This window comes from Condylostylus longicornis, unplaced genomic scaffold, assembly GCF_029603195.1.
Source record: "Condylostylus longicornis isolate FDR11 unplaced genomic scaffold, ASM2960319v2 ptg000124l, whole genome shotgun sequence".
Classification (NCBI taxonomy): domain Eukaryota; kingdom Metazoa; phylum Arthropoda; class Insecta; order Diptera; family Dolichopodidae; genus Condylostylus; species Condylostylus longicornis.
In genome coordinates this window covers 601,389-745,567 of record NW_026578092.1, presented here as the reverse complement: position 1 = coordinate 745,567, position 144,179 = coordinate 601,389, and the positions used below count along the sequence as shown (strand labels likewise).

The 144,179-nt window shown below is 24.6% G+C and overlaps 10 protein-coding genes across 15 annotated transcripts; 6 read left to right on the top strand and 4 right to left on the bottom strand.

Annotated features, from left to right (window-relative positions):
* The first annotated feature begins 33,144 nt into the window (after positions 1-33,144).
* On the top strand, positions 33,145-44,603 carry LOC129614849 (oxidative stress-induced growth inhibitor 2-like). Of its 2 annotated transcripts, XM_055529794.1 has the most exons (6): positions 33,145-33,384; positions 33,520-34,337; positions 41,777-42,066; positions 42,146-42,945; positions 43,029-43,213; positions 43,279-44,603. In XM_055529794.1, the coding sequence occupies exons 2-6, from the start codon at positions 34,274-34,276 to the stop codon at positions 44,136-44,138; spliced, it is 2,199 nt and encodes a 732-aa protein (XP_055385769.1). In that variant the 5' UTR covers positions 33,145-33,384; positions 33,520-34,273; the 3' UTR covers positions 44,139-44,603. The 2 variants fall into 2 exon arrangements, with proteins under 2 accessions (XP_055385769.1, XP_055385768.1); XM_055529793.1 differs by having other exon boundaries at positions 33,145-34,337.
* A 647-nt stretch (positions 44,604-45,250) lies between these two features.
* Positions 45,251-52,697, top strand: LOC129614859 (protein rotatin homolog). Its single transcript, XM_055529807.1, has 18 exons — positions 45,251-45,376; positions 45,433-45,874; positions 45,926-46,253; positions 46,311-46,418; positions 46,471-47,111; positions 47,164-47,486; positions 47,543-49,464; positions 49,524-49,659; positions 49,721-50,028; positions 50,113-50,240; positions 50,295-50,473; positions 50,530-50,658; positions 50,754-50,954; positions 51,021-51,205; positions 51,305-51,506; positions 51,567-51,754; positions 51,819-52,074; positions 52,137-52,697. Exons 1-18 carry the CDS (start codon positions 45,337-45,339, stop codon positions 52,367-52,369), a joined length of 5,949 nt encoding a protein of 1,982 aa, XP_055385782.1. The 5' UTR covers positions 45,251-45,336; the 3' UTR covers positions 52,370-52,697.
* A 152-nt stretch (positions 52,698-52,849) lies between these two features.
* LOC129614863 (39S ribosomal protein L12, mitochondrial) lies at positions 52,850-53,555 on the bottom strand. The gene has a single exon (XM_055529813.1). It carries the CDS (start codon positions 53,476-53,478, stop codon positions 52,918-52,920), a length of 561 nt encoding a protein of 186 aa, XP_055385788.1. The 5' UTR covers positions 53,479-53,555; the 3' UTR covers positions 52,850-52,917.
* Positions 53,556-54,012: 457 nt separating this feature from the next.
* Positions 54,013-56,915, bottom strand: LOC129614857 (ATP-dependent RNA helicase DDX42). The gene is made up of 5 exons (XM_055529804.1): positions 56,471-56,915; positions 56,203-56,384; positions 55,312-56,081; positions 54,354-55,252; positions 54,013-54,270 (listed from the first exon to the last, which is right to left on the bottom strand). The coding sequence occupies exons 1-5, from the start codon at positions 56,837-56,839 to the stop codon at positions 54,100-54,102; spliced, it is 2,391 nt and encodes a 796-aa protein (XP_055385779.1). The 5' UTR covers positions 56,840-56,915; the 3' UTR covers positions 54,013-54,099.
* Positions 56,916-57,515: 600 nt separating this feature from the next.
* LOC129614862 (rhodanese domain-containing protein CG4456-like) lies at positions 57,516-59,448 on the top strand. 3 transcript variants are annotated; one of them, XM_055529812.1, is made up of 5 exons: positions 57,516-57,819; positions 57,872-58,045; positions 58,449-58,611; positions 58,725-58,821; positions 59,039-59,175. In XM_055529812.1, exons 1-4 carry the CDS (start codon positions 57,690-57,692, stop codon positions 58,777-58,779), a joined length of 522 nt encoding a protein of 173 aa, XP_055385787.1. In that variant the 5' UTR covers positions 57,516-57,689; the 3' UTR covers positions 58,780-58,821; positions 59,039-59,175. The 3 variants fall into 3 exon arrangements, with proteins under 3 accessions (XP_055385787.1, XP_055385786.1, XP_055385785.1); XM_055529811.1 differs by lacking the exons at positions 58,449-58,611; positions 58,725-58,821 and adding an exon at positions 59,257-59,448 and having other exon boundaries at positions 57,875-58,045; positions 59,039-59,204; XM_055529810.1 differs by lacking the exons at positions 58,449-58,611; positions 58,725-58,821 and adding an exon at positions 59,257-59,448 and having other exon boundaries at positions 59,039-59,204.
* A 360-nt stretch (positions 59,449-59,808) lies between these two features.
* LOC129614854 (histone PARylation factor 1-like) lies at positions 59,809-62,026 on the top strand. The gene is made up of 4 exons (XM_055529799.1): positions 59,809-61,164; positions 61,217-61,547; positions 61,607-61,619; positions 61,793-62,026. The coding sequence occupies exons 1-4, from the start codon at positions 60,338-60,340 to the stop codon at positions 61,999-62,001; spliced, it is 1,380 nt and encodes a 459-aa protein (XP_055385774.1). The 5' UTR covers positions 59,809-60,337; the 3' UTR covers positions 62,002-62,026.
* Positions 62,022-63,398, bottom strand: LOC129614855 (DNA repair protein complementing XP-A cells homolog). Of its 3 annotated transcripts, none has more exons than XM_055529802.1 (4): positions 63,253-63,398; positions 62,911-63,038; positions 62,443-62,848; positions 62,022-62,383 (listed from the first exon to the last, which is right to left on the bottom strand). In XM_055529802.1, the coding sequence occupies exons 2-4, from the start codon at positions 63,030-63,032 to the stop codon at positions 62,111-62,113; spliced, it is 801 nt and encodes a 266-aa protein (XP_055385777.1). In that variant the 5' UTR covers positions 63,033-63,038; positions 63,253-63,398; the 3' UTR covers positions 62,022-62,110. The 3 variants fall into 3 exon arrangements, with proteins under 3 accessions (XP_055385777.1, XP_055385776.1, XP_055385775.1); XM_055529800.1 differs by having other exon boundaries at positions 62,023-62,383; positions 63,188-63,331; XM_055529801.1 differs by lacking the exon at positions 63,253-63,398 and having other exon boundaries at positions 62,911-63,099.
* An 18,600-nt stretch (positions 63,399-81,998) lies between these two features.
* On the bottom strand, positions 81,999-83,050 carry LOC129614851 (serine protease SP24D-like). Its single transcript, XM_055529795.1, has 2 exons — positions 82,775-83,050; positions 81,999-82,700 (listed from the first exon to the last, which is right to left on the bottom strand). Exons 1-2 carry the CDS (start codon positions 82,996-82,998, stop codon positions 82,175-82,177), a joined length of 750 nt encoding a protein of 249 aa, XP_055385770.1. The 5' UTR covers positions 82,999-83,050; the 3' UTR covers positions 81,999-82,174.
* A 1,051-nt stretch (positions 83,051-84,101) lies between these two features.
* LOC129614847 (chymotrypsin-1-like) lies at positions 84,102-85,041 on the top strand. The gene is made up of 2 exons (XM_055529791.1): positions 84,102-84,371; positions 84,475-85,041. The coding sequence occupies exons 1-2, from the start codon at positions 84,148-84,150 to the stop codon at positions 84,998-85,000; spliced, it is 750 nt and encodes a 249-aa protein (XP_055385766.1). The 5' UTR covers positions 84,102-84,147; the 3' UTR covers positions 85,001-85,041.
* Positions 85,042-85,521: 480 nt separating this feature from the next.
* Positions 85,522-88,114, top strand: LOC129614858 (transmembrane protease serine 9-like). The gene is made up of 4 exons (XM_055529805.1): positions 85,522-85,808; positions 85,884-86,405; positions 87,174-87,446; positions 87,528-88,114. Exons 1-4 carry the CDS (start codon positions 85,588-85,590, stop codon positions 88,057-88,059), a joined length of 1,548 nt encoding a protein of 515 aa, XP_055385780.1. The 5' UTR covers positions 85,522-85,587; the 3' UTR covers positions 88,060-88,114.
* Positions 88,115-144,179: the final 56,065 nt, after the last annotated feature.

The window sequence follows — 144,179 nt, the reverse complement described above, 5'->3', positions numbered from 1 at the left end:
AATTGAAAATTTTTTCAAATTTTGCATGACCCCCTACCTTGTCAAAAAATTGAAAATTTTTTCAAATTTTGCACGACCCCCTACCTTGTCAAAAAATTGAAAATTTTTTCAAATTTTGCACGACCCCCTACCTTGTCAAAAAATTGAAAATTTTTTCAAATTTTGCATGACCCCCTACCTTGTCAAAAAATTGAAAATTTTTTCAAATTTTGCATGACCCCCTACCTTGTCAAAAAATTGAAAATTTTTTCAAATTTTGAACGACCCCCTACCTTGTCAAAAAATTGAAAATTTTTTAAAATTTTGCACGACCCTCTACCTTGTCAAAAAATTGAAAATTTTTTCAAATTTTGCACGACCCCCTACCTTGTCAAAAAATTGAAAATTTTTTCAAATTTTGCACGACCCCCTACCTTGTCAAAAAATTGAAAATTTTTTCAAATTTTGCACGACCCCCTACCTTGTCAAAAAATTGAAAATTTTTTCAAATTTTGCACGACCCCCTACCTTGTCAAAAAATTGAAAATTTTTTCAAATTTTGCACGACCCCCTACCTTGTCAAAAAATTGAAAATTTTTTCAAATTTTGCATGACCCCCTACCTTGTCAAAAATTGAAAATTTTTTCAAATTTTGCATGACCCCCCTACCTTGTCAAAAAATTGAAAATTTTTTCAAATTTTGCACGACCCCCTACCTTGTCAAAAAATTGAAAATTTTTTCAAATTTTGCATGACCCCCTACCTTGTCAAAAAATTGAAAATTTTTTCAAATTTTGCACGACCCCCTACCTTGTCAAAAAATTGAAAATTTCAAATTTTGAACGACCCCCCTACCTGGTCAAAAAATTGAAAATTTCTTCAAATTTTGAACGACCTTATCAAAAAATTGAAAATTTCAAATTTTGAACGACCCCCTACCTTGTCAAAAAATTGAAAATTTTTTCAAATTTTGCATGACCCCCTACCTTGTCAAAAAATTGAAAATTTTTTCAAATTTTGAACGACCCCCCTACCTTGTCAAAAAATTGAAAATTTTTTAAAATTTTGCACGACCCTCTACCTTGTCAAAAAATTGAAAATTTTTTCAAATTTTGCACGACCCCCTACCTTGTCAAAAAATTGAAAATTTTTTCAAATTTTGCATGACCCCCTACCTTGTCAAAAAATTGAAAATTTTTTAAAATTTTGCACGACCCCCTACCTTGTCAAAAAATTGAAAATTTTTTCAAATTTTGCACGACCCCCTACCTTGTCAAAAAATTGAAAATTTTTTCAAATTTTGCATGACCCCCTACCTTGTCAAAAAATTGAAAATTTTTTCAAATTTTGCACGACCCTCTACCTTGTCAAAAAATTGAAAATTTTTTCAAATTTTGCACGACCCCCTACCTTGTCAAAAAATTGAAAATTTTTTCAAATTTTGCATGACCCCCTACCTTGTCAAAAAATTGAAAATTTCTTCAAATTTTGAACGACCCCCTACCTTGTCAAAAAATTGAAAATTTCAAATTTTGAACGACCCCCTACCTTGTCAAAAAATTGAAAATTTCTTCAAATTTTGAACGACCTTATCAAAAAAATTTTCAAATTTTGCACGACCCCCTACCTTGTCAAAAAATTGAAAATTTTTTCAAATTTTGCACGACCCCCTACCTTGTCAAAAAATTGAAAATTTTTTCAAATTTTGCATGACCCCCTACCTTGTCAAAAAATTGAAATTTTTTTCAAATTTTGCATGACCCCCTACCTTGTCAAAAAATTGAAAATTTGTTCAAATTTTGCACGACCCCCTACCTTGTCAAAAAATTGAAAATTTTTTCAAATTTTGCACGACCCCCTACCTTGTCAAAAAATTGAAAATTTTTTCAAATTTTGCACGACCCCCTACCTTGTCAAAAAATTGAAAATTTCTTCAAATTTTGAACGACCTTATCAAAAAAATTTTCAAATTTTGCACGACCCCCTACCTTGTCAAAAAATTGAAAATTTTTTCAAATTTTGCACGACCCCCTACCTTGTCAAAAAATTGAAAATTTTTTCAAATTTTGCACGACCCCCTACCTTGTCAAAAAATTGAAAATTTTTTCAAATTTTGCATGACCCCCTACCTTGTCAAAAAATTGAAAATTTTTTCAAATTTTGCATGACCCCCCTACCTTGTCAAAAAATTGAAAATTTTTTAAAATTTTGCACGACCCTCTACCTTGTCAAAAAATTGAAAATTTTTTTAAATTTTGCACGACCCCCTACCTTGCCAAAAAATTGAAAATTTCTTCAAATTTTGAACGACCCCCTACCTTGTCAAAAAATTGAAAATTTTTTTAAATTTTGCACGACCCCCTACCTTGCTAAAAAATTGAAAATTTCTTCAAATTTTGAACGACCCCCTACCTTGTCAAAAAATTGAAAATTTTTTCAAATTTTGCACGACCCCCTACCTTGTCAAAAAATTGAAAATTTTTTCAAATTTTGCACGACCCCCTACCTTGTCAAAAAATTGAAAATTTTTTCAAATTTTGCATGACCCCCTACCTTGTCAAAAAATTGAAAATTTTTTCAAATTTTGAACGACCCCCTACCTTGTCAAAAAATTGAAAATTTTTTCAAATTTTGCACGACCCCCCTACCTTGTCAAAAAATTTAAAATTTTTTCAAATTTTGAACGACCCCCTACCTTGTCAAAAAATTGAAAATTTCTTCAAATTTTGAACGACCCCCTACCTTGTCAAAAAATTGAAAATTTTTTCAAATTTTGCACGACCCCCTACCTTGTCAAAAAATTGAAAATTTTTTCAAATTTTGCATGACCCCCTACCTTGTCAAAAAATTGAAAATTTTTTCAAATTTTGCATGACCCCCCTACCTTGTCAAAAAATTGAAAATTTTTTAAAATTTTGCACGACCCTCTACCTTGTCAAAAAATTGAAAATTTTTTTAAATTTTGCACGACCCCCTACCTTGCCAAAAAATTGAAAATTTCTTCAAATTTTGAACGACCCCCTACCTTGTCAAAAAATTGAAAATTTTTTTAAATTTTGCACGACCCCCTACCTTGCTAAAAAATTGAAAATTTCTTCAAATTTTGAACGACCCCCTACCTTGTCAAAAAATTGAAAATTTTTTCAAATTTTGCACGACCCCCTACCTTGTCAAAAAATTGAAAATTTTTTCAAATTTTGCACGACCCCCTACCTTGTCAAAAAATTGAAAATTTTTTCAAATTTTGCATGACCCCCTACCTTGTCAAAAAATTGAAAATTTTTTCAAATTTTGAACGACCCCCTACCTTGTCAAAAAATTGAAAATTTTTTCAAATTTTGCACGACCCCCCTACCTTGTCAAAAAATTGAAAATTTTTTCAAATTTTGCATGACCCCCTTGTCAAAAAATTGAAAATTTCTTCAAATTTTGAACGACCCCCTACCTTGTCAAAAAATTGAAAATTTCAAATTTTGAACGACCCCCTACCTTGTCAAAAAATTGAAAATTTTTTCAAATTTTGCACGACCCCCTACCTTGTCAAAAAATTGAAAATTTTTTCAAATTTTGCACGACCCCCTACCTTGTCAAAAAATTGAAAATTTTTTCAAATTTTGCATGACCCCCTACCTTGTCAAAAAATTGAAAATTTTTTCAAATTTTGAACGACCCCCTACCTTGTCAAAAAATTGAAAATTTTTTCAAATTTTGCACGACCCCCCTACCTTGTCAAAAAATTTAAAATTTTTTCAAATTTTGAACGACCCCCTACCTTGTCAAAAAATTGAAAATTTCTTCAAATTTTGAACGACCCCCTACCTTGTCAAAAAATTGAAAATTTTTTCAAATTTTGCATGACCCCCTACCTTGTCAAAAAATTGAAAATTTTTTCAAATTTTGCACGACCCCCTACCTTGTCAAAAAATTGAAAATTTTTTCAAATTTTGCACGACCCCCTACCTTGTCAAAAAATTGAAAATTTTTTCAAATTTTGCACGACCCCCTACCTTGTCAAAAAATTGAAAATTTTTTCAAATTTTGCATGACCCCCTACCTTGTCAAAAAATTGAAAATTTTTTCAAATTTTGAACGACCCCCTACCTTGTCAAAAAATTGAAAATTTTTTAAAATTTTGCACGACCCTCTACCTTGTCAAAAAATTGAAAATTTTTTCAAATTTTGCACGACCCCCTACCTTGTCAAAAAATTGAAAATTTTTTCAAATTTTGCACGACCCCCTACCTTGTCAAAAAATTGAAAATTTTTTCAAATTTTGCACGACCCCCTACCTTGTCAAAAAATTGAAAATTTTTTCAAATTTTGCACGACCCCCTACCTTGTCAAAAAATTGAAAATTTTTTCAAATTTTGCACGACCCCCTACCTTGTCAAAAAATTGAAAATTTTTTCAAATTTTGCATGACCCCCTACCTTGTCAAAAAATTGAAAATTTTTTCAAATTTTGCATGACCCCCTACCTTGTCAAAAAATTGAAAATTTTTTCAAATTTTGCACGACCCCCTACCTTGTCAAAAAATTGAAAATTTTTTCAAATTTTGCATGACCCCCTACCTTGTCAAAAAATTGAAAATTTTTTCAAATTTTGCACGACCCCCTACCTTGTCAAAAAATTGAAAATTTCAAATTTTGAACGACCCCCTACCTGGTCAAAAAATTGAAAATTTCTTCAAATTTTGAACGACCTTATCAAAAAATTGAAAATTTCAAATTTTGAACGACCCCCTACCTTGTCAAAAAATTGAAAATTTTTTAAAATTTTGCACGACCCTCTACCTTGTCAAAAAATTGAAAATTTTTTCAAATTTTGCACGACCCCCTACCTTGTCAAAAAATTGAAAATTTTTTCAAATTTTGCATGACCCCCTACCTTGTCAAAAAATTGAAAATTTTTTAAAATTTTGCACGACCCCCTACCTTGTCAAAAAATTGAAAATTTCAAATTTTGAACGACCCCCTACCTTGTCAAAAAATTGAAAATTTCAAATTTTGAACGACCCCCTACCTTGTCAAAAAATTGAAAATTTCTTCAAATTTTGAACGACCTTATCAAAAAAATTTTCAAATTTTGCACGACCCCCTACCTTGTCAAAAAATTGAAAATTTTTTCAAATTTTGCACGACCCCCTACCTTGTCAAAAAATTGAAAATTTTTTCAAATTTTGCATGACCCCCTACCTTGTCAAAAAATTGAAAATTTCTTCAAATTTTGAACGACCCCCCTACCTTGTCAAAAAATTGAAAATTTCAAATTTTGAACGACCCCCTACCTTGTCAAAAAATTGAAAATTTCTTCAAATTTTGAACGACCTTATCAAAAAAATTTTCAAATTTTGCACGACCCCCTACCTTGTCAAAAAATTGAAAATTTTTTCAAATTTTGCACGACCCCCTACCTTGTCAAAAAATTGAAAATTTTTTCAAATTTTGCATGACCCCCTACCTTGTCAAAAAATTGAAATTTTTTTCAAATTTTGCATGACCCCCTACCTTGTCAAAAAATTGAAAATTTGTTCAAATTTTGCACGACCCCCTACCTTGTCAAAAAATTGAAAATTTTTTCAAATTTTGCACGACCCCCTACCTTGTCAAAAAATTGAAAATTTTTTCAAATTTTGCACGACCCCCTACCTTGTCAAAAAATTGAAAATTTCTTCAAATTTTGAACGACCTTATCAAAAAAATTTTCAAATTTTGCACGACCCCCTACCTTGTCAAAAAATTGAAAATTTTTTCAAATTTTGCACGACCCCCTACCTTGTCAAAAAATTGAAAATTTTTTCAAATTTTGCACGACCCCCTACCTTGTCAAAAAATTGAAAATTTTTTCAAATTTTGCATGACCCCCTACCTTGTCAAAAAATTGAAAATTTTTTCAAATTTTGCATGACCCCCCCTACCTTGTCAAAAAATTGAAAATTTTTTAAAATTTTGCACGACCCTCTACCTTGTCAAAAAATTGAAAATTTTTTTAAATTTTGCACGACCCCCTACCTTGCCAAAAAATTGAAAATTTCTTCAAATTTTGAACGACCCCCTACCTTGTCAAAAAATTGAAAATTTTTTTAAATTTTGCACGACCCCCTACCTTGCTAAAAAATTGAAAATTTCTTCAAATTTTGAACGACCCCCTACCTTGTCAAAAAATTGAAAATTTTTTCAAATTTTGCACGACCCCCTACCTTGTCAAAAAATTGAAAATTTTTTCAAATTTTGCACGACCCCCTACCTTGTCAAAAAATTGAAAATTTTTTCAAATTTTGCACGACCCCCTACCTTGTCAAAAAATTGAAAATTTTTTCAAATTTTGCATGACCCCCTTGTCAAAAAATTGAAAATTTCTTCAAATTTTGAACGACCCCCTACCTTGTCAAAAAATTGAAAATTTCAAATTTTGAACGACCCCCTACCTTGTCAAAAAATTGAAAATTTTTTCAAATTTTGCACGACCCCCTACCTTGTCAAAAAATTGAAAATTTTTTCAAATTTTGCACGACCCCCTACCTTGTCAAAAAATTGAAAATTTTTTCAAATTTTGCATGACCCCCTACCTTGTCAAAAAATTGAAAATTTTTTCAAATTTTGAACGACCCCCTACCTTGTCAAAAAATTGAAAATTTTTTCAAATTTTGCACGACCCCCCTACCTTGTCAAAAAATTTAAAATTTTTTCAAATTTTGAACGACCCCCTACCTTGTCAAAAAATTGAAAATTTCTTCAAATTTTGAACGACCCCCTACCTTGTCAAAAAATTGAAAATTTTTTCAAATTTTGCATGACCCCCTACCTTGTCAAAAAATTGAAAATTTTTTCAAATTTTGCACGACCCCCTACCTTGTCAAAAAATTGAAAATTTTTTCAAATTTTGCACGACCCCCTACCTTGTCAAAAAATTGAAAATTTTTTCAAATTTTGCACGACCCCCTACCTTGTCAAAAAATTGAAAATTTTTTCAAATTTTGCATGACCCCCTACCTTGTCAAAAAATTGAAAATTTTTTCAAATTTTGAACGACCCCCTACCTTGTCAAAAAATTGAAAATTTTTTAAAATTTTGCACGACCCTCTACCTTGTCAAAAAATTGAAAATTTTTTCAAATTTTGCACGACCCCCTACCTTGTCAAAAAATTGAAAATTTTTTCAAATTTTGCACGACCCCCTACCTTGTCAAAAAATTGAAAATTTTTTCAAATTTTGCACGACCCCCTACCTTGTCAAAAAATTGAAAATTTTTTCAAATTTTGCACGACCCCCTACCTTGTCAAAAAATTGAAAATTTTTTCAAATTTTGCACGACCCCCTACCTTGTCAAAAAATTGAAAATTTTTTCAAATTTTGCATGACCCCCTACCTTGTCAAAAAATTGAAAATTTTTTCAAATTTTGCATGACCCCCTACCTTGTCAAAAAATTGAAAATTTTTTCAAATTTTGCACGACCCCCTACCTTGTCAAAAAATTGAAAATTTTTTCAAATTTTGCATGACCCCCTACCTTGTCAAAAAATTGAAAATTTTTTCAAATTTTGCACGACCCCCTACCTTGTCAAAAAATTGAAAATTTCAAATTTTGAACGACCCCCTACCTGGTCAAAAAATTGAAAATTTCTTCAAATTTTGAACGACCTTATCAAAAAATTGAAAATTTCAAATTTTGAACGACCCCCTACCTTGTCAAAAAATTGAAAATTTTTTAAAATTTTGCACGACCCTCTACCTTGTCAAAAAATTGAAAATTTTTTCAAATTTTGCACGACCCCCTACCTTGTCAAAAAATTGAAAATTTTTTCAAATTTTGCATGACCCCCTACCTTGTCAAAAAATTGAAAATTTTTTAAAATTTTGCACGACCCCCTACCTTGTCAAAAAATTGAAAATTTTTTCAAATTTTGCACGACCCCCTACCTTGTCAAAAAATTGAAAATTTTTTCAAATTTTGCATGACCCCCTACCTTGTCAAAAAATTGAAAATTTTTTCAAATTTTGCACGACCCTCTACCTTGTCAAAAAATTGAAAATTTTTTCAAATTTTGCACGACCCCCTACCTTGTCAAAAAATTGAAAATTTTTTCAAATTTTGCATGACCCCCTACCTTGTCAAAAAATTGAAAATTTCTTCAAATTTTGAACGACCCCCTACCTTGTCAAAAAATTGAAAATTTCAAATTTTGAACGACCCCCTACCTTGTCAAAAAATTGAAAATTTCTTCAAATTTTGAACGACCTTATCAAAAAAATTTTCAAATTTTGCACGACCCCCTACCTTGTCAAAAAATTGAAAATTTTTTCAAATTTTGCACGACCCCCTACCTTGTCAAAAAATTGAAAATTTTTTCAAATTTTGCACGACCCCCTACCTTGTCAAAAAATTGAAAATTTTTTCAAATTTTGCACGACCCCCTACCTTGTCAAAAAATTGAAAATTTTTTCAAATTTTGCATGACCCCCTACCTTGTCAAAAAATTGAAAATTTTTTCAAATTTTGCATGACCCCCTACCTTGTCAAAAAATTGAAAATTTGTTCAAATTTTGCACGACCCCCTACCTTGTCAAAAAATTGAAAATTTTTTCAAATTTTGCACGACCCCCTACCTTGTCAAAAAATTGAAAATTTTTTCAAATTTTGCACGACCCCCTACCTTGTCAAAAAATTGAAAATTTTTTCAAATTTTGCATGACCCCCTACCTTGTCAAAAAATTGAAAATTTTTTCAAATTTTGCACGACCCCCTACCTTGTCAAAAAATTGAAAATTTTTTCAAATTTTGCATGACCCCCTACCTTGTCAAAAAATTGAAAATTTCTTCAAATTTTGAACGACCCCCTACCTTGTCAAAAAATTGAAAATTTCAAATTTTGAACGACCCCCTACCTTGTCAAAAAATTGAAAATTTCTTCAAATTTTGAACGACCTTATCAAAAAAATTTTCAAATTTTGCACGACCCCCTACCTTGTCAAAAAATTGAAAATTTTTTCAAATTTTGCACGACCCCCTACCTTGTCAAAAAATTGAAAATTTTTTCAAATTTTGCACGACCCCCTACCTTGTCAAAAAATTGAAAATTTTTTCAAATTTTGCATGACCCCCTACCTTGTCAAAAAATTGAAAATTTTTTCAAATTTTGCACGACCCTCTACCTTGTCAAAAAATTGAAATTTTTTTCAAATTTTGCACGACCCCCTACCTTGTCAATAAATTGAAAATTTTTTCAAATTTTGCACGACCCCCTACCTTGTCAAAAAATTGAACATTTTTTCAAATTTTGCATGACCCCCTACCTTGTCAAAAAATTGAAAATTTTTTCAAATTTTGCACGACCCTCTACCTTGTCAAAAAATTGAAATTTTTTTCAAATTTTGCACGACCCCCTACCTTGTCAATAAATTGAAAATTTTTTCAAATTTTGCACGACCCCCTACCTTGTCAAAAAATTGAACATTTTTTCAAATTTTGCACGACCCCCTACCTTGTCAAAAAATTGAAAATTTTTTCAAATTTTGCACGACCCCCTACCTTGTCAAAAAATTGAAAATTTTTTCAAATTTTGCACGACCCCCTACCTTGTCAAAAAATTGAAAATTTTTTAAAATTTTGCACGACCCCCTACCTTGTCAAAAAATTGAAAATTTTTTAAAATTTTGCACGACCCCCTACCTTGTCAAAAAATTGAAAATTTTTTCAAATTTTGCACGACCCCCTACCTTGTCAAAAAATTGAAAATTTTTTAAAATTTTGCATGACCCCCTACCTTGTCAAAAAATTGAAAATTTCTTCAAATTTTGAACGACCCCCTACCTTGTCAAAAAATTGAAAATTTTTTCAAATTTTGCACGACCCCCTACCTTGTCAAAAAATTGAAAATTTTTTAAAATTTTGCACGACCTCCTACCTTGTCAAAAAATTGAAAATTTTTTCAAATTTTGCACGACCCCCTACCTTGTCAAAAAATTGAAAATTTCTTCAAATTTTGAACGACCCCCTACCTTGTCAAAAAATTGAAAATTTTTTAAAATTTTGAACGACCCCCTACCTTGTCAAAAAATTGAAAATTTTTTCAAATTTTGCACGACCCCCTACCTTGTCAAAAAATTGAAAATTTCTTCAAATTTTGAACGACCCCCTACCTTGTCAAAAAATTGAAAATTTTTTCAAATTTTGCACGACCCCCTACCTTGTCAAAAAATTGAAAATTTTTTCAAATTTTGCACGACCCCCTACCTTGTCAAAAAATTGAAAATTTTTTCAAATTTTGCACGACCCCCTACCTTGTCAAAAAATTGAAAATTTTTTCAAATTTTGAACGACCCCCTACCTTGTCAAAAAATTGAAAATTTCTTCAAATTTTGAACGACCCCCTACCTTGTCAAAAAATTGAAAATTTTTTCAAATTTTGCACGACCCCCTACCTTGTCAAAAAATTGAAAATTTTTTAAAATTTTGCACGACCCCCTACCTTGTCAAAAAATTGAAAATTTTTTAAAATTTTGCACGACCCCCTACCTTGTCAAAAAATTGAAAATTTTTTCAAATTTTGCACGACCCTCTACCTTGTCAAAAAATTGAAAATTTTTTCAAATTTTGCATGACCCCCTACCTTGTCAAAAAATTGAAAATTTCTTCAAATTTTGAACGACCCCCTACCTTGTCAAAAAATTGAAAATTTTTTCAAATTTTGCACGACCCCTACCTTGTCAAAAAATTGAAAATTTTTTCAAATTTTGCACGACCCCCTACCTCGTCAAAAAATTGAAAATTTTTTCAAATTTTGCACGACCCCCTACCTTGTCAAAAAATTGAAAATTTTTTCAAATTTTGCACGACCCCCTACCTTGTCAAAAAATTGAAAATTTTTTCAAATTTTGCATGACCCCCTACCTTGTCAAAAAATTGAAAATTTTTTCAAATTTTGCATGACCCCCTACCTTGTCAAAAAATTGAAAATTTTTTCAAATTTTGCATGACCCCCTACCTTGTCAAAAAATTGAAAATTTTTTCAAATTTTGCACGACCCTCTACCTTGTCAAAAAATTGAAATTTTTTTCAAATTTTGCACGACCCCCTACCTTGTCAATAAATTGAAAATTTTTTCAAATTTTGCACGACCCCCTACCTTGTCAAAAAATTGAACATTTTTTCAAATTTTGCATGACCCCCTACCTTGTCAAAAAATTGAAAATTTTTTCAAATTTTGCACGACCCTCTACCTTGTCAAAAAATTGAAATTTTTTTCAAATTTTGCACGACCCCCTACCTTGTCAATAAATTGAAAATTTTTTCAAATTTTGCACGACCCCCTACCTTGTCAAAAAATTGAACATTTTTTCAAATTTTGCACGACCCCCTACCTTGTCAAAAAATTGAAAATTTTTTCAAATTTTGCACGACCCCCTACCTTGTCAAAAAATTGAAAATTTTTTCAAATTTTGCACGACCCCCTACCTTGTCAAAAAATTGAAAATTTTTTAAAATTTTGCACGACCCCCTACCTTGTCAAAAAATTGAAAATTTTTTAAAATTTTGCACGACCCCCTACCTTGTCAAAAAATTGAAAATTTTTTCAAATTTTGCACGACCCCCTACCTTGTCAAAAAATTGAAAATTTTTTCAAATTTTGCATGACCCCCTACCTTGTCAAAAAATTGAAAATTTTTTCAAATTTTGCATGACCCCCTACCTTGTCAAAAAATTGAAAATTTTTTCAAATTTTGCATGACCCCCTACCTTGTCAAAAAATTGAAAATTTTTTCAAATTTTGCACGACCCTCTACCTTGTCAAAAAATTGAAATTTTTTTCAAATTTTGCACGACCCCCTACCTTGTCAATAAATTGAAAATTTTTTCAAATTTTGCACGACCCCCTACCTTGTCAAAAAATTGAACATTTTTTCAAATTTTGCATGACCCCCTACCTTGTCAAAAAATTGAAAATTTTTTCAAATTTTGCACGACCCTCTACCTTGTCAAAAAATTGAAATTTTTTTCAAATTTTGCACGACCCCCTACCTTGTCAATAAATTGAAAATTTTTTCAAATTTTGCACGACCCCCTACCTTGTCAAAAAATTGAACATTTTTTCAAATTTTGCACGACCCCCTACCTTGTCAAAAAATTGAAAATTTTTTCAAATTTTGCACGACCCCCTACCTTGTCAAAAAATTGAAAATTTTTTCAAATTTTGCACGACCCCCTACCTTGTCAAAAAATTGAAAATTTTTTAAAATTTTGCACGACCCCCTACCTTGTCAAAAAATTGAAAATTTTTTAAAATTTTGCACGACCCCCTACCTTGTCAAAAAATTGAAAATTTTTTCAAATTTTGCACGACCCCCTACCTTGTCAAAAAATTGAAAATTTTTTAAAATTTTGCATGACCCCCTACCTTGTCAAAAAATTGAAAATTTCTTCAAATTTTGAACGACCCCCTACCTTGTCAAAAAATTGAAAATTTTTTCAAATTTTGCACGACCCCCTACCTTGTCAAAAAATTGAAAATTTTTTAAAATTTTGCACGACCTCCTACCTTGTCAAAAAATTGAAAATTTTTTCAAATTTTGCACGACCCCCTACCTTGTCAAAAAATTGAAAATTTCTTCAAATTTTGAACGACCCCCTACCTTGTCAAAAAATTGAAAATTTTTTAAAATTTTGAACGACCCCCTACCTTGTCAAAAAATTGAAAATTTTTTCAAATTTTGCACGACCCCCTACCTTGTCAAAAAATTGAAAATTTCTTCAAATTTTGAACGACCCCCTACCTTGTCAAAAAATTGAAAATTTTTTCAAATTTTGCACGACCCCCTACCTTGTCAAAAAATTGAAAATTTTTTCAAATTTTGCACGACCCCCTACCTTGTCAAAAAATTGAAAATTTTTTCAAATTTTGCACGACCCCCTACCTTGTCAAAAAATTGAAAATTTTTTCAAATTTTGAACGACCCCCTACCTTGTCAAAAAATTGAAAATTTCTTCAAATTTTGAACGACCCCCTACCTTGTCAAAAAATTGAAAATTTTTTCAAATTTTGCACGACCCCCTACCTTGTCAAAAAATTGAAAATTTTTTAAAATTTTGCACGACCCCCTACCTTGTCAAAAAATTGAAAATTTTTTAAAATTTTGCACGACCCCCTACCTTGTCAAAAAATTGAAAATTTTTTCAAATTTTGCACGACCCTCTACCTTGTCAAAAAATTGAAAATTTTTTCAAATTTTGCATGACCCCCTACCTTGTCAAAAAATTGAAAATTTTTTCAAATTTTGCATGACCCCCTACCTTGTCAAAAAATTGAAAATTTTTTCAAATTTTGCACGACCCCCTACCTTGTCAAAAAATTGAAAATTTTTTTAAATTTTGCACGACCCCCTACCTTGCCAAAAAATTGAAAATTTCTTCAAATTTTGAACGACCCCCTACCTTGTCAAAAAATTGAAAATTTTTTCAAATTTTGCACGACCCCCTACCTTGTCAAAAAATTGAAAATTTTTTCAAATTTTGCACGACCCCCTACCTTGTCAAAAAATTGAAAATTTTTTCAAATTTTGCACGACCCCCTACCTTGTCAAAAAATTGAAAATTTTTTCAAATTTTGCATGACCCCCTACCTTGTCAAAAAATTGAAAATTTTTTCAAATTTTGCACGACCCCCTACCTTGTCAAAAAATTGAAAATTTTTTCAAATTTTGCACGACCCCCTTGTCAAAAAATTGAAAATTTTTTCAAATTTTGCATGACCCCCTACCTAGTCAAAAAATTGAAAATTTTTTCAAATTTTGCACGACCCCCTACCTTGTCAAAAAATTGAAAATTTCTTCAAATTTTGAACGACCCCCTACCTTGTCAAAAAATTGAAAATTTTTTTAAATTTTGCACGACCCCCTTTGTCAAAAAATTGAAAATTTCTTCAAATTTTGAACGACCCCCTACCTTGTCAAAAAATTGAAAATTTTTTTAAATTTTGCACGACCCCCTACCTTGCCAAAAAATTGAAAATTTCTTCAAATTTTGAACGACCCCCTACCTTGTCAAAAAATTGAAAATTTTTTCAAATTTTGCACGACCCCCTACCTTGTCAAAAAATTGAAAATTTTTTCAAATTTTGCACGACCCCCTACCCTGTCAAAAAATTGAAAATTTTTTCAAATTTTGCACGACCTTGTCAAAAAATTAAAAATTTTTTCAAATTTTGCACGACCCCCTACCTTGTCAAAAAATTGAAAATTTTTTTAAATTTTGCACGACCCCCTACCTTGCCAAAAAATCGAAAATTTCTTCAAATTTTGAACGACCCCCTACCTTGTCAAAAAATTGAAAATTTTTTCAAATTTTGCACGACCCCCTACCTTGCCAAAAAATTGAAAATTTCTTCAAATTTTGAACGACCCCCTACCTTGTCAAAAAATTGAAAATTTTTTAAAATTTTGCATGACCCCCTACCTTGTCAAAAAATTGAAAATTTTTTCAAAATTTGCATAACCCCCTACCTTGTCAAAAAATTGAAAATTTTTTCAAATTTTGCACGACCCCCTACCTTGTCAAAAAATTGAAAATTTTTTCAAATTTTGCACGACCCCCTACCTTGTCAAAAAATTGAAAATTTTTTCAAATTTTGCACGACCCCCTACCTTGTCAAAAAATTGAAAATTTTTTAAAATTTTGCATGACCCCCTACCTTGTCAAAAAATTGAAAATTTTTTCAAAATTTGCATGACCCTCTACCTTGTCAAAAAATTGAAAATTTTTTCAAATTTTGCACGACCCCCTACCTTGCCAAAAAATTGAAAATTTCTTCAAATTTTGAACGACCCCCTACCTTGTCAAAAAATTGAAAATTTTTTCAAATTTTGCACGACCCCCTACCTTGCCAAAAAATTGAAAATTTTTTCAAATTTTGCACGACCCCCTACCTTGTCAAAAAATTGAAAATTTTTTCAAATTTTGCACGACCCCCTACCTTGTCAAAAAATTGAAAATTTTTTAAAATTTTGCATGACCTCCTACCTTGTCAAAAAATTGAAAATTTTTTCAAATTTTGCACGACCCCCTACCTTGTCAAAAAATTGAAAATTTCTTCAAATTTTGAACGACCCCCTACCTTGTCAAAAAATTGAAAATTTTTTCAAATTTTGCACGACCCCCTTACCTTGTCAAAAAATTGAAAATTTCTTCAAATTTTGCACGACCCCCTACCTTGTCAAAAAATTGAAAATTTTTTAAAATTTTGCACGACCCCCTACCTTGTCAAAAAATTGAAAATTTTTTAAATTTTGCACGACCCCCTACCTTGTCAAAAAATTGAAAATTTCTTCAAATTTTGAACGACCCCCTACCTTGTCAAAAAATTGAAAATTTTTTCAAATTTTGCACGACCCCCTACCTTGTCAAAAAATTGAAAATTTTTTCAAATTTTGCACGACCCCCTACCTTGCCAAAAAATTGAAAATTTTTTCAAATTTTGCACGACCCCCTACCTTGTCAAAAAATTGAAAATTTTTTCAAATTTTGCACGACCCCCTACCTTGTCAAAAAATTGAAAATTTTTTAAAATTTTGCATGACCCCCTACCTTGTCAAAAAATTGAAAATTTCTTCAAATTTTGAACGACCCCCTACCTTGTCAAAAAATTGAAAATTTTTTCAAATTTTGCACGACCCCCTAACCTTGTCAAAAAATTGAAAATTTTTTAAAATTTTGCACGACCTCCTACCTTGTCAAAAAATTGAAAATTTTTTCAAATTTTGCACGACCCCCTACCTTGTCAAAAAATTGAAAATTTCTTCAAATTTTGAACGACCCCCTACCTTGTCAAAAAATTGAAAATTTTTTCAAATTTTGCACGACCCCCTTACCTTGTCAAAAAATTGAAAATTTCTTCAAATTTTGCACGACCCCCTACCTTGTCAAAAAATTGAAAATTTTTTAAAATTTTGCACGACCCCCTACCTTGTCAAAAAATTGAAAATTTTTTCAAATTTTGCACGACCCCCTACCTTGTCAAAAAATTGAAAATTTCTTCAAATTTTGAACGACCCCCTACCTTGTCAAAAAATTGAAAATTTTTTCAAATTTTGCACGACCCCCTACCTTGTCAAAAAATTGAAAATTTTTTCAAATTTTGCACGACCCCCTACCTTGTCAAAAAATTGAAAATTTTTTCAAATTTTGCACGACCCCCTACCTTGCCAAAAAATTGAAAATTTTTTCAAATTTTGCACGACCCCCTACCTTGTCAAAAAATTGAAAATTTTTTCAAATTTTGCACGACCCCCTACCTTGTCAAAAAATTGAAAATTTTTTCAAATTTTGCATGACCCCCTACCTTGTCAAAAAATTGAAAATTTCTTCAAATTTTGAACGACCCCCTACCTTGTCAAAAAATTGAAAATTTTTTCAAATTTTGCATGACCCCCTACCTTGTCAAAAAATTGAAAATTTTTTCAAATTTTGCACGACCCCCTACCTTGTCAAAAAATTGAAAATTTTTTCAAATTTTGCACGACCCCCTACCTTGTCAAAAAATTGAAAATTTTTTCAAATTTACCTTGTCAAAAAATTGAAAATTTTTTCAAATTTTGCACGACCCCCTACCTTGTCAAAAAATTGAAAATTTTTTCAAATTTTGCACGACCCCCTACCTTGTCAAAAAATTGAAAATTTTTTCAAATTTTGCACGACCCCCTACCTTGTCAAAAAATTGAAAATTTCTTCAAATTTTGAACGACCCCCTACCTTGTCAAAAAATTGAAAATTTCTTCAAATTTTGAACGACCCCCTACCTTGTCAAAAAATTGAAAATTTTTTCAAATTTTGCACGACCCCCTACCTTGTCAAAAAATTGAAAATTTTTTCAAATTTTGCACGACCCCCTACCTTGTCAAAAAATTGAAAATTTTTTCAAATTTTGCACGACCCCCTACCTTGCCAAAAAATTGAAAATTTTTTCAAATTTTGCACGACCCCCTACCTTGTCAAAAAATTGAAAATTTTTTCAAATTTTGCACGACCCCCTACCTTGTCAAAAAATTGAAAATTTTTTCAAATTTTGCATGACCCCCTACCTTGTCAAAAAATTGAAAATTTTTTCAAATTTTGAACGACCCCCTACCTTGTCAAAAAATTGAAAATTTTTTCAAATTTTGCACGACCCCCTACCTTGTCAAAAAATTGAAAATTTCTTCAAATTTTGAACGACCCCCTACCTTGTCAAAAAATTAAAAATTTTTTCAAATTTTGCACGACCCCCTACCTTGTCAAAAAATTGAAAATTTCTTCAAATTTTGAACGACCCCCTACCTTGTCAAAAAATTGAAAATTTTTTCAAATTTTGAACGACCCCCTACCTTGTCAAAAAATTGAAAATTTTTTCAAATTTTGAACGACCCCCTACCTTGTCAAAAAATTGAAAATTTTTTCAAATTTTGCACGACCCCCTACCTTGTCAAAAAATTGAAAATTTCTTCAAATTTTGAACGACCCCCTACCTTGTCAAAAAATTGAAAATTTTTTCAAATTTTGCATGACCCCCTACCTTGTCAAAAAATTGAAAATTTTTTCAAATTTTGAACGACCCCCTACCTTGTCAAAAAATTGAAAATTTCTTCAAATTTTGAACGACCCCCTACCTTGTCAAAAAATTGAAAATTTTTTCAAATTTTGCACGACCCCCCTACCTTGTCAAAAAATTTAAAATTTTTTCAAATTTTGAACGACCCCCTACCTTTTCAAAAAATTGAAAATTTCTTCAAATTTTGAACGACCCCCTACCTTGTCAAAAAATTGAAAATTTTTTCAAATTTTGCATGACCCCCTACCTTGTCAAAAAATTGAAAATTTTTTCAAATTTTGCACGACCCCCTACCTTGTCAAAAAATTGAAAATTTCTTCAAATTTTGAACGACCCCCTACCTTGTCAAAAAATTGAAAATTTTTTCAAATTTTGCATGACCCCCTACCTTGTCAAAAAATTGAAAATTTTTTCAAATTTTGCACGACCCACTACCTTGTCAAAAAATTGAAAATTTTTTCAAATTTTGCACGACCCGCTACCTTGTCAAAAAATTGAAAATTTTTTAAAATTTTGCACGACCCCCCTACCTTGTCAAAAAATTTAAAATTTTTTCAAATTTTGCATGACCCCCTACCTTGTCAAAAAATTGAAAATTTTTTCAAATTTTGAACGACCCCCTACCTTGTCAAAAAATTGAAAATTTCTTCAAATTTTGAACGACCCCCTACCTTGTCAAAAAATTGAAAATTTTTTCAAATTTTGCACGACCCCCTACCTTGTCAAAAAATTGAAAATTTCTTCAAATTTTGAACGACCCCCTACCTTGTCAAAAAATTGAAAATTTCTTCAAATTTTGAACGACCCCCTACCTTGTCAAAAAATTGAAAATTTTTTCAAATTTTGCATGACCCCCTACCTTGTCAAAAAATTGAAAATTTTTTCAAATTTTGCACGACCCCCTACCTTGTCAAAAAATTGAAAATTTTTTCAAATTTTGCACGACCCCCTACCTTGTCAAAAAATTGAAAATTTCTTCAAATTTTGAACGACCCCCTACCTTGTCAAAAAATTGAAAATTTTTTCAAATTTTGCATGACCCCCTACCTTGTCAAAAAATTGAAAATTTTTTCAAATTTTGAACGACCCCCTACCTTGTCAAAAAATTGAAAATTTCTTCAAATTTTGAACGACCCCCTACCTTGTCAAAAAATTGAAAATTTTTTCAAATTTTGCACGACCCCCTACCTTGTCAAAAAATTGAAAATTTCTTCAAATTTTGAACGACCCCCTACCTTGTCAAAAAATTGAAAATTTTTTCAAATTTTGCACGACCCCCTACCTTGTCAAAAAATTGAAAATTTTTTCAAATTTTGCACGACCCCCTACCTTGTCAAAAAATTGAAAATTTCTTCAAATTTTGAACGACCCCCTACCTTGTCAAAAAATTGAAAATTTTTTCAAATTTTGCACGACCCCCTACCTTGTCAAAAAATTGAAAATTTCTTCAAATTTTGAACGACCCCCTACCTTGTCAAAAAATTGAAAATTTTTTCAAATTTTGCATGACCCCCTACCTTGTCAAAAAATTGAAAATTTTTTCAAATTTTGCACGACCCCCTACCTTGTCAAAAAATTGAAAATTTCTTCAAATTTTGAACGACCCCCTACCTTGTCAAAAAATTGAAAATTTTTTCAAATTTTGCACGACCCCCCTACCTTGTCAAAAAATTTAAAATTTTTTCAAATTTTGAACGACCCCCTACCTTTTCAAAAAATTGAAAATTTCTTCAAATTTTGAACGACCCCCTACCTTGTCAAAAAATTGAAAATTTTTTCAAATTTTGCATGACCCCCTACCTTGTCAAAAAATTGAAAATTTTTTCAAATTTTGCACGACCCCCTACCTTGTCAAAAAATTGAAAATTTTTTAAAATTTTGCACGACCCCTACCTTGTCAAAAAATTGAAAATTTTTTAAAATTTTGCACGACCCCCTACCTTGTCAAAAAATTGAAAATTTCTTCAAATTTTGAACGACCCCCTACCTTGTCAAAAAATTGAAAATTTTTTCAAATTTTGCATGACCCCCTACCTTGTCAAAAAATTGAAAATTTTTTCAAATTTTGCACGACCCACTACCTTGTCAAAAAATTGAAAATTTTTTCAAATTTTGCACGACCCGCTACCTTGTCAAAAAATTGAAAATTTTTTAAAATTTTGCACGACCCCCTACCTTGTCAAAAAATTGAAAATTTTTTCAAATTTACCTTGTCAAAAAATTGAAAATTTTTTCAAATTTTGCACGACCCCCTACCTTGTCAAAAAATTGAAAATTTCTTCAAATTTTGAACGACCCCCTACCTTGTCAAAAAATTGAAAATTTTTTCAAATTTTGCATGACCCCCTACCTTGTCAAAAAATTGAAAATTTTTTCAAATTTTGCACGACCCCCTACCTTGTCAAAAAATTGAAAATTTCTTCAAATTTTGAACGACCCCCTACCTTGTCAAAAAATTGAAAATTTTTTCAAATTTTGCACGACCCCCCTACCTTGTCAAAAAATTTAAAATTTTTTCAAATTTTGAACGACCCCCTACCTTGTCAAAAAATTGAAAATTTCTTCAAATTTTGAACGACCCCCTACCTTGTCAAAAAATTGAAAATTTTTTCAAATTTTGCATGACCCCCTACCTTGTCAAAAAATTGAAAATTTTTTCAAATTTTGCACGACCCCCTACCTTGTCAAAAAATTGAAAATTTTTTCAAATTTTGCCAAAACCTTGTCAAAAAATTGAAAATTTCTTCAAATTTTGAACGACCCCCTACCTTGTCAAAAAATTGAAAATTTTTTCAAATTTTGCATGACCCCCTACCTTGTCAAAAAATTGAAAATTTTTTCAAATTTTGCACGACCCACTACCTTGTCAAAAAATTGAAAATTTTTTCAAATTTTGCACGATCCCCTACCTTGTCAAAAAATTGAAAATTTTTTAAAATTTTGCACGACCCCCTACCTTGTCAAAAAATTGAAAATTTCTTCAAATTTTGAAGGACCCACTACCTTGTCAAAAAATTGAAAATTTTTTCAAATTTTGCACGATCCCCTACCTTGTCAAAAAATTAAAAATTTTTTCAAATTTTGCACGACCTTGTCAAAAAATTGAAAATTTTTTAAAATTTTGCACGACCCCCTACCTTGTCAAAAAATTGAAAATTTTTTCAAATTTACCTTGTCAAAAAATTGAAAATTTTTTCAAATTTTGCACGACCCCCTACCTTGTCAAAAAATTGAAAATTTCTTCAAATTTTGAACGACCCCCTACCTTGTCAAAAAATTGAAAATTTTTTCAAATTTTGCATGACCCCCTACCTTGTCAAAAAATTGAAAATTTTTTCAAATTTTGCACGACCCCCTACCTTGTCAAAAAATTGAAAATTTCTTCAAATTTTGAACGACCCCCTACCTTGTCAAAAAATTGAAAATTTTTTCAAATTTTGAACGACCCCCTACCTTGTCAAAAAATTGAAAATTTTTTCAAATTTTGCACGACCCCCCTACCTTGTCAAAAAATTTAAAATTTTTTCAAATTTTGAACGACCCCCTACCTTGTCAAAAAATTGAAAATTTCTTCAAATTTTGAACGACCCCCTACCTTGTCAAAAAATTGAAAATTTTTTCAAATTTTGCATGACCCCCTACCTTGTCAAAAAATTGAAAATTTTTTCAAATTTTGCACGACCCCCTACCTTGTCAAAAAATTGAAAATTTTTTAAAATTTTGCACGACCCCCTACCTTGTCAAAAAATTGAAAATTTTTTCAAATTTTGCACGACCCCCTACCTTGTCAAAAAATTGAAAATTTCTTCAAATTTTGAACGACCCCCTACCTTGTCAAAAAATTGAAAATTTTTTCAAATTTTGCACGACCCCCTACCTTGTCAAAAAATTGAAAATTTTTTCAAATTTTGCACGACCCCCTACCTTGTCAAAAAATTGAAAATTTCTTCAAATTTTGAACGACCCCCTACCTTGTCAAAAAATTGAAAATTTTTTCAAATTTACCTTGTCAAAAAATTGAAAATTTTTTCAAATTTTGCACGACCCCCTACCTTGTCAAAAAATTGAAAATTTCTTCAAATTTTGAACGACCCCCTACCTTGTCAAAAAATTGAAAATTTTTTCAAATTTTGCACGACCCCCTACCTTGTCAAAAAATTGAAAATTTTTTAAAATTTTGCACGACCCCCTACCTTGTCAAAAAATTGAAAATTTTTTCAAATTTTGCACGACCCCCTACCTTGTCAAAAAATTGAAAATTTCTTCAAATTTTGAACGACCCCCTACCTTGTCAAAAAATTGAAAATTTTTTCAAATTTTGCACGACCCCCCTACCTTGTCAAAAAATTTAAAATTTTTTCAAATTTTGAACGACCCCCCTACCTTGTCAAAAAATTGAAAATTTCTTCAAATTTTGAACGACCCCCTACCTTGTCAAAAAATTGAAAATTTTTTCAAATTTTGCATGACCCCCTACCTTGTCAAAAAATTGAAAATTTTTTCAAATTTTGCACGACCCCCTACCTTGTCAAAAAATTGAAAATTTTTTAAAATTTTGCACGACCCCCTACCTTGTCAAAAAATTGAAAATTTCTTCAAATTTTGAACGACCCCCTACCTTGTCAAAAAATTGAAAATTTTTTCAAATTTTGCACGACCCCCTACCTTGTCAAAAAATTGAAAATTTTTTCAAATTTTGCACGACCCCCTACCTTGTCAAAAAATTGAAAATTTTTTCAAATTTTGCACGACCCCCCTACCTTGTCAAAAAATTTAAAATTTTTTCAAATTTTGAACGACCCCCTACCTTGTCAAAAAATTGAAAATTTTTTCAAATTTTGCATGACCCCCTACCTTGTCAAAAAATTGAAAATTTTTTCAAATTTTGCACGACCCCCTACCTTGTCAAAAAATTGAAAATTTTTTAAAATTTTGCACGACCCCCTACCTTGTCAAAAAATTGAAAATTTTTTCAAATTTTGCACGACCCCCTACCTTGTCAAAAAATTGAAAATTTCTTCAAATTTTGAACGACCCCCTACCTTGTCAAAAAATTGAAAATTTTTTCAAATTTTGCACGACCCCCTACCTTGTCAAAAAATTGAAAATTTTTTCAAATTTTGCACGACCCCCTACCTTGTCAAAAAATTGAAAATTTCTTCAAATTTTGAACGACCCCCTACCTTGTCAAAAAATTGAAAATTTTTTCAAATTTTGCACGACCCCCTACCTTGTCAAAAAATTGAAAATTTTTTCAAATTTTGCACGACCCCCTACCTTGTCAAAAAATTGAAAATTTTTTCAAATTTTGCACGACCCCCTACCTTGTCAAGAAATTTAAAATTTTTTCAAATTTTGAACGACCCCCTACCTTGTCAAAAAATTGAAAATTTCTTCAAATTTTGAACGACCCCCCTACCTTGTCAAAAAATTGAAAATTTTTTCAAATTTTGCATGACCCCCTACCTTGTCAAAAAATTGAAAATTTTTTCAAATTTTGCACGACCCCCTACCTTGTCAAAAAATTGAAAATTTCTTCAAATTTTGAACGACCCCCTACCTTGTCAAAAAATTGAAAATTTTTTCAAATTTTGCACGACCCCCTACCTTGTCAAAAAATTGAAAATTTTTTAAAATTTTGCACGACCCCCTACCTTGTCAAAAAATTTCAAATTTTGAACGACCCCCTACCTTGTCAAAAAATTGAAAATTTCTTCAAATTTTGAACGACCCCCTACCTTGTCAAAAAATTGAAAATTTTTTCAAATTTTGCATGACCCCCTACCTTGTCAAAAAATTGAAAATTTTTTCAAATTTTGCACGACCCCCTACCTTGTCAAAAAATTGAAAATTTCTTCAAATTTTGAACGACCCCCTACCTTGTCAAAAAATTGAAAATTTTTTCAAATTTTGCACGACCCCCTACCTTGTCAAAAAATTGAAAATTTTTTAAAATTTTGCACGACCCCCTACCTTGTCAAAAAATTGAAAATTTTTTCAAATTTTGCACGACCCCCTACCTTGTCAAAAAATTGAAAATTTCTTCAAATTTTGAACGACCCCCTACCTTGTCAAAAAATTGAAAATTTTTTCAAATTTTGCACGACCCCCTTACCTTGTCAAAAAATTGAAAATTTCTTCAAATTTTGCACGACCCCCTACCTTGTCAAAAAATTGAAAATTTTTTAAAATTTTGCACGACCCCCTACCTTGTCAAAAAATTGAAAATTTTTTCAAATTTTGCACGACCCCCTACCTTGTCAAAAAATTGAAAATTTCTTCAAATTTTGAACGACCCCCTACCTTGTCAAAAAATTGAAAATTTTTTCAAATTTTGCACGACCCCCTACCTTGTCAAAAAATTGAAAATTTTTTCAAATTTTGCACGACCCCCTACCTTGTCAAAAAATTGAAAATTTTTTAAAATTTTGCACGACCCCCTACCTTGTCAAAAAATTGAAAATTTTTTCAAATTTTGCACGACCCCCTACCTTGTCAAAAAATTGAAAATTTCTTCAAATTTTGAACGACCCCCTACCTTGTCAAAAAATTGAAAATTTTTTCAAATTTTGCATGACCCCCTACCTTGTCAAAAAATTGAAAATTTTTTCAAATTTTGCACGACCCCCTACCTTGTCAAAAAATTGAAAATTTCTTCAAATTTTGAACGACCCCCTACCTTGTCAAAAAATTGAAAATTTTTTCAAATTTTGCACGACCCCCTACCTTGTCAAAAAATTGAAAATTTTTTAAAATTTTGCACGACCCCCTACCTTGTCAAAAAATTGAAAATTTTTTCAAATTTTGCACGACCCCCTACCTTGTCAAAAAATTGAAAATTTCTTCAAATTTTGAACGACCCCCTACCTTGTCAAAAAATTGAAAATTTTTTCAAATTTTGCACGACCCCCTACCTTGTCAAAAAATTGAAAATTTCTTCAAATTTTGAACGACCCCCTTACCTTGTCAAAAAATTGAAAATTTCTTCAAATTTTGCACGACCCCCTACCTTGTCAAAAAATTGAAAATTTTTTAAAATTTTGCACGACCCCCTACCTTGTCAAAAAATTGAAAATTTTTTCAAATTTTGCACGACCCCCTACCTTGTCAAAAAATTGAAAATTTCTTCAAATTTTGAACGACCCCCTACCTTGTCAAAAAATTGAAAATTTTTTCAAATTTTGCACGACCCCCTACCTTGTCAAAAAATTGAAAATTTTTTCAAATTTTGCACGACCCCCTACCTTGTCAAAAAATTGAAAATTTTTTCAAATTTTGCACGACCCCCTACCTTGTCAAAAAATTTAAAATTTTTTCAAATTTTGCACGACCCCCACCTTGGCAAAAAATTTTAAATTATTACAAAATAATATAATCTATTTTTTACAAATAATATAAATTAATTAATTTGTTTTTGTTGTCATATCACATAAAAATATTATTTTATTAATATTTATATTAAAAACAAATTTACAATTAAACGCATCACGAATAACAGGAAAGGCTTAGGCTTACTGGAAAAATTCTTTAAAAAATAGTATTAGAATATAAAAATGACAAAAAAAATCATGTCTAAAATACCGGTTATATAACTTGTGAAAAAAGAAATACAGAAACGAATAAAATAATAAAAGTAACCAGTCAATACGATCAGAAAAGCGGAAATTACACAAAGATCGTTGACATTCGTATATACAGTAAGTTAGTATTTTAATTTAAATTGATACAGTTGTGCATAATTCCAAGTGTATATATATGTATACAGACATCTTTATAATATAAATATAATATAATTATATTTTGTGAATGTTTGTGCATAAATAATTAAACTTCGATTGCAAAAAATAAAAAATTAAGTAATATTTTTTTTTTTAAGTTTCGATTGGTATTTTTTTTCTTTAGATTTTTTCACTTTTTAAAAAACTACAATAGATTCACAATACAAAATAATATAATAAGTTGCTGCTATTTAGTTTTTACAAATTGCATGGTTGAATAAAATAATAAATTAAATTGAAAATTATTCTAAGTATCTAAAGATGATAAAACGTGTGCGCTATTTTTCTATTTGTTAAAACAAAAAAAAATTAATAAATAATTATATAGTATTTTAGTATATTTGAGCTGACATTCAAAACGACCTATAAAATCCTACAAAAAAAAAATTATCTTAATTTTCGATTGTAAAAATCCTATTGTTACGTAATTATATACAATTAAAATTAATATTATCATTTCAATAAAAATTTCTTATTAATTTTTTAATGGGCAATATATAATTAGCATTTTTTTTAAATATAATTAAAACTACAGGTAGAAATATTAAAAAACTAAATCATTTTTGTTTAAAATTTATTTGGATTTTAGTGAATAATTCGAAATTATTTTGTAATATTTATTAAATGTACAACTTATGTTACCGAGTTGCAATAACGAGTACCTATAATTGTTTATTTATTTAATTTAATTTCTTAATGGAAATCTTTTAATAGAATAGATCAAGAATATCTTTACATACAATTGAGAACAGATTGAAGGTGTAGCAAAAAGAATGGGTCAAGTTACATAGTTCTATATGATCTACAGTTTCATACAGAAAACTTTTTATGTTTAGTTATTGTTGTATGAAGAAATTAAAAAATTTTCTCCTTAAATTGAACTCGAACCATTAACATAACATTTTCTATGCGGACGCTCTTCTAATTCAACTACAATAGGTGTACGAAAAATTATTGGCAAATTATTCTAAAAATTACATGTTTTTTACATTCGATTCATTCGATACGTCATTGACATATATTAAATATATGATATATACTTAAATACAAATTAACAATAGCAACTTGTAGGTTATAATTGTTTATTTATTTCTCAAAAATTCTCAATGAAAATAAAAACAAAGAAAATTTTCTTCATACAACCGCAAAACAGATGGATGATGTGACGTGAGCAAAGGGACGAATTAAGTTCTGCTGCAATTTTATCTCTTCAACAGCTGTATAAAGAAATTTCCATTATTTATTTTTATTAAGAAATTTATTATACTGGTCTATTATAAATATTTAAATGTTAACAAAAAAAAAAATGCAATATAATATGATCTTTTATAATATTGAGGTTATGTATTTAAAAATTTGATCGAATTTAAAAGGTGTCAAAAAAAGGTTACCAAATTATATTCACTGAGACATGTCAGTTGTAAATCTTTTCGTAATAATTTTTTCTTGTCATAAAATTTTTATTAACTTCACTTTTTTCAATTGAATGTGAAATATTGTCTCTTAACTGACATAACAAATCACTATAAATTATGTTGTCATTTTATGACAGAAATCCAAATAAAAGTAAAGTTCAAATTGCATTCACCAATCTAACACGCATGGTACATAATTTTTTTTATCACAAAACTAAATGTCAACCATGTCAAAAAAAAATATTCTAACTATTTTAAGTAATTTACAAATACATATGTATGTATATTTAAGTATGTGCAAAAAAAGAATGCCCCAATTCCTACAAATTAGAAAACAAAAATCAGTACATAATCACATATAAACCTTGCTATCTACGGTCATGTTTTTTATAATAAAAAACCAGTTTTGAACATATGCAATGTTTACAAAAATTAAATGGTATAGAATTTTTTTTTTTGTTTTGACAACAATTTTTCATTTCATTCAAATCGTAATATAAAATAAATGCAAAATATTTTATGAGAATGGTGAAAAAATAAATATTTTGTTTTTTTTAAATTATAATAAAAATATAACAAATATTTGTATTTTAAATGCATTCCATAACATAACTTAGGCAGCTTTTTTTTTTTAAATTTCAAAATGCCGAATACGTGTATATGTACTTAATTACATAGAAAAAAAAAGATCACTAAACTGTCTTGAACTTCAACTTATTAGTTTTTTTTTGTGTACGGTGTTTTGTTTTACTTTTTTTTTTTACAGTGGTGAATCACACAATTTAAAAAAGCTGGTTCTGAGCTTAACTAAGAAAAAAGTTTCTCTTCTAAAAAAGAAAGAAAACATAAAGCATTAATTACTTTCGACTTTTAATTTATAGTGTGTTTCAACAATCATTGTTCCCCCTAATTTATTATCGTATTTTTGAAAGAATTCATACCACTTCTTGATAATATGCTCAGTGTTCTTGCAAAGCTTCATTTGTAATTTATTAGATATGTTACAAAATAAGGTTACAAAATTCAAAATTGCAGAATTATTTTAAAGACATCAAGATCACCACTGGTTGTACACATATCCACATACATATATTATGTAATATGTTTAATTAATCACATATGTAGGTAGGGAATGTGTACTTATGTTCTATCTTCATATATGTATATGTATGTAATTAATAGATTTTTATGAAAAATTTTTCTTGATTTTTCTTTTTTTATATTCTAGAAAACTCTACTCCAAAATTGTATGTAAATAAGATATAACATATATAGTCTGGACAAACTACATAATAATATGTACAAGATCAATTATATTCTGAATTATATAATTTTCATTTGAGTTGATTTAACAATAATTTATTCCTTTTTTAATAACTTGTATTTTATTTTAGTTCTACGTGATACTGCATATAAAATTTGTAATTTATTACCAAAAAAAAATAAATTAAATTTCTTCTATTTTAATTTCTTAAATTATTTAATTAAAGTAGCATTTATAATATTACAAAATAATGTATATGAATGCATATACATGTATGAACAAATGTAGATGTAATATGAAATAATTGATATTATGTAATGTTTAGAAAATTATTTTGGAATTCTGTATGAAAAAATAAATTAAAATTGTTTATTTAAATTTTAATTTTAAGTAATATAAATTTAAAAAAAGTATTATACAATAAATTAAAAACAGTCATATAAAATTTAAATAACAAATTTCATAATATTTTTATTTAATATTTTACAAATATACATAAAAAATTATTTAGTTTTAGTGTACATACGTAATTAGTTTATATATATAACTGGGTACCTATCTTAAAATAATTTTTCTTTAATTCACGGTCACATAATTATTTTCAAATAGTAAATGCCCTTTAATTATTTAATTGTAGTAAAATCATAATTGTTAACTAAACTACATTCATAATCAGTTAAATGAAACTTAAAAACTTTGTCAAATTCCAAACTTCCAATTTTATTGTATTAAAATACGAATATAACTGTATTGATTTTCTTACTTTAAATAATTACGTTATGTATTTTAATAACAATAATAATAATAATAAAGCAAGTATAAACAGAGTGTTGAAAAATTTTAATTTGAATTTCAAAATTTTTTTATGTAATGTAATGTAAAATTTTTTATGTAATCAATTCTTTGTGATATAATTTAAATTGTCGATTATCAATTTTTAGTATCAAATTTAATTATAGTCATTATGTATGCACATTTTTTTTTTCCACAAAAATATTATTGTTTTTTTTTTTTTTCTGAAATTGTATATTTTATGCAATATAAATTAATTGATTTAAGCCGTATTAGGTAAAGTGTATAGTGTCAGGTATACAAATTTTACTTTGATGTTATGTTTATAAGCATGTTTATACATATTTGCAATATAATTAACAATTATTATCAAAACAAATATTAAAAAAAAAAAAAGAAAATAAAACAAAAATCACTCAATATAGTAAAATCGGCTTATGTAATCGGTTTAATGCTTTTATACACAACATTATGTACATATAATATGTGTGTTAAAATATGAGAATATTTATAAAAAAATAAATATATGCTTGATAAACATATACATATATATTATGTATGAGTATATGTATGTGTATATAAAAAAAAAAATGATAAGTTGCCAACCGATTAATGAAAATTAAAATATTCTCCAACATTAGAAACAATGAGAATAATGTTTGCTTATCAATTTTTATTTTTTGTAGTATCAAAGATTAATGTTAAATTTTTGCTTCTCACACAGTATGTATCTATGTATATACATAAAAATTTTCTATATATATTAATACTGTAAATGTAATTTTTATTTTTAAATTAATTTGAAAATTAACTTTTAATCAAATTATATCGTAAAAAATCATATACATATGTGTTTACAATATTTACATACATATGTATATAAATTTTCATATCAATAACATGTCAATAATATTATCATATTTTACACGTGCGTGTACTTATACATTATGTACATTCATTGTTTCTAGTTTTTGTAATATATTGCGATTAATTATCTAAAATTTATTTTGAATGAAATGTATATGTATACTTTTAGTATGTAATACAATATTAAAAATATACGAAGTTATATTTTATTGTAAATAATTATATAATGATATTGTGCAGTAAATTGTAATTAACGTACATATGTAAAAAAAAATATTTTGTTATAAATATTTTATTATAATTGTTTAATTCTATTGTTAAATCCCTTTAGTCTATTATGGGAATTAAAAAATGTCTCATTATATAAAATAATAATTTCGTAAAAAAAGAAAAACTAAATTGGAATATATTGTTATAAAATTTTGTATATTTGCTTATGGATGTATGTTCAAAATGTTGGTGGATTTTTTAGTTACAATTAATTGATTTTAACTTACATATTTGTTAAAAAAAATCAATTTTCAATTGGATTAGTGAGTGTATAACTTAATTTGAAAGCACTCCCATAAAATTTATTACATTGAAAACCATATTATTTTATAAAATATTTTATTAGAATTCTAAAACTTTTAACGCATTGCATAAAACAGGAAAAATTCACATCAAATTCTACATATTAAATTTTCAAAAAAAATGCTCTTTTTCATACTAAAAAAAATTTTTAAAAAGGTATTTTAGCAAAACTTCACTATGTCTGTCGATCAGCAATTTAATTTCAAAACATGAAATTCATGGATACTATGAATTGATTTTGAATTGTTCCAAAAATTGGATATTTCTGTAATGATATTTAAAAAATTCTTTTGGGGTATTCTATCTATAAAATTTGTTTATTAAGAGACAAAGTAAAACTGATGACAAAGTAAAACAGTGGTAGGAGATGGACCATTACTGTATACTGTAAAATTTTATTTGAAATTTCAAAACTTATCTTTATTTTTTGAGAGAACATAAGCTTCCCAAAAAATCAGTGGTTTATGACAGTCCATTATGTGTCCTGTTCTCTTCAAATTTTTTATAATATCTAAAATACATAAAAATAACTTAATTAATATTGAAATAATTTTCATAGAAATTTTTATTTTTATTAAACAAGCAATAGAATAAAATTCTTTGTGGTATACCTTAAAAATAAACTTTTGGAAAAATATATTATACGCATATAAATACATGATTTCCCATAATATGTATAAATATTGTTATAATTACATATGAAGTTATAAAAATTGATATAACAAAAAATTTTTAGCACCGAAAATTAAATTTATAAAAAATACAACTTTCTTACGTGTGGGCATAACTTTCCTTAAAATTTTTAAAATCAATATTTCAACTTTTAATTTTGTTATTTTAAATTATGTATAATTAATTTGTATGTGTAATTAATTTCTTATGTACACGTTTCATTTATTATTAACATTCATAAAAAATTTAAAGAAACTGAAAAACTTTCTTATATCCCCAGCACTAAATAAGTCCAATGATTAGCCTTTACTTCTTTAAAGGTGGTTCTATGTCGTCATTATAAAATTTTTGTATACAACATGGACATATTAAGTTGATATTAATTGAAACAAAAATGTTACTGGATGTATGTATATATAAAGTGTTATACACATGGTGTTTTGAAAATAATTTTTATGTGAACAAAATCAAATTTTATATTTATTTTACTACTTTGCCATTTATAGAGAAAAATTTATTTTTATAAATATTTCAAATAAAAATTCTTTATTTTACGTTCAAATTCATAAAGAGAACAACATAATCGTATAATTTTATTCGTAGCTATATTGTTCTACATATAAAAATTAATAATAGTAATCAAAAATCAAATGCACATTCGTATAAGTAAATGTATTCATATGTACATCAAAATACCTAAATAAATATGTGTTTTTGAACCTGTTGCTATTTTATATATTGATAGAATTTGCGGAATATTTACGTATAAATGTGTGTATGTAGATTAATAATTTAATACTTTTCCAAGCAGTGTTGATTTCATGTCTCTTTAAATCTCTACTATAAAATTCTACTCCTTACATCCAAACAATTTTCATTTCCTTTGCCTTGTTATACGTAAATTTTATAAACAAAGTTACATGCCGATAGACATGGTATGTATAGGTACGTTAATAGTATAACATCATATTAATATATTGAATATTTATAGTGTATAATGTATAATATATTTCATATACATAGTATTTTTATTGTTTAATTGATAGTGACTTAGTGAGTTAGCTATCTGATGCATTTTATATAGTTGTAAAATTTTATTCTAACGTAAAAGATTTGAGTATGAAGACCATTTCTAAAAATAAAAGGAGCAAAAGAAAATAATGAAAAAAAAATACAAAATACCGCACTCTACAATAAAATAGAATTTATAATTGAAAAAAAATTATATGTCGTACATATATACCTACATTTGCATGTTTGTATAGTAGGTATGTTTATGTATAAAAGAAATGAGAAAAATTCTCACAATTTTTTTAAATTTTATTCCAATTCGATTTTCTATTTCACTAAAGAATAATTAAGTATACTTGTATGTTATATTATATTATACATATTTATGAAAATATGTACATATATATGTATAAACATATTAACATACATAGGTAAACTTAGATAAATATGTATGTACTTATGTACACCATATAATGAATACAACATTTTTACTCAAAAACTATTCATTTTCATTTTTCGTGATTCGTGTCGTTTTATTTGTAATTCAGTTAAAAATATTAATATTGCCAGTTTATCTAAAAAAAAAAAAACAAATTCTACCAAAATAAGCTAAACGTGAATTCTTAAATGTTATAACATGTTTTTAAATATGTTATATTATTCTACATATTTATATACTACATATTTATATTATTGTATACATTGTAGAATGAAAAATCGATAATTTTCCTATTTAATTCAGTCGTCTTTTTGTTTATTTGTCAGTATAATTATAAAATGTACAAATTTAATGAATAATACTAGTTTATAAAACAACTTGAAAAACAAAATATTAAGCACAGAATTCAAAATAACTTTAAATTAATTTACAATACTCGATTTATTAAAACTATTAAAAGCTATAAGTATTTTACATGATTTGCCACGTGACTTTATCCTATACTTAAACCTAACTTTATAAAATATACTCAAAACTATCTCAATAAAGTGTTATACACTTAATTGAATGCGATGAACAATTAAAGTCATATTATGAAATTATTTTTTATAATGACTTATATAATATATGCATTGTACGAGTACATATTTATTTAATGCACATTTTATTAAAATACAAAAAAAAAAAATTTTTTTAACTAATATTTACATAATGATTTACTATTTTTTTACTCCTATTTTTTTTCTATCGTCATAATTGTAACTATAATATTTATTTAAAATTTTTTTTTATTTTAGGTAACACTATTATCATGAAAACATAACCTAACCTAATAGAGTTAATTCATTATACAGCCATATTATATCAATGAAAAAAAAAAGGACAAGGAGAGAGCGAGCGAAAACTTAGAGAAAAATAACGCAACAATAAAAAAAAAGAGTATATAAAAATTTTTCAATATTTTTCATATAAAAGCCGGCTGTTATTCAAGGTTGTAGTTCATTCCATTTCGAAATTTTGTGAGTTAAAGAGATATTCAAATGTGAACTAAAAAAAAAAAAAAAAACATAAAAGAAAAAGAAAATTTGACTATAGATTTTTTCTTTTATTTTCAATAAAACAAATGTTTTAACTTAAAAAAATAAATATTTTAGGTGTTAAATGGAAAAAAAAAATCACTGAAAAGAAAAGAAGAAAGTAAAATTAAAATTTAATTTTTTATATGACCAATTCTTTACCATTCTGGGAATAGCTATACAAAATAAAAAAATTGTGATTCACAGTGTAAAACAACAAAATCAAATTGAAAAAAGAAGAAAAAATAAAAATAAAGAAAAGCGCGGAATTTCCTCGTAAATGCAATTTAAACGGGTTTTATCGGATACGGATACTAAAAGGAATAGAAGACAACAAAAAAAATATACATATATACATATACATATTTATATAAATAAATTCGCTTGAATTGGATAAAATTAGGAAAAAAGGTGTGCAATACAATTTTGAGCAAAAATAAAAAATAATTTTAAAAGTAACTTTAGAGTTGATTTCAATGAAAAAGGAATTATTTTTACTCAAATAAATTCAAGGATTATAAAAAAACAAGTTAAAGTGGTGAAAATTTTTAAGTAAATAATTTTTTTTATAAAACAAAAGACAATTTCAGTTCTTCAATTTAAGAAAATCGGAAAAATTTAGAAAAAAATAAAAATATTTTTCACACTGAAAAGGAATCTTATATTATTTAATAATTACTAAATAATTATTTATTATAATAATTAATCTTGAGAAACATTTAAAATAAAAGCAGTTATAATATTATATACATATTTACATACATAGCTATAAAATAGTTATTTATTAAAAATATTTTAAGATCAAAATAAATAAAAGAGTATAAATTTCATAATGAAAGACATAACAGTAAAAAGTATACCAAAAGGAACTGAATATAAGGAGGTTGTCATTATTGGTAAGTTATCAATAAACTTTGTATTATCTGTGTACATATCCAACTATATAATATGTATATATACAATTCATTTCATATATATGAGATGAATTGTTTAGGCCAAGCATCAATTGTCATTTAAATTAATATTGCATGAAAGAACAAAAGCAATCATCATTTAGGCACACAAAATTCTAGGCTATCAGATTGCCAAACAAAATCATTATAATTTGATGAGGATAGCAGAAAGTTAGTAAGATTAGAGTTTATTAGTATGGAAGACTTAAAAAAATTTTTGGAATAAGTTTTACGGAAAAACCAAAAAAAAAAAAAAATTGTTGAGCCACAATATCACTGTTATATAACCCATTGTTAAATATAATTTAACTTCCTAGAAAGTACAAACCTCAGAGCACTCTTACCAATACTAGAATCAAAATAACTAGAATTAGTTAGAAAGTGAAATAGGCAATTCAGTTTTAAAACTAAGTACATAGGTACATAATATATAAAATCTAAAACTTTTACATTAATTTCTTTTTGGAAAATCTCTAAAATTGACACATTTTTATAACATTATTGAAAATTCACTTCAAAAATATACATAATACATAATGTACCTACATACATATACACAATATATGCCTTTATTGTGACCCAGAATAAATGAAAAAAAAAATTCTTTCAGAATAAGGTACAAAAAATAAAAAAAAAAAAAACGAAAAGAAAATTTTAAAATCGATTTACTAGAAATACAACTTTTTATGTTTCATTAATTTTGGCTTAATGCCACAAACATATACTACTTATGCACATATAACATTAATATATTTTACTATGTATACAAGTATCTGGGAATTTGCATATGTGCTTGAATACTCGATTTTTATATTGCAAATGAATAAAGCAATCATATGAAATTCATGGAAATTCACTAAAATACTCACTTGTATAAATAACTCCTACATATTTATTATATGATGCATAATATAAAATACTGACTTATGTAGGTAGATTTTGAACATACTGTATAAGAAGTACCTTCTTAATTTTAATGCCTTGCTTATATTCAAAATTAAAGTAGAAATTATTGTGAAATTATTTTTTATTTTACTTTGAAATTTTTCTTGTTTTTCGAGGGTATTTTGATTAAGTTTTTTTTTCTTTTTTTTTTTAAATATGTTTCCGGCTTTTAATAAATCGATTTCAAAAAAAAAAATTATTATTAGGTCTCTTTAAACGTATTTATTTATATAATAGGTGGTCTTTTGTTATATTTACATATTCATGTACATTATTATATATATGTATATTAAATGTATGCAAATTAATTTATAAAATTTAAAAAAACACAAAAAAATATATATAAATATTTTTTTTTGCAAAACAAAGCACATAGCTACCTAAAAAATTGTAAAAGTAAAAAAGATTTTGCAAAAAAAGAATAAAATATTCTCTTAGCAACATTAAAATATAAGGTAAAAATTGTGCTCATATGAAAATATAAATTTATAATTTGATTATAAAAAAAAAAAAAATTTTATTAATTTTTAAAATTTATAAAATATAGCAAGATAATGTAATATACACATACGTACATAATGTATTATAAATATATATATTGTTCAATTATTGTTTTATAGAACGAATGACAATGCATTTTCTTGTCTTATATAATTTATAAATAAAATTTTAAATTCATTAAAGAAATTTTTACAATAAATTAAGAAAAATAAACATTTTATTTATATTCTTTCAAAAAAAAAAAAATAACTGGTATTTTAATGAATCATATTAAAGAAGTAAATAATTATGTTTAAATAAAACACAATTAACATTATGAGTATATTCAATAATAAATTTAAAATATTTACTTAATTAAGTAATTATTTGTATAACACACGTAAAATTTTATTTAAACGAGGAATTTCTTTTTCTTTTAAAATTAAGTTGTAATAAAAAAAAAAATACTTTTCTAAAACAATTAAATAATAAGTAAAATAATATAAAAAGATTATTATTCTGTGAAATAGTGTTATTATTTATTTTTGATCAAAAAAATTTATTATATACTACTTATTTTGAAATTTAAATTATCATTAATTAATTTAAACTCAATTATCTAATTTAATTACATATTTTCATTAGGTGCACATTTATTATTTTATTTTTGGTAAAACTGCTTTTGAGCCCAGCCCCCAGGGATTTTAGAAAAAAAAATATTTATAAAATATTGCGAATATTACGGTTTGCTAAAATATTTTTGTTATATTTTATAAAATATACTTTTAAAAATAAATAAAACAAGGGTATTTAATAAAAATTATATACTTACTTATACTCAATTATCTTTAAATTCCTAAAAAAAATTCCTAATTCCTAGAAAAGTATATTAATAAAATTTTTTAAATACATAATTAAATTTAATATATATATCTATTTATAAAAATAGAAAATATTTTTTTTTATTATTTAAAGAATAATAAATTTAAATTCAAGTACCTAATAATAAATTAAGAGCCACAATAAAAGGTAAATTAAATGTAGGAATGCAAAATACATAAAATTAACAATTTATTTGTTATTCATATAGAGATTAATATAAAGAAAAATTGGATAATGGTCTTTTAGTCAAAAAAATTTTAAAATGGTCTCGTACTTATAAAATATAAATTTATTTTTTTCCTTTTTAAATAAACGAACCATATCTTTTATATAATTTAACATAATTTTAATTTAATATATGCATATTTTATCTTCAATATAATTTTAATTTTTTGTTTTATTTTCAAAATAGCAATTATTTATATAAGTAATTTGCTAAAATATTTAAACGATTCCAACATTTCTTTAATATATTTTTTATTTTCTTTTTACCATTCTTGAATATTTTTCATAAATTGCAAATGCTATTTAAAATATAAAAAAATAATAAAAAAATATATTTCATATTTTTTCAATTAAAATTAATATAGACTTTTACAATTCAAACAACACAGCAATATAATTGAGTGCAAGTTACGAAAGTATAAATAAAGTTACAAAACAAATTCTTTACAATTTGCTTAATTTTATTGACTCAATAACTTATATATAAAAAATTTTTTTAATTATTGTTCTTTATAACTGATTAAAATTTTATAAATTAATTAATTTATTATCAATAAATTAATTAAGAAAAAATGAATGTCACTTTAAAAAGTCTGAATTCATATAAGAATAGTTTTTTTTTTAGAGTTTCTTCCAATTGCTGTTCTAATAATAGTGGTTGTCTTACTTATATGTACAAGTGTATACTTATAGTGTTTTTTTAATTATCGTATTTTCTTAACCAAAAAAACAAAATATTCAAGCATTTTAATTACAATTTTTTCGGCATTTTTTTTTTCTGTTAAATTTTAAGATCAATTGAGATAATGGTTTACATTTTTTACAATAAATTTTAATTTAGTTTCACTTGTACATATACTTACATATATTATGTATATTTATAATTTTTTAATTTTTTCTAGAAAAAATTAATTATTAAAATTTTATTTTTATTTTGTATTTTTTGTTTTTTAATTAAATTATTTATATATTCATTTTTAATAATATCAAAACATAATTTTCGTTGATTATATTCTTATGTGTATATATATACATATAGACTTGCCTACAATAAAAATTTTTATCGCACGCTTAAACACCACAAATAAATTATAAAAAGCTTAAAAAAACGTGAGCTAATGAACTTTTAATGGTAATCATATTTAAAAAATTTACATAATATTGTATATAAGTATGTGTATAAAATTATTATATTTATTAATTTATATAAACAGTATAAAGAAATTTCTTTTGATAAAAAAAAATTTCTATATTTTTATTTTAGTGTTATACAAAAGTATAGATTAAGTTAAAAAATTATACTGGTACAATGTATTTTTTATTTAATACAATAAAGTCATTTGATATATATATATATATTAAGTATATATATATATATATATATATATATAATACATTTTTAGATTAGATTGTTCTACATTTTACAACACTATCATAACAGCAGTAATTAATTATATAACTGTTATTTTAATGATACATTTAAAAAGAAATTACTTATATATCTAAAATATATTGAATAAAATTTTAAAAAATGCACTGACGTATATGAAATAAGTATATATATATATGTACATATTACATATTACAATATCTATAGTTCTTGGAACACTTCAAGGTCCTTTCTTAGTCATTTATTATAAAATTTATATGCATATATGCTAATTTCATATTTGTTGTATTTATTTGTTATATATTGAATAAATGCATAACTATACAAATTGAATGAGAAAAGAACTTTAAATATGAAAATATAGTAAAATATTTGTATACATTCATATATATATATAATATTTATTTATAGTATGCAAATAAATAATTGATCCAATGTAAATAAAAAATATATATTCTAAAAATTTATGCAAAAAATTAAACAAAATTGACCTTTAAAGTCTTCAATATAAATAAAAATTAATAATTAATATATAAGTAATCATTCGCCGAGTATATATAATGAACTATATATGATTATGAACACAATAATGTTGTAAAGAAAGTCAGTATAATTTATTTACTCGTATTTTGCATATAAGTTAAAGAGTTATTGTATCGAATAATAATTATTCATAAATAACGTAGATAGTATAATAAATAATGGGTGATAATTTTATTTTTATATTTTTTTTTTTTGTGATTCATTACAATAATTGCCAATGTGAAATCGATTCAATGTGGTTTCTCATTGAACACAACGGAAAAAAAAACTGATTAAGAAAGCATTCGATGAGTAATTAATTTTACATTTTTGACTTTTCAATATTCGTCTGTTTGTCAATATTCGGAAATCTTCCAGTTATATCGGTAATCCGGCATCAATATTGTATAGTTTTTAAAAAACACCATAACTAACAATATTTCGATTGAAGTTCCCAATAAATTTCGCTGTTTAAATTATATTTTAAAAGTAAATTAAATATAACAATTAATTTGTATATTCAAACAATATAGACAAATTGACGGCTTTTCTATACGATTTTCTTTAAATTTAAATATCAAATTCGTAAAAAATCATTCATTCATATTATTCATTATAAAATAAACAAAATAAATTTATTCATATTATACCTGAATATTTTTAATATTTTATTGTTGAACATGAGATATCTTTAAAAAGAAATCATAACATTAGTCAGCAGATTTTAGTACATAAGTATTACTTATGTTTAGATAATGAAATGAATTATAGTTAAGAGCTTTTTGTTTAATGAAGTACATGTGCATACATATATGTATATATAAATTTATTATTGTGTATTATACCTATTCATATATATATACTTAAATATTGGTTTATTATAAATTCATTCTGATAATATTTATTTATTTTATTTTTCTATTTTTATTATTATTTTATTATACTAAAAGTAATAAATTAAAACTATATACGACATAGTTTATATTAATTAACTGGGAATGACGTATTATATTAGTACTTGAATTTACCACCATCTGACATGACGACATGCAATAAATACTCTAGAAAAAATTTCTCCCATATATTTCAATTTGTTCTTTCTTTCTCTTTTTTGCTTCTTTTTTATTTGCTAATTTTAATCATACTACATTTTATTGCACACACATAATATACTTAATATATAATAAAATATTTTTATTGATATTATACTTATAGCTGTAATATGAATACTTATTTTAATTGCTATATAAACTTTTCATTGTAATTGTATCAATATCTCACATTAATTACATGAGTATACTTATTATTAGTACTGAGTATTCTATATTATGTATGTATATACTTATAGATATAAGTTTATTAACTTTTGTAGTAGCAAATATTGCATTTTTAATTTGCTTATTATAAATATTTACAATATCTCTTTTATAAGTACTTAGTAACTATTCATATATTACTGAGTTACCTATATAATTATTCATTCACGTAATTATACTTTAAATATTACTCTGTAATTTCCTTTAATTGTAATCATTTTAGTAATACATTATCAATATTACATTCATGCAAAATAAATTGCATTCAATTTAAATTCAATATAAATTTTAAATTTATATATAATTATATATAAATTAATAATTTAATTACATTATTTGGTAATTATTGTAATTTGAAATACATACATATGCATACATTTCAATTGCATACAATTAGGCGAAATTTCATCAATATCCGGATGAAATATAATTTGTTAAACATACTTTTGTGTAAAACTTGAGCTTCTTAAAAACCTGTAATTTCATTTAAAAAATAATTATTTATAAAAATGTTTTAATTAACAATAATTACAATATGCATATGCTCTAGGTCTAGAAAAACAGAAACCATTTTTTACCCCTCCTATTTCATTTTTCGTTTAGTAAACATTTGAGACAGAAAGAATTTTTTGTCAACTTGCTATGTAAAAAGTCAACCATAGCCATCAGATATTGTTTTATTTGATTGTCAAAATACCAAACACTTAATAAACAGTGACAAATTTTGAATTTTCATTTAAAATATAGATAAGATATAAAAAAATTGTATGATATAAGAATTTTATTATCAATATATCATTTTATATAACAGTTAGATTAAATAATTTATCGATACAAAACACACACATGCCAATGTTTATGGAAAAATTTTCTGGTTTTTATATTTTTGAATTGTTTTAACTGTTGAAATAAATGACCTATTGAATTTGAAATTTGCATGTTATTAAACAATAAAATAATGTTATACAAATTTGTGAAATTTTAATCTATAAGTACAAATAATGTACATACATAGTATATGTATCATATATATTTAAGAATATATTAAACTTTTTTTTTATAAAATTAAGCGAAAATTTTTATTGGCCTCCTATCCAATTGTATTCTTTCTGCCACTTTATTTTCTATTCTGTTTCTTTCACAATCTCCTTTCATCTTCAAATTTGAAATTTGGATCAGAAAAAATTTCGAAAGAAACAATGATGATTCAAGGATGTAAAAATATTCAAACACCCATTCACAATTTTACAGTGCGTGCAATAAAATCTCATAAATAGAAAATATTTAAAATTTTTTTTTATGCATAAAATCGATAAAATATGTGTATATACTTGTTATTTATACATATATATACATATATACTATATACATATAATAGAAAAATTAAGGTCAAAAATAATGTAGTACTTATAAAATTTAAATGTCCTTTACAATATTTGAAGAGAATTTTTTCAAAAATTATGCAATTACAGTGAATTAAAAGAAATTTAATTTTATATAAAATCAAGATAAGTTGGAAATTTTGTACTTCTTGAAATCTTAAAAATTCATATACCCCATTAAGTAAATAATTATTTTTTAATACATTTATTTAAATCAAAACTTTTCTCTTTTATTTACAGGCAATGGTCCCAGTGGTATTACATTATCTTATATGTTAGCCGGAAATTGGCCATATTGGATTCCAGAAAAGATAGAAAAACATCCAGATGAATTACTTAGAGCTAGATTAAATTATGCTGATAATAGTAAAAGTTTAGTTGAACAAGATTTAATTACATTAGCTGAAGGTTTAGAGGGTCGAAGTACAAATCCAGTATCATTACTATTAGATAGTTTAGAACATCCATGTGCTGATTTTGGAATGGAGTTACCATCAATGCTAGAATATAAAATGAACTCTAATAGAACGGTGGGTTGATTTAAAATTTAACATTTTGATTTTCACTTAATAATTTAATTTTCATATTTTTCTTTTTATATGTCAATAGATTGATCATGTTGTTCTTGGTAAAGGTCCACCAGGTGGAACATGGCATCGTATGGATCCAAATTTACGTACATTATCATTAGCGGCATGGATGTCTTTACCTGGTTTAAATTATAATGATTGGGAAGAACAAAAACAGCAACAAGAACAACAACAAGAACATATTGAAGACATTGAAAATCCAAATAATTCAAATAATTTATTTAAAACAATAATTAAAAATTCATTACAAAAAAGTGATAATCAAAAACAAAAAACACAAATGGAAAATAATACAGAATGTGCAAAATGTCTTGAACTAAGATCAAAACCTAATCCAAAATATATAATAAAAACTAACATTGTCAGAAAGAATGAAGATGATAAAAATAGTTTAGGTTTAGAGAATAATAATGAATCGGAAATAGGTGCCTTGTGTTGTAAATGTACTAAAGCTTTTACAATTAATGCAAATGCAAATGATAGTTTTAACATAAATCAGAATAAAGGTATTCAAATGCCCCCTCGGCGAAATTTATCACTAAAACGTTTAATGTCAAAAGAAGTTCAGACCAGAGCTCTTGTATCAAGAGTTGCGCAATATTATGAAGAATATGTTAGTATAATGGATTTGAATAAATACTTTGTAAATGATACTATAGTAACACTAATCGCTCCATTAGTATCTTGTTTGCAACAAGACGAACAGCAGATATGTATTCCATTGACAGACCAACAAGACAAGGAAACTCAGCCCTGCATAGAAAAATCAGAGTTTCCAGAAAAAGGAAAATTTAATAGAGCTAGATGGATTGTTGCTGGGTAATATTATAATTTTTTCCATTTTAAAACTTAAATTTTATGTTATTTATGAAAATGTGAAAATTAAAATATTTTTATTACAGAATCAACAAGGCAACCGGTCGATCATTTTATTACGCTTGTCACAATGTTGTTTTGGCGAATGGTGTTTCAGATTTAGCAAATAGATTAGGTTTAAGAGGAGAAACTTTAAAGTCATCATGGGTTAAGCACGAATTACCTGATTTAGAAGCAGATTTAGAAAAATTAAAGGAAAAAGAACGAAGAAGTAAGTTTTTTTTGTTAAATTTTTTTTTGAAAAAAAAATTCAAACATGTTATAAATTTTTTTTAGGTTTAAAACCAGTTGTTGTAGTCGGTGCTGGACTAAGTGCAGCTGATGCAGTAACAATATGTCGTTTGTCTGATATTCCCGTTATTCACGTATTCCGCAGTCGTTCAGCTGGTTTAGATAAAATGTTACCAGAAAATGTTTATCCAGAATATCATGAAGTACAAAGAATGATGAAAGATCCTCATACGCAATATGATTATTATACACCACTACCAGAGCATACCTTGTGTGATATATTTACTTCATCATCAAATAATGATCAACATAATGTTACCGTACGCCATTTAATAACTGGCGAAATGAAAACATTTGAAGTGTCATATTGTGCTATATTGATTGGGTCGCGACCAGATTTGCGTTTCATATCCAATATCACAAAAACTTTACCAACATATCCATCAAAGGTGGCTATTACAACACTCGCAACAAATTTTGTTAATCAAACAGAACAAGTCGTGTTTTCGCCAATGAGTAGAAAAATTTCTTGGTTGAAAAATTTTTGTTCAAAATGTAAACATTTTAATATATGCGAATGGAGTTTTCGTTCAAATGAAAATCGCACAAAAATTTGTGGCCATCAGTATAATAAGACATGTGATTGCTTAAATCGATTAAATAGTCCAGTTTTAAAAAATATGTTATTTGTCACTGAAGACACAGGTCTAGGACTTGGAATAGATCCAAATAAACCAATTGACTCAAAGACTAATCAAATTGCTGTTGATAAATTTACAAATGAAATTGAACGTGTACCAAAAGGTTTATATGCGTTAGGTCCATTAGTTGGTGATAATTTTGTTAGATTTATACCGGGTGGTGCCTTAGCAATCACAGCCGCTCTTAATAGGGAAAATGATTGAAAATTTCTATTAGACTTTATTTTGTTTTAATGACTAAAATGAGAACATATAAAATATACCAAGGCGATTGTTGAAAAAGAAAACGGAAATTTAGAAGTTATTTTTATTAAGTAAAAAATCGTGGTGTATTTTCAACTTTTGTAATTACTTTTAAAATAATTGGTGCGCAAGATCGATATTTATATTAATAATTTTGAATTGTACTGTAGTCTTAAACAAAATAGTTTAATTTGAATATAAACACGTTGTTGTTGGAATATAATTTGAAACATAACAATATTATTTAATAATTTTATACGTTAGAAATCTAAATTCACTAAAAATTTATTAAAGTCAGTATTATTGTACATCAAAAAAAAATTTTTTTTAAATACATTTAAATTTAAAAAACTTTTAAAGTTCAAGACAAATTTTATTTTATGAACAAAAGTAATTTTAAGATAAATAATTTTTCCTACTGTAATAAAAAAAACTCCCTTAAGAAAAAGTTTTTAAAAACTTGTTTGATTTTTTTATTTCAGATTTATGTATTTCATTAAAATTAAATACGTAGAGATTATGATAATTATAATGTTAAGAAATAAATATTTCAATGAGAAAAAATTAAGTTGTCTACATGAACAAGAAACATTTTTTTCCAAAATTACACATGGTCTTTGAGCGGTTGATAATTTAAGTCCATATTTCTTGCAAAAGTAGTCATGGTTTATTTGAATTTTGAATATTAATGAATTTATAAACCCAATAGTTCACATCCTTATCATAAAATGGAAAGATCTGTGTACGTACATTATGTATGTATGTAAATATGTCTCAAATTGCTCGAAAACTACGACCGCATTTCAAATTATTTCATAAAACTGAAAAATGTGATTTTTTTTGATAAAGTTTTAAAAGAAATGTGTATTGAAATATTTTATCATTTTTTTTTAATTTTTGAGACTAAAACTCTAATAACACTCGGTAATACAAAAAAAAATGAGTGAAAAAAAAATATTTTTTTTTTTTTTGAAACATAACATCACGGAGATGATATATAATTTACGATATTCCAGCTGTCATTCTTGTGAGGAATATGTCAAAACAAAACTGCCGCCGTTTGTATTTATAATTATCGTTGAACACTTTAAAATCAAAAATAAATTTTTTGTAATTATTTTATTTTATATATTTTAAGTTAAATCTATGCATTTTTAAAATGTCGTATAACATATCAGCCTCAGCCATTAAAAATTTAGGTCTGTAAATCGATTCTGAGATTTGTTTTAAAATATAAGTTGCAATTTATTTTTAGACCATGAATTGGATGAAATCAGGGTAAGAACATTAAAACACATAGAAGGCAAAATATTACGAGCATTCCAGCAAGATGCTACTATTGATATGAATTCTGGTAAACTTATGAGCAAGCTGATTAATTGGTTTAACAAAAAGCCTTTATTGGAAGTAGAAACCGTCTTAAATTTAATTTTAACAATTTTAAAAAGTGAATTCATTCATGAAACTGTGAAATTCTTAAAAAAGAGTACGCTGGAAAAAGAAGTCAATAAAATCTATGAAATTGTTAAATCATCAGCTTTTTATAAAGAAATTGTACAAAATATAAAAGAGTTATTAGAAAATTATGAAGAATTTGAAAAATACACTGAAAACGACACCAGCAGTTTAAGTCTTCCGGTTACAGGTTGTAGTTCAGATAATATTTCCATTCAAGAATTAGGATCAGAAAACAATGAGTAAATTAATAAATTACAAAAAAAAATTTTTTTTAAACAAAAATATTTTAGTATTTTGAGTGAATATGAACAAGCTTGGTCGACACCTAGCAGACCAGACTTAAATCAAATGAATATGATATTCAATTCTTTATCAACTATCAGTACATATGAAGAAGTAAAGAATGGATTAGAATATTTTAAAACAGCTGTAAATGATTATCCTGTTGAATATTTTTTGCAACCTCCATATATTGTCAAAAATATGATCAAGCTATATTTTCAAGAAAAGAAATTTGCTAAATTGTTAATATTAAATTTCAATTATTTAAGTGAGGCTATTAAATGTAGAATTAGAAAACGGGTTCTTTCAGAATGCTACGATCCTACTTGGAAAGAAGTAATATATTTCATTGTCCGCCTACATATATTTTAATATTCTTAAATTTTATTTTAGAATACATCTACTAGTTGTAAAATACAGATCTCTTTACCGCAATTTTGTGTTGAAATATTAAAATTAAGTGTAGAACATTTAAAAGCATTTGATGATGCTATTGATCAGGTAAGATTTAACCAGTTTATGACCGCAAATTCAGTAATGAAATATAATTTAGAATGAAATATTTGATGTGTACCAACTTATAATGATTATATTTGAAATAATGGAACTTGTTGAGTATAAAAAGAATGCATCTTTAGCTTCAATAAAATCAATTTTAATAGACTTAGGAATTTTGGCCAGATTTTATAGACAAGAAAAAATGTATAGAACTTATCGAATACAATACATTTATATAATTTCAATAATTGCAAAATTAGTTAAGCAAGTAAATCATCAAAATGAAAATATATACAAAAAATCCATAGATATATGGCATATAGAGTTAGAGAACGCAATTTTAGACTTTCCTTTGCGGCAATTTTATCCTCTGATCTATAACCAAGTGGAGGAAGCTGTAGAGAACCACATTATGCTTAAACCTCAATTAAATGCTATATTAAATTGTCATATGAATTTTACCGAAGCTATTGATATTTTGAAAAGACCAGAAGAAAAAACTGATGTAGAGTTTATTCAGATAGCTCTTAAAGCTTTAGACACTTTATCAATCCACGTAAGTTTAGGTTTTGTGCGGAAGATAATTAAATCTATATCAAGTTCAATTTATTTGTTTGATGGTAAGCCAGATTTAAAGTCAATCTCCGAAGAAATTGTGTTACGTTTACTAGCTCATGAAAACGTCAATGTTCAAAGGTAATGAACTTTTTATTTTTGTTTAAATAAAATTTGACTGGAAAACATTTAGGGTTACATACCAAGAAATTTCAAATAACATGAAGAAATCCTTTGGTTGTTTAATGAATGGTAACGTCAATATCCGAAATTTCAGTTCTAATCTGAGTTGTCCCAAATCATTGGGAATTCCTCTTACATCTGAAATTATATCGGAAATTATATGTTTCGGATATTTTCATCAAGAAACCAGAATAAGCAAAAATGCAGAAATTATATTATCCTTAATATTGAAAGGAAAAGATATTTTGGGTTCAAGTTGGAATAATATATTACAAATTTTAATTCCAAACTTTCCACTACTGCAAACTTTAGCAAACTGTGATGAAAATTTTGGTAATAACAGAAAAGAAACAGAAAGAAAAACAAAATGTATTGAATTTTTTTTTTAGGAAAACTGATTTTAGAGCTTTTTAACCCAGACAATGGTTTGGATACACATGAACTACTAAAAGGAAACTTACGTTTTCTTTTTTCAACTAATTATAAGATTCGGTCCGAAGCAGTTTCACGTTTAGTATATATTCTAGCGAAAGATCCGATGCAATATGATTTTTTGCCAAATATTTCCGAAATATCTGATATTATTCCGGATAATATATGTTATATTCAAGTACCAAGAGACCCTGAAAAAATTTTTTATGGGGGCTTATATGATTTCACTACAATACCAGCATTATTAGAACTTCTTAAAAGTAGTGATGTTGAGCCAAATGTTCGTAAAACATGTTTGATGCAACTTAATGTTTTATGTCAAGATATCGACATGAATAAAATTATTTTTAAGGATAACGGTTGGTATTACAGCATACAAGCTCTAGAAAATTCTTTAAAGAAAAATCCAACTGTGGATTATACCGACTCCTTAATACCTGCTGTCGGTATGCTGTCAAAAATTCTTCTTTGTAATGCTTTTCTTCGCAATGAGCTTTCGGGTGAAAGCAATATTTATTTATTATTATTAAGATCTTTGTTCCTGTTTTATAATGATATAACACTGCAACAAGATGCAGTAATAACTTTGTTTTTGTTGTTATATAACCATCATATTGTGGGTGGAGAAAAGAAAATTTCGGTACCAATAATTTTGAAAAAGATAAATTTACCTTTGAAAAGCGATTTTCATTGGGAAGAAAGCATATATAAAAAAGTAAGTTATTTTGAGCAAATTTTTTTGGAAATATCTGAAAACAACACGAAAAACAACAGCAATTTTTCAAGCAACACTTTTTCAAAAACAAAAAAACCCTACTCTGAAAGCGAACGTTTTTCAAGTATTCCACTGAGTCGAAGAACAGAGCCAATATATAGTGTAGTTAGAGAAAAACAACCAAATGAAAATGAAGCTATCTTGCAGTTTATAAGATACAGTTTTTCTACTATATGGTTTACAAATTTTGAGGAAATGCACAAAAATATTATTTTAAATAAATTGAATAATGACAATACTACGTTGGATTATACGGATTTTCCTGAAAACTTTAATGAAACTTCGAATGGCATAATAGAGTTTCAGGATATTTTAGATTTTAATTCAAATTTGAAAATTAATAGTGAAGATATACGTTTAATTAAAATAACCTCACCTCAAGATAATGTAAGAAAATTTTTGAAGAAGATTTCCAATGAAACAACAGAAAATGATTTTTTGAAAAAATTGGCTGAATTTCGATTTTGTTTGTTTTTGGGATCTTATAGCATTTTGGACGGTAATGAGGTGATAAAAACATTTCAAAGATTTTTGATTGTTAAACCAAGCAGTACTGGAGATCATAAAATTTTTCAAAATATTGTTGATCTGTTCCATTACTTAATTAAATTAGAAAATGAAAGCATTATATTATGGATATTAAAAGAATTTAGTGAACAGAATTGTGTTATTTTACAAGTTTTGAAGGACTATAATGTTCCAAGAACGTTGTATGACAGCGTATGTGAACTTATAGAAACTATAATAAATTTTTGTTCTACTAAAGCTAATAACAATAAAATACAGGAATATGCTTTATATACCACTGAAACAAGTTCAAAAAAATACTATTCTAATATTTATAATAAACTTTTTGAAATTGTAATACCAATAGCTGAAGAATGTTTTCATAAAAGATATTTAGACCAAGTTCGAAGTTTGTTAAATTTATTGCAAATAATTACAAAAACGGAAAATATCGATATAGATTATGGTTTTGCGACAATCGTTATTAAAAAGATGTTATATTTTGTGATGGCTTTAAAATTATTTACTCAATGCGGGTCCCACTTAAATAAAAACTGTTTGCTTATCGTAGGAAATTTGATGAATTGTTGCGATGAGGTATGCTATAAATTTTTTGTTGGATACACATTATTACTTTTTTTTTTGTTTTTTTAAAGATAATGCTAGATGAAAACCATGTAAAACTGTTGTCGGGTTTGTGTAGTCATGAGGATTTTGAAATAAGAGCTTTGTCATGGGGAATTTTAACAAAAATTTCTATTAGTTTAAAAGGATCGCACTTAATAGTAAAAGGTAAAGTATTTAATAATAATAAAATAAATTAAAGGGGCAATAATTATAATAATCTTTTTAGAATTATCATATTTGCCTGGTGGTTTTCATGCTTGTTGCTTAAGTACTCTTCTTGATAACAATGAAATCCCTTTAGTTCGATTTGCAGCTGGAATGCTGTTTTCAAACCTTTTAAGTCATAAAAGTAATGATACAAATGGAACATGTTTACATTTATCCGTTGCTCCACTGTGTATTGAATTAGAACCATCTCAGCAAAATAATGGACTACGTTTGATTACAAAGTTATTTTCTAAATATAGCTTTTATTCAGCTATTCAAGAATCTATTGAACATATTCATATTGCAAGAACAATAAACAGTTTCAAGGTGATATTCACTTTCATTAAATAATTAATAATAATTAAACCGATTAAAAAATTTTGAGAAAAATTTTTGGATTTTTTTTTACAGATTCAAAATATAACAACTTGTAGTATTATTAATGCTTATTGCAGAATTTTAAGTAATTTCATAGATTTATGCCCAGAAAGTGAAGTGGAAATTTTTGATAATGAACCCTTCATAATCAGAATTTTTAAGTAAAAATTTTAAAATATTTTCATATAACAAAAATATCTTACTTTAATTTTCAGTTTAATAAAACTTATACCATCTTGTATTACTGATGAATCGCTATGGATGTTCAGCGAAATTTGTTTTATAATAAACAAATTTCTATCTTATGAAAATATTACTTCAATTAAAAAAAATATGTGCAGTGATTATGGTTTTATAGTAGCTCTGAATCAGTTACTAAATTTAAAATATTTTGGTAAAATTTTTTACAAAATAATGCCAACTTTAAATTTTATATTTTTATGACTTTAGAAAAGAAAAATCCAAGCCTGTTAATAAATCCCATCCAAACATTAAGATTTTTAATTAACGATTCGATATTCTTTGAAATATTTTGTGAAATACTTTCAAGTAATGGAGCCTTAAATATAATAGAAATTATTGATTTCGGTTTAATTAAAAGCAAAAATTCAGGAAAGTATTTGAATTTTTTTTTTGAAATTGTTATTGAATTTTTATATTTTTCTTTATTGCAGATTTTGAAAATGCATCTTTAACACTCTTAATAACATTGTTAGCAAAAAGTTATAGTTTTTCAACAAATAGATTTAAAACGATTCCAATAATTTTTGATTCCACTGAATTAAAAACATCTAATCAAATTTTTTATGGAAGTGAACAGATATTTTACAGTGCTTCTTTACTTTTTAATAAATTATTCCAGAAAAAAACAGAAGGTTATTCAATAAGCAAGCAGTTTTTATAAATTCAATATTTTTCATAAATAAATTCCAATTTTGCAGGTAAACTTTTTAAAAAGACTTTAGTATGTGAGGCATTAGCAGCGTTATTAAGGACTTCTCCCGAAGTAAGAAAATTTGCCCATAATGAAGAGTTTTTAAGTACGATTCTTCACCAAATTGATTTAATTTACGAAGATATTACAGTTACATCTACTGAATATATAAGAAATCATGGAGATTCAAAGGTAAAATATATGAAATTTAAATTAATTATACTTTCTCTTGATTAAAACGGTAGAAGACATTTGTTGAAGATTTGATGCATTATATTATTATAATTTCAGAAAATTGCCATCTTACGTCATTTAACAATTTTATTTAGTATAATTTTGTACTGGTTCTCTTCAGACTGTTTAAAAAATCAAACAGAAATCGAAAAATTATCAAAAACTGCATTGCATACATGGCAGTGGATAAATCATTCTGAATCGCTACGGGAAGTGTTTCTTAAAACGTTAGTAGTTTTAAGTAAAGATTCACTTGAAGGTAAATTTTGATAATATAAGTAATATGAAAACTATAACTGCAATTACATTTTAATTTTAGTTTGCAAGCAATTTGCGGCATCAATAACAAGTTTTTCCAATTCGATTATGCAACTCACTTGTAAAATGGTAATAGCTGAAACCAATAAAATTAGACATCCCAATATAGATTTTGGTATATTAGAACTAGGATTAGGAATTTTAACAAACTGTTGTACATGTATTGAAGGAAGATTGCTTTTAGTGAAAGTAATTTATTAATTTATCTAAATTACCATACAATCATTATGTTAATTTTTTTAACATTTTATAGATGAATCTTTTGGATGTGATAAGTAATTTTCATCCGATGGATGTTAAAATTCAAAAGTCTTGGAATGTTGTGACAATATATTGGTTAGAATTTTGGAGTACTTTTTCTATATATCAAGAAGGAGCCGTAATCAAGCACTTGTATATTTTGTGTTCATTTATAACTAAAACAAAAAATAAGATCCGATTACTGTGCTTAATAATTTTACGAAATATGGCATTCTTGCAAGCAAACGGACCCGGTCTTTTATCATCTCGTAAGTTTTATTCAAAAAATATTTAAAAATTTTATTTGAATTCTAAAAATTAAACCTTTCAGAGGACTTTCAATATGTAACTAGAGATGTTTTGGAAAGTGGGAACGAACATGAAAAATTTATTATAGTAATAGCATTGTGGAAATTAATATCAAAGAATTTTAAAGCGAGACATGTTGTTAAAAGTTGGGGTATACCAATGAAGTTGAAAAATATCCAACGTGAAATTGATAAAAATGATACAGAAAATGATTTATATAGTGCTATTGAAATTGTTTTAAATATCTTAAAGTAATATATTTTTAAGATTTTTTAATGTTTAATTTATTCGAATAACTTTAAAATGTTAATTTATTGATTAAATATAGAAATAAATTTTTAAGTTATATTGGTATTAACCATGCATTTTAAAAATAATATGCTGGGATAAATAAAGCTGTAAATCCTTGTAAGTTGTAATATTAAGTGAGTACATATGCACTGAAGGTTTTATAAGAAATCAACTTTATGTAGATCCTGTTATTAAAATATTTTGTTTTTAAGTTAACTTATTAAGTACTGGTTATACCATATATATAACAGAAACTGTGAATAATTTAGTGGAAGGAGCAAAAGTAAATTTAATTTCCTAATTATGCAAAGATATGACAACAATGCATTGGAAATTTGGTTAACTGCTTTGAGTTTACACTCAAAGGGGTACAAAATTTTTCAACAAAATGAGGTTAGGACAATAAGTTTAGACATACACCTGAAAAGAGATTGGTTAAACAGGTTTTTTAAATGTATGTTAAAATTTTAATATTTACTTAAAAAAATCTATAAATAATTAACTTTTGTATTTTACTCAATTTCTATAGAAGCGCCAACTTTCGTGAGAGCTTCTTTTAATTTTTCAGCTTCCTCTTTAGGAATATCTTCTTTGACTAGGGTTGGTGCACTTTCAACAAATTTCTTTGCTTGAACTAAGTTCATTCCTTCCAAAAGATTTTTGATTTCCTTGATTAACGCCACCTTTTGTTTTTCATCAAATTTAACTAGTTTCACTTTGAAAGAAGTTTGAACTTTCTTTGGAGCAGCTTCTTCCTCATCTTCCTCCTTTGCAGCAGCTGCTACTGGAGCAGCAGCAAAAGAAGGCATAAACGACGTTTCAGGCAAATTAAGTTTTTTTTTTAAAATTGAACTTAACTCTGCAACTTCTAGTAAATTTAATTTGGCTATATTATCAGCAATAGCTGCTAACTTTGGATCAATGGGTTTTTCTGTTCCTTCCGGCACTGGGATTGACAATTTTGTTGCAGCAGGAACCGCTGCAGGAGCTGCTTCACTCAATAATTTTTTGGTGCATGAAAAACATCTTATGTGTTTTACCGAAATTTTCGAAAAAAACTTTAAGCTTTGCATTTTACTAAATTTTTTAAAATCCAATTATTATAAAATATTCAAATGCTTCTCGATTCTAATATGGATTGTATTTTGATATTTTGACAGTTTTAGGTTATAAATATTAAAGTATGACATTTACGATATATGTATAATGCTTCTTACTCGAAAGTATTGTTACCAGTATGTATTAAAGAGCAAAACAAACCATGGTAATTGAATCTAGCCTTGAATTTAATTAATATAGAAAACATTAAAGTTAGTTTTGGAAAAACATAATTGAATTTATAAAATATGTATTAAACTTGGTTGGTTGGCATATTGTTTTGCATTCAGTGAAGTATTCAAGGCATTTCCCGTAAGAAGTCATGTTGTAAATGCATATGTACTTGCATAACAGAAATGTTTTTTCTTGAATTTTGGTGGTCCCACAGATTCCTTGTTCTAAACCAAGGTTTTAGGTTACAAATTTTTAAATTTAAGAGCTACATATTTGGTGGATTATATATGTTGTTGTACATAAGTATGTATAATGATAAAGTATTACCTTGACACTGAATTTTAAAATTATTTATTTTGAAGCTTAATTTTATGGATGTATAATTAATAATCTTAAATAAAAAAATGTGAACATTAACAAATTTAATCCCATCGACTTTTTTTTGCTCTTTTTTTCGGTTGGTCCTCAGTGTGTTTGTTACTTTTGCTATCTGCCGTTGCTGGTTTCAAAGCTGGTGGTGGTGGTGCTGGAGCAGCAAATACTCCTGTTTCCGGCACAGTTTTTTCCCAAGTTCTGTCAGACGAAGCTCGGAACTGGAATGTATGAATTATAATGTTACAAATTTTAATAATTATTTATATTCAACAAAATATATTATTTATAAATAGTTTAATACTTGTGACATATATTGACTTTTAAACGCTTCTTTCATAGCCGCATATCTGTTAGAAGCTGGACCAGCTGTTGTATGAATTGTATTTGAATTTGAATTTCCTGTTGTGCTTCCACTATTGTTACTACTTGAATTTTTGAAATTTGACTTGTTTCCAAACTCGGGTCTTTCTTTATATCCCAAACCAGCACCTCCAATATTTATATTTTTTCCCTTTCCGCTTTTAAACCTCGAACTTCGAAACCATGCGCTTTTCATGGCTAATTCCATTAACTCTTCAGGTACTTCCTGATTTGCCCCCTCTAAGTTTCGAACTAAATGTCCCGCAAATTCTTTATCTTTTTCTACAACTAAGGTATACGCAGTCCCCTTTTCTCCAGCTCGTCCAGTTCTACCGATTCGATGTGTATGTGTATCAATATCTCTTGCAATGTCATAGTTAACAACAGTACGTATGTGAGGAATATCTAAACCTCGTGCAGCAACATCGGTTGCAACCATTATATCACATTCTTTTTTTTTGAACTTCATTATGACTTTGTTACGGTCTGCTTGATCCATGTCACCATGTAGCAGAACGCATTCAATTTCTTTTAAAACCAAATTATTAGCCAACTGTTCCGCATCCAACTTCTTGGTAACAAAAATCAATATACTGCCTTGTGATAAAAATTCTACCAACTTTAAAAGTAACCAGTTCCATTTATGTTCAGGTTTATTTAATACAATTACATGTTGAGTTACATCTTCATTTGCCTCCCCTATGTCTCCTTGGATTATTCTTACAGGATCAGTTAACACATCACGAGCTAGTTTTTCTATTCTCTTTTTGAAAGTAGCCGAAAACAAGAGTGTCTGACGATCTGGTCGAACATGGTTGCAAATTGATCTTACTTGAGGTTCTAAAAAAATAGTTTAATAAATAATGAAAACCAAATCAATTAACTTTCTGCCTATTTACCAAAACCCATATTAAACATGCGGTCTGCTTCATCCAATACCAAATACGTTACTCTTGTTAAATTTGTTGCCTTCATTTTAACCATATCTATCATACGACCTGGAGTTGCTACAACAATTTCGGCTCCTTCTTCTAATGCTTTGCTTTGTTCCCATTTAGAACCACCACCATAGCAACATACAACATTTATATTGTAAGCTTTACCGAACTTTTTGGCCTCATTATAAATTTGCAAAGACAATTCTCTTGTCGGCGCTAAAATTAAAGCAATTGGACCATCACCTTCTTGCAATTCTTTTTGATCCATGATATGCACCAACATTGGCCAAATAAATGCGGCTGTTTTACCACTACCAGTTTTTGCTATTCCTATTAAATCCCTACCACTAAGAGCTGCGGGTATCGCTTGAGCCTGGATAGGTGTAGGTTGTGTATACTCAGATTTTCGTATTTGCTTCATGAGGCTTTCGTCAAATCCAAAATGTCCAAAACTGCATACGGGATGTGGAGGCACAGGCCCTGTAACTCTAATACCCAAAGTTTTCCTCAATTCTTCTGCTTTATTTCGTGAAAGTGCTTTAATATCTTCATGTGGTTCATAAAAATTTTTTTCAAATGGTTCATATGTTATTTGAGAATGATCTACAGCCGGTAAAGGATCTATTTCCCTTTTTCTTGGTGGGACTATAGGATTTCCATCTTCGTCGTAATCAATTTCTGGATCGGATCCTTCTTCGGTTACGCCTGCATTCGGATTTTCTTCCATATACCTAAAATCATATTCCATTTAGCCAGTTTACATTTATGTATTACTTAGTACACAATTTATATATGTATTTATATTAGTATACAATCTAATAACAAATGGTATAAGATACTTGAAATACGAACCGGTAATAACTTTCTTCATCATCTTCATCGTCTATATCGGCTCTTGTACCTTTTTTGATATTCTTATCTTTGTTTGTGTCATTGCTGGGTCCTTTGGTATCTTTTTCAACTTGTTTTTCGATATTTGCCATAAAAGCATCCAAAGGATCGTCTTCTTCATCAGTTTCTTCATTATTTTTATTCTGGTTAGCAGTTAATCGAAAAAAATTAAGATTTCTCGCAGGCTAGTTCTATATCACTATAAATATGTAAAAATAAAAATATTTACTTTTTCGTTAGCCGCTGGACTCCCTGGAGCCGGTATATATGCAAGTTCAGATGATTGTGGTGTTTCATCATCATCATCAAAATAATCATCTTCAGTATTTGTTTTTCTTTTACTTCCAACTGCGTAAGACGAAGAGCTTGCAAATTGATAAATAGCATCCATAGTAGAATATCCATGCTTAGATAAACCACTATTGAAGGAATTGGGCGTTTGAACTTGATTTCCAGTTGTTTGTGCGAAAAATTTTTGTGGTCCTTTTCGAGTTTGTGATAAACTGCTTGGAGGTGGAACTGCAGAATATCCTTTACCGCTTGAAGTATCGGATTTTTTATACGGATAACCTCCTCCTCCAATACCTTTATAACTCATTATTATATTTTTTACTTATATCGAAATTTTTATTTAAAAAATTTTTTACGCCAGTCCAAGTTTAATGCTATGTTAAAAATTTATTAAATATGAAGTGACAGATGATAACTTGACTAACATTTACAAGGGATTTTGTTGTAGAACATTTTTGCTATTCACAATAGTCGAAAACGTTTCATTTGTTTACTGAATTATTTTCACAAGATATGCAAAGTGGAGTAAACAAGTTGTTTTTTTGGGATTGTTTTGTTAAAAAACTTTTGTTTCTTTCCTTTTTTTACACACAGTAAATTACATAACAAAAAAATATATAGTCTGCTATAACTTCCTCTGCAATCAAAATTTCATACAATTTTTTTTTTCATATCATTTGAATATTTGAACTTCTGTATTGTTTATTTGTGATTCGGCGTAGTTTCATGTTTTTGTTAAAGGTACCATGTATTTATTTATGTATTTATATTTATTTGCACGAAACTAAGATAAAATATGAAATAATACATTATTTATTATAACAGTAATTAAAACAAAACTGTTTGCAAATAAAATAATTTCTTAAATGTTTAAAACTAATGTCAAAGTCGATCGAACAATTAATGTTTGAATATAAATCATACTATTTTTTACTAACTGATACCAACTCCCCATTTTCATTACTGCTGTGGCACCACTGCGGTGACATGTTGATAATCAGCTGATAGCAAAATAGCAAAAATTGTTTTTTGTAAATAAAAATAAAAAAAGATCCTAATTTTGTGTTAAAAAAAATATAATTTGTGTAATATATTTTTAACTTTTAAAAATATACTTTTGTTTTAAAACTTAATAGCATAAAAAGGTGTCATAAAAAATGAGTTTTTTAAGTTTAGCTTTAAGAAGATTGAAATTTCCAAGAAAAGCTTTGGCTAGCATTGCAACCACGTCAATTATCCCTAAATATAAAGTTTGTTCACAGTTTCAAATATTCTTACCAGTAACAGGTAAATATAATTTTACAGCAAATTTTTAAAAAACCTGACAGTATATTTTTTCTAGGACCTCAAGTAAAAAGTTATTGTTCAGAACCAAATCCACCCGAAATTGTTATAGCTTATTATGATGAAATAAAAAGTTTACCTGATCATCCTGAGAAACTTTTGATTGACGTTCGAGAGCCAGAAGAATTGAAGGAAACAGGGAAAATTCCTACGAGTATTAACATACCTCGTGAGTTTTTTAAAACTCTTTGAAGCAGTATTGTTTTATTGTTTAAAAACCTTCCAAAATTTAAATGCATAACTTAACGGTTTCACGTATTTCATTTTTCAATACTTAAGTAGAATGCATGCCTTAGATACCCACTTTATCTACCGTTTTAATTTTCCATAAAAATTTTTTTCAAAAAAAGTCAAAATTTAATTTGATTTTTGTGATATCAAAATTTAAATTTTAAGATTATATTGTAGAATTGGGCTTGGATTTATATATGTACAATCTGATTTTATTTAATGAATATCGTAACATAAATACAAAACTAAACTTTTGATGTCCTCATATTTAAAATTTAGAATATTGTATATGTATAGGACCTATATATAATATGCATGTTGTATTACGTTATATTCTACAGTTGCTGAAGTACAAGATGCTCTTTCAGTTCTTGATGTAAAAACTTTTAAAGACTTGTATGGGATCGAGAAACCATCAAAAGAAAAAAATATTATATTCTATTGTATGATCGGAAAAAGAAGCCATAAAGCCAGTGAAATCGCTTTAAAATTAGGATATAAAAAGTGTGTAAACTATCAAAAATACTTCACCATTTTTCAATTTTGAAGGTGGTGTAGTATTTTTATTTCAATTAAATTTTCTTGGAAATTATATAGCAAATTTTGCTTAACTGCAGTGTTAAAAATTATTTGGGTTCCTGGTCAGAATGGGTAGAACACGAAAGAAATTAAAAAAATTAACTGTTTACAATTTTTATAGCAATTTCTTTTAAGGTTTGTAACAAGTTCATATTCATATAAAAATTTTATTTATTTACCTACCTCAAAATCAAATTTTTAAACGAAATTAAGGCTATATATTATTTTATGTTATATATTATAATATTATTATATATATAATATTTTATATTTTTTCTCCTAATATAAATTACAACTAGGTTCCACTTTCTTAATTCAATATTCTCAAAATTGGTAAATTTTTTAATTTCAGTTAAAAACGTTAGCGTAACTCTTGGAAGTCAAACATCAGAAGAAGATTTTAAACGAACTTTTAGTAGATCTAAGCCTCATTATGAATCAATAATTATATTTTCATGTAAATCAGGGAAACGTGCCTTAAAAGCCTATCAGAATGCCGAAGCTTTAGGATATAAGAAGTAGGTTTTTTCTAATTAAAGTTTGATTAATTTAAATTTTCTTTTTTTTTAGCTCAAAATTATATGCAGGTTCCTGGCTCGATTGGGCTAAACACGAAGGACTTCCTGAATAAATTACTGAAATCATTTTAAGCTTGTAAATTGTTTTTGTAATATTGGTGGCAATTTATTTAATATGCATGTATACACACACAAATATGTATGCAGTTTCTAGTAATACATAATATTCAATTTTTAATTTTTAGCCTGAAAGTTTAATTTAATTTAATCTCATTTTAGCAAGCGAAAACTGAAAACATAAAATAAGCTAAAAGTAGAAATTATCGCAAAATCCAGTTGTAAAATTAGTTACCTGTTATTTTGTATTGTAAAAACAATATCTCCATAACAAACTAATGTCTATATTGCATATAAGTTTTTTCTAAAATGTCAAACATTTCAAATTCCAAAAATTCAGTTTTTGATGGAGCTTAAGGGTATCTAATATTAAAAAACACCAGACGTAAAGAATACTAAGAAAACTTACTATGGGGCACTATTAGTTATGAAAGTTTCTGTTTCTTTTTTTATTGAATTTATATGAAATTTGCGACACTGTTTTCCACATCTGATAATTATTGTGGATCTGTTTGTTAATTATTCGTTGGTGATATATGGAGCAGAACGTCGTGGGAGGGAAAATGTAACGGTCGGAGCACAATGTTATTTTACGTATTTTTAATTAAATGTAATTTTTATTTAACCAACAACTAAAATTTATAAGTGCAATATGTATATGAAGTTTAAGTAAAAAATGTATTTGTTAAAAGAGAAAAAAAGAAAATTGACATGTTTTCGTAATAAAACTGAATTAAAAAAAATCTCAAATTCAAGAAAAAACAAGAACGATTGACATATCCTTTGCAGTTTGCTCGTGTAAACTCCACTAAATTTTATTGTCATATTTTGACGTTAAGTAGCGTTTTATACATATGTATGTATATCAATTTCCAATTGCTTGGTGTATAAAATATAGCAGTTTAAAATTAGTTTGTGTCATTTTATTTGCAGAAGAAATTTACTCTTTATATTTCCCGAAATTTTATTTAAGTTTCATAAGTTTAATAGAAAAATATATAAACTAAGAATCAAATATGAACAAAAAGGAAAATTGTAAGTACTGGGACAAATGTTACCAAAAAAACGAAGCGCACATAAGTAAATATAATCATCCGCCTAAATCACAAGAAGGACGCAGCACCCAATTGGACGTGCCTGGAAATAGAAATCGAAAAAGTCCATCTCCGAGCTCTCACAAAAGGTCCCCCAGGGGTAGGAGTAGTTCAAAATCCCCAGAGAAGCATTCAACTCGTGAAAGAAGCAGATCTCCTGTATCAAATTCAAGAAATGATGCGTCACTTGAATTTCGTCAGAAGTTGAATGAGAATTTACTTGACGAAAACAATAAATCTACGCCTGAAACAGTAAATCATAATCAATCCGTTAATGTTGAAGATAAGCACTACTTTAAGATATTTCACAACAGTGTTCATAATTCGAAAAAGGATGAATACGTAGAATTATTGAAAACGACTGATTTTATTCGTCATAAATTTCTTGTAGAAATGCCTGATGAGTTTTACACATTTTGGGCGTTTTGCTCTTCATTGACAAAAGCCGACCAAAAACCAGAGGAAGTATTTAAAAATTTGGGACTACAATTAGTTGGTCCTTTTGAATACTTATCTGGGAGTTTTAACAACGCAGACATAAAGGAACCTGGAAGTTATTTACGACATTGGAGGTTTTTCTATGATCCACCAGAATTTCAAACAATATTCATTAAAAAGAAAAGTGGGGTGCATTATGGTTATTGGCGAGACGATCCATCTGAAAAAGAAAATTTATTGATTGCAAGAAACGATGTAAACAAAGGTTGTGCTATAGATTTCATTGCGATCAATTGTTTCCAAGCGTTAATGTACAATTAAAAATTAAAAAAAAATCTGTGTATAACCTAATTTAATTTGCAGATATTTTATGGATCATGATTTTACCTGTACGCCATTTAACATGACAGAAGTTAAAAAAATTAAAGAGTCTATTAAAAAATTTTCTGGAGAAAATAACATTAATTTAGAGAATTTTGAAGATATGAGGCGCGAGCGAGACAAAAAGGTTGTCACAAAAACTTTTCACAAGGCTGGTGTAGTGGTACCTTATGACCGTAAAACTCAGTTGGGGTACAGACCTTTAATGGAAACTGATAGTAACATTAAGAAAATACTAAATAAACTTGCTGATGTCCAAGGGAATAAGGAAACTTTAACCTCTGTTATGGAATCGTTGCAACCAATTATTACGGTATTTTGTATATAGGTATTAATAGAAAATTATGTGTAATAAAAATGTTTTAATTTCAGGCAGCTAATATAGGTGGGTTAGAAATTTTTCGGTAACATCGTGACATGTATCAAAGACATATTGAAACGTTTTTTATATTGCACTTGTGTTGCATATCAAATTTTATATCACGTCTTTGAAAAATGTTGACTGTTATTTTACCGTTGGTATAACTTGATTTTATATATCTTAAATTTTCTTTATAGCTGTTGATGAAAGCGATTTTGGAACTGCATTAGAACTTGGAATTGATTTGTTTTGTAGCGGTCATAAAGAACTTCATGAAATAATCGTGTCTCTCTTAGTGCCTGCTTATTCAACTCTTAAACGACCACAGTTTATAGCAATTCTAAAAGCACACTTAGAATTTAGACAAAAGGGAAATTGTCTCAGTATTTTTGAAGTAGATGAATAAACTATTTATTTTATTATTTTTTCATAAAAAACGCTTTTTTAATTCTAATACAGATTCATGATAAGCTTCTATGAGTATAAATTTATTTTAGTATTGGTAAATAAATGATTTACATTTTTTCGAATGTTTCAACATACTCGCAAGTTAAGCATGCATGCGTGTAATTATCTTCCTCTTCATTGTAAGTTTCTGGCCCAAATTCATGAGTGTGGCTTGCCGATTTTGTTTTGTCATATAAACTACTGCGAACATCCATGCGAAGTTGTTTCATTCTTTTATTAAATCTTTTAATTTTTCCTATTTCTCGTTTATCACTCCTTTCTTCACGCTGCTTCAATAATTCTTCTTCACTTCCCCAGACATCAAGAGCTCTTTGTTCAATCTAACGACAATTTTTTTTATGTAGCTTACGTTTTATTTTGTAATTATTGAAAAGGTTACCTGCAAATGTAAATATAATTTCATTTCGCCCCATCGAACATTGTGCGGGTTTTTTCTTTTTATAAATTTTAAAAGTGGCTCCCGTTTATCTAAATCACAATCTTTTAATAAATATTCTGTTTTAGCTTCTGTTCTTGTTATCAAGGAATGAGCTTCATCTGGATCTCGACAGTTATCGCAAACTAAATAATCAAAGTTTTTTTGCAAATAAGATTCGGCAAATTTCTTGTCACATTCAATGCAATCAAAGTATGTAATTGGTAAATTTATTTTATCATCATCAACTTTCAGTTTCGGAATTGAATAAATCGGCTCATTTTCACCATTAATTATAGATTGTTCAACCAAAAATCCACCACCACTATCAACAAATCTAGTACCTGAAATCTTGACAACATTATCCTCCCTAAAAATGAAATTTTTTAATAAAATTTTGTATGTACATGAAATATATTTAAGTATTTTTACTGTTTGGCGGCTAATTTAGCTTTTCTTATTTGTAGAGCCTTGAGACGATTCTGTTCTATACGTAATTTTTGTACAGCAGTTAATTTTACTTTTTTTGAAGAACCAGCTTCCTCATCTGACATTTTGATCTAAACAAAAATGTATTTAAGAATAACAACTATTAAAAAAAAATCAACTATACAAAGTTTAATTTAAGTTTTTTCAAGACAAACTATATACATACATATGTTTGTTTGTTAATTTTATTGAGTAAGTATTGTATGTATACCTTATTTACCTAGTTAAATAGTTGTTTTTTTACTTGTTATTCGTACTATATGCAATGAGTGAAATTTAGCTTACTTTATTTTATTTTGACACAGTGTTAACTACATTTTCCGCTAGATAGAACACCAATCGTTTTTTCTGCAATTTCTTCAGGTTGGCTATTCTTTTAAGTTTTGAGATGAAAATAAATTTCTATTAAGTATTTTGATATTTCTTATTTTTTCAAAATTCCTGTTAGAACTTGTATTATCATCTTAAAAATTGATTTGTTCATTTTCCGCTCAGTGCATATAAAATTATTTTATCAATAGTGACACAATCTGTTTACATTTTCACAAATTTCGAAAATTTATGTTACATAATGTTAAAAGAGAACTGAAAATAAATTAAAAATCATCAGAGAACATTCACATTTAACATTTGACGTTTAAAAATAAATGTTAAGTTTCCGATAGCAATTGATATGACACTTGCATAAATTTAAATTTTTAAATAAAAATATCTAGTATCCAAAAGTATCAGTTTTAATATTTTATTTTTTTTCATTAATAACTGAAAAAATGTATGTATGTATGTGACACACGTTTGTATATACACACATTATTGTATTACAATTATTTTTGTACCTTGAAAAATAAAAACTTAATTAGAATAAAAAAATTTTTTTATACTACTTATTCTTATTTACATTTGTACATTTGTGCACATCAAGGAAAAAGAGTACTTAACTCCTTATTTCCTTTTTTTATTAATATAAACATATTAGTATGTATAATTGTACATATTAGTATGTATATAAAAAAAGTAAAAAGAACAAGGAATAAAACCGCAGTTTATCATAAAGCATAAATGGTAGTTTTTATGTAAATTAATTTTAAACATGCGAACTACTGCGTAATTCGTTCTTCAAAGGCAAATATGAGACATAAATACGGTACCCATGTAACGTATGTATGTACCTGTTCCTAGTATACCTTCTTTTTTATTATTATTTTTATTTTAATTTTACTGCAGAGAAAAATTGTATAATAAAAATTTACAAAGAAAATAGCTTGTTAAAATTAATAAAAATCCAAATACATAGACTTTCGCTTTAAGTAGACGGTCAATTTTACAGTAATAGTAATAAATTATAAAGAAAATGAAATGAGAAACTTTAAAATATGTATCTGAACAAAAGAGTTTGGTTCAGATATTTTGACGTTTCTCATTTCTTTTGGTTTGAGTATTAACTATGATTTTAAATTATATTTAATTTAAAAAAAAAAAAAAAACAAATTATTTTTATGAAATATGAGACGCACAGCACATTAATTGCCAATCCAAAATTTTTGCGAAAATGAGTTATTATGTTCAATAAAGGAATAATGGCCTAAAGAATTGTCTATTTATTCTATTTTACATAAGTTTGTTTTTGCCTCTTAAAAATTATCTTAAAAATTAAATATTTGAATATTTCAATCGCAATTTACTCGAATTGTCATTGTTGCAAGTACTCGTAGACCGCTAATGTACTGAGCGCTTCGATATAAGAACACTAACAGTAAGCTTATATACCAATTACTACATCCAAACAGTACACGATAACAATTAAAAATATTGCAAATATAATGTAATTATATCTAAAATCAATAACAGATAACTTATATCTAACACAAAATTAAAATAATGAAGAATGTTACGTCCACATAGAACGAGAAACTCAAACTCCTATAGAAATTTAGAACTGGGTGCTACTGGGTAATTGGATAATGAAAAATCCAAAAACATTATTAAAAGTCATTCTTTATCAATATACAATACTCTTTTCCTAAAAGAAGACTTCACCAATTTAGAATATTACAGGCTTAATTTTTTATTATATTTGTCCTTTATATTAATACTTTCTTCCTATTCTTCTTATTTGTTTTTCTTTTTTCATTTTTACGAGTACTTCTTGATTTTTAGTATACAAAACCTTTGAACAAGTACAATGTAAATGAATAGAAATTACAAAAGGTGAACATATTATACACTCTACACACGAGTTATGGTTTTGTGGAACTCATTTTGACCAATTTTATTTTATCAGGATTTTAATAGAAAAATATCTTTTTTTTTGGAAGCTCATCATAGAATTTTCAAAAATTGTTAAAATAAATACATATATTAAATTTATTAATTTATACATGCGTATATAAGATAAATTAGGATAATGGCAAATTCCTTTGAAACGCATGTATACATATATATATAATATATAGTTACTTATTTCTTACATATATACAATATACAATTTACAAAAATTACCTTAAAAATTTTTTATATATATCTTTTCAATTTATCAGAAAATTTTAAAATTTCGAATGATAAGCAATAAGTTTTTGTACACATTTACATATATTGCATATGCATTAGGAAATATAGGACAATAAAATGTATAATATAATTGTGGGTATATATTATGTATATACATACTTATATATGACAATATTTTACTTTATTTGTTTTTAAGAAATTTTATAATTTATTTATTTATTTATATATATAGCAATTTTATAATTTATTTCAATATAATATTTTCATATACCTTTATATATATATATATATATATATATATAATATATATATATATATATATATATATATATATTATATATATATATATATTTATAAAGTACTAAAGTAAATAAATAAATAAAAAAAAATTTATAGAAAAAACATGAAAACAAAAGATTTCCTGCGCAAACAGGAAATTTTTATATATACAAGAAAAAATAAATAAATAAAGGGAAACTTTAATATTCACCACATTCAGTTTTGTGGTGGATATTGCGGCCAAAAATTATACTTTTAATAGGTAGGATATATAACTATAATTTTGTTTTATTTAATTTATTGTCATAAAAATATATACATATATATATATATGTATATAAAGCACATAATATTTATGCAATGTATAAATATATATTATAAAATATATTAAATATATATATATGTATATATACTTTATTATAATTGCTTCTATTTTAAATAAAAGGTAGGTACTTTTATATATTAATTCACCAACAATAAAAAATTATAATAACGAGCAACAATATAAAATAAGTAAAAGTTTATTATAAAAATAATATATAGTTTTATACATATATATATACACAATATATAAATGTATATATTTGTATAAGTATGACAGTAAATGTATAATATATTATTTCTAATTTTGTGGTTAATAAACTGTTTAGTTATCTCCCGGTTTTAGGATTGTATAGACGATTTTTTTCTATATTTATCCTTTTATAATTTTTAAATTTCCAATTATTTAAATTAATATTGTACTTGAAATTAACTGTAAATGCTAACATTTTTTATATATGTGTATTGAAAAAGTGCTTTTTTTTTTTTTTTAGTTAAATAAAAATTTTGACTTTACAATCGAATTTGTAATATTAAAATTTTATTTTCCTTTGTTTGTTATTCAAACATTTTTTATATTATTTGAATTTAATTTATTTAAAAAAAAAATAAATTTTCTTTTTTGTCTTTTAAAATTAAAACAAAAAATTATTAATTTGGTAAACTAAATTTAAGAAGATTGGAACTGATTTGAATCGATCGAAATCAATCGAATAAAAAATAATTAATGAATTTTTTTTTCAATTTAGCGATTTGCCACTAAATAAATAATATTTCATATTTATATCATATATACATATACATATGTACGTAAAATAAAATACACAACTACATATGTGCTGATTAAATTTATGACTTTTTATAATTTTATCAAAGTGGATAATATAAAAATTGATTTGAATTTGAATAAGATTTTCATATTGTGAATCAATTATGGGATATTAATTTTAAATTTTTAAAATATAATCGAAATTATGCAAAATTAATATATATTATATATATATATATATATATGTATATATATACAATATTATAATTTATTATAATATTGTATATATATACATAATATGCTCATCCTCGTATGTATAACATATTAAAATATATATTTATTTTATTATTTTAGTATAAAATCTTACAAAATATTATTTTTGTTAAAACAAAAAACTACAATAATAATATAAAAAATTAATTTAAAACAGATTACATTTAAAATGTGCACACAGCCAAAATAGAGACCAAATTAGTAACTTGTGTGTTGGTAAAACAAAAAATAATAATATAGAAATTAAAACAATATTATTAAAAAAAAAATAAAAAAAAATTAAATTATAATTAATGAAATTTAATTTGCTTAATTTTTTTCTTTTTTAATTTACATAAATTATATGCTATAATTAACAATATAATATACGTGATTGCGGTATAAGAAAACAAATAAATAAATAATATGATTAAATATAAAATAATGTATATTATATGTATGTATGTCTATATGTTTAATAAAATATTTATAACAATTTTTAATTAAAAATCTACTGCTATATTTTATTGTTTATATCTTGATTAACGGTAAGTATATAAGTAAATAAATTAAAAAAATATGTTAAATATTTATTTTTGCTTTAAATAATATAAATGAATTATTACATACATATATATGTATAGCCAATTCGTATATTTATTGGCAGAGGTTGTGTCAAACAAATTCAGAGCTTGTCAGAGTGCTCTCTGATTAAATGCACACGATATGAATTTTTCTATCTTTTCGTGACATCTCTGTTGAATTGTTACGTTAAAAATCTATAATCAAAAATTTTGTAAAATTAAATATTTTTCTTCTTATATAGAATCTTGGTTAATATATGTATATATATATATGTATGTATATGTTATTTAGCTTTCAAAAACTTTTAATTTATTTTTTGACATAACGAGATCTGTAAAATTCGGCATTTTTTTTTCGAGTACGTAGAGTGCGATGCTATAATGGTGCAAAAGATTATTTTTTTTAGCTTAGAGCACTCTAATGTTAAAAAAATGAACAATGATCTATAATTTCCTGAGACCTATAAGTTGATCTTCAGTTAGAAAATGAAAATTCCAATATTGTATAGTAAATTACTATCAAAACGTGAAATATGTTAAAAATGATAAAATTTTGTGCAAAATTTAATTTTAGTTAAACAAATATTATTATAAACATAAATTAAATAACAATATTATTAAATTATTAATTAAACTTTAAGGAAATTTGGAATATTTCACGTTTATATTGTTTAAGAAGAAAAAATTTTTATTGTTAAATTATAAAAGAAATTTAATTATAAAATTTAATTATAAAAATTATGGAGAAATTTAATTAAGTCGTATTTTTAAATTTTATATTAAGGTACGTAAAACTGCTCAATTTGCAAGCATAATATTCACTGCCACCTAGAATAATATAATAGTCGATTAATTTAAAAAATACATTCATACATATGTATATACTTAAAATAATTATATTTAAATGCTCATACATGTTACTATTCAAATTAATTTAGTACTTACATGTACATATACATAAGCAAAAATAATAAATGTTTATTGTAGACTCCTTTTGAATTGTTTATTAATTAACATTAATTTATTTATTTATTACTTGTTTTTTATTTCTTTCACTTTTCTTCATTTATCTTTTAATCAATCTGAAATATTTATTTTCAATAAATTCATATTGTATATTATGTAATAAATTGCACGAATATATGAAAGAGTGAAATAATTTCATAAATAATAAAATTTTTCCCTTTTTGCTTATTTATAATTTAACAATATAACTGATTTATATTAAATGTTCATGTTTTAAAAGTACACTTGTTTATATTTTTATTTTATCTACATATATGTACATACATATTATATTTAGTATATTTGATTATAGGGAAAATTTCCATGATATAGTTAACAGAAATATAACACCTATTTCGATATATATATATACATATACATACATTTGTGTATCAAAACTTCAAGTGTTTATATACATAAATATATTCACTTTAAGTCAAAATAAAACGAATGAAATGAAACGATAATAACACATTCTTTCGGAAATAAAAACTTCTATACGAAAAAAAAAAAGTAAACAAAATCATTTCCGTTCAAAAGGATTTTGCCCTGTCGGTCTTCAGCATTAGAAGAACTACTGATTAAGTACTTTATGACCGTGAGAATTATCAAATTTCTAACTTTTGCCGTCAAAAAAATTTTAAAGTTTAATATTTCAAAATTTAAAAACAGACAACAAAAAAATCAATTAAAAATCTAAAATTTTAAAATTTTGTCTAATTTTTTTTTTTGTTAAAATTTAGTTAAATATCGTTGTACTCGTCGAAATTTGATATATAAAAATTGGTATTTACATTTGGGTATATACATACATATCTAGTTGAGTGCTCGTGCTTAGTTTAGAATTTTAAATTTATAAATATAAATTTTTATGACTGACTCTCTTTAAATTACAAAATTACTCTCTTTTCTTTTAATAATTAATGACAAAATAAAAAAATATGAAAAGGAAAGAAGGCCTTCCTTAAACTTTGGAAAGAATTAATAAAAAAAATTAGGAAATTTGATGTTTGGGAGCATAAAAATGAACAAGTCTAGGTGTGTTTGATAATTTTAACCACTTTGAATTTGAGAAAAATTGAAAAAAGAGATTTAAAATTTTTGATTAATTCTCTCATTTTTGTTAAAAATTTTGTAAGAAATATTTCTGTAACCAAACCATACTCGTATATTTGTAAAGAGCTATTTTTAAATCCCACTGTCTAATTACAGAGCTCATTTTGCTTTTCTTTCTGTTATACTATACTTCAATCTGTTAAAAGTGATTTACAAAGCGGAAACATAAGAACTGGATATCTTAAAATTCCTGATTTTTTTATAGGTTCAATAAATCGAAAAATTGCATAAAAATTGTAAATTTTTAGAATTCTTCTGTATACATTAAAATACATACATATATACACATATATACATATATACATTTTTTAACAAAATATAATTTGTCATGAAAAGAATTTTCAATTGGTATAAATAAAAAAAACAAAATATATTTGAAATGAATAAATAAATTTTTTTTTGTTTTTTAATTTTTTGTGAATTTTCATTTCTTTATGCAAAATAACTATATATGTACATTTAGTATAAAACAATTTATACTAAATTTTATGTTATTTGAAAAAATATTCACTTTTGTAATAATTTAGGGGAAAAGTTTTCATATACAAATTTTGGAAATTGTTTGAATCTACCGATAACAAACAAAAAAAACAAAATAAATTTTAAATTTATAGAAGTTGGAATTCTTTTTGCATAATTTATGTACATACATGCACATATACCATTATAAATTACTGTTTTTTATATACAGATTGTTTAGAAATCTAAGTCCAATAAAAATGTCAAAGTCATTATATAGTTTTTTCTTAATGTTTTAGAATACATTATTATAGATAAATTGATTGTTCTATATGAAATTATTTTACCATTATATTTAAGTTGCGAGATTATGGAATGTCTCTGATTAATATTGAAGAGTTTTTTTTTACAAATTTGGAAAATTAATGCATGTTGAATAAAACACATACTTCCCATAATATATGTAGCTTCAAATATGCTAATAATAGACCTTTTAATTCAAATTTTAATTCAAGAGTTCTTCAATATTATGAAGAGTGAAGAATTGCGCAAAAAAATATAAATGTTTTTTTTGAATTGAGGTTTAATGCCTATAAAGCCGGCTAACATCTAATATGGAAGATAATTTAAAAATATTGTAGCAATTGGGCAAAATTTTAAGAATAATTGGTTTTTTCGTATAACCGAGTGTACGTCCGAACCAATGTGTACCTCCGAACAAGCGTCTGTTTACATAACTTCTATTCTTTAAACTTCTGCTTATGTGTATCTTCGCAAGAAATCTATTTTACTAAAAGATAATTTTTGCCATCTCCTGCCACATTTTTTGACAAAACATACATATACTCGTATGTTAGTATGATAAAATAGCCGTTGAAATAAAACATTGTTTTGAGTTTCTACAATAAATACAATATTGTATTTCGTACATGACGTATACAACATTGACCTGCATATACAGTATAGGAAATAATAGTTCATGAATTAATTATTTTACATTAAATTGCATTGAAAAATCCTATTATTAACTGGAAAAACCATACTTGTGTTTTGTAATTTCTTTATAATTTTCATATATAACAGAATTTATTTGCAGAATTTTTTTTTTTCAGAAAAATATTTTCGTGATTGGGTCGAAATAATTTTGTCATTATTATTTATTCTTAATATATTTCTATATATGTATGAATGCTATACAAGTATATATTTATATATTTTTAATTTTTAAATATTCAAAATTTCACTTTGTTTCACAATTTGTGAGGATCACGAAGAAATGTGGTTTTATTTATTACTATTTAAATTTTTTATTACATCTATATATTAAAAGTATATAATATTTGTACATATTGTATAATTATATATACATACCGTTATTTGGTTGTTGCTATTGTTGAAAACTAAAAAAATAAAAAAACAAAAAAAAAAAAAAACAATTTATTATAAAAATTATAAAAACGCAAAATATTCGTTTGTCCTTGTTAAAACGATTTCATTTTGTTTTTATTTATTTATTTGTATTATATTTATATACATACGTACATATACATATGTATGTATACTATAAAATTGTATATAAAAGGGATTCAAAATATAAAAGTAGAATGAATAAAATAGTGTAGAAATGGAAAATACTCCCAAATAATTGTGGACTTTTCCATTTTAATGAATAAATTAATAATAACATTGGCTCATGTTCATAATATGTCCTTAGTTAAATTTCTATATCTACATATATGTGTGATGCAATGTATGATTATATGAAATTATTTGTAAATTAAAATATGCTAAAACAATTTTTCTTTATTATATAAATTTTACCATATGGTGACTTTTTTTTCTTATGTACAAGTATATTGGATGAATTCTTAATTGAGATTAATTTTGTGGTTTTTGTGAAATGTATTTATTGATTGACTCTTTGCAGTTTGTAAAACTCTACACAAGTGTAAGATATTTAATGTGCAGCATTGCAATGTTCAGATACAAAATTATATTTCATTCTATCTGCCTGATTAACACCACATCAAGTGTATGTGTAACTGAGGTTAGTCATGAATTGAAACGTGAAATGACATACGCGCCAACATAAATTCCGATATACGTTGCCAACGCAATTGGTTTTTCTCTTATTCCTGTAACTCCACAACTTGGGAGCTTAGGGCTTCAAGTTGAAGTCTCCATTCTTCTGTGTTCAGCGCTAGTTCTTCTAGTTCATCCCACGGTATTTCGTATCTATTTAGTTCTTGCAGCACTGTTATTCTCCACGTTGTTCTGGGTTCCATTTCCAATCCAGTTCCATTTTCTTCGGGTGATTTTCTTCACTATAGGCCCTTCATTTGTTAGTTGTCACAAATCTTTTTTCCCAATTCTGTTCGGCCAGAATATTCGGCATATAATTCTTAGGTGTTTATTTATGAACACTTGCAATTTATTCTTGATGGAACTGGTGAGAAGCTAATATTCGCATTCATATGTTAATGTTGATTTTACACATGATTTGAACATACTCAACTTGGTATATCTAGATATTTGCGAGCTATTGCATAAAGGACGGAGTCTGCAATTGGTTATTACTCTTAATTTTAAAATAGTTTAATCACTTTTTTTACGTAGTAACAAAGAATTCTGGAATAAGGAGTTGACAATGCTACTGATAACAACAAGGTTTAAATACTTAATTTCCTTTTTTTTTTGGAATCGGTAACAAGCTCGCCCAATATATTATTTTTGGGTATATTCCTTTTAGTTTTAAAATTTTAGAATATCTGCTTTATTGGAATAATTTTTAAAATGTCAATTTGCGAAAATTGCCTAATTGTAGATGAAAGTCATTTGCAAAATCAAAAGAAATGAAGTGGTTAACATGAATATTGAATCTTTGACTTATTGGAAAACGGCAAAAGATTACAAAAAAATTAAATAATTATATTTGAAATTCTACAATCAAAGCTATGATTATTACTTTGCTGTCTCTATTATTTAATTCTTCAAATCCACTTTTGAATAACAAACAAATTATTAAATTAAGGAAAAAATATTAATAAATTCTTTAAATTTTGAACTTTGATCGAAATCAGTGAAAATTAAATATGCTAATTTTTTATGATTTTTTTTTAATATTTTGTGGTATTTTTGGTCTAAAAAATTTAAAAGTAAAAGTCCTTTAAAAAGTAAAATAATAGTGCACTTTAAAATTACGCGCGCCAGCCATTTAACATTTAATTATACAATAAAATTTATCATGATCTAATCTACAATAAATTTAATATTTAATAATAAAATATTTCTTGATAAATAATAAAAATTGTCATTAAAAAAATAAAAATTCTTTCATTAATAAAATTCTTTTATTTTAATTCTTAAAATTATAACAAATATAATAAAAGTGTTGCCAATAATAGTCAAATGTGAATTTTGGTTCATCAAAATCGAAATTTGAAAAAGAAAAATAAAAATTTTCAAATATATATTCAATAGAAAATATTTATGCTTACAACATAAAGTACTAAGTTAGAATAAAGTAAAAAGAGTGTTAATTAAAAACACAATGTTAAGAATTTGATTTTCTTGTTCATATCATACGATATTATGCAATTCAAGGAATTACCAAGTATAGTTAATATTGTAAGGAAAAATGCAGAAGCGCAACTTTAATCGCAGTATAAGGGAATTGTAGTAAAAATAATGGTTGATTGACGCAGAATATTGGAATTTTCTCACTCTTCTCTTAAAAAAATGAGAGACGAAAAGAAGAAGAAAATTGTCTATGATAAACTATGTGTTGTTCCTATTATAACTGTTATATTAAAAAATAAGGTAAGACATTAATCATGAAAACAGTACTTTACTCATAAGAACAAAAATATTATTTTTTTTTTAAATATTTATTATTTGCTCCGTATACTTATATATATACGGAGTATATAAAATTATATAGGAGGGCATATATCAATCATGCGGCATAACTAAAAAAAATATAGGCTCATAAAAAATATTGACTATTAAAATATTCGTGACTCTTAAATATTTGTAAAAATATTCTTTCTTTAAACTTAATTTCTTAGATATTATTATGTCTTCTTAAAATAAATACAATGTATAACAAATATTTAAATTGTATATATTAAAGTCAAATTAGATGTAGTTTACATGACTGTAATGAATATTTATGTATTAGCAAAATTATTAAATGTTTTCCGCAATTAATAACTTAATAAGTATATACCATTTTCTATACCGTATATAGTACAGTGAATGACATGACGTACATATATTTTTTTCTTCAAATTTAGTTAGGTATTTTTTTGTATAAGATCTCGTAAAATTTGTTAGTAAATAAATTGTAGATTAAAAGTAAAAAAAACAAAGTAGCTATACATATATTCTCTAAAAGGAAAAGCAGTACGAATGAATTTACTATGAAAATTTTCACTGTTATTTTGATAATAAGGAAAAAATTGAAACGATTACTTATTTATGCATATATACATACATATTTATTTATATTAAATTACAAATAAATGTAAACTATATATATGAGTATGTAAGTATATATACAATTACATTTTTAATGTACATTTTGTATTACAAATCTGATCAAACTGATAGTTTGTAAGAAAAGCACATTTCCCGTCAACAATGTCAAAAACAAATTTAACAAACAAAAAATCATGCTTTATTAAAATTATTTTTTTACTGTTATAAAATATCTTCTTATTGCATACCTTCAGGATGGGTAATAAGTTTTCGACAATAAAGGGCGCACACAGACTTGCAATTTTTAGTTTTGGATTTAGAAATGAGGAAAAAACACGTTTTAGATAATACAAAATTTTGCCATTTGATGTTAAGAAAGCCAAGATTTGTCACATCTGTTTTCTTTTCCGATATTTAAAAGTGGTATTTTATAATATATGGTTGGCAAACAACAAAATACAAAAAAAAATAGATTTTTAAACTTAAAGAGCCTAAAAAATTTTTAGAAGAGAAGAGGAAGGTAGACTGGGTTTCAAGAGAAATAGATTTCTACTAAAAATTCATTTGTGTATAAAGTTGCACGTCTCCATTTTGAAGGACCCCAAGCTTTTTAAGAAGATAGACGGACAGACAAGCTTTTATTTTTTTCTTTTTTGGAAACTTATTTTTTTTTCCAACAATTTTATTGTTAATGTACTAAAAATATATAGAAGCCAAGAAAAAATTTACTATATACAAATAAAAAATATAAATTATTTGAAACAAAGAAAAGCTTGTTGCAGTTTAAAGGACCTTAAATATAATATTTTGTTAATTGTATGTTTGTGTGTATTGCATGTAAACAAAGAATAATTTTATTCCATTCCTAAACAATAGTGTATATTTTGCGTTTTTTTTTTTTTTGTTTTACACAATATTTGTTTTGCAATTTTGTTGTTGTTTTATGAAACATTGCAGTATAAAATTGTAAAGGTTTTTTCTTACCTATGTAGTTTTGATCCTTTTATTTATTTTGTTGTTTTTTTTTTTTCGTCCTTTTATATATTTTTTCACCTTTATTTCTTTTTCCCTCCAATTGTGATTTATTTTAATTAGATCTATTCATGTAACGTTTCATTATTTTTGTTATTTACTCTATTAAGTTTAATTGAACATTTGAGTTTTTAAAACTTTATTATTTATTATGACCGCATAAAAATTTTGCTCTCATTTATAATTAGAATTTCTTATATATACGACACAATTATTATTCTTAAGTTTTTTTTTTTTTAATTTTTAATTACCTATAAAATGGTCACCTTTGTATTTAATTAAAACATAATTGAAAAAAAATTTAAAGTATTTTTTATGTTATTAAAGTTTTTTTTTTTTTTAAATAAGTATGGAGACATGATTATTTTATACTTAATAAGTATAGAATAAAAATTTGCATGTGTTTAGATATTTATTGCAGTATTACATGAGTATACAATAATAAATAAAGAGAAAAAAGAATATTGAAGAAAATAATGAGAAATATTTATATACATATATATTTATTGTATATATACTTACAACAGGATATTGATGAGGACGAATTACTTTATTTTTGTACTTCTCTTGTTTTCAAATTAAATTCTGTTGTGAAATTTTCGAGATATATTTGTTAATTCAGACAATTTACAGTTACTATCTCTTTTAAAGCCAGTTGATAAACCACCTCAAAGCAGTGTGATCAAGTTGTATAATGCTGTATATTTTAATTATAAGGAAGACTTGATCTGCTTCGGATATAAATAAATATGTGACAAAATAAATCATTCAATGCTGCAAATATCGGAATTTATTATTAAAATGCATATATAACTAGAATTAATGAAAGGGAATATTTAGGTCCTTTGAAGGACCGTACATCTCAAATAAATATTTTCTTTGTAATTATGTCATTGTAAAAAAAGACAAAAAAATATATAAAATAAATAAAATATGTACGTCACTAGTATATTTTTGTTACTACTGTTTATTTATTATGCAATTTTATTTTAGATATTGTTATCCATAAAATTATAATCAAAGAATTTGGCATATTTAAATCAAAGTGGCAACACTGAAAATGTAATATGAAATTTGCTTACATATAAAGAAAAAAAAAAATGTTATTTTAATTTTTCAATTTGGAATCAACGAAACTACGAATTTTACAATTTAAAACAAAATATTAAACTTAAATTTAATATTTTGTATCATTATTATTGACATTTGAATGACATTATTTGAAAATTTCATTAATTTTTTTAATATGTATATGAAAGCTTTCGAATTGTCGTCATTTTGTCCATTTGCTTGTCAGTTTTCTTTTCAGAAAGCATAATCATATCATATTCTATAGTGAAATTTTTGTATTTTATATGTGATGTCAATGCGTACCTATAGTTTTCAGTTCACAACTACGTCCTCCTCTTTGCAAATGTTTGGAGAAAGTAATGTGTGTCATAATTATACAGTCATACCAAAATCACTAAAATTACCTTATTTACTTAATTGAATAAACTTATAAAACATGAATAGATTTGAGGTTTTAATAATTTAAAATTTCTACTTAAATTTAATTTATTATGTATGTACATATGTATAAGTGGGCTTTAAATCCATTTACTGCTCTAAATTTATAAACAATAAAGATCAAAAAACAAAAAAAAAATTTTTTTTTATTAAAAAATTTTAATAAAAATTTTGATAAAGTTTTTGCTCATTGCAATGTGAAATAAAATAAATGAATAATTTTCATTTTTATACCCCATATTTTATTTTAATTAAAATTTAAGTTAAAATAATATAAAATTATATACATATATATATATATATATATATATGAAATGTTGCGTGCACACGCGATTTATATAGTAAAATTAAAAAAAAAAAGAATAAAGAAAAATTTCTTTTCTCTATGTTTTTTGTCATGCAGACAATGGCATATTTGTTGCATAATGCTATATTTTCAGTTTGTTAATGTATATTTATGTATATATATATTATGTATATAATAAACACTTCTTACAATTTTATATTAACTCTTAAGAAAGCAATAGAGGGGTAGTTGAATCCCTATGATCATATTTTGAATTTTTACCTGATTTATATGACTTTAAACACATAAATTCCTTAAAATATCATTTAATTTAATAATTAAGTACGTTATATAGTTTTATTTTGATATTTTTACAAAAATATGTTTGGGATTTATATGACCACATTTTCTCTAAAATGTGTCCAAGTTAGTTTGCTCCTTTAAGGGTTAATATCTTATAAAAAATTAGTTTAATTCATAATCATTTCAATTATTTAAAAAATTTGTGTTTAAATTTAAATTAATTAATTATAAAATTCAATTAAAAAAATATAAAAACTTAGAGAATATCTCAAAACATATGTGTAATAAGAGACAAAAAAAAACCAACAAAAAGAGTGTAGTATAAGAAAACCTCAATAATTAATTGATAATTGACTTATAACACAGAGATTATTAAGAATGGGTGCGTTTGAACGCAATAATACCAAGAGTTAAATTGTGTACAAAAAAAAAATAAATAAAAGGAAATAAAAAAAAAAATTAAAAAAATTTAAAAAGAAAAACTTACATAAATTGCGTAAGACATGCCTACAATTATAGAATTATAAAAAAAAATAAAAATAGAAATTTTATGTATAACACATGTACCTAGAGTTCTTGCTTTTTATTGTTAATTTATATTTAATATTGATGACTTAAATATAAATAAGTAGCGGCAAAATATAAAACGGGGTACACATATGTGTAATACGAAAATTTATATTATTTTTGTAATGTGGACACCCAGTGGATAAGGATTTTTTAATAAGATTTTCTTATAATAAGTTTTCTATATATTATTTTCTTTTCATATATATATTTTACACTTAAGTTATATATAATATCTAATATATACGATGGAGGTATATGTGATCTATATATATATAGGATTAGTGAACATGTCACGCACATTAAAATATAAAAACAATTATTTTCTGTATTATATCGCGTATAGCCATAATATAATTCTCATATTACCTAATGCATATATATATATATATATATATATATATATATATATATATATATATATATATAATATAATTTATTAACGGTAAAATGAACAAATCCAATTTTATTTTACAATACTCTTATCACTATTTATATTATATTTACATTTTGTATTATTATAAATGGCACACATATTATATAAAATATCAACAGTTTATTATTAGGTGGCAACTGTTATACATATTATAACTTATAAGGTGTGAATTTTTTTCTCTAATTTTATGTGCTTTTTTTTTTTTGTGTTTTTAAAATGAAAATTTTTTTTGTATTTTTATTTTTTTTAGGTCAATACCATCATCATCAATATATAACAATTATTTTATGAAAAAATTGAAAAAAATTATTATTATACAGAAGCACCAAAAACGAACAACAAAATCATTAAATTTTAGTGGTAGTATATGTAGCTTTCAAAAGAATCAGTAAAGAAATATAAAAATTATTACATGGAAAAATATTTTAAACATAATTTTTTTTTTTCAAAAATAAAGAATTTGGAAATAAAACTATAATGGAATATTTGATGGCTTCATTTATAATACGGTCAAATAATGCCCCCGGTATACTTGTATAACTAAAAATTTTTTTTGTAAATTATATAATTCTTGTTACATAAATTATGAACCATGTACAAACATATATATATATATATATGTCGTGTAATTTTTGTAGCCCAATTTATATTATTGGGAAAAACGAAAATCGGATATGGAAATCGATATAGCATTATATATACGTTTATCTGTGTATACAATTATATTTTTTTCAGGAAAAAAAAAACAGGAAAATTGGGGGAAATCATATGAATGCTATACGTTTAAATTCATAAATGTTATATATTTGTGCACGTATTAATATTAAATGTATTAAAATTAAGTGAAAAATCGTGTTAACAAGTCATATGTTTATATATATAGTTACATAAATTCTATATTGAAATTTAGGATGCAAAGGAAAGTGTTCCCTAATTTTCCTTGATTAGATTATGGCACCTAAATAAATATGATTCTGTTTAAAATCGTAAATTTACGCAGCACAGCAAAACAATTCCATACTACGAATTTCATACTTGAAATCGATATTAACCTGCCGGACAATAGAGTCGAACAATTACTTTAAAAAAATGATATAAATTAATTGCATATCATGTACATATCATCTTTCAATATTATACAGTAATCCTTCATACTATACTGCATATTTCCACTCTCAAATGCAAACTATATACGAGTACACCATAGCACAGTGTAGTGCAAAAGAGGGCTTTAAGAGCAAACGTGTGTTACAATTTTCTTCACGGCCATATCACTTATTAACAGGGCTGTCATTTTATTTTTTTGGATTCGGAACAGAAATATTTGAAAAAGGTAGCTATTTTCAGAAAAGGAGCCAATTCCTATATCCAATTTCATAAAAACACAATTTACAATACTTGGTTCCTAGCTTTTCGCATCAATATTTTTTTAAATAATTCTTTTGAATTTAAAATTGCTGCTTACCATTTCAACATAAAACAAAGGAGCTTCTCCATTTAGTATTAATCAAATTAACAGAAGAAAATACCGTCTCTGCTGCCGCACGATGCGCTAAACTGCGGGCAGCTTCGAATAATTTTTTTAAAATAAATTTTAGTGTGACTCAGGAAAAAAGAAAATCTGAGCCAAAATGCAAAAGGAGGAACAGGACGCAAATTTTCAAATCGCAGTCAAATAGCTCCGATCGAAGCCAAACGACAGCCTTGCTTATTAACCAGTAGCGTTTTTTATTTTAATATTTCAAGTCAGTTTATTATCTGAGCTCAACGCGAAGAGATATTCAACTAAACTAAGTTTGTCTTTGTTTTTCCTTTTTATGAATGATACCACGAGGCTTTTGCTTCAATTAATATTTAGTTCGATTCTTCCTATTCCAATTTACCATAATTCTTCCTATTTACTATAAATTGATCTTGCTTTTGTTTTTACATAAGATAAAATCAAAAACGGGAACGTGAAAAATACAACAAAAAATGTAAAAAAGAAAATGTACTAAAGCAAAATTATGCTTTTTTTCCGATTACGATTAACTAGGGGCAATAATAGATGAAAATATTAAAGTATGCTAAGTGTAATTACAATATAAGCAAGTAGTAAACATCCTCTGAAATTTTATACTATTATAGTTTAACAAAAGTAGTTATAAATACAAGTGTCTATTATATTATATGTTATGTTATGTAGTAAAAGTAGTTATAAATACAAGTGTCTATTATGTTATACAGCTATCTATAAATAAAATAATGGCGTATATTGAACTATTATTAAAAAATTAAATGCTTAATCATAATTTCATCAATATAATAAAATAATTTACTTGAATATTTACCTATATATATATATATATATATTTATGCAATTTGTTATATTTATATATATACCTACTGTGTAATATTGCATGAGTACTTGTTTAACAAAAAGAAGTCAAAAAATATTATGTATAATACTTAAGATAAAAAATCTTCAATAATAACATTTTTGTAAAACTGTGATTTCTAAGAATTTTGTAAAATATTTTTTAACTTTCATTTTACTATAGAAAATCTTCAAACCCATTACTAATGTTGATTTCGGCTTTTAATAAATAGCTGTAATTTATTAACTAACTACAATATAATAGTTGATTGTATGTGTATAACAAGTAATTTTGGTTTTCTTGTTTTGTGAATTAAATAGTCAATGTTGTAATGGAAGTGTTCATCAAAATAATTTTTTTATTAAAATATTCTTATTATACCTTCTTATTGAATACTGGCGGGCTAATGAGGATATCAAGTAAATGTGATAATTTAGTAAGTTTTATTTTAAAGGTTATATTATTCAATTAAGCTCCTAACAGTGAATGGATAAGTTTTTTGAAGAAAATTACTATATTATTTAAAATCAAGGTGTAAACACATTAGAGAAATCATTCAAGAACTTAGTTATTAAAATTATTTGGTTTTACAAGTTGGTACGCAAATATTTATGAATAAATTTGGTAATACAATCCGAATCAATTATCTTTTCGGAATCATGGGCTCTATTTCGAATTTTTTATTCTAAAGTTCAATTGGTTTTTTTTTAATAAAATCTAAAAGGACACCATGAACTTCAATTAAAAAGTTCTCTATTAAATACAATAGTTTTAGTTATTTTTTAACAATTTTTTTCTTTATTGGAATATTTTACAAGAATTTCGACATAATTTTGTGATATTAAAAGGTTCTCAAAAAAAAGGATAGAGAACCTAAAATGAAAAACTCAAATTTTTGTTTTTAAATTCAAATTTAAAAATAAGAAATTAAAAAACTTTACAAAATTATTGTGAAGAATAAGCTCTAATCCAATTGATGAAATGTGATACTTTAACATAAGCATCTGGATTTTGTGAACCACAACCTTCCAAAACGAAACTTGCAACACCAACTAATTTACCATTGTGAACAGCTGGACCACCGGAATCACCCATACATGCACCATTTTGTACTGGACTAACAAAACAGATAACTTCTGGTCGATTTAATCCTGCTAAACGTCCACATTCAGCTTGACTAATTGATCTGACCCAATTGTATTTTAAAGTTTGTGAAATATCTTTGTTATTGCCTTCTTTTCCCCATCCAGAAATAACAACTGGAACATTTGGTGCTGTATCAGCAGTTTCCAATTGAATTGGTTTAATACCATTACCTAATGGCAATGGTTCAGTTAATTCAAGTAAAGCTAAATCATTAAGGAAATTTCCATATTGTTGATGAACTATAATTCTTTTAACTCTACGATTTACACCACCACGTCTTAAAACAGTGCTACCAGCTTGTACATTGAATTCATGAGCTGGATTTCTATATAAATTCATATTTATCGATTTTATAATTATATATAAAATATTGAATAATAAAGATAAAAAACAACTTACGGTGGTCTACCTTCAGCATCTGTAACACAATGAGCAGCAGTAAGAATCCATTTAGCATTTAAAATTGATCCACCACAAGTATGATATCCGTTTCTTTGCAATGAAATTTGGTATGGGAAGGCTGATTCAGGTGCATGAGAGCCACCAACAATTCTACCTTTACTAGCGCTTGCATATGCAATGCTAACGAGAATAATTGCCAAAGTGCAGATAAATTTCATCATTTTTGAGAACTTTTAGTTTTCAATTCCTGAAACGAATTATGATTTTCAACTTGAATTATTAAGTCTTTTATAGTCAGAAGTTGTTTACGAATCGTTTTTAATAATATAATTTGTTTGTAACATGTATTTTTTTAATATTTGTTTAATTTTGCGGGAGCATGTCAGTCAGATTTCTTTTAAATATGTTGCATTTTTATTATTTTGTGTATTGATTGATATTAAATGCAAATATTTGTGTGTCAAACATCTGTTTTATAATAAATGGCAACTAACATATTATGTGTAATGTCTATATGTTCTACACGTTTGGCTGTGAGGTTACATCATTTTGTTTAATTTGATTGGTTTTTGCTAATTTGTTTAACAATTGTTTTAAGTAAGAATTGGTTCGCGAATAAAAATTTGTTAATTCCGTACTGAATGTATTCAAATTTCATACAGCCTACATTATTTCATGCGCTTCTTTTTTCAATTAATATTCTTATATTAAATTTTCTCATACAAGTCAAGAGTTGCTATTTTGCCTACAGCCGACTACTGCGTTTCAAAGATACCTCATATCGGGAAATGTGATATGAAATTTTCAAATCATATTTCTAATGCAGTTGTTAGGACGCGTTTTTCACTGATTTCATTAATTTATATTAGTTCTTGAATCGCTTAAGTCTTTTATACATAAAAGATCTACGTCGCGAACATTTTATATTCCCAAATATGTTGTCATCGATTTTAGAGCTTCCGATGCACCTTTCCGTCTTTTGAATGTTCATTTAATAAAAAAGAAAAAACTTCTTTATCATGCCATGTACAGGACAATCCATCTTTAAATTATATTGGAAACAAATAAAAAAGTGTTTTTAGGATTTCTGAAATTCATTACTGAATTTTAAAGTAATGGAGAAAATCTGAATAATCTCCGACAATAATTTTTGAATATAATTGCATAATTTAAAAATTCAAATGCATAAACAAACAATTTCATGTAATTGCTTTATCCTAAACAGCTGTATCAATAATTTAGTTGCATTTTCATTTAGTTTTAAATATGATTGAAATTATAAAAAGGGTTAATATACTATTAAAAAACTTAGTATTCAATTTAAATTAACTTCAGTAAGTTAGCCAATAATTAAATACTCTTCTTTCAAAATGTTCAATCGAATTACTATCCTTGTTACATTATCGTTAATATTTGCAATTTCGAATGCACAAATACGTTCACGTATAGTTGGAGGAGATTTTGCTAAAGATGGAGAATTCCCATATCAAATCTCTTTACAATTGAATCAAAATCATATTTGTGGTGGTTCAATCATTGGTCCAAAACATATATTAACAGCAGCCCATTGTGTAGTTCGTTCAGATGGTGTTCTGTAAGATAAAATTAAAATTTTTCTCTTTTTAATAATCAATTTTCACAAATACCTATAAATAAAATTTGAAATTTATTCATATATACAATTTAAAAATTTGTAGTCGTCCTGTTAATGCAATGTCTATCCGAGCTGGTACAAATGTTATAGGTGTTGATGGTCAAGTTAGGCAAGCGGAAGCAGTTTATGTACATGAAAAATATAGAATGAATTTAAATGATGTTGCAGTAATTAAACTTTCTAAACCATTAGAGTATAATTCAAAAATTCAAGAAATTGAAATGGATAGAGGTGATGCTCCAGTTGGTGCTATTGTTACTATTTCAGGTTGGGGTAAAACTGCGAATGATGGTAGAAGATCTGAAGTTTTAAAAACTGCAACCTTAAAAGTCTTATCAATTGAGCAATGTGATAAAAAGAGTGGATTAGGTTTTAAACAAACTATATGTTTGGATCATCCGGCGGGTATTGGTGCTTGTCAAGGTGATTCAGGTGGTCCAGCTACATATAATGGAAAATTGATAGGTGTTGCAAGTTTTGTAGCAAAAACATGTGCTTCTAACAAACCTGATTCATACGCTAGAGTTTCTTTGTATTACGATTGGATTAAGGAAAAAATGTCTTTGTGAACAAGTGAAAAATAAAAATATAATTTTTGTACAAGATAAAACTGAAGTTGAAAGAAGCAATTGAAACAGTATTCATAATATTTTCAATTTGCCAAAAACCTTATTTGAACTAGAAAAACAGAAAATTAAGTAGAAGGGGTTTACTTCTCTTATTTGATTTATATTCGCTAGTCTTCAATATTTAAAATTTCTAGTTGTGATTAAAATCCTTGTAATTGAAGCTAGGTTAAAGTTGTAGAAATTCTACCTGAAAACTGATAAAGAAGTAGGAAACAAAATTCTTCCCTCTCAGTAATCATTTTTTTTTTTTTTACATTCAAATATTAAAATTTTTTCAAAAAGATTTAATTTTTAAACCAATAAAAATTTTTGTTATGTAATATTTTCAAGTTGTAAATATGCTCCCTATACTTCGGACATAATAAACACTTGTGTCAATATAATATATAAATGACATTCTTATCTAATTTTGAAAACTTTTGACAAGTAAAATGTAAAATGTTATAAAAGCTACTCTTCTCGTTAATTAAAGATGTAGTATTTCATTTAATCAGATTTCAATAGGTCCATAATTGAATATTACAATAATGGTTGGCAATATTGTTTATATTTTATTATCAGTAGCATTCTCAATTGTAAATGCTCAAATAGGTTCTCGTATTGTTGGAGGAGAATTTGCTAAAGATGGACAATTTCCATATCAAATTTCCTTACAATTAAGGAAAAATCACATTTGTGGTGGTTCAATTATTGGGCCAAGACATATTTTAACAGCAGCTCATTGTGTAACTTGGTCGGATGGAAGCTTGTAAGATATTTTTTCTTATAATTTTACACTCATGAGGAAAAATTTTTTAAGTAAACTAAAATTATAAAATTCTAGAATTTCAGCTGATTCATTTTTTATTCGAGCTGGCACAAATATTTTAGGTATTGATGGTCAAGTAAAACAGGCCCAAGAAGTTTATGTGCATGAAAAATATAGAATGAATTTAAATGATGTCGCAGTTATTAAACTTGCAGAACCATTAGAATATAATTCAAAAATTCAAGAAATTGAAATGGATAAAGAAGATGTTCCAGTTGGTGCAGTTGTAACAATTTCAGGGTGGGGTAAAACAGCACACGGTGGTAAAAGATCTGAAGTTTTAAAAACTGCAACTTTGAAAGTCTTATCAATTGAGCAATGTGATAAAAAGAGTGGATTAGGTTTTAAACAAACTATATGTTTAGATCATCCAGTTGGTACTGGTGCTTGTCAAGGTGATTCAGGTGGTCCAGCTACATATAATGGAAAATTGATAGGTGTTGCAAGTTTTGTAGCAAAAACATGTGCTTCTAACAAACCTGATTCATATGCTAGAGTGTCTTTGTATTATGATTGGATTAAAGAAAAAATGTCTTTGTAAAAATAAGAGAAAATGTTAATAAAGAAAAAAATAATATCAAAAGAAGATAAGTTGAAAAGTATAAAAATAGTGTCTGACTTTAAGCACTCTCTTAGACATATTTTCATTGAAAATTGATAAATTTAAATAAAAATGTCGCAACAGACGCCTAACTGATTCAAACTTTCTGTTGTACACGAATTTAGCCTATATATGAAAGTTAGAATTATAGGAGAATTGGCTGAAATCGTCAACTCACCTAGCATAGTGACATATGTTAACAAAAGCTTATTCCTTCAATCAGAGATGACATAAAATCGAGCCCCACATATAGAAAGTATAAAAAAAGAGAAAAAATAAAGGATTGAGTTCACTATATTATCAGGTACTACGCCCTAATAATCATGGTAATTACCGAATTAACACCACTGCATTTAATGTTATGAAAATATAATTATATTACTGTTATAATAGGAGCACTAGCAGTATATTGTCAAATTTTAGCTTATCACACAATGTTTATACAATCTGTTTTGATTGTTTATATTATCTTATGTCTTCTTAATTAAAATTATTTTCAAACTGTACTCTAAATATGAATGTATCTATGTATCCAAGAAAAAGGTAAATATTTTTAATTGTTATACTAATTATTTGTTGGTATAATTAAATTTTATATTGTATAATTTGATTTTATTGAATTCTTTGGAAGATACTTGAAAAAAAAAAATTTGAAAAACTATAAAAGGCACTCAATTGATTTTGAAAATTTAGTACTTTATTTGATCTGACCTCCAAAACTTAATAATTGAATACTTAACAATTGATTCCTGCAAAATGTGTAGCAAAATTATTTATCTTGTCTTATTAGGAATAGTAGCGGTTACAAATGCTAGAATAAATCCACGAATTGTTGGTGGTGATATTGCGTTGGAAGGACAGTTTCCGTATCAAATATCCTTACAATTGAATACAAATCATATTTGTGGCGGTTCAATTATTAGCCCAAGACATATTTTAACAGCCGGTCATTGTGTTACTTGGTCGGATGGAAGTTTGTAAGATTAAATTTAATAAATTTATTGAAATATTTATTTTATTACAAAAATACATGTATATGTGTCATGATACTGTTTTAGAATTTCTGCTGATTCAATTTCTGTTCGAGCCGGTTCAAATATTATAGGAGTTGATGGTCAAGTACGACAAGCTCAGGAGATTTACCTTCATGAAAAATATTCTCGTTCATTAAATTTAAATGACGTTGCAGTTATTAAACTTTCTGAACCATTACAATATAATCCAAAAATTCAAGAAATTGAAATGGATAAGGAAGATGCTCCAATTGGTTCAACTGCAACTATTTCTGGATGGGGTAAAACCGCAAATGATGGTAAAAGATCAGAAGTGTTGAAATTTACAACTCTTGTTGTTTTATCAATGGAACAATGTGATAAAAAGAGTGGATTAGGTTTTAAACAAATTGTATGCTTGGATCATCCAGCTGGTACTGGTGCTTGTCAAGGTGATTCAGGTGGTCCAGCCACTTATAATGGAAAATTGATAGGTGTTGCAAGTCTAGTAGCAAAAACTTGTGGATCTAATAAACCTGATTCATATGCTAGAGTTTCTTTGTACTACGATTGGATTTTAGAAAAAATGACATTATAAAAATGAAAATATAAGCGTGAAAATTGAAGTTGAAAAAATAAAGAATTTTCGGATTTCTTAAATTATTTTATGAGAAAGGAATTGTATAATAATTTTTCGAAAATATTTTGCCATTATATGTAATTTGTTCACATTCAGAGGGGGTGCTCAATGTTATTTTTTTAATGACATGAAATTCTTAACTTTAATTTAATATTTATAGCCAATTTATGAGATTAAACCTTAGTTTATTTTACAATAGTCATAGTTAAATGTTATAGAATCATATAGAAAACTGTATGTAAATACTATTAATATCTCTATGAAATATTTTTCGTGATTTGTTCTCACATTTTATTCATTCATAAGAACTCAATAATTAGATTGAGAAAATTCAATGATTCGTGATTGAATTATAGCAAATTGCTTTTCGAAAAAAGAAGATTTTCAGGATCCCAATTTGTGACTCGATTCTGATTCTTCTTTGTTAACCATTTACGTTTAAAACAAAAGTTACTTAAAAGCTTAATAATTTGATAATTAAAGAAAATTTGATAATTGTCATGAATAGTATAACAATTTTCATATTTATGTATACAGAACCATTTGTCAAATTTGGCGATTTATTATTTATACAGTTTGTTTTGTTTTTTTATTTATATTTCGTGCTAACCTACTCGTATATGTAGTTGTAGCTAATATTATCAAAATTTAAATAATGCTCACATAATAAAGTAGTACTTAAAAAATTTTTTGAATTTTTCAAGAAGACTTATAAACATAAAGGAGAATGGTTATTCTGCATGATTTTTGTGATCACTAATACATTATAGAATGTGGCAATATATGATAGAAATTCATGAGAACAACAATTTGGGTGATATTTAAACAAATCCGGATATTTGAGCAAATAATGAGTTAAAATTATTTTTCACTGCTTTAAATTATATTGACTTAATTTTAAAAAAATACACTGTTTTCTTAAATTGTGCAATTTAAGAAAACAGTGTATTTTACATTTGTATACACCTATCATTCGCCTACATGCAACTAGTTCCGTATGTGCTGCAATAAAAACAAAATAAGTTTTAAGTGTAAAGCTGTAAGAAAAAATTACCAATTCAAAATTGCACTTAATTATAGAAATTGCATTTTTAAAATAAATATGTAATTTAAAATGAAAACTTTTTAGATAAGTTTACAATAGTTGTTTACCTCACATTATACAAGTAGATAAATTTTATTAAATTAGAATTTTGCAATTTAGTAGGCGTAGCGAATCAATTGCACATTTTTGGCATTTTGGCATTACCCCATCCTGTAAATTCATAAACGAAATAATATACAAAAAAGTGTTTTTTTTTCTAACTTGTGTTTACCTTGAATTTTATGCATTATTCCAATTTATTGCCAAAGTCAAGTCTGATACTCTGAATACAGTTCTTCTTTATTTTTTCTGGCCATGTAAACTAATTATTTATAGCGCACAATATATTCTTTTTGGCTATTTTTCACTGTTTCTATTCAAAAATAAAGTGTGTACCGATTCAAAATTTTTAAAAATCGTGTTTAAGCTTTTTTTTCTTTTATGTATTTGGTGCTGCATGACTTTAGGTAAATTGGCTACTAGAGGCATTTCGAATTTTTTGTTTTAATTTTTTTAATTTCCAAATTGTTTTCAACAATCGGCTCACAAATTGTTATATGTAAATTAATAAAAGGTTAGCGCTAGCTATACCGAGTTGGCTCCAGCTCTCCACTGAGTGTAGTTCAAAAAACTAGAAGAAAATTATATTTAAAACTTATTACTTATTAAAATTTACAAAGTTACTAATAAACTCTTACATTATTATTTCATCAAATCTTGCAATATGTTGAATATTTACAGAATATTTATTGATATCATAAGTATAAAATTTAATAAAACTAGCGGAATTGAGTAGAATTAAAAACTATTTTCTTCTGTCATTTTATGTCATAAAGTATAATATGACAGACAAAATTAAAAAACTGTCTATTCACGGGTTTTCACAACTTGCGTTAATATACATAAGTATATGTAATTTATATATGTATGTCAATATATAACAGAAACAGTGTGCAGATATGCGTATTCAAAAAACAGATGTTATAATTTTCAATTAACATTTTATAATTATAAAAATTAATTAATGCAAATTAAACTACAAGATTAATTAAATTTTTAATTTTAAACATTTAATTTATATTTAATTCTATAATTAAAATATTAAGATATTTTATAATTAAATTAATTAATTTAAAATATATATATGAATATATATATAGATTAATTAAAACATTTTTTATAATATTATACAAGTTGTACACCTGTGTTAAGATTTTTTAAAAGAATAATATTTCTAACATTTCTTTGGCATTATTAATAATTAATTTTTATTTATGATGTTGAAAAGTGATGTAAAAATTATGTAAATCTAATGGTAATTGGATTTTTTCTTTACTACTTAATTTAAATTAAGAATTTACATTTTGCATATTACTGATTAAGAATTAAAATATTTTTACATTAAGAAAATTTTTATTGTATACAGTTGCTAATGTTAATTAGTCAATTTCGTGAACAAAAATGAATTTTTATACAGAAATTTTACATAAAATACGAGTATTACATACAATATAAAATTCTACCATTTTGAAATGAAAAGTATAGAGTATTAGTTATCACCTATATTATACTTATAGGAAGATCATACAATGTATCCAAAGGAAACTCTGTCTATTGTAATGCAATCTGCTTGAATGCTCTGTCTAATGTAATGCAATATGCGTTTGAATTAGTTTTAACTAATTATTTATGGATTGCAATTTAAGGGTTGTTTTCATTACATATTATAATTTTCAAGAAAATTTTCTGTAATATGCCAGTCCCCTCGTCATAAGAGTCTGGGCCAACCGCTTAAGAATCACTGATAAAACTTTAACCGTTTGAGTGCCAAATATTTGCATATTTTTACCTCAAAATGTCGTGTAAAAAATGACTTTAAAAAAAAAAATCATTTTCTAAAAACTTCTAAATTTTCATCGATAATTAACCGATTTTCTTGATTTTTTCTGTGTTTTTTTGAAGAGTTATAGTAGTTATTGAAATAAAGTAAACAATATAATGAACACAATATTTTATTTAGAAAAAAAAAGAAAAAAAAAAACATGAAATAAAAAAAATTAACAATTGCGTTTTCCTGAATATTCGGTGTGCACCCCTTTCTTACACCGAATGCAGTTGATCGACGTAGTCCCGTACCATCCTTGTGACTACAGACCACACAGCGACACATCATTACTTTGGTCAGTATAATCATCTCTCGAACTATCACAAGTTTCAGACGAGAAATTTCGCGAAGTATTTGACCGCGATATTTTACGTATAAGAATCGTTGAATATCAATAAAATAAAATATTATTTGCAAAAAAATATGTACTTCAAAGAATAACACGAATTAGGTTTACGGTGTGAAGAAAAAACACGATTGGTAAATGCGCATTGTACGCGGGAGCGTGTGTGGGAAGTGACGCCTGCGGAATCGACGATTATCGACGATCGGCACTCTAACGGTTAATATATAATATAGAACATATGAATTTAAAATTATAACACCACAAAACATTTATAATCATTTAAATTTTTACACTTGCTTTTAACGTTCTTCCAATAATTGCATTTAACAAAGAAAATTAATAATATGACAAGTTAATTTGATATCATAAGCATAAATATTTTCTACAATAGCAAAGTAAATGATCACAGTGCATACCAAATAAATTCTTTTGAATACAATTTTAATATACCTATAAATATATACTATATATACTTATATACAGGCATATGTTATTTAATCTGTATAAATAGTTAAATATTTCACAATGCATTTTATATGTAAAGTTCCTATATTAAGTACTTAAGTGTATAACTTCGTTTGTGTTATATGACGTATATACATATGCATATATAGTTGCAGAAATGGTAAATTTTGAGGTCATTGATTTTTTCATTTACGCTTATCATATACAGGATAAATGAGAAAAGCAAAAAAATAAAATATTGAAAAATCTGTTATTTTTCGATGATGGTATAACAAGTGCATAAGGTTGTTTCAAATACCCAAACAGTATCTAATTTAATGCAGAACATTTTATGTTCGGTTGTATATATTAAAATGACTTCTGCCGAACCAGTTTAGAATTATTAATTTTCTTTCATTATATATTTTAAAGGCATCTTGTCTTGACATATTATACATATACAACATTGTATAATATTCTATTTAAGTATACCTTCATACTATAATATTATTATTATTATTATTTTTTTATAAAACTAGAAATCCTATTTCTAGAGAATATTATTGAATAACTTCGAAAGAACATGATCTTTAAAACCTATACCATATACTCGTAGTATAAAATGTGAAATAGTGTAAAAATTTTCTAGATTATTTATTATCTAAAGTAATTATATTATATACTAAACTCTTGTATGTACAAACGTATATAATGTTGAAATAAATTATATTTCTATAAAAGAGGATAAAATTAGATTTCATATAACCAAAAAAAGACTAGAGAAATTCCTTGAATTTGATGCATTTTTCATTTTGTTTTCTTATAATATAATTTATACTTTTATGTGTGTGTGTATGTGAGAGCAAGTATGTCGATTAATTTGTACGGCAATTCATTTATTTTTCTTTTGATTTTTCTGTTTTTTTTTTTTGTATGAAAAGAAGTTTAAAATTCAGGAAGAAAAAATTGTTTTAATTTATATTGTGATGTTTATAACTTGTATTACATTTTACTTATAGAATAAGTTCAGTATAACTTGTTATTATTGTTTATAACACAAAAGAAATTCTGCATAAAAAATTTATTAAAAAATAAGAGCAAGAGACTGTTAATAAATATGGAAGTAATTATTATAATAATGATTTCCTTTTTCTGTCATCTCTATTGTTAATATTGAAATCTATCTAATTATTAAGTTACTCTAAAGGTTAAATAGGAGACTGCAAATATATTGCTTTCAAATTAGCTTATATATGAAATTATTATTGGGGGTCATCGAAAACTCACTAGAGCAGTGGCAATTGAATGCTTTCCTAACATTGTGGCGACGTTTGAAAACACTCCATTTATTATCATCTGCGCGACTCACAGCACCGATGTCGTATCAATTCGACAACGCGTGGGTGGATTGACCGTAAGCTACAGAATAGGATTATTAAGTCCGCCATACATGATGACACGCTCTATAATTCCGCTGCAAAAGATGCTTACGGGATTCTTTCGGCACTTCTATGGTTTATAGTAGTGGATGACATTATTGTTGGTCCTCTAAAACGGGGAGCTACGCTGATAACGTGGTTTTCTTCGCCTGGGTCAAATATCAAAGGGCAATTTCTGATCTTCTGTTATAGAATCTAGGGATTGTAGAAGATTGGTGCTAAAAAACTAAAGGGCTAAAAAACGTAGAGCGTAGTGCACTGTTTGCCTTCACAAAATGTAGGAGCAAGGAATGATTAAAAAGTACCATTTTGTTTCGTGAGCGCATTTCGTACTCCAGAGATTTTAACTATTTGGAGACAACCCGAGATGATCACTTCTCCTAGATTTCTCATATAGACTGGGTGATCGAAAGAGCATCGACGGTCTTATTGATGTGTAGGAGTATTGTTGGCAAAACGTTGAGTATTAGTCTTAGGGTAGCACTCTGGCAGTACACGCTCCTTGTTACTATAAAAATTTAATTGAATATTTATAAAATAGTTTTTTATGATTTGAATATGATGTATTTTATAAAGATTTTGTTTGTTGAATTTAACGTCAACTTTAGAATTGATGTAGACTGGCCGTTACCATAAGCTACATTTTGCTTGGCAAGTAATTTGGGATAGAGAATTTTATTTTATAAATAATTCCATTTTTTAATTTTGATTTTTTTAGAATTTAACATTAATTAAATAAGGATTTGTATAAAATAGTTTGCAGCTTTTGACTTGCAAACAAGTTTTGTAGAAATTCAAAAAATTTTAACATTATACAATTTATAATTTTATTTTCAAACACAATTAAATATAAAAAATTTTATTATAAGATTAGTTAGTCGAATTGGTCTAAATTCTTTTCTAATGAAAATTTTTAGCGTTCTAATTTCTGAGAATGTTTAAATTTCCTTTTAAAAAATATTTTGTGTTAGCTTTTTTTTTTTGTGTTTTGTTTGGTGACTTGCCTCGAACTTAAAGTTAATTTGATGGATTGGTCATTCATGACAAATGAAAAATTTCATGATGTCTGTGAATAAATTGAAAATGAAAATGAAAAAAAAAAACAAATAATACGAAATTCGTTCTTTTTTTCACTTTCTTTGAATGCCAAGAATTTTTTAGAAGATTTTCCGAGACACATTTTTTTCCGGATTTTTTCTAAATTTAATTTTAAAGAAAAAATTAAAAATGTGCTTACAGACATACTTAAATAGAATTTATTTATTTAGTATATATTTTAGTTAATTTGTATATATGCATGTGTTTATATTTAAAATTTCATATACAATTTTTTTTTTTTATTTTTCAAAGACATTCCTATTTAGTTTTTCTTTTATATTGTGTCTTTTATTATTTTTCCTTCAATACTTTTCAATACAAGTATCTAAGTACAATGTGAGTCATTTTGAATTTTATATAAGTGTGTACTTTTTCGAAAACATATCAAAAAAAAAAAAATATTTGAAAAAAATCGAAAATAAATATTTTTTTCTATTTTCAAAATCAATGCTCCGAATATTAAACTTTTTTTTATTTTCCTCTTCTAGCGTTAAATTAAGAAGATAAAAAAAATAGGCAAAGAAAGAAAAATCAAAATGGAAAATTCAATAAAATGTCATTAACATTTTAATAAAATCAAATGGGGAAAAAGAAATTTGCTTTAATTGCTTTTTGTAAATTTTACCGGACATGATACTCTAACTAAGCGATTTATTCTTATTTGTGACTTTATAAATGATTACTTTGACATATCATTAAATGTCAATTATTTTTTATTCTTTATTATTATTATATAGGGAGTATAAAACTCTTTTTCACTTGTTATTTACTAAAGTACATTTTCTTTAACACATGTAAATTGATTAACAGTAATTAAAACATTTTCGCAACGCTTAATTATTTGACAGTTTGACGTTACAATAATATTGTGCTGACATTTTTCTTTATTGATTATCTATTTGGCTCGTATGCAAAAAATTTGATTTTGTAATAATAATCTGGAAATAAAAATTCTTCTTGCTTATAAAATGAAAATTGATCTCACTTACGTTATGATTATTATTCATTGATAATTTCTTTTAATTTTATAATTTAATTAATATTTCGCTTATTAATCATGTATATAATTTTGAATGAAATGCTATTGAATTTTTAAACAATACCACAATATGCTTATATGAACTTTTTTTATTCTATTAAATTAATTATAAAATTAATTGTATTGTACATAAATATTGCAATTAAGTTAATAAACTTTACTAGAATTAAAATGTCAAAATAATCAAAAAATATATATATATGTATGTATGTAATTGAATTATAAATAAATTTATGAATTATTTTTGATATTATGATTAAATTTCAGTCGCATGCGATTCTTAAATATTTATATATGATATAAAAATTTGAAATAAAAATAATGAATAAGCAAAATTTAAAATATAATATCTAAAAAAAATATGAATGTGCATATTTGCGTACATATACGTCGTCTTACGTGAAACGGCATATAACGTATATATACGTATATGATCTTACATATTATTTGTGTATATGAGATCTTCAAGGATATCGCATCGCATTTCCATATATATATATTTTAGAAGATACCTTATATTCTGACAAAAATTATTTCGAAAATTTTCTCACACTTATCTTTTTTTTTTTTCAAAATATTGCAATAACTAAAGACAAGCGCTAAAAAATAAAACGCTGATTAAAAAAAAAATTTTTTTTTTTTGTTTTTTGTTGTGAGTTCAGTGAAATTACCGGGTGGTGAACAGAAAATAATGTGCATATAATGTGTACACTAAACGCAACAATTTATTTTAAAATATTTAATTCTTGTTTTTTGTTCTCTTTTTTTTTATTTTTATATTCAAAATTTTGTCTTTTTTCGAGTATACCTACGAGTCTATATACAAGTACGTTATATAGTGAGTGAGTGAGTAAAGAAGAACAAAAAAAAATTGAAATGACTGCATTTTTAAGTTGTGTTGTCAGATTCAACAGCAAAAAAGTGTAAAATAGTGAAATATCAAAAAAAAAAGTTAAATATTCTGTGTTTGAGGGAAGATATTCTCTTCCTGTTTGTTTGTTTGTCTGCTTCTTTTTTCATATTATATTAAATACTTAAATTGCAGCGGCAAAGAAATATACATAATGTAAGAAATATTTATATATATATATATGATAGAGAGTTTCAAGTTATATTAACATTATATTGAATAACATTAAAAATATACAAAACAAAAAAAAAAATATTTAGAAAGAAGCGCAAAACAAAAACGAAGGAAAATTAAATTTTGCGCGACAAAATTACTTAGCCGCTTGAAAAAACTTCACCGGGTTTTGTTTATTATCAAAATATTATTATTATTTTTTTTTTATACTCAAAGTATATTCTATATTGTGTATAGCCCAAGTATAATATGTAAAATGCCTGAGTATTTTGAAAAAAAAAAAAATAAAAAATTATGAGGAATGTCTAAAAATGATAGACACCAGCAAAATATTTGAATGAGAAGTTTTGCTTTTAATTTATTTTGTCTGAAGCAGCCTCAGTAATACAATTAAAATATTTCAATAATTGTATTGTCAAAATAGAAGAGTATTGCTTTGAAAATTACTTGCGAAAATTATTAAACTGTAGGTAATAAATTTTCCGGTTATCCTCGAATTCAAATTTCAATTTAATATTTTGTAGACTTTTGCATAATTTCGCTGAATATTTGAAATTAATTACATTGAGTCTTTTAAACATGTTTGTATATTAATACACTGTATGTGTTGTTTATGAAAATAAATTTCATATATTACTGTGGTATTGCTCCTATAAATATGCAATTTTAATTTTGATAAATTATTATAATATAATTTATATGGTTTTTAGGTTGTTGGTGAGTGTATTTAATGGCATTTTCAAAGTTTTAAATAAAAATAACACGAAAAAGAACAATAATAGAATTTAAATTTAAACTTAATCATCATGAATATTTATTTTTAAAATAATTCAAACTACAATGTTAATTTTATTTTTCTAAAAAATATTTAAAACTGTACTTTAAAATTAAATTAAATTTTATATTTTCCTAAAATTAGAAACTTTTCTTCCAGATGGTAATTACAGAATGACCTTTTGTTACACATGAGTTGTTTAAAATTTTTGCAATTAAAATGTAAAAATTCTACAAAAGTTAAATTTGGTTCACATTATTCAAATAAATGTCAAAATATTGAAAATGTTGACAGATTGAGAAAAAAGATCCTATATACATGCATGTAGTTACGATACACAAATATGAAAACAAAAACTGAAATTAAGAAATTTTTGAATATACCTCGTATTATTTATATTGTCGTCGTAAATTATACTGTTGAGTATCTGGGAGTTTTTCAATTTTAAGAAGTAATTTGAAGAATTTTCCTTTAAAATTGGAGAGGATTTTTCTTCCGCTTTTGTATTTTTTTTTTATTTCTTCTTAATTTTCTGTTTTTATTATGCATATTCATTAAAGCATAAAGTTCATATATATAGCATAATAATAATTTTTTGATCAATAAATTTTTAAATATAATTTTTGTTCTGATGGTATTTCGCTAGTCTGACTTGGTGTACAGAAAAACAAATTTCATTATTTAAGTCAGAAGAGCCTATTTTATTAATTTAATATTTAAATAAATTTATACTAGAGCGTTTGATTTGTTAACATTTTATATAATTTGCGATTATCACACATTATTTAACATTAAATTAAATATAAAAGCTAAAAACCAAAATATTCAATTAATTATTATTCATAATTAACTTGCCTTTGAATATTCTTAATTTTATAATTTTACGCATAATTTGCTGTTGCATATTATTATATTAAATCCAATATAGTATGTCACTATAATTAATCTAGATACAAGAGTTAATAAATTATTGGAAATTAAGTAATTACATTTGCGTTTAAAATTTTTCCCTTTAACAAAGACCCGCTCTTCATTTGTATTTTAAATACAAAATGTCGAACAATACTTACAGATTTGTTGAATTACATACTTAAAAAGAAAATAAAAAAATGTATACAAGAGTAAGAGTGCATCACAATATTTTGCTACACAAATACTTCAAATACTTATAAATTATAATATTGTAAATGAAGATTATCAAAATATAAAGTGATTTAAATATGTAAAGTGGAAGAGATAAGTTTTTATTTTGTTTATATTTTTGTATACATATTATTGAATACTTATATTGAAATCTTATATTATGCTTTCAGAAAAGAAAGGAGGGGGGGGGGGGGGGGGGGTAGGAAGGAGTCGATAAAACGAGAAGTGTCAATGAATACAATGACAAACTTAAATGATAATATTCAACACAATATTATTGAAAGAAAAAGAAATTTTCGAGTTAGCACGATCATTAAGTAATATACCACTTAAAAATTAATATTTGAATCGAAATAAGAAAATGTGCTTCGTCGCTTATATATATACATACATACATATATACATCATATTAGGTATATACACATGTAATAAAAAAATTTCATGTATAATTAAATATTTTGACAATTTCGAAAAATATAAAAAATATTGAAAATTTCTATTTCATTTTGGAACGGATGTATGCTAAGACAATGATAAATTAATATTTTTTCTTCTTTTATTTAAATATACCATGTAATTGAGTCAAATGTATTATGATTTATTATTATTTGTAAAAAATAATTTTAAGTATTAAAGAAAATTTATTTATTTATTAATGTTATATTACAATGATTAATATTACACCAATCATTGTATAATAATTAATTAATTGTATAGAAAATTATTATATTTTAATTAAATGTAATATTTAAAAAAAGAATTGCATAAAAAATTATTTATTGCAACTCATTTTTGTTTTTCAATTCATTTACAACTTAAAATTAAACTCAATTGAATAAATATAAATAATTGGATTTAAATTTATAATGCAACTATATTATATTGCTGTCAATTGTATTTATGACTGACAATTTTAAATGTTGTTTATATAAATGTCATTATTTGCATTTAATAACCATGTGTCATATATCATAGATCGGAAAGTTTCAATTATATGTATAGGTTATAGAGCAGAGTATGGCAATATTGTTGTAAGGTTATGTCAAATTCAACTAAAATGTGTGTTGAATTTCTTTCCTATCCGTTCCGTACAAAAGAACTTTTTGTATTTGTTAGTTCGAAACCAGACTGCAGTAGTGGAAAAACCTGGAATATATCATTAACTTAAAAAATACCTAACCTATACAGTAACATGTTTGTTTAAATATTGTATATAAATTAATTGAATATTTCGTAAAATTTTGTAGAGCTTATATACAGATAATTTGCATATATACAATGAACTCTATGTTAAAATATTAAAGTATACAAAAAAAAAATAAAACATTTCTTTGCCTTGAGTTAATTATTCTATTTTAAGGTTAGTATTTTTTTTTCAGTTTTTGCCGTACATATATAGAAAAGGCCATACAACATTTGATTCCCATTTTATGTGCCATGTTATGTACGAACATTCTGAAACAAAACATGAAATAATATTCAAAATTGTTTTATGTTTGGAAGAAAAAAAAAATTTTTTTTTTTTTAATTTATTTTACCGGTTCTATTAATAGTCAAGGCCTGTCATTGTCACACCCTGTGAATTAATGACGAAATTTAATATTCTTACACAAGTTCTAAAGTACCTACATATACTTATTTATCTATATTGAATTTGTGTGGTTCTTAAGTGATTTTTTCTTTTTAGTATTTTTGAATTTTCAAATTTTGAAAATTTTAATTCTGCTTGCTTATACATATTTACGAGTATCTATATTCATATATGCATAATACTAGAATACTTGTATAATTATAATATTGAAATATGATAGACTTGTCAATTATTTATATGTGTTTTTCAATTAATTATAGTTTAAAACAATAAAAGAGTTGTTGAAAAATTTTAATATTTTAATGAATTCGCCCTCCATTAAAATTCATTGTTTCTATTATTTATTATTTTACATATAATTCAATTGGCTGTGTATAAAATAAATATATTTAATAAAATAGATAAACTGATAAAGTTAAAAATAAATTCTACAATAAAATCTACTCAAAATTAATAGAAAAAAAAATTCTGCAAAAACAATATGTCTACTAAACTACAATATGCACAAAATGTCAAAAAGTAAAACATAAATGACAAGCATATTTTTACTATTCTGCAATACTTACTACAAACTTGCAAAACTGTTAATTATATATGTACATATATACATATATATTTGTTACGCATATGTATGTCAGTAATGCACATATTATAATAAATAGATTAATTATTCACTTTTAATAAAATTTTTGAAATTTTAAAGGAAAAAGAAAAATAAAAGTATAGAGTGTACATTGAAAAAAATAAAAATAAAATCTTGACATTAGAGGCAACCTTTAGGCCTTTGTATTCACTTTTTTATTGGCGTCATTTATATTTTGTTTTGTTTTTTTTTTGTGTTTATAATAATGTATATAATATATGGAAATAAAATAATAAAATGGCTGAAACCGTCTAATCATCTAACCTAAAAGAAAAAAGTTTATCGCTATTTTAAAGAAAAAATAGAAACAGTGAAATTGTTTTCTGTATAGTGTAGATTATTTAAACAAATGCAAAATAAAATGAAAAAAAAATACAATTTCCATCATATTTTAATAAAAATTAATAAAATTTATATTAACATTATAGAAAATTGCATATTTGACAACAAAGTATATTTTGACATTTCGGTAATGTGTTTACCACAAGGTGTACAAAATAAAATACAATTTGTGTGTGCATACAACACCGTTTCGTTGCTAAATTTTATAAGAGTAAAAATTTTTTATCTGCATATTATGTACATGTGTATGTATATAAAAGTATGGAAGTATAATAAAATATGAAAAGATGTAGTAGAATGTGCTACTTTAAGAATTATAACAAACAGAGAAAAAAAAACGAAAAACAAGGTTAATATGTAATACAAACTAATAATATAATGCAACATACAAAATATAATTTATATATATACATACATATACATATATGTATTATGTAGGTTTTCTTCTAAATTATTTTCTATTTCTTTAATTTCACATAACATATTCGAAAATTTTATTATATAGAAAAGAAAAAAAGTAAAATTCATTATAAAAGTACAAGTATAACAATATCGATAACTGATTGGCTGTCAGAAAATTTTCTATTTTATAATATTATTTCATTTCTCATATACAAATATAAATTTTTTTTTGCATATTTAGATTATTTTATAATATTGTATCTACCTACACATTCATAAATTAATAAATATGTTTAAAATGCACAAAAATAATACAAATAAATTCTATATACATTGAAATTTTGCATTTATTGGTGGTCAATTTAATTTAATATTTATGTGTAAACATAACCGCAATATTTACTTAATATATATGTACGTATGTAAGCTTGTATATTTATATTAGAAAAGAAGAATTAAATTTAACGCATTTTCTTTGGATTTTTATTATTTTCTTTAAAAAAAATTTTTTTTTTTTTAACTTCCTCATTTTATTTGTTTCTCTCTCATTTTCTTTAGAAACATATCTGTAAACTAATATTACGGAACTTACAATATTAAATGTACAACATAAGTATTACAAGTATGTATAGGTTTATATATAAAAATTATCAATATAAAAATTATTTCTTTCCGTTTTCTTTTTTTCTATATTCTATTCAGTTTTAGTATTGAAAATAATTTTAATAAAAATTAATAAATATGAAAAATATCAAATAACGTTTATTATGCGCATATTTTGTTATCATAACAAATAATATGGTGAAAGATGTTGGCATGATGGTAATAATAACGTGGGGAAAGAATTTTTTTGAATGTTGAATTGTTGGCATGCAATATTTTTTTAAAAACTATACAAAATTTGCTTGATTTTGAAATTGTTGTAGAAATTGTGTTGAACTCAGTTAATTTAACAAATATAATATATAAAATGTTCATTTTGAGTCTTGCCGTTTTATGTAAAAAAATCATTCTCATACAATAACTTAATAATTTTTTCACATAAATAGTATGAGTTAATTTTGTAATTGAATAATATTGAACAAATATTAATAGTCCATATTGTCTGAATTCTTTAATATATTGTCATACAAGTAAGGCTAACTTTTTGGAGGCATATTATATGTATGTAAATATTATGGCACAAGTTTTAAATATTAAACAATAAATAAATAAAATGTTCTTTAAGAAATTAAGAAATCTTTAAGATATTGTTCTTTGTGAGATCTATAAGATATGTAAAATAAGTGTGAATTACAAAGATAAAATGAAAAATTCATCATTTTTTTTATACACACGATGTAATCTTATATGAGAATAGTTCGCAGCGCATCAAAAAATTTTATCAACACAATGTATACAAATTGAATTTTTTTTCTTTATTTTAATTTTTATTTTTAAGAATTTCGTTTTTTATGAAGTAAACCAGAAAAAAAAAACGAATACGTATGTTTAGAACATAAAGACGACATCATCAAAATATTTTCAAAAAACTAATAAAATTATATAAAAAAAAAAAACAAAAACTAAAATAGAGATAGCAGACCACTAATATAAAAAAAAATTTATATGTTTATCATGGGAATCATTAAATTTTTATTATAATTAAAATAAGTACATAAAAATAGGTACAATTTTTGGTATATTTACAATTTTTATGGATGTATATGTTTATGTAATTGTAGGTTAGAAGTGTAGGGCGTTTTTTTTACTAAAAATAAAAAAAAAGGAATATTTTTTAGAAAATTGCATTTAATACAAATATCAATCTAATAAAGGTGACTTTTTAAAATTTTGAAATTTTGCATACTTTTAGGCGAAATTATTTTTTTTTTCTTCGAAAATATTATATTAGAAGTTACATGAGAACTTAGGTACTCTTAAACATATAGTTCTCGAAAGAAATTAAAATTTGTATTTTTTTACATTTATAATACATATAACTAATTACTTATTCTTTAACAAAAATTAATTATGTATTTTTCAAAATTTTAAATTTTGCATACTTTTTGGAGTTGATAGATCATTCATTATATAATATAAATTCTATTAATATAATTTTAATACAAATTAATTGTCATAAATTTATAGTATGTATTATAAACTAATATAGATAAATTTTGTATTTTTAAAAAAAATTTTAAAGAAAAAAAAATAAAAGAAAGCAAAATTCAGCTACAAAATAAATTTACATTAAAAATATTATAATATACATAGCAACATATAGATCATTATGTATGTAGATTGTAGACACACTTTGATAAATAAATTAACACGTTGATTGTTGAAAACTTTTATAAAAACTATAAAGAATAAGAAGGAAAAATAAAAATGTTGAAGAAAAGAAAATATAAAAATAAAAGTTTAGAAACAAAAAAAACAAACACCACTTTAAAGCTACTATTCTTATACTATTATAAAACATCAACAGGCTGAGACAAAGTTAAAATGTAGGTAACTCGTTGCTTTTATAACAATATGTATAATCGTTCTTAATAACGAAAACAAGAAATGAAAGAGAAATAAATGACAAAAAGCAATAACAATAATAAGAAATGGAGATTATATACATATATATATATAAAGCGATTGCAAAGCGGAATTACTGAACACAATCATAAAGTAATAAGAAAAAAGAAAAAAAAAACATTTAATATCAGCAACAACAATAAATACAGAAAAAAAAATAAAAAATAAAATATACAACAACAAAAATGCGTGGCTCACTTTGTTTTCTTATATATACCTATAATATTCTTAAATGTAAGGTTTATTTTTTTCTGTCTGTCTGTTTTGTCAGCAATAGATTTTATTTTCTTTACTTTTTTCTTTTTATTTACTTCTTCTTTAATTCCCATGCAAATAAAAATTATTTTTCTTTTCTTTTTCTTTTTTTTTCTCTCTCTATTTCATATTCATATGCAATATTATGTGAAAAAGCAAAAAAAAAAAAATAATAAAATATTACATACATTTTAAGTACTTAATTACATACAAACATACAAATTATATTATATGAATATGATTATCTCATGTACATGATATTGCTGCTTATATGGTTTTTATATAATGGCAACACTATATATAGTTGTCACAATATTTTTGTACCTGCTTACATACATAATATGCCCATACATACATGACATATTTTTTATTTTAAAAATGGTAATATTTTTAAGGGAAAATTGTATATCGTATATTTTGTACTCATATTTAAAAAAAAAAATTTATGTATGCATGTAAATATAATTAATATAAAGAATATATAGTATACAGTTAAAAATATTAATATCAAAAACATTATATTATGCGGTATAATGTGGTATGATTTTATGTATACTGGGGAAATAGTGGTGGCAGGAGATGATAAGGCGCAGCGTGGTTTTTCTTATTTTGTGTTCGTATTGCTTTTATTTTTTTTTTTTAATATTTTTCTTTAAGTTTTCAAATATATTAATATGTATGTATGTATGTATAACTTGTACATTATTCTATTATATTAATATTATGTATATATTTCGAATATATTTATATATACATATACGTATTTCGTATTTTGTACACATTTTTATTCGTATTTTACTTTTCATAATATGTTTGTATGTACATTTATATTTTTATATTTTTTGATGAAGTTTTGAAAATTATTTTGTTTTTTGTTTTTCTCTTGTATTTTTGTTTTCTTGCTTTCTATTTCGTTTCTCTACCCTGTCAGTTTTAATTCAATATTTTTTTTTAGTTTAATTCAAGTAACCGATCGCGTAACACGTTTTAAAACAAACACACAAAAAATAATAGAAAAAAAAAGATAAATTTCATTTGCTTGTTTCATTTTTCTATTCTTATAATGCAAAATATTAGAATAGAACAAATTAAATATAAATTTCGTGAAGGTAGAATATTAAAAAAACAGAATAAGAACAAAATTATAAACACCGTTAATATTTTTATTTTATTAAATAAATTTACATTGTGATAAACATATACATACATACATGCACTGAAAAAAAAATTTTTAAAAGAATGTTAAAATGAAAAGTTGTTAATTTGCATGCATTCTATTTTAAAATAATTATATATATATATATATATATATATATATATATATATATATATATATATATATATATAGATTTATTATTTGATTATAGACTTGTGTACATATACTTACATGTACTTAATATTCAATTGTAATGGAAGTTGTATAATAACATAATATTAAATATAAAAACAAAAAAAAAAAATATAACTAAAAAGAATAATAAAAAAAAAATTTTATGATTAATTATACATTCTCCCATATAATGCGATAATCATATACATATAAAGTGTATAACAGTCAGTAACATACAAGAGCTATAAATTTTATATAAATGTAAAAATTATTCAATGAAATTAACTTTATTTTTTTTTTTTATTAAAACTACACTAATAAACTGAATTAAACAATTAAAATTAATGCAATACTAGTAAGTATAAAAAATTAAAGTATAAAGACAATACAAAAATAAAAAAAAAATTTAAAATATATGGGCTGATTTTAATCTTTTCATCTGAAGCATATAGTTGCCCGTATATCACCGGGATTATATTAAATGAATAAGTATAATAAATACAAAATGCATAATTAAAAAATTAAAAAAATTTTTCTCTTCTATTTTTTGTTTCTTTTTTGTTAAAACATTTTTCATTTCATTGATAATTTTTATAATTAATAATTTAATTATATGTTTTAATTACAGCACAGAATTTATATATATGCATAAAAAATGAATTGTATATAATTAATATATATATATATATATTTATTTATATGTAATAATTAATTATTATAATATGAAAACACAGAAACCTTCAAAAAAATTTATTAAATAAAATGAACTGAAAACTTTGATAAGCGATTTTTATAAAACAAAAAAAAAAATTATTTTAAAATACAAAAAAGAAAAATTATTATAAAAATAAAAGTATAAACTATATCAAATAATAAATGACAGAAACATAATAATAAGCAAAACAAAAAAAAAAAAATATAAACAATAAATTAAATTGAGGTTAGGTTACCATATATAATAATAATGTGATTAAAATAAACGTCATTCTGTTATTAATATAGAGAACATTATAATATACATGTGTAGATGTTCTATATAATATGTGCGATAAAAAAAATTTATATATATATATGTATATATGGAGATATAAGCAGATATATATAAGTAAGCAATATTTTAAAAAAATTATAATATTTAATATAAAAATTAATTATATGTAATTATCTTTAATATTAACACGATTAAATTATTTTATTATAAAGAATTTTTTTTCTTATTTCATACAAAAAAAAAATAAATGTCGTTGAAAGTACATGTTAAAAAAACTCAATACGAATAATGCGCTAAAATAAATGAAAATTGCATAAATTTGCATAAAATGTGGGGTTACTGCAGTCAGATTTTTCTTACTGCGGGGGGCTGCAGTCAGATAAGATTTTAAATATTTAATACAAATAATTTAAAACTATAAGACTAAACTTCAAAGTTGAAAATTATAAGTAAAATTGATATTTTGAATTTCGCCGTAATGTATGCAATATTACATATTTATTTTTATTATGCACGTATATGTGGTATTTGCATTTTTAATTTAAATTCTTTTGTAATCTTTATATGGAAATTCATTAATATAAATATCAAGAAAGAAATATGAAAAAATTTGTTGCAAAATGACGAAAAATTTTCAATTTTTAGCGGTTAAAATGTCAAATATTGTAATTTTAATGTTAAAATTACTATTAAATACTTGTAAAGTATTCTATACTAAAACAATACCAAAATGTTCATTAATTTTCTATGTTAATGAGGATGTTTGAAGAATAATTTTATGACCATTTTCTAGTATATCAAATGTGTGCAACTGATGTTAGTCATAAATTCCAATGTGACATGACGTACGTATCACATAATTCCAACATACGTTTCCAAAGACCTTTTATATATTGACAAAATGAATGAAGAAGAAAACTAATTTTTAATTTAATATTCTAAATGTACCGCTTTATTGAAATAATTTTTAAAATATCAAATGAGAGAGTTACTGAATCGCAATAATAATTGTCATTTAATATAAAATCAAGCGAATGACTTGATCGGCATACTGAGAAACGGCATATATATATCTACAATTTCATTGCGACTAGTCTCGTCTGTATGGAACACATTTTTGATTATGTTTCCCAAATATTATTTTTTATATAAAAAAATATAACTGTTACCTTTTCGAATCAATTATCTTATTATTAATTGGATAGTCGTATTGGATTCATGCAATTTTGCACATAACTCTTATTACAAAAATTACATGGTATTTTATTGATGAAATTTTAGTTAGCACTAATTGAAATCGAAATTTATTTTAATAAAAATGTATTTAACACTAAAAATTTCAATATTCTGTTTTAGTAAACACTATTTTGAGTTAAAAATTCTCATACATTATGTAAATATGTTTTTACAAATATACACTCAGAAATTTTTGTTTACAGTTAAAAGGCTTATTCGTAGAACATCAAGTAAGATTATATAGAATATTTTCTTTATATTTTTTTTTTTTTTAAGTAAATCTATCAAAATCAGATAAGAACGGAAAATTTTAATTCTATATTAACGGCATTAAATTTATAATTTCTTACTTTGTAACTTCGTTTATAATTTTTATTCAATTTTTTTTTTTCTGCTACATCTCATGTAATTGGATTTAAACCAGTTCAGTTCATATTGCCAGTTTGTTATTAATTTTCCTCTTCAAAATGCATTGAACTTCATTTTTGTTCTCACCTTATATGTAAATGCATTTTTTTGTTGTTTTTTTTATAACATTAAAAATTTTTATATGAAAAAGTTGTAAAGATAACAAACTGAGAAAAAAAAATTCAAACTAAAGAAATGCGCTAAAGGAAAAATCCAAAAAAAAACAAAAACGTGTTAAATTTTATTTTTATATATGGAGGAATATATATTTTTATTGTATATATAATTGTATGTATGTATAACATAATAAACATTTAAACTGGAAATTGCATGTTGCATCTACTTATTATATGTATGCATACACACAGATGCATTATTTCAAATCAAAAGTTTATTGATATTGCAATATTATATAAGTAAATATTAAAAAAAATTTGTATTTTGGTTTAAGAAACCACACCTGGGGTTTCGGGTTTGTTGTCTTTTTATTGCCATGAAAATATTTTTATATTCATCTGATATAATTAACACCTTTTAATTTAATTTGTATTCATCAGTTTTTAATGCATACATACATATGTACGTACATTTTACATGTTTCTTTTTAGCATTTTTGCGAAAAAAATTTTTGAAAAAAAGTACTTATTAGTTTCATTCTGTCCGTGTGTCTGTTTACAAAACTTCTATACCCTTAAAAATAGAAAGCTTAAATTTTATATGTAAGTACATAGATCGTTACTAGAAAAAGCGGTATACTCGTACTACAGTTAAACTTTAAAAAAAAAAACAAAATGGCCGTTTAAATTTACCGTTATCTCAATATCGTTTTTTCCAAATTTTTGATGTGGTTTTTCTTGTAGACTTCAGGTTGTAGGAGCCTGAAATCAAAATTATCAGCTTTTAGAAACAAATAGACGAATAGTTGATTTCGTTAAAAGAAAATTTTTTTCCGTTTCCATCCCCTCTCAAGTTATACCCTCCTGAAATTTGTAAATTTTGAATTTTTGGCGCCTTATATTTCCGAAACGGAAAGTTATTTCAAATGTCTATAAACGTAAGAAGTTAACGGTAAATTCCATGCCAATAAAAAATATAATTATTTTTCTTAACTCACACATTTAACCTTTAAAATCGAGCATTATGTTAACACCTCTTTAAATTTTTTTTGCTTTATTTAAAAGATTGAAGAAATTAATTATCCTAAAGGTATGCAATTCTGGAAATAGTTTTGTATGAATGAAAGTGATTTTAATAATGTAGTATAACGCTAGATTGCTTTTAAAAGCAGTATTTTCATTTGTTAAAGAGAAAAGTGCTACATTACAAACCATTGGTTTGACACAACTTGATCAACATTCATACAGAAACAAAAATGTATAAATAAATTGCTTTACAAGAATTGAGGTTATGGTAAGTTGAGTTTTTTTTTTTCATAAATGTTTATAATTTTTTTTCTTTTGTGATGATTATTTTCTTTCTTGTTATTTTTTAATCTTAAAAGTTTATGAATGACTGACTGATTGATTTCATTGCCATTAGCACTCTCTATGTACAAGTCTATATCTATGCAACGTATGTTTATCATATTTTCTTTCATAAAATCATAACTGATCTATATGCATATGAATGTACATATATGTATGTATACATGATTATGTATTTATGTAGAAGCTGTGATTCATTTACAGTTTCAAAATGTTTTTTTTTTGTTTTTCCTCTATGTGAATTTTTGTTATTGTTTTTTTTTGTGATTTTTTTTTCCATTTAAAAAGATATAATTTATCGCAGCGATTCTATAGAACACGCAACGTTTTGACTAACATTAAATAGATATGCATATAGAGATATTATGTATATAATGTCGACATGCAATGGGTGTTTAAAAATTTTATTGCTGCACATCACAGTTTGCGTTTTTATTTTTAATAGCTTGGCGGGGATTGTGTTTTTAATTTGGGAAGTCTCAATATCGAAATATTGCCAATGTCAAACCGACTAATTTTGGTTTGTCATTTTTCCATGGAGACTGAAAGAGTACTAATATTTATAAAATTTTAATTACTAATATTTAACAAAAATAATGTTAATCAAGAATGCAATCAGTCATAAATTAATTTCATATTTTAGACCTGTCAGTTGAATGTCAAAATCATGCGATTTGACGCTACCAAAATATGTCTTTTATGGCCATCCTACATATTCCGAAGAACAAACTGAAATGTAGTTGAAGCCAATACTATAAATGAAACTAATTAAAGAGTATATATATGGAAAAGATGGACTCATCGATTTAAATAAAAATTTGATGCAAGTTTGCAATTTTTCTTTTAATTTTTTTTAATTTAAAAATCAAGCGCTTAAAAAATCACCCATTATTTTGTTGATTACTTATGAGATTTACATACATTTTTTTTTAGATATAATTTGGGTGTTGAAATGATTGATAGAATGTACTCTGTATACATAAAATATACATAAAATAGTTTTTTATTATATTAATATAAGTATAAGTAGAGTATATAGTGTGGTGAGTTAAAGTTAACTATTTTAGGAAACAGAAAATTATTAAAGATATCAATTAAAATGTACACATCAATATACATTAAATTTTATTATATATGGCAAGAGAGGAAAACAAAAATAAAAAAACGAAAAAAAAAAGTCCGGAAATCGATGTCTTTAATTTGGGAAATAAGAAGGCGTTACAAGTTAGGTTTATACTTATATGCTATGGAATTCATAATTGATTTTATATTTAAATTAATTCAAATTTCAATTCAATTCGATTTTGTGTAATGCAAAAAGAGCAAAAAAAAATAGAAAGTAGAAAAAAAACGAAAATTTATGAAAAGGTTTATTTTTAATACTAGACACGATAAAAAGTAAAAATGCGTTACAATTCGGTAATTTTTAATACTTTGACTAATTCAAATAGAAATTTGTTCAACAACAATTTAATCAAATGTGTTAATGATGGATATGACTATTTTGATTAAGAATACTCGTAATTCAAATTTTTTGGGTTGAAATTGAGGAACAGAAAATATTTTGCAGCCGATTAGAAAAAAAACATGCAAATTTTTCTATTGCCATACATCAGCTGTCATTCAAAATTTTATTTACAAAACATATGTGTGGTTAAAAGTTTTCAAATTTCTAAATTCAACAAAATTAATTTCACATCTTGTTCGTATATATCCGAATTTTTTCTCAATTTGTGCCACTACTGTTTTCCATGAAATTTTTTTTTTCTTTTTCAAATGCGGAAGACACTTAACGCAGCAAACTTTTTTTATCTGCAAAATCTTACTTACGCACTGACACACTTTTACTGTTAAGCGACGCTAGCGCTTACTTTTTGACTGCTGCAATTTTACTCTCATAAATTCTGTACAACTGTACAGATTTTGCAATTCGGAATACTTTTGAAATGTTTGTATTGAAGAATATTTGTATTTAAAACATTTAGTATAGCTATTTCGAACTTAAGAGTTTCTGTTCAATTTTAAAAATTGGATTTATTTCGAAATTCACTTGTTCAAATTCACTTCTCATTATGTTATACACATTTTTAAATAAATATTATTGTGTAAATCTTACATCTTCTTTAAAAAAATATTGTTCAAAAATATAATTTTAGTTTAACTTTTGCATATATCAGGGTCGGATTAACCAATAACTGACTGTGACTCATTGTTCCGTATACACAAACGATGTATGGGTTTGCTATAAGTAATGTCTTTTTTTTTTTCTTTAATTTTTATTTTAAAGAAAATGTAAATTTATTTATTTGCGTAGGAAATTCTTTTTCTTAGCAAAAAAAATGAAAATGTCTTTGTATTTTTATATATAATAAATAAAACAGATTTCAGTTACTATACAGATATTTAGCATAAGCAAGTATATAAGTACAAAAATACAAATTTAAAATATAAAAATTTCTATAGATTTTATTTTAATAAAAACATGGTTAAGTCATAATATTCTAAATGTATCAAATTACAAATTGTATTGCTATTTGTATATATGTACATACTATGTAGCCATTTGTGACAAAAATGACAATTTTGTATTTTTATATTTTCATTATAAATATGGTAAGAACATCTTAAATATTTTGATTCATTCATAATTTATTTTAAAAGAATGATTAAAGCGGATTTTTTTTTAACTTGATTTCTGTTAAGATTTTTTATTTTTGCATATACATACATACATAAAATAATGTATTTATATAAAAATTTTACCATTTTTAGGCATTTTTAATTCTTAAAATATTTTTGGTTTTATATGTTAATTGTGTATATTTCATATGGATTAAGTAAAAAGAAATAATTAATAATAACTGTAAATTATTAATAAAGTAAGGCAGGCATTTTTTGATGCTTTTTCGGTTTCTGAATCATACTTTGACATAAATGTATAACAGTTTCCAAATTTTGTAAAAAGAACCTGTTTTTTTGAAAAACAATATAATAAGAGTGGTTTTTTTTTAGGATAGTTGGTAACTAATGTGAGTATTCAATTCAAATGTCATTTGGACATAAAAATTTTTGAAAATTTTGACATTTCATTTTTTTACAGAGCTATTCAAAATATTCGAAATTTATTTCAAAAAATTTGGTTTTACTATTGTAATTTTCAAAAAAAAAACATCATTCAAACTTCAAATATTTATGAAATAATTATTTGACATCAGTGAACGTATTGTTTAAGGTACGTACATATATTTAAACTGCACAAGCACAAACTCAATTCATTTTGTATAGCAAAATTATATGACAGAATTACTTGAGTTGAATCATGATAACATTTAATTTACTCTATATATTTCAATTTTGTTGCCAACACAGTTTTTCACAGTCACCTTATTATTGTGTAGATAAGTTTAATACAAAATATTTGAAAAATATAAATATGAAATTCTGTTATATATTAGATCTGATTTGATTCAATTGAATTGAATTGAATTGAATATTAAAAAAAAATTATATAATTTTTTTCTTTTATAACAATTTTTACCTAAAGGTATGTGTACTTCATATACATATATAAACCACACCTATTTTCTTTTAATTTTATTATGCGAATTATATAAGATTTATTGATACACATTAATTATGCTGTCATTAAATATGTCAAGTCAATTATGTGTTTGTGTTCTAAAATTTTTAAGATATTATAATATAAAAATTTTTATAAAGATTATTTTATACTACTTATATTACTTACTACCTGATATTTATTACTACAAATACTTAAACATATCTCAAAAATATTTTGAAAAGGTGTTGTAATTATATTATAAATTCTTATGTCAGAAAATATTTTTAGAGTGCGAACAGCACTTTCATAGACATTATTTACTTTGTTGCATTTAAATATCAAATTTAGTTTTCGAATATAAATGAATTTATTAGTAAAACATCATGTTTAACATATTAAATTTTTAATTTAGTTCCGTCATTGGTATATAAAATAAAAATAAAATTAAAAATACGATTTTATAATTTTTTGTAAAATGATGTAATGGAATCAATCATTTTCCTTTTTAAAAACTATTCTGTAATTTTGCTAGTGTATACACAGTTTTCCTGGGAATAAGCCAAAAAGAGAAAAATTTTTACTATACAGAGAAAATGTTCATTTTATGTGTACTTTTAATAAAAAGTTGGGTCAAACCAATGGTTTGTATTGTAGCACTTTTCCCTTCAACAAGTGAAAATACTGCTTTTAAAAACAGTCTATGTATACCTATCACACTATTAAAATTATTTACATTCATATACAAAACTATTTCTAGAATTGCATATATTTAGGATGACGCATATATGCAGTCTTTGAAATAAAGCAAAAATTAATATAAAAAGGGGTTAACATAATGCTCGATTTTAAGGGTTAATTGTGTGAGTTAAGAAAAATAATTATATTTTTTAATGTCATGGAATTTACCGTTAACTTTTTGCGTTTATAGAAATTCGAAAAAACTTGCGGTTTCAGAAATATAAGGTGTCAAAAATGCAAATTTTATAAATTTCAAGAGGCCATAACTTGAGAGGGGGTGGAGATGGAAAAAAATTTTCTTCTAACGAAATGAACTACTTGTTAATGTCTAAAAGCCCCTAAAATTTCAAGCTCCTAGAGGCTGGGGTCTAGAAGAAAAACGACATCAAAAATTTGGAAAAAAAGGACTTTAGATAACGGTAAATTTGAGCGGCCATTTTGTTTTTCTAAAGTTTAACTATAACCGTAGTATACCACGGTAGGGGAAGCACGCCGCTGCCTTTCTGCGTTTGCAAAATTTCAAAAATGCTTATGGTTTCATTGCAACAAATAGTTAAAATAGGTAATTTTTAGTGCTTTGGGGGGGTATAACTTCTAGAGGGGGGGAGATAGGTAAAAATTTTGTTCTACGAAAATAAGTTTCTAGTAAAGATCTATGTACGTATTAAATTTCAGCTCTCTATCTTTAAGAATGTAGAAGTTTTGTAAACAGTCACACGGACGGACGGACGGACGGACGGACGGACGGACGGACGGACGGACAGAGTGAAACTAATAAGCACTTTTTTTCAAAAATTTTTTGGAAAAGTGCTAAAAATGATATTAATTATTTAAGTAAAATATTCTTAAAATAATAAAGTGGCATATATGCTTTAGACAAAACTTTTTCATTAATTATATATTATGTGTTATACATTTTTGGGTTTTGCTATTGAAATACAAGCAAACATTAATGTCTAAGATTCGCAATATTTCAAATGAAATTGCATTTTTTATATATAATTATGTTTACACATAGTGGATAAAGTGTTCTAATTTTTTATAAAGGTACCCTTTAAAATTTGATTTAAAAAAATTCTTGTATAATTGTGTATCACTAAGCAATATTTTGTGTTTTTTATTTAATTCTGGCAAAATTCCAATTTTATTAATATATAAATATGTTTAAAAATTTTCGATATTTTTTGCTTCTTTTTTATAGTCTAGCATAATTTAAAAATAAAAAAAAAACAAAAGAATGGAAACGAAATTAGTTCAAATTTTTTTTTTTCTTACAATTCTTATCCCTTTTTATTGTATTTAAACGGAATTAAGTGTCACATTTTCAAGTAAACATTTTTCTTTAACAAAATATACGAAAAATTATTTGTATAAATAAATTTATATATCGTAAATATTGTGATAGTATATATATGAATTTATATTTAATAATTATACATGAGAAAAAGATACGCAGGAAAGGCGAAAACAGGCCATAATGTTTGGCCGAAATTATTGAAAACTTTTTTAAGAAAACGCAAATATAATTTTTGTACAAATTTTGTACTATGTTATTGATATTTGATAGATTTCAGTAGGTTTGATTACGGTGAATGCCTCAAAATGTCTGGATATCTTAAGCATAAACAAAATCTTAATATATTTATACCGGCATCTATAGGTACTCCATATGATTATACTACAATTAAAGAAAGTTGTACCTTAAGAAAGGTCTTAAGTACGTTCGACAAATTTGTCTAAAAACAAATAGTCGTATACTTTGTTATTCAACAGTTTATATTTGAAAATATGAGTAAAAAAATTAATTTTCAAATTAGACAGGTACATTCTATATAGTTTTGCTTTTGGACGCTTTTTATCCTAGCGCCGCCCCTGTTTACATAAATAAAAGTACATTAAAATGTTATACATTTATATATAGGTATTTTTGATATTATGACATATTATGTATGTCTGTTAAAATGACATATAAGTGCCAAAATAAATTGTAATTTTATTTTATCATTTTTTTTTTTTTTAAATTTTCTTAATATAAAGCGAATAAAGAATGTTAATTTTTCAAATTTTTCTAATCTAATATACAATTTTAGTTTTAAATTATAAACTCGCTATTCTTTCATATTTATTGTTAATATTAGCGTTATGTGGCAATTCTGTTCAAAACCTGTTTATGATGTCAAATATTTATATTAAATAAATTTATAATTAATTTGTTTAATTTTCTATTTTTCATTTTATTTTAAAAACGTGTTTATATAGATAGTATAGCACGGCACGCATACATTCTTTTTTTTTATTGAAAACATGAGAATTTTTAATTTTTTTTTTTTTTTTAGGTTAGGTACACGTTTTCATTTAATATAAAAATTGTGTATAACACGTGTTAATGATTTTATAATAAAAAATATTTATTCACCTGTTGCTATTATATTTTTCTTATTATTTATTTTATTTCAGTTTTTATTTTATTTAATATAATTTTTTTTTTATTTTGTGAAATTATTTAGATTGCCTGATTATTATTTTTTTTTTTTGGCAATAATTACTAAATTTTTTTTTCTCAAAAATTCTTTCTCTTTGGTATGTCTATAAGTAAGTGTAGGCAATTTATGAAAGCGTATGCCTTCATTTTATTTGTTTTTTTTTTTTATATATCAATAATTATTCTTTTAATTGTTATTCTAATGTTGTGTACGTGAATAGTGCCAATTTTTATTCTGATTGTTTAAATAAAATTGATTGACCCTAGAAGACGTGCTGAAATTTTTATAAATATGCGCCTATATATGTTATACTCGTATATAGAAATATTTTAATTTTAATTTTAATATAAAAGCTTTTAAATTCCTAGTCATTAATATAAATTTTAAATTAAAAGAAAAAAATAATAGTTTTTTTTTTTTCTGAATTCATTTATTTTAAAGTAAAAAATATTATCCACGTTGTATAACATATAAAAAATGACTATGCTATACATGTATGTTTGCATGTATGTGTGATTATCAAAAGTAAATTTACTCGTCCATTATACTTGACGAGATAAAATTGTAGCTACTTATAATATTGGTATTGTTAATTATTTATTCATATACCGTATAAGACAAGACCAGTTAAACAATATGAAAAAAAAAAGAAAACAATGTGAGAAATTTAACAATTTAATTTGTTATACATACATTATGAAAGATTAATACATATAGCTTCTTTAAAAATCTGAAAATTAAAATTCTATTATATTTTTATTTATTTATAGAAAACAAGAAAATACGTAAAATAAAATTATATATATATATATATATATATATATATATATATACATAACAAAAAAAAACACATTATCTATCACATAATAAAAATTGATACTTTATTTAAAGTGTTATTTTACTTTTTATGTCAATTCAATACACATAAAATGCGTGTGCGTGTGTGTTACGAGTATGCACATGATTTTTTTTTTCTTTAAATTTCTAAATCTTTATAAAAATCACTTTGAAATTTATAGTAATTTTATCATTCTCTTACAAAAAAAAAAATGAAGTATAAGCAAGTATATGTACTTACATATATGTTATACAAGTTTATTAAATTTATCTACAATTCGATTGATAATGTTATCAGTTATATAAAATAACAAAGGAAAAAAAAATGCCACTAGTCATACATTCAAAGATTTTCAATTTAATTAGAGTGACCAATATGTACAATTTCTTCTTATATTGAATGTGTTAATTTTAAGTGTATATTATATTATACTTGTATAACAGTTTTCATACAAAATTATATATAAATTTTGATTAGATTTTTTATAGATTTACATCAAAATTTCGTAAAAGAAAACTTTAATGTGACCATTATTTAATTGAAATTAAAAAATATATTCTTACTCGTTATAATGTTATACTTATGTATACGTTCCTCAACAACTGGCATATTTTAAATAAATATTTTACTCATTATTCTCTCCTTTATTTTTAGGATTATATATGAAGTTTTTCTTATCTAACACAAAAACAAATTTTTTAGAAATCTATATTTGTAAAAGATAAATATAACTATTAAATTGCTAATCATTTATATTGTCAGAAGTTTTGATAACTGATTAATTATTATATTTTGTATATGGTTACTGTATAGTTACTGTAAAAATAATATTTTTATATCAGAAAAATGATTATCTAAATTATTATTTTTTTTTTGATTCTCGAAATCAGAAGTTAATTGTAAAAATTGATTTTAACAAAAAAAAGTAGCAAAAAGTAGCAAAATTTTTTTTGGCGCCATTAATTATAGTTTTAATAAAAACTTATTAAATCAGTGATAATAAATACTTAAAATTGTGTGTGTATATAAAAATTTAAACTCCCTTTAAATATTTCTTTTAATATTTTATTCTTTTGAATGGTTTCAGCTAATTTTATGGTTAACACTCGTATCTTTATATAAATATAATCTTATCATGAAAAAAAATTAACTTTAAACCAAAAGAACCAGAAAATTTTGCGACAATTTTGTGGTTTCAAAATAATTTTTATAATAAATTTGATATTTTTTTATAATAATAGTTTTTTTTTCAATTTTTAACAATATTAAAATATAATTTTATCATAAAGTTTACATTAACATAATAATAAATAATAAATTATATAAAAAACTTCTGGAATTAAATGCATATTTATTGAATTATCAAGAAAATTAAAATAATTAATTCAATTTTATGTAAAAAATTCTATACATTAATAAGTTATTAAAGAGTAATATAATTTTGTTTTTATTTTTTTTTGTAAATAATAATATGCAAATTAGAAGAAAATTTATTTAATATTCTAAAAGTAGCATAAATTGATCGATAGGTCATTCTTTAATCATTTCGTAATAATTTTATTTAATTTGAATTATTGCACGTATTTATAATAAACTCATATAGATTTAAATGAATTTTTTTTGCAAATATTTTATATAAAAAAAAAAATTTATAAATTTAAGAATATTAAATAAAATTATTTTAATTTTTTTTTTTTGTACAAAATTTTAATTTAATCAAAATTTTGCACTATTGTTCTAAATTAAATGAATATAGGCTTGGTATACTAAACAACTAAACTACCGAGGAAAATTTTAATCTCAATTCAATTTAAATTGATTATAATAGATTGCATACATATAGGCGTATTAATGAAAACATTTTTAAGAACATTTAATGTGCCTATTAAATTTTAATTTTAATGCAATTTAAAATTTTAATTCTGAAATCAATGTCAACCAAAAATTAGTCACAGCAAATAAACTAATCAGCTTTATTATGATTCTCAATTTTTTTTTTAGTTAAAAGTAAAAAAACAAAAAATTGACTTAATTGTGTCAGAAAATAGTTTCATTATTAATTCGAAAATAAGAAAAAAAAAAAATAGAAAGAAATTTAATTAAAGTAATTATTACATTTCGAATTTAATTTTAAATTGCATTTAAATAATATAAAACATTAATATAAAACAAATATTTAAACTATTCTTTAAAAATAAAAATAAAATATGCTATTAAAATTCCCTTCTTTATAAAATTAAAATTTAATATTTTTTTACAATTTTTGTCTTTAGGTATAGGTAATCGTAAAATTTTATTCATTTAACTTAAAAAAAAAGAAACTAACTAAAAAAAAAATATTTTAAATATTTTTAAAAATAATTAATTTAATATTAAAATAAAAAGTGTGGACGGAATTTTACTTACATACATACATATGTACAAAAAATAAAAAAAATTTTTTTTTTGTCTTTAATGTATGACAAAAATTCTTTAATACATACATATATAAATAAAATTATTATTCACACATTTTCTGTTGAGCTAATTTCCAAATATATACATACACATTTACATTATAAAAAAGCGCTACTAAATAAAAAAAAAAAATCTAAATTCTATAGAAAAATTCAAAAATAAAATTTTTAAAAATAGAAACGCCACCTACATGTATTTTTTTTTTCAATTTAATTTAAACGAGCAAAAATGAAAAAAAATGAAAAAATAAATAAAAAAATGTGTTAAGTAAAGGTATGCAGAATTTTATGAAAGAAAATAACTTTGTCAGGTAATGATCGTAAAAAAAAAAAATTCTTGTTTTGTTTTTTTTTTTTACCTTGTGTCATTGAAAAATTACGAATAACCGCATTTGTTACCAACAAAATTACTAAAAAGACAAAAATAAGGAAAACAAAAAGTAAAAAACTTGTTTTCCTATCAATTTTATATTTACTCATTATTTTATTATTATTATTATTGTTAACGACATTAAATAGGAAGTGTGTGATATTTGACAGTAAAATTTTATAAAATATATTGAAAATGAATCATTAAATAATTTTTATTATTTTAAGAATTTTAATTCAAATGATTAACATTAATTAATCAAAGCAAATATACCACATCTGTAGATTTAACTCTAATTAACTAGAATCGAAATTGCATTGCTGAAATTATTATATGTCAATATCTTTTAAATCCCTTGAATGCACATACGAGTACTTATATGATTTCGGGAAATAAATCCTGTGATAAACAAGATCGCAAACAATTAAATGTTTTATTACGTAATATGATTTCAAATATTTTGACATATTGTGCGGACATATCAAATATTTGACATATGTGTTGTTAATTGCATGAGATAAGTTTATATTATATTAATATTTCTAATTTAAAATGTTTTGTTTCTTATTTTTACTATTTTTTATTGTAAAGTAAATTGGGTGTGTACTCCTTTTCACATTTAAATTTCATTAATAATGTAAGCATAATTTGTTCGATTTTAATAATTTAACAATAATTATTCATTCTTAATGAGAACGTAGTATATGTAATTATATTCCGATTATTATTTAATTATTCTAGTAATGAAAATATCTGATTTTGATTTATACATACATGTAGACATATATCATACTGTTATATAGCTATATATCAAGATGATATATATGTATTTTTAATAGCCAAGAAAAACTAGTTAAGAAAATGTGGTTCTTAGCCACCATTTAAATGTTATTAATATAACATTAAAAAATAATATTATTATTATTACACTACAAGCGTAAAGTATAGTGCTTGTTATTGTTTAATATACTTATGTACTTACAAATCGTACTTATAACAACAATATGTTTTGTCTCCTTTTGTCACTTAATTTCTTTAAATATTATTATTTTTATTTACCTACATTATAATATACCTATAATAAAATTTAATTAAAAATTACATTAAGAAACAATTTTATTTTATTATATTTTTTTTTTTTTCATTTTTTTTTCTTTTAAATATTTAAAATATTTACTAATCACTTTTAATTACTATAAAACTGGATTTTTTATTTTTTCTGTTTTGTGTTTTTTTTTAACATTTTTCCATATATTACGAGTACTTAAAAATGACTTAATTATCTCCTTAAAAATACAAACATAATAATAAAAACAAAAAAAAAATTTAGTAATAAAATGTATACAAAATAATTCAATATAAAACGATGCAGAAAGGGAAGAGAAAAATATGAAAAAAAAAAAAAATATAAAAAAGAGAAAAAAAGAGAAACAAAGGGAAAAAAGTAAAAATATAACACAATTAATTTTTATATATTATAACGGTAAATTTACATTCTATTCCAAAAATAATTTAACATGAAGAAAAAAAAAATTTATTTTTATTACATTTTTACTTTAATTAATTCTATTCTATAATACATACATATCTACATTTGTTTTCCTTGTGACAGACAGACAGAAAAAAGAAACAAAACGAAAAACGAAAAGTATCAACGATATTTTGTGAGCAAATTATATTATAGTGTACAGACGATAATTTATTTAGCGCCAGTGTGACAACTTTTTATTTTTATATAAAACGTATAATGTAATACAAAAGTACAAATGTGTGTATAAAAAATTTACGCATATATTAATTGTTATACTGTATAACATAAATAATTTAATATAACACAAATAGATAAGAGAAATATGTATATTTATAGTAAGTAATGTAATGTAATAATGTAAAAGATCTTTTTCTTTTGACTACTACTTCCGATATTTTTTTTTCCCCTTGTATACAGGGAAATACATATACATACATTCATTTATATTTGTGTATAACAGTATGCTACTAGTATATAATTAAAAAAAATATATATACATTTAAATACCTATAATATAAAAAAAAAATAAAATCATAAAAGAAATTTAAAAATTACTTGTACATAGAATGAGAGAGATGGAGAGAGAGAGAGAGAGAAAGAGAGAGAGAAGAGAAAAATATTTTTATAATAATAAAAAAAAAAATTATTTAAATTTTAAAATTATTATTGCAATTAATAAAATTATGTATATTGGGCACATAAAATTTTTGTATGTGTACGAAAAACAGTTATAAACATAAACATGCATATATATAATAATATATTTGTGTGCGTGTTATAGCTATTAAATTTTAATAATATGCTGAAAATTTTAATATAAAAAATATTTTTTTTTTTTTAATATTAACAAACATTATTAAAATTTCATATCAAATTTTAAAATTTTAAAGAAAAATAAAAAAAAAAAAATCAAATAATATTTATATATGTATAACACTTATAATCAATTCATTTATATACACATAATATGTATAAAATTGTTTGAACTTTAACTAAAAAGAAAAATAAAAAAAAAATTTTAAAATATTTTTTTTTTTTTAGTATCCGTGAAAAACATATAAATTTGAAAAAAAAAAAAACACTAATACATGGTGATTACAAAAACAACGACATTTAAATTAAAACTATAATATAACAGCTATAATATAACACAAATACATTTATAACAGCAACATATGACATTTTTGTATTTTCTTGTTTTTTTTTTTTGTTTTCTTGCTTTATTTTTTCAATTTTAATTTGAATCAAGTTATGTGAATTGAGAATATATTTTCCGTTTCATTTGTCCTGATACGATCGATCGAGTCGGTGGCTTGATTTTCAGTCCGTTTTCTTTTAGTTTATAATTAATACTTTTTTTTTCTCATTTTATATCTAAGCATTTTTCTTTAATTTTTTTTTGCTTTTTTTTTAAGTTTGTTGCTCTGTTTATTTGTTCCGCGACGGTAATTCTGGTAACGGTTCATTGGATAATTTTATTTTTACATTTTTATTTAATTTTTTTTTTTTGTTGAAATTACTTTTAAAAGTGGGTGCATATTTCCTAATATTTTATTGGAAATGAAAAAAAAAAAAAAATGTAAAAATTAAATAAAAAAATAAATAAATAAAAATATGAAATAAATTAGGATTGTATATAAGAAATAAAAAGTGAAAAGAATTTTGAACTTGTAATAAAATATTTTTTATAATAGAAAAAAGAATTAAAAAAAAAGGATAAAACTATTCTAATTAATAATTATTCAAAGTTCCAAAAAAAAAGAGAAAGAATATAAAATAAGAACAAACCAATTGTAATAAAATATAAGAGTAAATACTCGTAAATAAACGGAGAAATAAAATCAAATTATAACGGTATTATATTTATTTATGCCTCTTTATCTTGTTACATACTTATAAAATGTAACCAAAAAAACAAAAAAGGAGAGAAAAAAAACTAAAATATAATAATGAAAAAGAACAAAATTAAAACAGGAAAAAAGAAGAAAAAACAAAAAAAAAATGTAATCGTATGGTATGACATAACCGTAATTGGTGATCAAAAAATTCATTGAGCATGAAATTTATAACGAGAAAACAAGAAAAAAGAAACTATTAAAATTTTTTATAAAAATAATAAAAAAATAAAAATTCTTCTATCAAAAAAACTAACCAAAAAGAAAAGGTGAACAATATCTATAAAAAATTTTTAAGGGAATTTTTTTTTTTTTTTTTGTGATAGATGGCAATACCGGATATTAGTTAACAAAATTTTCTAAAGCTTGTCACATTTTATGAAATAACAAATTTTATATTGGGAAAAGAAGAAAACATGTGCATCAAAAAAAAAAAACCCATTTACTTAATAAAAATAGGAAATAAATTTTAATTGAATATCAAATTAACAATTAAAATACTTAATTGTGTGGTAATAATAAAATAAAAGGACAAAAGATATTTAGAAATTTATTTCCATCTTTTTCTCTTAAATATCTTCTCTATGTTTGATAGCGGAATATTGTTTTTTGTTTTTAATTATATATATATAGCCATAAGGGCGTCTGTTCACATCTTACCGGGCAGCATTAGATTAATTAATATTGAAAATTTCTAATACTGTCAGGTAAAGATGTCGTCCGAGTCCTTTTTCAACATTTTTTCGATTAAAAGAGCAAAAAAAAAAGAGAAAAACCATCTGCATACTTACGAGTATAATAAGGACAAATAAATAAAAGAGAAAAGGATGATGTAACAAAATTATACAAAAAAAAAACTTCAAGTAATTCGAAAACAGTGAAAAATAAAAATAATAATTAAATAAATTACAAAAAATTATTATTTAATTTAATTATATCATTTATAAGAAAAAAAATGTATTGGTAAGTTCTTCTTAAATGATACAAAATAGATAATTTTTTAAATTAATTTTTAATATTTACTTAATAAATGTAAATTTTTGAGTAAATTATGTACATACATATATTGAAATTGAAAAACCCACATGGTTTTTGATATTTCAATTTTAATACATTTGAAAAAATTTGTAAAAATCAATTAAAAAATTAATTTGATTTTTTATATTTTAAATTTGCTGCTCACATATTTAATTAGTTCAGTACAGGATGCTAAATAAGTTTAATGAAAAATAAATGCATTTAATTCTTTCCGTAAATAATTTATATTTCTGTCTTTATTAAATTTTTGATTAAAATCTATTGAAAATTTGATTTGTAAATGTTTGTGAATTTTATTTCATACAAAAATTAGAACAGCAATTTTAATCAAACAATATGTTTGATGTGTAAACCATACTATATAAAATTATGTCAAATTTATAAAAGTAACGGGAAATCAATTTTTACTATATATAGTACTAAATTTTTATTTAATTTAAAATTTTGTTAATTTTTAAGAAGAATTGTTTTCATTAAAGAATCAACTAGTTTAGCCCCTTTTTTTTTTAATAAAAATTTTATAGTTTTACTGTTTAATCGAATAGTATAAGTATATGAACAATAGAATCCGCTCGTATGGCCTTTTTCATATTAATTTTAAATGGGTCTTTCGAAAATTTTATAGTTTCCAAAATATAAATGCTTATTTAAAAATTTTACATAAATCATATTAATTATAATTTTATTAAATTTTAAATTAAAAACTGGAAAAAATAATGTAAATATTAGACCTTGCATTCTATACTGTAGTAGAACCGTATATAGAACTTTTCGAGATAATTTTAAAAATTATAAATTACAGTTTTGAAAAAGTTAAGAAGGTATAATTCACATATTACATATCTTCAAAGTTTATTATTATTATAAATGAATGTGTCAACGAAAATGTCCCAAATGTCATTGTCATTATATGACATTTTTGGACAATATTTAATTTATAACTTTCAAAATTAAAAATTCAAAAATGTCAATAAAATCTAAGAACAATAAAGTCTACAATACCTTCCTATTCTCATAGAACAATAAATTCTACGAATTCTTATATCGTTCTATAATTTCTATGTAAACTAAAACTGACATATTTTCTATACTGTAATACAAAAGAAATATTTTCGATTCATATGTAAATCTTAAATCTTTTGTAAAAAATATAAAATAATTTGTCTGTTTTTTATTATATAAAATTAATAGTAATTTTAAAAACAGATTTTGCTTTTTAATCTTCAAGAAAAGCTTTCTACGTATATATGTAAGTATATATAAAAAAAGCATTTGCAAAAGCATTTTTCAATGTCAAAAATTCAAAAAGTCGCCTAACCATTTATTGTGCATACGTACATTTGTGTATATATATGTATAAGATATTCAAATGACTTTAACGTAATTTTTGCACTTTTAATACAAAACTATAAAAAAATGAAAAAAAAAAATTATTAATAAACATTACTTAATTTTTTTTTAATTAATAAAATCATTGATTTTACATATTGAAAAATATTAAGGCGTACAATATATATATACACTTCATTTACTTGTATACATATATATATATATACATTAATTATAATAAGTTTAAGAGTACCTACACTGATGTACATATGTGCTTATATATAATTTTTTATAATAATAAAACACCTTGTATTTACAATACTTCACATATTTCATATATTATGGTACCTATAGTACCAAAGTGACACAACTCAAAATTTGTTAATTAATGATAGGTTCCAATTAAAAACTTAAAATGACATATAGTTTTCATAATAATTCCTAACCAAATAAGTAGTCTATGAGCGTCTTTCAAATTTCCAGATCTAAGACAAACTTCACTTATTCAGCAAATTAAAATTGTATTCAGCAAAGTAAAATTGACGGACGTTAGATTTGCATTTTGGTAGACGTCCTATTCCAAATATTCTTAATATTTGAAAATTTTACTTTTTTGAATTATGCCATTTTTAAAATTTGCAATACTTTAAACATATGGCATGTATGTACCTATATATATATATATATATATATATATATATATGTATATAATACAGGTATGTACATTTCTGTCATAATTACTTTGCAGTTTATGAAGTAGTGGTATTTTGTTTGTTGTTTTTTCTATTCTGCAACTAAGTTATAGCAAATAAGTAAGGAATGCGGGAAGTAGCAGGTTGATGTCATATTTTAATATAAATTTAATTTTTTTTTTTAAGTATAAAAACTATTTTACTTTGCTAGCCAGAAGATGGTATAAAAAAAATTGTGAAGTTTTACTTTATTTACAATTATAAAAGGCGTATCAGATATAATATTTTTTTATTTTTATTTAAGTGCTTAAAGGTAATATTGGTTATCCGCAGCATATCTAAATTTCATATAATAAATATAAAATATGTGTACATATTTGCAAAATTGGAAAACATTGTATGTAAATGCTAAACTCTTTAATTTTTTTTTATTTTAAATTAACCTATAACTGCATAAATTACAATTTGTATATATATACAGTCGAATACGGTTATATGCACACCGTTTTGAGCAAAATTTCTGGTATTTATATTTGTGTTATTCTGTTTTTCATTTACTACCAGGGATAATAATATTATATATTTTGGGGATGCATTAATAATAATGCGGATGTTTTAGAGATTTTCGCAACAGCTCTCTTTTATCATTTAATTCTCAAAAAAATTAAAAGTGAAAATCTTTTTGCTTAAAAATTTATGTTAATAATCAAATTTTAGTAAAGATACAATGACATAGTTGTCAAAAATTTCTGTGCTTATAAAAAGTTTTTTTGATATAAAGCGTGTTTCAGTTTGGCATTACGAATAACATGAAGAATAACAGAAATTTATATGTGGACAAAATATGTTATGCGTGTACAAGAACTTTACTTCTATGCTTGTTGCAAATTAAACGTGTTCGACTGTATTTCTAGAATAAAAAGTTATAAAAAATCCTGTTTAAACATTTTCGATTAAAAAAAAAAAGAAATTAAAAAAAATTTACATACAGCTGCAATTATAAAATTTGTAACGTTTTTAAAAGCGCGTATCAACTCTTTACAATAATATGATGATATATACGAGTATATATATATATCTATATATATACCTTCATATATATATAATAATTATAAAATTGCAAAACAAATGAAAAGTGAAAAGGAACTCCTGTCAGCCGTGTGACTGAAATATGATGGAAAAGGGAGGTGATATAGGGAGTTGTTTGCATAAAATATGGTCTTAAAATTTTTAATTTCTTTCTTTCTTTCTTTTTTGAAAAAATTTCTTATAAAAGTATTCAAAATATTCTGTACATTTATTTGCACAGCCAAACATATATCTGTATGTATGTATGTATATATATTTTATAATTCAGTTGTGAGCTATCAAAATCTATTTAATCGGTTCTTATAGATTAGTTAAAAGCACATTTGAAATCATATGAATGCGCAATCTTTAAAAGCGTATTACCGAACGGGTATTTTAATGCGAAACGGATTATTTCAGATTGTGTGTATGTTTGATGAAAAAACTTGTACTATTGAAAAGTAATTCTAAAAAATTCCACATATTAAAATTATTTTATAAGCTGTTTTGAGAGTTTAACACAAAATTACAAATTTAATATCTATTGGGTATATATTTCAGAACTGGCAGGTCAAATTAAAACAGTTTTGATAAGTTAGATAATAATAACTGCCCAGATTGTATAGGTTGGATATATCAGTTTCAGTTTAATTTTAATGAAATTGGCCTTTCAAAAAATACTCGTTTGAAGCCACTATCTTTTTCGGGACGGTAGTCATAATCAAAAAAAAACTTAGATAAGTTTCGTGAAAATTTCGTGAAAATTCGTTAAAATCTCTGTATCTCGGAAATTTTTGAGATTTCGCACTTAGTCCGAAATAAAGGTTTTATCCATTTCCGACCCTGTAACTAATGATATATGTTGTTGTATGCTTTTTTAAATCACCCTGTTTATATATACTGATATTTTAAACAAAACTGCTTATATTTTTAACTGGAAAATAGTTAAATTGCTATTCAATAGTTAAATTGGTTACGAACCGGCCACCCGTTTCGCCCCTGAATTTTCATAAAAATACCTACAACAGCATTTAACTTTAATTTTTTTGTTGTATTTTGCGTCTTTTCTTTTAAAACAAAACTTATTTTATTTTTTTTAATAAGAATTTAAAAAGAGAAAATAAAATTGCGACGCGCATTGCATATTAAATAGATTTGAAGAATATTTTTATTTATAAATAAATCTAAGTACTAAGATTCATACTTCATATATATATATATAGATATACAGCCGCAAATATGTATGTATATATGTTATATTAATGTATTACAAAATAATTAATTTTAAATGTATATATAAATTTCAAATTTGTTAAATGAGAATGCAAAAGGTTTGTTAAAATCTTAATGATTTAAAGAAATTATTTGATCATTATTAAGAAAAATGATTAATAATTTCAATTAATAATAAAGATTTTATAATTTTAATGTAATTAAATGTAATTATTATATAAAAATTTTGAATTTTCATAAAGTGTCAATATTGATGTTAATTTGACATTATTCATAAATACAGGGGGAGTTGTAAAATTGTGAAAATTAAAGTCGATTAAATAATATGTTCAAAGCTTTACTAAATTAAGTTCTTAACAATTTCCAAAGCTGATATAAATATTTTGCTTCACTTTCATGCAGTAATGTTGTCTAGAAATTATATTTAATAGAAATTCGAATTAAATTCAAATAATGAAACTAATATTTAAAATAAAATTAAGTTAAAATATTTGTAAATATCAAAAAGAATCTGAAATTGCCTTATGTAATTATAAAAACATTGCTAATACGCTGTAATATACCGAAAAATACAAAACATTTCTCGGTATGATCTGAAAATTTACTGTTTATATACGATAATTTTTGTAATTAACAAACAGCTTTGAAAACTGTCTTTGAAAAACAACCCTCTATTACTGAACAAAATTTTACAATAAAACAACGTCAACTTAAGCTACATGAATCGCCGACTAATTTTAAAAAGAAATTTGAATATAATTTGATAGCTTTGTTTATTGCTAATGATGACCAGCAAATGATAATTTTTAAGTATGTCAAAAAGGAAAATCAAACCATCTCTTAAAGTTTTGCTTACTTACTTGAATTCAAAAGATCAATTTTCATAAAATTCTATTCATTAACAAATTATTGATATAAATTTCTAAAACTTATTATGATTAAAAACTAAAATACAAGGCAAGTTATGATTTTCTATTGAAATTTCATTTATAATTATTTAAAAAAAAAAAAATAATCAGTCTTTATAAGATTATTTAATTAATCTATGTCAACTTAAAATTTTTCCCATTTTTTAAGTAGTACAAACTTAACACGTCATGTATGTCACAATATGTAACGTATGGTATGTATGTATCTACTTAAGTTTCGATATAAATTGAATTGATTAATTGATTTTTAATCTCACAACTTATAACATTAATTAAAGTCATGTTGAATTTTTCTTCTGATAATACAATATGTACACACTCTCTAATACAATTGTAGTATAGTTCATTATTAGATATATTCGTGGGACTGTCATATATTTTATATTATTTGAATTAAGTGAAAAATTTATAATCGAATTTTAGTCGCTATGCGAACTTTATATAACTCATAATTTATATATTTTGTAAAAATCGATTATTACCATTTGATTCCTTGCCTATTTCAATGTTTTATAATAATTATGATCTATTCAATGTCATTATGAACATAATTTGTATATTTGTTATTTAAATAGATTTCTATATATGTATATGTATATATATATGTATATACATATATACTTTTAATATTAATTTAGGTTTATAAAATAACACAGAAAAAAAAAGAAAAATAAATGGCTCTGAATATTAAGTATTTGTTTTAATATTAACTGGTATTTAATTTAAGAAACCACATGTACAAATTTATTTTATAATAATGATAACAAAAAAAAAAATAATAATTTTTGTTTTTTAATAAAAGCTAATATTCCAGTATATTATTGAATTGAAGAAGAGAAAAGAACAGATCGATTTTGACAAATAAAAAACAACAGACTCTTGATGTTATTCCTGTTTTTGTTTTTCTATTTTAAAATTTAAATTACATATTTATTTTAGAATTTTATTGAAATTTCAAAAACGTCACGTACATTTATTATGCATGATTTTAAGACAGTACATATTGTAGCTTGTTATTCTTTTTATCTTTTTCGATAGAATGGAATGAAAGGGTTAATAATGAAAATGAACCTCTCATTTCAAATTTATTAAATTGAAAGTGGTGACATCTATAATATAAATGCACTATACAAACTTCGATTTTTTGACTTGTAATTTAATTTTTAAACAATTTATTTAAATTTAATCAAACTAAATTCAATTCTACATCAGTTTTTAAAGTGATATATGTATATAGATTTTGAATTGACAGCAGATGGCTTAACGCAACGCACTCTAAATTAAAAAAAAAAATCGATTGGAATATTTTATTGTGAATAATGAAATTTTGTAAATATAATTTTAAGGTGAGTATTTTATCCAGCAGTCTACTACAAAATTTAAAAAAAAAAAAAACAACAACATATGTATGTATATTTGACTATAATAATAATGTTTATATATATATGTATGAATAGTTGACACAATAAAATAAATATTTTAAGAGTTAAAGCTATTAAACCATACAACTACATAAATATTTAAGCATATATATAAAAGTACGAGGTTAAATTATATATGTATGTACATATATGTGAAATATAAGTATATACACACACCATATATAATAAAAATTCCAATGAAAGTTTACAAATTGTTCAAATAAATACATTATGAGTTCTTCATATGTTAAAATTTTATTGATTCAGATGATTTCTACTTCAATATACTTATACTTTTAATACCTATTTTTCGTATAAGATTATATTTATAATATTTTTTTCTTCTTTTTAATATACATATATAGATTATTAAAAATTTAAATTTATATTTTAAGTAATAAATAGACTAAAAATTGCTTATGAATTTAAAAAAAATATATTTTTTTTTTTTAAATTAAAGTAGAATATTTATTAATACGAAAACGAAAAGATCCTAAAATAGGATTTTGCATCGAAAATGACTCACATTGAAAATTTGCAAATTTAGGTAGATCAAATTTAATAAAATATCTATGAATAATCAATCTGCCAATGTCTAGTGTCGTAAACACAGAAATGTCAAACCAAAATTAATAGATTTGATGTTGACAACTGTTGCAAATACGCGTCAAGTTTCAAAACCAAAAAACGTAACAGAGATTCGTATTCAATTTCAGTTCCAGAGCATAGTGCAATATTTTTACTAATTACAACTTTTGTTAATTACATAGTTTTAAAAATAGTTAGTCATTTTTATTGAAAATCTCCATAAAAACTTTGACACTTGAAGGTATGTGAGATTTATTGTTATAATTGGATGTTTAAGTAAAAAATAATTTAATACTTTTTTGTAAACCCGAAATAACATTCAAATTGTCTACATATTATGTTATAAATATGTTTATAAGAGATTTGTTCTGAAGTTTAATTCAAAGAGAGTTATAACAAACGTTGTAAAATTTTACAATATCTTCTTTATGATGTAATTACGAAATTTTACAAAATTATTTTATTGTAAAAAAGTAAATGTATTATTCGATTGAACTTAAGTATGTTCAATTAAAATATGCGCAGGTAATATAAAGAGAATTATTAATATATATTTACAATATAAAGAATAAATCCCTACATTTCTGAAGTATTGAAGTCATTAGTCGTAAAAACAAAATTGTATGGCTAATGACTTGAATACTTTTGAAAAAAAGGCAAAAATATACTATATAAAATAATATTAACAGATTTAATACATAAACAATAATTCTAACGTACATAGTATGTGTATCTAAAATAGATTAGCGAGAAAAGCTAACAAAAAAGGTGTTAATTTCTTAAATAGTTAAACTTAACAAAAGTAAATATTTAATTTAAAAGTGTCAATAATTTTAAATATTTAGCATAATTTTGCCAAAAAGGGTCTAAGTGATCATCAGTTGACCCCAATATTTTATTATTTTTATACATGCATATTATACATACATACATATGTATGTACATATTTGATATTTTTCATAGAAAAATTTTATACTCTAAATAAGCGTTTCATTTCTATTTGTATGTAGGTAGGTATACTTTATTAGCATAACATATTTTTTGTATACGTATACCTCTTACTTATACAAATATGTATACATATATGTATATGTACATTTATCGAATAACAGAATATATACATAAATTACAATTTTAAAAATACCCAAAATTTATAGCGTGAGCAGTTTAAATTTAACCTCAATTCTCTGAGTTAAAATAAAATAGATATTAAATATTTTTGTCTAAAATATCGGGAATTCCCCGAAAAATAAAAATTTTATGAGAATTTCTCCGGAATGAAAAAAAAAAAACAATTTAAAGTTTAACTTAAATATATTGGTAATTCGACATTTCGAATTACGACATGATATAAATTTGGACCATTTTTATTCGGCTTGCGACATTGTTCCTGATACGACATTAAAATTTTTTTAATTGTTTTTTTTATTTGACAGATTTTACTGATTTGTTTACATACATTTTGTTTTCTTCTCCAATGACAATTCGAGGTACGACATACATTTCTGGAACAAAAAATGTCGTACGTCGACGGCTTACTGTACTTGAAGTCTATTTTATGTCCATATTAACATGTAGTCGACTTTACTCAAGTCAATTAAAAAAAAATTTGTCTACTTGACTTGAAACGTTAATAATGGGTTGAAATGTAAACGTTATTTTCAGGCTTTCAAGCTGACTTTTATTATGTTTCCTTGCGAAGTTTGAGTTTCCAGGTGATTTTAAGTCAAGTATACTGAAGCTGCTATATAAACGAGGTAGGTACATATGTATATGTTATTACGTATTTGTTGTGTAATTCACTTTTTCGAAAATAGATGTCTCAAAATTTATTGCTGACATTTACTGCGACTGTAGATTAATTTTTTCACTTTTGATGTAAAAAAACTGAAACAATTAAGACAATAAAATATCCAAAATTATTTATTAAAGAATTATTAAAAAAAAATTTCAATGACCCAATATTTAAAGAAATAAAAAAGTTCCAAATTAAAAAAAAAATGGAAACAAAAGAAATACTTAGGTAGTTTACTACACTTTAAATTTATTTTGAACATTATAATGACACGTGAAATATGAAAAAATATTCCACGTTTTAAAATAAAAAAACAATAATAGAAATGAAATTTATATTTAAAAAAAAAACACACACACACGTATAATTATTTTCGAAGAATGGTTTTTTTTTGTTTTTTTTTTTTTATATTCATTTAAACCATGTATTTAAATTTAAAAATATCCTATATAATGTGAAAATACATAAGAATACAAAATTTATTGAATATACCTTGGTTATTTATGTATTTTCTTCATTAAATAAGATACACGAAAAAAAAAAATTCAAAAATTAAATGAAAAAGGGGGCCAAATAGAAAATAAAAGGGGCAAAGAAAATGTCCCATTATTACCGTTGTATTGCTGTTATTAATTCTATACTGTTTGTTCGTTTTTTTTTTTAGTTAAATAATGGAGGAGGATCGTATCATTAAAATGTTAAAGTGTATTGAATATAGAAAAATAGAATGTTGGAAAAAAAAAATAATTTTTTGTTAATTTGTCATTAAGCACCTTGGAGTTAGATTTATAATATTGTTGAATCTGTATATTATATTGAAGTAATGTAATTTGTACAGTATTGGAAAAAAAATTACTAACAAAAATTTAGTTAATTTGTAAAATTTATTATAAATTAAATATTTGCAGTAAAGTTCCATATAATATGTTATAGGCTCTTCAAACTACATTTTATTATATTAATAATAATTGATGAATCCGGAAATCTTTGTCATATAATCCTTGTACACTAAAAAAAAATAATTTTGGAGTATTTTTATGCTTAATTCTAATCAAAAATAATAATGACAAGATAATTATGCCAAAATTTCAATAAAGTATGAAATTGAAAATTATTGTAGTATACACAATATTAAAAATGGTAAATATACTGTAATAATCTTATCTACAATATATTAAGTATATTCGAATATAATATGAAATTTTTATCATATATTATCTAAAAATATTTGCATTTAAACATAATTTAAACGTAAGTATATTTAAACATAACCTCAGTTTTATCTTTTAATTTTACTTTGCTCGATTACGGCAAATTGATTTTTCTCTAAAATTATTAAAAATAACATTATAAATAGGTGATATTCATAAATAGTGAAAGAATATAAATTTTCTCCGACATTCTCTACACGTTATGTGTACGCATGATTTACACAACGTAAATGCAATATGCACACCCCTGCAAAAAAAAAACTTTATATTGGTTAAAAAAAATACGATTTCCTCAGTTTTCAAAATTATTTGCTCATACCAGATAAATATTGTAAATATGCTAAATTAGATTGAGAGTTTGACTTTTCTATTTCGACATTAATTGACGTTCTATTGACATTAATTTAACGTTCCCTGACAGTTCGACCCGTTATCTAGAGTTTTTTAACAGTTTACTTAAAATAGATTTTTTTCGAGTTATTTCATTTTTGTCGTATTGATGTAATAGATGATCTTGAACAATTAACAATTTTAAATTCCTTTTTTTTTATATTAATTATGTTGTGTGATTTCGAAAAAAAAAATTTGTTTTTTTGCTGTTTTTTCTTTTTTATAAAATTTTATATTAGAAGTCAAGCATATTTTTTACTAAAATTTCGAAAATAAACATAAAACATTAATTTCATTATCAGCTCCGTAACACGCGCGGTTTCGTTTCTTTTTTCTTATTTAAAAAAAAAATAAATTTTCAATATCAGAGGATTATCTGTAAAAACCTCAAGGAAAGAAAAAGAAGAAAATAAATAATAATCTTTCAATAGATATGTTTAAAATGCTTGAAAAAACTTCAAGCTAATGCAAAAAAATCCTATTTTTAATAAAAAAACATACACACAAAAAAAAAACACAAGAAGTATTACAGAAATTTAAAAAAAATTCCTTACAGTAGTTGTGAAACTAGTAATAAAGTAGTAATGTTAGTTGTTATGTAGTTTCTTATCTTCTATATAAAGATTACAGATTAATTACAAAAAAAAAATTCAAGTACAGTGAACTCTCTCTCTCTCTCTCTCTCTCTGCTCTTTTCTTTTCTTCTCTTTCTCATGAACAATGTCATTATTGTCAACAATAATGAGGTCGACAAAATTGTTCGAATTTAAATTAATAGAAATATGAAAACAATGTACTTTATTGATTTCTTCAAAAAAATCAAAAAAAAACAGCAAAAATCAGAAATCACAAGATTACCAAAAAACACTCATAAACAGTTAAAATGATTTGTAATTTTTCATTTTTTTTTAACAAGTTTTAAAAATAAAAATTTTTAAATTTAAAAAAAAAAATTTTATTTTTTATTGAAATTTTAAGCATGACATTCAGTCTATTCAATATTTTATTGATAAGGTTAGACATGCATATTTTACCGGTATTACTTGTAAAACATGAAGTGTAAGCATTGACTTTAAAAAAAAAGAAATATTATTTTTATTTTTTTTCAAATAAATGCTGACAAAAAAAATATAAGTAAATAAATAAATATGGAAATAAAAAAATAGATTTGTTATACAAAGTAATTACACATGTTATATCTTGAGGATTATATGTTGTTATAAAGTGAAAATATTTTTGAGTTTTCAAGTCATATTTTTAGTTTTTTGTTTTTTAAATGTTCTTTTCAACAGAGTAGCACTTAATGATGGGTTCCATGAAAAATAATTACCTACTTACATAATTATCTTAAGCAGAGCAGTGAAAACAGTCTAATTTTTAAAATTTTTTATTATTAAGTTATTAATAATAATACGCCAAGCGATTAAATTAGAAACTAATTTTTTGTTTTTATGCCAAACGTACACAGCACGCAGTTATTTAAAATTTAAAAGGTTGAATTCAAGTTTGCAATTCTAAGTTATAATTGCAGTCGCATCGCATTCCATTCTTTTATGAATGGAATGCGATGAACAAAGCAGTCTGTTTTAATTAGAAGTTCCGAACAGTTAAACAGCATTTTCAACTTTTTGTTTAGTTTTATTTTGACAAGTTTTTCTTTGTTTTTTTTTTGACAGTTTTCTATTTTGGCATTTAATGGAAACTGTCGTTGTAATTGGCAATACTACTTATTTGAATTCTATCGTAATGTAGCTTTAAGCATAATATATAAAATTTATTAATTAATTTTGATCAATTTTAAACATAATTACAAAATTATTTTCATATTTACAATATAAATTTGTATGTATGTTCATTCTATTACATTGTAAAACAAAATCAATTTTTGTCAAATTGTCAAAATAGTTAATGATTTCCAATTAGATCATATCTTTTATTTCACCTTGTTTTCAATTTATCAAATACTTTTGATATTGAAAAATACTAAAAAACAAAGAAAAATTATACCAAAAAAGCGAAAAATAAAGAAAAACAAAAAAATAAATAACAACTACAATAAGTAAGCAACATTATCTTCTATTATCGCACAATAAGGTAGTAAAACATTTTGTATTATATAATAATGAATAATAATATAAGAGTGCATGTGCACATATGTATGTACGAACTTGTTTTCATACATACAATAATATACAGGTGAAATGAAGACTGCCAACTGCCTCGAAATAAAATATTGTAAGTATATTTGACAAATTGTTGTGACAATTTTCTTTTTTTTTTTTTTTTAAAACACTACCTACTTATTTCAACTATTTTTTATTTTTGTTATAGTTTTTATTCTCTTGAACATACAAACATGTACTTATAGATATAACTGTCTTAAACAATATGTTGATATGCGTGTATACTTGAAAACATGATGACTTTTTTTTTTCTTTTTAAATTGTTAGACAGTAAATGCATCATAGAGTAGTCATCAATTGCTAGTAAATAAAGATAATGTACATATATTTTGTACATTTAACAGTAAGTATATTGGTATACATATTTAAATAATAGAAAAAAGAAAATATAAAATACCAAAAGCAGTTTCAAGTTCTTCTTTCAAAATGAAAAAAAAAATGTTGTTTGAAAAACTTTCAGGTAAATCCACTAGGGGATTTTATGTTTTATCTTCCTCCTTTAAGTTTTTTTCACATACATACATGGATTTTTCTTATAAAACTGCTTGATATAGAAAGGCACCCCCTTAAAGATGGATCCATTAGCTGATCAACCTTATACAAAATATATTAGCTTGTCGTGAAACTGACGAACTAAAGAATTTTACTTAACTCTCGCTAATATTTGTTCGAATACACAAATAATGTAGATAAAAATCCTCCTTTAATTAAAATTACAAATCTATTTTCTTAATGAAAAAGCAAAATTGTTTGCAAACAAAAAAGACATTTTCATTAATTTGAATGAAAATTAAAAAATATTTCAAGTTAATTTAACAATAAATGATAATGACAAAACATCAACTAAAACTTCAGAATTTTGACATTTGAAAAAGACTGATTGGCTGACAAAAAAGAAAGTTTTTTTTTAACATAAATACTGAAAGCTATTCTGAAATGTTCGTACATCTTTTCTGAACAAAAAAAAAATTAAAAGAGTTGGGAAATTTTAACAATACACTAAAGAAAATTTTTTATTAGGAGAATGTGAGCTATCAGTATACTAAACCGTAACATTTGTTGTTCTAGGAAGTGGACAACTTATCCAAGTTTTACTGTTTTTTTATTGTGAAAAATTTTTATACATTTATATACTCGTAGTACATATTGGCCTGGTATTTTGTTTTTTCAAGTTTTAAGTAACTAGTCTTAATTGTTTATTACATTTCTAAAAAATAGGAAATATAGTAAATACACTTATAACGTGAATTCCAGGAATTTTTCTTATCCTATGTAAAAGTAAATATTTTTTTTCAGATATGTATATATTAATGGGTATTAAGCCAGTAATTTTTGGTAGTACATAAAATGAAAGGCAAAATGGGTAAGTTTTTTTCGAATAAATGACCTAGAATACTATTAGTTCGTCATTTTCTCACATGAATTCATTCTTATTAAAACTAATTTACATACGGTATAGAATTTAGTTTTAAAAATTAATTACTTCATAAATTCTTGATAAAGTAAGAGGTCTTAAATGCTAGCATATTTGAAAGTATATCGAATTTCTAACTTAATGTGATCTTATTTTTTTACGTCAGAGTTTATAACGTTTTCAAGTATATTTCCGCCATTGAATAAATTTGACGTTCCTATAACGAGTTTGACATTTGAAATTAAGTAATTTTCATAACAGTAACTAACATGTAAGTACAATGCACATAATTATATTTATGCCCTTAAATGTGGCTACTTAACATTTTAAATAATAAAAATATCTAAAAAGTAAAATTGTAAAAAAAAAAAAAAATTATGAGAAAATTTTAAAACTTTGACTAATCTAAAATATTTTCTAAAATCCTATTTAGCTATGTAAATTTGAAAATTACTTGATAAGATAATCATTTAAGGCAAACTTATTTGTATATTCAAGACACAAGAACAAACTTTTTTTCTTTCAATCACCTGGATATTTTATTTAAATAATTTGAATTTCGTGAAGGAATTTCAAATCACTTCACTTAATTATAAATTTTATAAATTAGTTTATAGGTTTCTGAAATACAAGATATTTTATTTTTGATTTTGATATTGCAAACAAACACTTCTTTTCTAATTTAACGATCAGGAGTACATAAATATTTAGTTTTAAATTTTTTTTTCTCTCCACCAGAATATAATATAGAATTTTTAATTTTGATTTTATTTAATATGGGAAGTCTTTTAATGATTTTAACTATTGATATTGTTTTAGTGATATACTTAATATTATAATACATGTAATAATGCCTAACTATGTGTTTTGTTTATTAAAATATATTATGCCTAAAGGTACAATTTACACATGTATACATATATTTCTTGGAGAGACTCGTGAACGCCATAGGCACTGTAAATGAAAAAAAAAAAAAAAATTCAAAATAAAAATTTAAACTTGTCAAATTTTCAGTTACTTTTTGTAAGACACGTGATATGAATATATGATTGGTTATAAACTTACTAAAATTTAATTTTTTAAGGTACATATTTTATAACTTTAAATAATAGGATAAAAAATTATTTTATAAGTTACGTTGAAATTATTTATAATAATTTTATGCTTTAAAATAATTATTATATATAAAATTTTTAATTCGAATAAATTCGAATATAATTTTAATTGCATAAAAATTAAATGACGTTCAGAAAAAGTTTATTGAATTAATGATTAAGCTTCATAATTTCAGTTAAATTAAATTACATTTTAAAATTGCTTGAGGTGCTGCCGATTTTGACATGTGGCTTGCGTTCGAAAATTGTGTTGTTTCATTTGATGTATGTATGTTAGATTTTTGACAAGATAACCGTAAATAATATCAAAAATCATGAACATACCTAAGTATATACATACATAAATCACTTTTGGTAATATTAAATTTTTCAATAACTTGAAAATTGAAAGAAATTACCATTTTTATAAAAAAAATTACAATAATTATGCACAAATTACTAAATTCAACTTTAACATAGATTCGGTATAGAAATCGTAAATTCTTTCGTATATAAAAGAGCTCAGGTAAAAGTGTAAAATTAAATTAAAATACCATTATTTTATTTTTCTGAATTAAAAATATTGTTAACATTAAATCAAATTCATAATACCATTAAAAATTCTTTTGCAATTTCCAAAATACACAAAATTTCACTACAAAACAAAATTAAAATATTTATTACAATGTGATGAGCTCAATTTACGAAAACAGTAAAAAAAAAAAAACAAAAACAAAATAAACAAGAAAATGTATAACAGGAACAACAAGTCCATACCTTTACGAGCATAAGTAAACTTGAAAGCAAACTGTAATAAAAATAATAACCAGTGACTAAAAAAAAAAAATTGTCATTTTTATTATTTTTGTTTTTCTTATTAGAAATGGAATCGAATATGTTCTGAAATTCTTTTGCATTTAATTTTTTTTTTCAATTTTATTGTGTATAAATTTGAAATTTTTCTTATATTTTTGCTGTTTAACCAAAGGTACATTTATGTTTGTACGTATACATAATATACTCATATTAAAGTGATCATGACGATTTAGTCATATATAAGCAGCAATAATTACAGCCAGTGGCTCACCCATAATCAGCTTTAATTTAAACAAAATATAAAAGGTATGTGTATGCCTACATTATTATGTATGCCTTGCCGTTATGGATGATTGTGTCATCATAATATTGAAGCGTTTCACAAAAATGTATACCTACATACATGTCCATATATTTACATATGTATGTATTTTATGTAGAATGTACATATTATGATATATACCAGTAAACATAATTTGAAAGCCCCAATTAGGTATACATATGTTGGATGGATTCTTCTTTAAAAAGGAAAGAAGAAAATTTTAAGGAAAATCAAATGGAGAGAAAACCAAAAGAAGAAGAACAGAATTTCAATTCGATTATGACAAGCCAACGCAATATACTTTCATCCATCTACACAATAAAAACCTAATGAAAATCATGACAGTGCTGCTGAAAGTAATGATTATAATGAATAAAAGTTGATGACGAGTGTGACGGTAATGTAAGAATTTATCGTTATATGATCATGTTTGTGAATATGTTTGGTATTATGTATGTATGAATTTTATAAATTTTTAAATGGAATAAACAAGAGCAGCAGCAAAGTGACGATAAATTGTTACCATATACATACATTTTATAATATTTAATTTTTGGGAAGAATAATAATGATGTTGAACATGTTGTAGCAAGAAAAGAAAAAATAATCCAATAAAATGCTATATATTCTATAATAATATGTATCTGTGTATGTAAATGAGAATTTTTCTGATTTCGATTCTCTCTGTTTTTCGATTATATTCATGTTTATTTCGATTTCTAATTTGTCCATTTTCAGATATACAGTTCATAATATTGTTTTATTTTTGTTGTTGTTTCTTGTTTTGTTTCATTTTAATTTAAACTTTTTAATATTATTATAGTTTATTTTGTCTCTTTCTATTTTAAAATTTTCTGATATTGTCATACGCATTAAATGGTTTATTGATGGGTACGTGTATTTCATTAAAATAAAACTTGAATTTAAATGCGTTTTTTGACCTGCCGTTAAAAGTCATTGATAACATTTTAATCGAAATTAAAAGAATTTTTTTTTTTTATTAAGTTCTTAATTTTTTTTTTTCATTTTTATATTTTGTTTGAGAAGTAAATAGAAACAAACTTAAACATTTTTGTTTGTGTATAGGCGAGCGTATAACTTTTAAACCTTATAGAATCGTGCAAAATTTTGTTGACCGATAAATTACATAGAGAATAAATTTGTATTCTTAATTTTAGAAATAAAAAAAAAAGCGAATAGAAAAAATTTATAAGTTAATATTAACAAAAATCAAAATTTAATCAAAAAGAGAAAAAAATAGAGTTGATCGTGTCAAATCTGTGATACCCGTACGAATTTGTTATACCTTTACCGAGCACATTCGCCCTACTAATATGTATATATCACATTGGCCCTACTAATATATTCGCTTGTGTGAAATTTCAATACCACAGCTTTTATAGTTTCTGAGATATAGACAAATCAATTTTGAAGTTGTATGGCAGCTACTCAAACCAGTACCCCGATCATATCCATTTTAAATAAGGTTCTATTTACTATAATAAATCATCTGTGAAAATTTTGATGAACTTAGCTGAATTAGATTTTGAGCTATCGCTAGGACGGAGGAATAGACAAAGCTAAATCGACTCAGAATTCGACGCTGATCAAAAACATACACTTGAGTCTATATCTCAGAACATTATTTCTTAGTGTTACAAACGGTAAGGCAAATTTAGTATACCCTTTAAACATACGTTCGTATGGGTATAAAAATGAAGAGGTTTTAGTGAAAGAGCATGTTCCATAATAAAAAAATATTTAATATAAATTTAAAATTTAAAATGTCAAGAGCTTTTACTAAACTTGAATTTGAATGTGATACTTGGTAAAGTTTTCGTCGTCAGCGCATTATTGAAGTCACAGATTTTCATGTGAAAGGCGTTCCAGACACACATTTTGTCATAATTTGAAGGTTTTTCTTGGAAATCGCGTTCCTAGCTGACTTTTGAAATACTACAAATACAATACATATTTTATTGTAATTACGTTTGAAATCGTTTTTTATGGCCGGAGGCATTATTAAATTAAAAACATGTGACGTATTATAACTTGTTAACTTATATGTATATACATACATATATAAAAGTTTATAATATCAAAATTTCCGCAATTTGCGTGTATGTACTTAGATCTTCATATTATATAAATACATAAACGCGCACTATTTTTACTGTATGAATTTTGTTTTTCATTTTGAAATATTTTACCAAAATATTTCACACATTATTTACTATATAGCGTTGTTAAAAATGTACACAGGTGTAAAAAATATTATTTAATGTGTACTGTAAAAGAAAAAGGGGAAAAATCTACAATAGAATTTGTTAATTATTGTGATACATACATATATACATATGTACACATTTTGGTGTTATGCGGAAGCGCGTACCATCAAATTATCTACATAATTTACAAAATTTCTTCTCTAATTTGAAAATTTCAAAGTTATAATAAAAAATCTGTTTATATTGGCAGCAAAACTCAAAATCAATCATCCAATATGAAAACGCGAGTCAAATGAATGCTAATTACCCATTTATTACAACTTACTTCGGTTTATTAAACATTCTTTATGAAAAATCTTCAAACTATGACTGAATTATTTATTTTGGTAGCGTACCTATTTTTTTTTCTCTTTTTCTTTTCTTTTTTTTTTTGATGTTCTTTTAATATTACAGTGGCCGTTAAACTTGTCTAATTTAGTTTTTTATTTTAACATTAAATTTCTAAACAAATTCATACAGAGGCCTCTAGTGACGTATATTTGAATGTGTTATTTAAATGTAAATAATTATGTCTCTATAATAAATTCACAATTATTCGAAAAATTAACAGTAATTTAAAAAGTGAGCAGTAAATAGAGAAATATTTATGCTTTTTCGATTCACATGCTCATAAATGAAACGCATGATTCATGCGTAAATGAATAACTACTTAATTATTAACCAGGTTATCTAAGTTCAATTTAAGAATGTTGAATGATCAGTTTCCTAATTATTTTCCTATCTATCTAATTTTTCATATAATTAATAATTTATAACAGATTTCAATAATTAAGTAGATTGCTCAAAAGGCATACAAGACCATGTAGT

Coding starts and splice junctions, on each gene's coding strand:
- LOC129614849 (XM_055529794.1), top strand. CDS start 34,274: ATGAAAGACATAACAGTAAAAAGTATACCAAAAGGAACTGAATATAAG. Junction 42,067..42,145: donor AAATGAACTCTAATAGAACG/GTGGGTTGATTT, acceptor ATATGTCAATAG/ATTGATCATGTTGTTCTTGG. Junction 43,214..43,278: donor AAAGGAAAAAGAACGAAGAA/GTAAGTTTTTTT, acceptor AATTTTTTTTAG/GTTTAAAACCAGTTGTTGTA.
- LOC129614859 (XM_055529807.1), top strand. CDS start 45,337: ATGTCGTATAACATATCAGCCTCAGCCATTAAAAATTTAG. Junction 45,875..45,925: donor TTAGGATCAGAAAACAATGA/GTAAATTAATAA, acceptor AAAATATTTTAG/TATTTTGAGTGAATATGAAC. Junction 47,487..47,542: donor AAACTGTGATGAAAATTTTG/GTAATAACAGAA, acceptor TTTTTTTTTTAG/GAAAACTGATTTTAGAGCTT.
- LOC129614863 (XM_055529813.1), bottom strand. CDS start 53,478: ATGCAAAGCTTAAAGTTTTTTTCGAAAATTTCGGTAAAACACATAAGA.
- LOC129614857 (XM_055529804.1), bottom strand. CDS start 56,839: ATGAGTTATAAAGGTATTGGAGGAGGAGGTTATCCGTATAAAAAATCC. Junction 56,385..56,470: donor GTCCAGCGGCTAACGAAAAA/GTAAATATTTTT, acceptor ACTGCTAACCAG/AATAAAAATAATGAAGAAAC. Junction 55,253..55,311: donor CATGTTTAATATGGGTTTTG/GTAAATAGGCAG, acceptor CTATTTTTTTAG/AACCTCAAGTAAGATCAATT.
- LOC129614862 (XM_055529810.1), top strand. CDS start 57,690: ATGAGTTTTTTAAGTTTAGCTTTAAGAAGATTGAAATTTCCAAGAAAA. Junction 57,820..57,871: donor AATATTCTTACCAGTAACAG/GTAAATATAATT, acceptor GTATATTTTTTC/TAGGACCTCAAGTAAAAAGT. Junction 59,205..59,256: donor GAAGCTTTAGGATATAAGAA/GTAGGTTTTTTC, acceptor CTTTTTTTTTAG/CTCAAAATTATATGCAGGTT.
- LOC129614854 (XM_055529799.1), top strand. CDS start 60,338: ATGAACAAAAAGGAAAATTGTAAGTACTGGGACAAATGTTACCAAAAA. Junction 61,165..61,216: donor AATTGTTTCCAAGCGTTAAT/GTACAATTAAAA, acceptor TTTAATTTGCAG/ATATTTTATGGATCATGATT.
- LOC129614855 (XM_055529802.1), bottom strand. CDS start 63,032: ATGTCAGATGAGGAAGCTGGTTCTTCAAAAAAAGTAAAATTAACTGCT. Junction 62,849..62,910: donor GCTAAATTAGCCGCCAAACA/GTAAAAATACTT, acceptor TTTCATTTTTAG/GGAGGATAATGTTGTCAAGA. Junction 62,384..62,442: donor AATTATATTTACATTTGCAG/GTAACCTTTTCA, acceptor AATTGTCGTTAG/ATTGAACAAAGAGCTCTTGA.
- LOC129614851 (XM_055529795.1), bottom strand. CDS start 82,998: ATGATGAAATTTATCTGCACTTTGGCAATTATTCTCGTTAGCATTGCA. Junction 82,701..82,774: donor GATGCTGAAGGTAGACCACC/GTAAGTTGTTTT, acceptor GAATTTATATAG/AAATCCAGCTCATGAATTCA.
- LOC129614847 (XM_055529791.1), top strand. CDS start 84,148: ATGTTCAATCGAATTACTATCCTTGTTACATTATCGTTAATATTTGCA. Junction 84,372..84,474: donor GTTCGTTCAGATGGTGTTCT/GTAAGATAAAAT, acceptor AAAAATTTGTAG/TCGTCCTGTTAATGCAATGT.
- LOC129614858 (XM_055529805.1), top strand. CDS start 85,588: ATGGTTGGCAATATTGTTTATATTTTATTATCAGTAGCATTCTCAATT. Junction 85,809..85,883: donor ACTTGGTCGGATGGAAGCTT/GTAAGATATTTT, acceptor ATAAAATTCTAG/AATTTCAGCTGATTCATTTT. Junction 87,447..87,527: donor ACTTGGTCGGATGGAAGTTT/GTAAGATTAAAT, acceptor ATACTGTTTTAG/AATTTCTGCTGATTCAATTT.